Here is a 121,896-nt window from a genome sequence, read left to right as displayed (position 1 = left end):
CTACCCTCACCGTTCGGGAGAGCGTGCCCTCACGCTTCACTATGTCAAGTCCCTCACATGGACACGCCTCTCCGATGGCCTTCCTTCCATCCCACTTCTGACACCAGTGTAGCGAACGGAGACTGGTAGTGTAACTCGCCCAATGCGGGAATCGAACCCCGATCTCCCGCATAACCGACGGCCGCCCTAACCATTAGACCAAGAGAGTTAACTCCCTTGGAGGAGCTGTTAACGGGGCCTCATACAGGATCTTATAACATTACAAAAAGCTTGGAGAGATCTTCAGCCGTTTCGGGTCTTCCCTTCAGCTGGTTTCTGATAATGGACCACAACTGGTGTCACAAGAAATGACTACATTCCTACAAGCAAATATTTTTTATTCCAGTGTAGCGAACGGGAATCTTCTAGTGTAACTCGCCCCATGCGGGAGTTGAACCCCGACCTCCCACATAACCGACGGCCGCGCTAACCATTAGACCAAGAGAGTTAACTCCCTTGGCGGAGCTGCTAACGAGGGAACTCTTTATGCTCTTGTAGCGGAGAATTCCTTCCTTCCATGCGGGAGTCGAACCCCGATCTCCCGCATTACCACCGGCCGCGCTAACCACTGAACCAAGGAGATTAACGGGATAACTACTACCTGTCAATGTTCCTGGGTTGTGCAGGGGAGTAGGCCAGGCCAACGAGCTGTCAGTGATGGACTGGGTCTGATAGCAGGGTTAGCCATTAACGGTTAGCATGCCCGGTGAATGAACACGATAGGGACAGAAGGAAGCGGAACTGGGACAGCTAGCAGGGCTTACAGGCAACTTAGCGGTTCTAGCGCTAGCCCGGTTAGCATTCGTCAGGGTCCGGAAGAAGGTACATTTTTATCCCAGTAGAGGGAAGCGTTAGGTGGGGGGTGGGGGGAGGGGTGTCCTGTGACAGGAGTGGTGTGGGGGTGTAGAGATGAGCGGGTACAGACAGGGGGTGGGCAAGGCGGGTTGGCGTTAGCCGTTAGCGGGGGCCAGTGGCCCGCACCCTCTTGCTCCTCTTGCTGACGGTGGTGAAGCGGAAGGGCTGCAGGTCAGGCTGCTCTCCGGGGGGGTAACGGTTTTACTCGTTGACTTCGTTGTCCGGGGTGCCAGTCAGGGCGAGGCCTGACAATTTTAGTTAGTGTGGGGTTGGTTTAGTCAGTCTTTAGTCAAGTTACCGTTACAAGCGCTACATGCATCAAAACATGAACCCTTTTTTGTTATACACAGGTGAATAGGATATTGTAATATTATAGCATTGCACAACAGACGAAAATTAGTACACAAGGACATGTGTTGCAATTCAGGTGGTACTGTATTGTCACAATAAACAAAGAACTCTCAAAACATCGACTCAACAGTTCATCACAACCCCAAAAGTTCAGTTCAGCTCAATCACCGTCAATTGTATCTCACCCCGCTCCCACACAACGAACGCAAGACTTACAGTTTTAACAGTCTGTCAGTCCGATAGCTTAGTGGTGTCGGGTTACCCCCGCTGCTTAAGATGAGCCTCTACTGCTCTCTCCCCAGCTCCGGTGTAAGCGTATGACATTCCACGGCCTTATATCCAACTGTATCCTTACGGTGTATCCTTACGGGGCATTGTATCAAAAAGTATCATCCAGCTCTTCGCGGTCCGAGTAGGCTAAAACATACCGAGACGCAGACAGCGAACCCGAACTGCGGCACAAACACGAACGGACGGAATAATCCACTTCCTGGTTTGTTTGAATCATTCCGCCCTCAGCACTCGGTGAGAGACACCTTATCATTTCCCGTCGTCTGTCGAGAACGGGGATTGGCTGATTTACGACTGGATACCGGCAGCGTGTGACGTGTGACGGCGTGTGAAAAAAATGTGGAAGTGACAGTCGGCGGCGGAGACATGGCAGAATCGCCACACTCCCTCCCCTTTAGAAAAAGCCGGACCATGGGGTAGGCGTACTCCAATCCACTTTGGATATGGTATTTCACTCAAAACCTTTGAAGTCTTCCTCCTCACTCTCCTCAGCGAAGATGTCCAAAACCCGCTGACGGTCAGTCTTCACGTGGCTTAGAGCAGTGCTGGAGGGATGGTCTGGTAGCGGACAGTCCTCGGATGGAAAACCTTTGAAGTCTTCCTCCTCACTCTCCTCAGCGAAGATGTCCAAAACCCGCTGACGGTCAGTCTTCACGTGGCTTAGAGCAGTGCTGGAGGGATGGTCTCGTAGCGGACAGTCCTCGGATGGAAAACCTATGAAGGTCTCCTCATCACTGCCATCCTCAAAAAACTCAAGGACCCGACGACGCTCTTCCTCCTCCACTTCAGCAGCCGACGGGTAGCAGGGTTTAAGTCTGGCAACATTGACCGCTCGATGGTCCTCTCCTGTCTCTTCCAGTACAACCTCATACGGGAGAGGGCCCACTTTCTGGATGACACGGTAAGGTCCCTTCCAACGTGGTGCGATCTTGGCCGAGAAGGACCGTGCGGCTTTTGAATAGGGGTGAGAGCGCATCCACACCCTGTCTTTATCCACGTACGCCACCTCCCTCCGATGTTTGTCGTAGTGCTGTTTCTGCTTCTGTCGAGCCTGCTTCAGCTTGCCATCCACATAGTCATGCAATTCACGGAGCTGACTTTCCTTCTTGTAGGCTGGGGCATCAGGGGTGCAAGTCCTTGGCAGCAGCATGACCTCCATGGGTCCTCGGATCGGTCTGCACAGATTAGCTTCGGCAGGTGTCACACCAGTTGATTCATGGACAGCTGAATTCAGTGCAAACCGAAACTCCGGCAGGTGTTTGTCCCAGCCTTTGTGGTTGTCCCCGACATATGAGGCTATCATAGTCTTCAGGTTTCTGTTGATCCTCTCCGTCAGATTGGTCTGGGGGTGGTACGCTGTCGTCCTCTTCTGTGCCACATTCCACTGTTTGCAAGTGGCTTCAAACACCGAAGAGACGAACTGCGACCCTTGGTCGGAGAGGATGTACTCAGGGACTCCCCAGCGGGGAGTGGCCCGCCGCAGGGCAAAGAGCTCCACCCACCGGGAGTAATAGTCCACAAACACAAGGAGGTAGATGTTTCCCTTCGAACTCCTAGGGAATGGGCCCATCAGGTCGACTCCTAACATCTCCCAGGGCCGATGGACTATGGTCTGCTGGAGCTTCCCGGCAGGCTTCCGGCTCTCAGGCTTATACTGCTGGCACACTTGACAACGCTGGACATGCTGTTTGACATCCAAACTGAGGTTTGGCCAGTAAGCCAGAGCCTGTAGCCTCTTGTAGGTCTTAAACCTGCCCAGATGCCCAGCCAAGGGGTCCTCGTGGAAGGTCTGCAGCAGCTGTTGTCGCAGAGGGGGAGGAATGTACACCTGGTACAAGGTCTTGTGAGGTAGGTGGACCACTCTATAGACGTTGTCCTCCAAGATGGTGAATCTGGTGGTAGAGTTTACCTCAACCTCGCCTGTGTTTGTGATGTTCTCATACAGCCTCTGGATGACTGGGTCGGCTTGCTGGGCCTTCCAGATGGTTTAATCAGAAACATGTAGGTCCTTCCCAGTTTCCCAATGGGATGGCAGGATGGCACAGGTGGGTGTGGTCAGACAGGAGGGGTCTGCCGGGGCTCTGGATAGAGCGTCGGGGACTGTGTTATATTTCCCTTTCCTGTACTCCACTGTAAAGGTGAACTCCTGTAGTCGGAGAGCCCATCGGATGAGTCGGGTGCTGGGTTTTTGGGTTTTGAAGACCCACACCAGGGAGGAGTGGTCTGTTACCACAGTGAAAAACCTGCCTTCCAAGTAATGCCTCCACTTTTCCAGAGCCCAGACTACCGCCAGGCATTCCTGCTCTGTGGTTGAGTAGTTCCTCTCTGCATGATTCAAACTGCGGCTGGCGAAGGCCAGGACCTCTTCCGTTCCGAGTCCAGTGTGTTGTACCAACACTGCACCCAGCCCGTTTATTTTTATTATTTTTTTTTTTTTATTTTTTTTTCAAAAGAAAAAATGCATTTTATTTATCCAGGTAGGTAAACACAGAACACTCTTTTATAGTAACAGTCTGGTCAATACAGCAGGCAGCAGACATCACTAATTAACGTACATTAATTATGTCAAAAGGGGAGAGAAAAAACTTTTAGGCAAAACACAGGAACGGTATAGCCATCAAGAACTGTTATGGGTTACAAACAGTCATAGCAATGCAGAGAGAAGCTGAACAAAAAAAGATAACGACACAGACATTCAGAAATGAACACAAAAAGTGTTTACAAAAAAAAAATGTTGGTCTACATGTTGTTGTCGACCGACTCATTGAGACCGTTGTAGGCTTGTGTCTGGGTCCTGGAATTGGCCCCAGTCGCATCCTCCAGCCAGCCTTTGAACACCACCGGGTCTCTCTTCGACACCAGGAGCTGACCCAACATCTCACTGGCCGTGTGGTAGCCCTTGTTCTCCAGCTGTCTGCCATGGCCTGTCCCAATCCCTGGAACATCTCTCACAGACTTTGTTCCCATTGGCTCGGACACAAAGTTGCTGTGTTTCTGGGTTGTGGTGGTGGGTTTTGACTTTTCAGCCATATCTCAGGAAGATTGTCAGACTGCCTCTGTACCTGTGGGAACTTCAGAGCTCCGGAGGGGATAAACCAACTCAGACGGAAGTGGACATCCTGCTGGTTGGGCAGGGTGTGGGGGCCGTTCCGAGTCCAGTGTGTTGTACCAACACTGCACCCAGCCCGTTTTTTTTTTTTTTTTTTTTTTTTTTTCAAAAGAAAAAATGCATTTTATTTATCCAGGTAGGTAAACACAGAACACTCTTTTATAGTAACAGTCTGGTCAATACAGCAGGCAGCAGACATCACTAATTAACGTACATTAATTATGTCAAAAGGGGAGAGAAAAAACTTTTAGGCAAAACACAGGAACGGTATAGCCATCAAGAACTGTTATGGGTTACAAACAGTCATAGCAATGCAGAGAGAAGCTGAACAAAAAAAGATAACGACACAGACATTCAGAAATGAACACAAAAAGTGTTTACAAAAAAAAAATGTTGGTCTACATGTTGTTGTCGACCCACTCATTGAGACCGTTGTAGGCTTGTGTCTGGGTCCTGGAATTGGCCCCAGTCGCATCCTCCAGCCAGCCTTTGAACACCACCGGGTCTCTCTTCGACACCAGGAGCTGACCCAACATCTCACTGGCCGTGTGGTAGCCCTTGTTCTCCAGCTGTCTGCCATGGCCTGTCCCAATCCCTGGAACATCTCTCACAGACTTTGTTCCCATTGGCTCGGACACAAAGTTGCTGTGTTTCTGGGTTGTGGTGGTGGGTTTTGACTTTTCAGCCATATCTCAGGAAGATTGTCAGACTGCCTCTGTACCTGTGGGAACTTCAGAGCTCCGGAGGGGATAAACCAACTCAGACGGAAGTGGACATCCTGCTGGTTGGGCAGGGTGTGGGGGCCGTTCCGAGTCCAGTGTGTTGTACCAACACTGCACCCAGCCCGTTTATTTTTTTTTTATTTATTTATTTTTTTTTTTCAAAAGAAAAAATGCATTTTATTTATCCAGGTAGGTAAACACAGAACACTCTTTTATAGTAACAGTCTGGTCAATACAGCAGGCAGCAGACATCACTAATTAACGTACATTAATTATGTCAAAAGGGGAGAGAAAAAACTTTTAGGCAAAACACAGGAACGGTATAGCCATCAAGAACTGTTATGGGTTACAAACAGTCATAGCAATGCAGAGAGAAGCTGAACAAAAAAAGATAACGACACAGACATTCAGAAATGAACACAAAAAGTGTTTACAAAAAAAAAATGTTGGTCTACATGTTGTTGTCGACCCACTCATTGAGACCGTTGTAGGCTTGTGTCTGGGTCCTGGAATTGGCCCCAGTCGCATCCTCCAGCCAGCCTTTGAACACCACCGGGTCTCTCTTCGACACCAGGAGCTGACCCAACATCTCACTGGCCGTGTGGTAGCCCTTGTTCTCCAGCTGTCTGCCATGGCCTGTCCCAATCCCTGGAACATCTCTCACAGACTTTGTTCCCATTGGCTCGGACACAAAGTTGCTGTGTTTCTGGGTTGTGGTGGTGGGTTTTGACTTTTCAGCCATATCTCAGGAAGATTGTCAGACTGCCTCTGTACCTGTGGGAACTTCAGAGCTCCGGAGGGGATAAACCAACTCAGACGGAAGTGGACATCCTGCTGGTTGGGCAGGGTGTGGGGGCCGTTCCGAGTCCAGTGTGTTGTACCAACACTGCACCCAGCCCGTTTATTTTTTTATTTTATTTTTTATTTTTATTTTTTTTCAAAAGAAAAAATGCATTTTATTTATCCAGGTAGGTAAACACAGAACACTCTTTTATAGTAACAGTCTGGTCAATACAGCAGGCAGCAGACATCACTAATTAACGTACATTAATTATGTCAAAAGGGGAGAGAAAAAACTTTTAGGCAAAACACAGGAACGGTATAGCCATCAAGAACTGTTATGGGTTACAAACAGTCATAGCAATGCAGAGAGAAGCTGAACAAAAAAAGATAACGACACAGACATTCAGAAATGAACACAAAAAGTGTTTACAAAAAAAAAATGTTGGTCTACATGTTGTTGTCGACCCACTCATTGAGACCGTTGTAGGCTTGTGTCTGGGTCCTGGAATTGGCCCCAGTCGCATCCTCCAGCCAGCCTTTGAACACCACCGGGTCTCTCTTCGACACCAGGAGCTGACCCAACATCTCACTGGCCGTGTGGTAGCCCTTGTTCTCCAGCTGTCTGCCATGGCCTGTCCCAATCCCTGGAACATCTCTCACAGACTTTGTTCCCATTGGCTCGGACACAAAGTTGCTGTGTTTCTGGGTTGTGGTGGTGGGTTTTGACTTTTCAGCCATATCTCAGGAAGATTGTCAGACTGCCTCTGTACCTGTGGGAACTTCAGAGCTCCGGAGGGGATAAACCAACTCAGACGGAAGTGGACATCCTGCTGGTTGGGCAGGGTGTGGGGGCCGTTCCGAGTCCAGTGTGTTGTACCAACACTGCACCCAGCCCGTTTATTTTTTTATTTTATTTTTTATTTTTATTTTTTTTCAAAAGAAAAAATGCATTTTATTTATCCAGGTAGGTAAACACAGAACACTCTTTTATAGTAACAGTCTGGTCAATACAGCAGGCAGCAGACATCACTAATTAACGTACATTAATTATGTCAAAAGGGGAGAGAAAAAACTTTTAGGCAAAACACAGGAACGGTATAGCCATCAAGAACTGTTATGGGTTACAAACAGTCATAGCAATGCAGAGAGAAGCTGAACAAAAAAAGATAACGACACAGACATTCAGAAATGAACACAAAAAGTGTTTACAAAAAAAAAATGTTGGTCTACATGTTGTTGTCGACCCACTCATTGAGACCGTTGTAGGCTTGTGTCTGGGTCCTGGAATTGGCCCCAGTCGCATCCTCCAGCCAGCCTTTGAACACCACCGGGTCTCTCTTCGACACCAGGAGCTGACCCAACATCTCACTGGCCGTGTGGTAGCCCTTGTTCTCCAGCTGTCTGCCATGGCCTGTCCCAATCCCTGGAACATCTCTCACAGACTTTGTTCCCATTGGCTCGGACACAAAGTTGCTGTGTTTCTGGGTTGTGGTGGTGGGTTTTGACTTTTCAGCCATATCTCAGGAAGATTGTCAGACTGCCTCTGTACCTGTGGGAACTTCAGAGCTCCGGAGGGGATAAACCAACTCAGACGGAAGTGGACATCCTGCTGGTTGGGCAGGGTGTGGGGGCCGTTCCGAGTCCAGTGTGTTGTACCAACACTGCACCCAGCCCGTTTTTTTTTTTTTTTCAAAAGAAAAAATGCATTTTATTTATCCAGGTAGGTAAACACAGAACACTCTTTTATAGTAACAGTCTGGTCAATACAGCAGGCAGCAGACATCACTAATTAACGTACATTAATTATGTCAAAAGGGGAGAGAAAAAACTTTTAGGCAAAACACAGGAACGGTATAGCCATCAAGAACTGTTATGGGTTACAAACAGTCATAGCAATGCAGAGAGAAGCTGAACAAAAAAAGATAACGACACAGACATTCAGAAATGAACACAAAAAGTGTTTACAAAAAAAAAATGTTGGTCTACATGTTGTTGTCGACCCACTCATTGAGACCGTTGTAGGCTTGTGTCTGGGTCCTGGAATTGGCCCCAGTCGCATCCTCCAGCCAGCCTTTGAACACCACCGGGTCTCTCTTCGACACCAGGAGCTGACCCAACATCTCACTGGCCGTGTGGTAGCCCTTGTTCTCCAGCTGTCTGCCATGGCCTGTCCCAATCCCTGGAACATCTCTCACAGACTTTGTTCCCATTGGCTCGGACACAAAGTTGCTGTGTTTCTGGGTTGTGGTGGTGGGTTTTGACTTTTCAGCCATATCTCAGGAAGATTGTCAGACTGCCTCTGTACCTGTGGGAACTTCAGAGCTCCGGAGGGGATAAACCAACTCAGACGGAAGTGGACATCCTGCTGGTTGGGCAGGGTGTGGGGGCCGTTCCGAGTCCAGTGTGTTGTACCAACACTGCACCCAGCCCGTTTATTTATTTTAATTTTTTTTATTTTTTTATTTTTTCAAAAGAAAAAATGCATTTTATTTATCCAGGTAGGTAAACACAGAACACTCTTTTATAGTAACAGTCTGGTCAATACAGCAGGCAGCAGACATCACTAATTAACGTACATTAATTATGTCAAAAGGGGAGAGAAAAAACTTTTAGGCAAAACACAGGAACGGTATAGCCATCAAGAACTGTTATGGGTTACAAACAGTCATAGCAATGCAGAGAGAAGCTGAACAAAAAAAGATAACGACACAGACATTCAGAAATGAACACAAAAAGTGTTTACAAAAAAAAAATGTTGCTCTACATGTTGTTGTCGACCCACTCATTGAGACCGTTGTAGGCTTGTGTCTGGGTCCTGGAATTGGCCCCAGTCGCATCCTCCAGCCAGCCTTTGAACACCACCGGGTCTCTCTTCGACACCAGGAGCTGACCCAACATCTCACTGGCCGTGTGGTAGCCCTTGTTCTCCAGCTGTCTGCCATGGCCTGTCCCAATCCCTGGAACATCTCTCACAGACTTTGTTCCCATTGGCTCGGACACAAAGTTGCTGTGTTTCTGGGTTGTGGTGGTGGGTTTTGACTTTTCAGCCATATCTCAGGAAGATTGTCAGACTGCCTCTGTACCTGTGGGAACTTCAGAGCTCCGGAGGGGATAAACCAACTCAGACGGAAGTGGACATCCTGCTGGTTGGGCAGGGTGTGGGGGCCGTTCCGAGTCCAGTGTGTTGTACCAACACTGCACCCAGCCCGTTTATTTTTTTATTTTTTATTTTATTTTTTATTTTTTTCAAAAGAAAAAATGCATTTTATTTATCCAGGTAAGTAAACACAGAACACTCTTTTATAGTAACAGTCTGGTCAATACAGCAGGCAGCAGACATCACTAATTAACGTACATTAATTATGTCAAAAGGGGAGAGAAAAAACTTTTAGGCAAAACACAGGAACGGTATAGCCATCAAGAACTGTTATGGGTTACAAACAGTCATAGCAATGCAGAGAGAAGCTGAACAAAAAAAGATAACGACACAGACATTCAGAAATGAACACAAAAAGTGTTTACAAAAAAAAAATGTTGGTCTACATGTTGTTGTCGACCCACTCATTGAGACCGTTGTAGGCTTGTGTCTGGGTCCTGGAATTGGCCCCAGTCGCATCCTCCAGCCAGCCTTTGAACACCACCGGGTCTCTCTTCGACACCAGGAGCTGACCCAACATCTCACTGGCCGTGTGGTAGCCCTTGTTCTCCAGCTGTCTGCCATGGCCTGTCCCAATCCCTGGAACATCTCTCACAGACTTTGTTCCCATTGGCTCGGACACAAAGTTGCTGTGTTTCTGGGTTGTGGTGGTGGGTTTTGACTTTTCAGCCATATCTCAGGAAGATTGTCAGACTGCCTCTGTACCTGTGGGAACTTCAGAGCTCCGGAGGGGATAAACCAACTCAGACGGAAGTGGACATCCTGCTGGTTGGGCAGGGTGTGGGGGCCGTTCCGAGTCCAGTGTGTTGTACCAACACTGCACCCAGCCCGTTTATTTTTTTATTTTTTATTTTATTTTTTATTTTTTTCAAAAGAAAAAATGAATTTTATTTATCCAGGTAAGTAAACACAGAACACTCTTTTATAGTAACAGTCTGGTCAATACAGCAGGCAGCAGACATCACTAATTAACGTACATTAATTATGTCAAAAGGGGAGAGAAAAAACTTTTAGGCAAAACACAGGAACGGTATAGCCATCAAGAACTGTTATGGGTTACAAACAGTCATAGCAATGCAGAGAGAAGCTGAACAAAAAAAGATAACGACACAGACATTCAGAAATGAACACAAAAAGTGTTTACAAAAAAAAAATGTTGGTCTACATGTTGTTGTCGACCCACTCATTGAGACCGTTGTAGGCTTGTGTCTGGGTCCTGGAATTGGCCCCAGTCGCATCCTCCAGCCAGCCTTTGAACACCACCGGGTCTCTCTTCGACACCAGGAGCTGACCCAACATCTCACTGGCCGTGTGGTAGCCCTTGTTCTCCAGCTGTCTGCCATGGCCTGTCCCAATCCCTGGAACATCTCTCACAGACTTTGTTCCCATTGGCTCGGACACAAAGTTGCTGTGTTTCTGGGTTGTGGTGGTGGGTTTTGACTTTTCAGCCATATCTCAGGAAGATTGTCAGACTGCCTCTGTACCTGTGGGAACTTCAGAGCTCCGGAGGGGATAAACCAACTCAGACGGAAGTGGACATCCTGCTGGTTGGGCAGGGTGTGGGGGCCGTTCCGAGTCCAGTGTGTTGTACCAACACTGCACCCAGCCCGTTTATTTTTTTATTTTATTTTTTATTTTTATTTTTTTTCAAAAGAAAAAATGCATTTTATTTATCCAGGTAGGTAAACACAGAACACTCTTTTATAGTAACAGTCTGGTCAATACAGCAGGCAGCAGACATCACTAATTAACGTACATTAATTATGTCAAAAGGGGAGAGAAAAAACTTTTAGGCAAAACACAGGAACGGTATAGCCATCAAGAACTGTTATGGGTTACAAACAGTCATAGCAATGCAGAGAGAAGCTGAACAAAAAAAGATAACGACACAGACATTCAGAAATGAACACAAAAAGTGTTTACAAAAAAAAAATGTTGCTCTACATGTTTTTGTCGACCCACTCATTGAGACCGTTGTAGGCTTGTGTCTGGGTCCTGGAATTGGCCCCAGTCGCATCCTCCAGCCAGCCTTTGAACACCACCGGGTCTCTCTTCGACACCAGGAGCTGACCCAACATCTCACTGGCCGTGTGGTAGCCCTTGTTCTCCAGCTGTCTGCCATGGCCTGTCCCAATCCCTGGAACATCTCTCACAGACTTTGTTCCCATTGGCTCGGACACAAAGTTGCTGTGTTTCTGGGTTGTGGTGGTGGGTTTTGACTTTTCAGCCATATCTCAGGAAGATTGTCAGACTGCCTCTGTACCTGTGGGAACTTCAGAGCTCCGGAGGGGATAAACCAACTCAGACGGAAGTGGACATCCTGCTGGTTGGGCAGGGTGTGGGGGCCGTTCCGAGTCCAGTGTGTTGTACCAACACTGCACCCAGCCCGTTTATTTTTTTATTTTTTATTTTATTTTTTATTTTTTTCAAAAGAAAAAATGAATTTTATTTATCCAGGTAAGTAAACACAGAACACTCTTTTATAGTAACAGTCTGGTCAATACAGCAGGCAGCAGACATCACTAATTAACGTACATTAATTATGTCAAAAGGGGAGAGAAAAAACTTTTAGGCAAAACACAGGAACGGTATAGCCATCAAGAACTGTTATGGGTTACAAACAGTCATAGCAATGCAGAGAGAAGCTGAACAAAAAAAGATAACGACACAGACATTCAGAAATGAACACAAAAAGTGTTTACAAAAAAAAAATGTTGGTCTACATGTTGTTGTCGACCCACTCATTGAGACCGTTGTAGGCTTGTGTCTGGGTCCTGGAATTGGCCCCAGTCGCATCCTCCAGCCAGCCTTTGAACACCACCGGGTCTCTCTTCGACACCAGGAGCTGACCCAACATCTCACTGGCCGTGTGGTAGCCCTTGTTCTCCAGCTGTCTGCCATGGCCTGTCCCAATCCCTGGAACATCTCTCACAGACTTTGTTCCCATTGGCTCGGACACAAAGTTGCTGTGTTTCTGGGTTGTGGTGGTGGGTTTTGACTTTTCAGCCATATCTCAGGAAGATTGTCAGACTGCCTCTGTACCTGTGGGAACTTCAGAGCTCCGGAGGGGATAAACCAACTCAGACGGAAGTGGACATCCTGCTGGTTGGGCAGGGTGTGGGGGCCGTTCCGAGTCCAGTGTGTTGTACCAACACTGCACCCAGCCCGTTTATTTATTTATTTATTTTTTATTTTTTTATTTTTTCAAAAGAAAAAATGCATTTTATTTATCCAGGTAGGTAAACACAGAACACTCTTTTATAGTAACAGTCTGGTCAATACAGCAGGCAGCAGACATCACTAATTAACGTACATTAATTATGTCAAAAGGGGAGAGAAAAAACTTTTAGGCAAAACACAGGAACGGTATAGCCATCAAGAACTGTTATGGGTTACAAACAGTCATAGCAATGCAGAGAGAAGCTGAACAAAAAAAGATAACGACACAGACATTCAGAAATGAACACAAAAAGTGTTTACAAAAAAAAAATGTTGCTCTACATGTTGTTGTCGACCCACTCATTGAGACCGTTGTAGGCTTGTGTCTGGGTCCTGGAATTGGCCCCAGTCGCATCCTCCAGCCAGCCTTTGAACACCACCGGGTCTCTCTTCGACACCAGGAGCTGACCCAACATCTCACTGGCCGTGTGGTAGCCCTTGTTCTCCAGCTGTCTGCCATGGCCTGTCCCAATCCCTGGAACATCTCTCACAGACTTTGTTCCCATTGGCTCGGACACAAAGTTGCTGTGTTTCTGGGTTGTGGTGGTGGGTTCTGACTTTTCAGCCATATCTCAGGAAGATTGTCAGACTGCCTCTGTACCTGTGGGAACTTCAGAGCTCCGGAGGGGATAAACCAACTCAGACGGAAGTGGACATCCTGCTGGTTGGGCAGGGTGTGGGGGCCGTTCCGAGTCCAGTGTGTTGTACCAACACTGCACCCAGCCCGTTTTTTTTTTTTTTTTTTTTTTCAAAAGAAAAAATGCATTTTATTTATCCAGGTAGGTAAACACAGAACACTCTTTTATAGTAACAGTCTGGTCAATACAGCAGGCAGCAGACATCACTAATTAACGTACATTAATTATGTCAAAAGGGGAGAGAAAAAACTTTTAGGCAAAACACAGGAACGGTATAGCCATCAAGAACTGTTATGGGTTACAAACAGTCATAGCAATGCAGAGAGAAGCTGAACAAAAAAAGATAACGACACAGACATTCAGAAATGAACACAAAAAGTGTTTACAAAAAAAAAATGTTGGTCTACATGTTGTTGTCGACCCACTCATTGAGACCGTTGTAGACTTGTGTCTGGGTCCTGGAATTGGCCCCAGTCGCATCCTCCAGCCAGCCTTTGAACACCACCGGGTCTCTCTTCGACACCAGGAGCTGACCCAACATCTCACTGGCCGTGTGGTAGCCCTTGTTCTCCAGCTGTCTGCCATGGCCTGTCCCAATCCCTGGAACATCTCTCACAGACTTTGTTCCCATTGGCTCGGACACAAAGTTGCTGTGTTTCTGGGTTGTGGTGGTGGGTTTTGACTTTTCAGCCATATCTCAGGAAGATTGTCAGACTGCCTCTGTACCTGTGGGAACTTCAGAGCTCCGGAGGGGATAAACCAACTCAGACGGAAGTGGACATCCTGCTGGTTGGGCAGGGTGTGGGGGCCGTTCCGAGTCCAGTGTGTTGTACCAACACTGCACCCAGCCCGTTTATTTTTTTATTTTTTATTTTATTTTTTATTTTTTTCAAAAGAAAAAATGCATTTTATTTATCCAGGTAAGTAAACACAGAACACTCTTTTATAGTAACAGTCTGGTCAATACAGCAGGCAGCAGACATCACTAATTAACGTACATTAATTATGTCAAAAGGGGAGAGAAAAAACTTTTAGGCAAAACACAGGAACGGTATAGCCATCAAGAACTGTTATGGGTTACAAACAGTCATAGCAATGCAGAGAGAAGCTGAACAAAAAAAGATAACGACACAGACATTCAGAAATGAACACAAAAAGTGTTTACAAAAAAAAAATGTTGGTCTACATGTTGTTGTCGACCCACTCATTGAGACCGTTGTAGGCTTGTGTCTGGGTCCTGGAATTGGCCCCAGTCGCATCCTCCAGCCAGCCTTTGAACACCACCGGGTCTCTCTTCGACACCAGGAGCTGACCCAACATCTCACTGGCCGTGTGGTAGCCCTTGTTCTCCAGCTGTCTGCCATGGCCTGTCCCAATCCCTGGAACATCTCTCACAGACTTTGTTCCCATTGGCTCGGACACAAAGTTGCTGTGTTTCTGGGTTGTGGTGGTGGGTTTTGACTTTTCAGCCATATCTCAGGAAGATTGTCAGACTGCCTCTGTACCTGTGGGAACTTCAGAGCTCCGGAGGGGATAAACCAACTCAGACGGAAGTGGACATCCTGCTGGTTGGGCAGGGTGTGGGGGCCGTTCCGAGTCCAGTGTGTTGTACCAACACTGCACCCAGCCCGTTTATTTTTTTATTTTATTTTTTATTTTTATTTTTTTTCAAAAGAAAAAATGCATTTTATTTATCCAGGTAGGTAAACACAGAACACTCTTTTATAGTAACAGTCTGGTCAATACAGCAGGCAGCAGACATCACTAATTAACGTACATTAATTATGTCAAAAGGGGAGAGAAAAAACTTTTAGGCAAAACACAGGAACGGTATAGCCATCAAGAACTGTTATGGGTTACAAACAGTCATAGCAATGCAGAGAGAAGCTGAACAAAAAAAGATAACGACACAGACATTCAGAAATGAACACAAAAAGTGTTTACAAAAAAAAAATGTTGCTCTACATGTTGTTGTCGACCCACTCATTGAGACCGTTGTAGGCTTGTGTCTGGGTCCTGGAATTGGCCCCAGTCGCATCCTCCAGCCAGCCTTTGAACACCACCGGGTCTCTCTTCGACACCAGGAGCTGACCCAACATCTCACTGGCCGTGTGGTAGCCCTTGTTCTCCAGCTGTCTGCCATGGCCTGTCCCAATCCCTGGAACATCTCTCACAGACTTTGTTCCCATTGGCTCGGACACAAAGTTGCTGTGTTTCTGGGTTGTGGTGGTGGGTTTTGACTTTTCAGCCATATCTCAGGAAGATTGTCAGACTGCCTCTGTACCTGTGGGAACTTCAGAGCTCCGGAGGGGATAAACCAACTCAGACGGAAGTGGACATCCTGCTGGTTGGGCAGGGTGTGGGGGCCGTTCCGAGTCCAGTGTGTTGTACCAACACTGCACCCAGCCCGTTTTTTTTTTTTTTTTTTTTTTTCAAAAGAAAAAATGCATTTTATTTATCCAGGTAGGTAAACACAGAACACTCTTTTATAGTAACAGTCTGGTCAATACAGCAGGCAGCAGACATCACTAATTAACGTACATTAATTATGTCAAAAGGGGAGAGAAAAAACTTTTAGGCAAAACACAGGAACGGTATAGCCATCAAGAACTGTTATGGGTTACAAACAGTCATAGCAATGCAGAGAGAAGCTGAACAAAAAAAGATAACGACACAGACATTCAGAAATGAACACAAAAAGTGTTTACAAAAAAAAAATGTTGGTCTACATGTTGTTGTCGACCCACTCATTGAGACCGTTGTAGGCTTGTGTCTGGGTCCTGGAATTGGCCCCAGTCGCATCCTCCAGCCAGCCTTTGAACACCACCGGGTCTCTCTTCGACACCAGGAGCTGACCCAACATCTCACTGGCCGTGTGGTAGCCCTTGTTCTCCAGCTGTCTGCCATGGCCTGTCCCAATCCCTGGAACATCTCTCACAGACTTTGTTCCCATTGGCTCGGACACAAAGTTGCTGTGTTTCTGGGTTGTGGTGGTGGGTTTTGACTTTTCAGCCATATCTCAGGAAGATTGTCAGACTGCCTCTGTACCTGTGGGAACTTCAGAGCTCCGGAGGGGATAAACCAACTCAGACGGAAGTGGACATCCTGCTGGTTGGGCAGGGTGTGGGGGCCGTTCCGAGTCCAGTGTGTTGTACCAACACTGCACCCAGCCCGTTTATTTTTTTATTTTTTATTTTATTTTTTATTTTTTTCAAAAGAAAAAATGCATTTTATTTATCCAGGTAAGTAAACACAGAACACTCTTTTATAGTAACAGTCTGGTCAATACAGCAGGCAGCAGACATCACTAATTAACGTACATTAATTATGTCAAAAGGGGAGAGAAAAAACTTTTAGGCAAAACACAGGAACGGTATAGCCATCAAGAACTGTTATGGGTTACAAACAGTCATAGCAATGCAGAGAGAAGCTGAACAAAAAAAGATAACGACACAGACATTCAGAAATGAACACAAAAAGTGTTTACAAAAAAAAAATGTTGGTCTACATGTTGTTGTCGACCCACTCATTGAGACCGTTGTAGGCTTGTGTCTGGGTCCTGGAATTGGCCCCAGTCGCATCCTCCAGCCAGCCTTTGAACACCACCGGGTCTCTCTTCGACACCAGGAGCTGACCCAACATCTCACTGGCCGTGTGGTAGCCCTTGTTCTCCAGCTGTCTGCCATGGCCTGTCCCAATCCCTGGAACATCTCTCACAGACTTTGTTCCCATTGGCTCGGACACAAAGTTGCTGTGTTTCTGGGTTGTGGTGGTGGGTTTTGACTTTTCAGCCATATCTCAGGAAGATTGTCAGACTGCCTCTGTACCTGTGGGAACTTCAGAGCTCCGGAGGGGATAAACCAACTCAGACGGAAGTGGACATCCTGCTGGTTGGGCAGGGTGTGGGGGCCGTTCCGAGTCCAGTGTGTTGTACCAACACTGCACCCAGCCCGTTTTTTTTTTTTTTTTTTTTTTTTTTTTTTTTTTCAAAAGAAAAAATGCATTTTATTTATCCAGGTAGGTAAACACAGAACACTCTTTTATAGTAACAGTCTGGTCAATACAGCAGGCAGCAGACATCACTAATTAACGTACATTAATTATGTCAAAAGGGGAGAGAAAAAACTTTTAGGCAAAACACAGGAACGGTATAGCCATCAAGAACTGTTATGGGTTACAAACAGTCATAGCAATGCAGAGAGAAGCTGAACAAAAAAAGATAACGACACAGACATTCAGAAATGAACACAAAAAGTGTTTACAAAAAAAAAATGTTGGTCTACATGTTGTTGTCGACCCACTCATTGAGACCGTTGTAGGCTTGTGTCTGGGTCCTGGAATTGGCCCCAGTCGCATCCTCCAGCCAGCCTTTGAACACCACCGGGTCTCTCTTCGACACCAGGAGCTGACCCAACATCTCACTGGCCGTGTGGTAGCCCTTGTTCTCCAGCTGTCTGCCATGGCCTGTCCCAATCCCTGGAACATCTCTCACAGACTTTGTTCCCATTGGCTCGGACACAAAGTTGCTGTGTTTCTGGGTTGTGGTGGTGGGTTCTGACTTTTCAGCCATATCTCAGGAAGATTGTCAGACTGCCTCTGTACCTGTGGGAACTTCAGAGCTCCGGAGGGGATAAACCAACTCAGACGGAAGTGGACATCCTGCTGGTTGGGCAGGGTGTGGGGGCCGTTCCGAGTCCAGTGTGTTGTACCAACACTGCACCCAGCCCGTTTTTTTTTTTTTTTTTTTTTTCAAAAGAAAAAATGCATTTTATTTATCCAGGTAGGTAAACACAGAACACTCTTTTATAGTAACAGTCTGGTCAATACAGCAGGCAGCAGACATCACTAATTAACGTACATTAATTATGTCAAAAGGGGAGAGAAAAAACTTTTAGGCAAAACACAGGAACGGTATAGCCATCAAGAACTGTTATGGGTTACAAACAGTCATAGCAATGCAGAGAGAAGCTGAACAAAAAAAGATAACGACACAGACATTCAGAAATGAACACAAAAAGTGTTTACAAAAAAAAAATGTTGGTATACATGTTGTTGTCGACCCACTCATTGAGACCGTTGTAGACTTGTGTCTGGGTCCTGGAATTGGCCCCAGTCGCATCCTCCAGCCAGCCTTTGAACACCACCGGGTCTCTCTTCGACACCAGGAGCTGACCCAACATCTCACTGGCCGTGTGGTAGCCCTTGTTCTCCAGCTGTCTGCCATGGCCTGTCCCAATCCCTGGAACATCTCTCACAGACTTTGTTCCCATTGGCTCGGACACAAAGTTGCTGTGTTTCTGGGTTGTGGTGGTGGGTTTTGACTTTTCAGCCATATCTCAGGAAGATTGTCAGACTGCCTCTGTACCTGTGGGAACTTCAGAGCTCCGGAGGGGATAAACCAACTCAGACGGAAGTGGACATCCTGCTGGTTGGGCAGGGTGTGGGGGCCGTTCCGAGTCCAGTGTGTTGTACCAACACTGCACCCAGCCCGTTTATTTTTTTATTTTTTATTTTATTTTTTATTTTTTTCAAAAGAAAAAATGCATTTTATTTATCCAGGTAAGTAAACACAGAACACTCTTTTATAGTAACAGTCTGGTCAATACAGCAGGCAGCAGACATCACTAATTAACGTACATTAATTATGTCAAAAGGGGAGAGAAAAAACTTTTAGGCAAAACACAGGAACGGTATAGCCATCAAGAACTGTTATGGGTTACAAACAGTCATAGCAATGCAGAGAGAAGCTGAACAAAAAAAGATAACGACACAGACATTCAGAAATGAACACAAAAAGTGTTTACAAAAAAAAAATGTTGGTCTACATGTTGTTGTCGACCCACTCATTGAGACCGTTGTAGGCTTGTGTCTGGGTCCTGGAATTGGCCCCAGTCGCATCCTCCAGCCAGCCTTTGAACACCACCGGGTCTCTCTTCGACACCAGGAGCTGACCCAACATCTCACTGGCCGTGTGGTAGCCCTTGTTCTCCAGCTGTCTGCCATGGCCTGTCCCAATCCCTGGAACATCTCTCACAGACTTTGTTCCCATTGGCTCGGACACAAAGTTGCTGTGTTTCTGGGTTGTGGTGGTGGGTTTTGACTTTTCAGCCATATCTCAGGAAGATTGTCAGACTGCCTCTGTACCTGTGGGAACTTCAGAGCTCCGGAGGGGATAAACCAACTCAGACGGAAGTGGACATCCTGCTGGTTGGGCAGGGTGTGGGGGCCGTTCCGAGTCCAGTGTGTTGTACCAACACTGCACCCAGCCCGTTTTTTTTTTTTTTTTTTTTTTTTTTTTTTTTTTTCAAAAGAAAAAATGCATTTTATTTATCCAGGTAGGTAAACACAGAACACTCTTTTATAGTAACAGTCTGGTCAATACAGCAGGCAGCAGACATCACTAATTAACGTACATTAATTATGTCAAAAGGGGAGAGAAAAAACTTTTAGGCAAAACACAGGAACGGTATAGCCATCAAGAACTGTTATGGGTTACAAACAGTCATAGCAATGCAGAGAGAAGCTGAACAAAAAAAGATAACGACACAGACATTCAGAAATGAACACAAAAAGTGTTTACAAAAAAAAAATGTTGGTCTACATGTTGTTGTCGACCCACTCATTGAAACCGTTGTAGGCTTGTGTCTGGGTCCTGGAATTGGCCCCAGTCGCATCCTCCAGCCAGCCTTTGAACACCACCGGGTCTCTCTTCGACACCAGGAGCTGACCCAACATCTCACTGGCCGTGTGGTAGCCCTTGTTCTCCAGCTGTCTGCCATGGCCTGTCCCAATCCCTGGAACATCTCTCACAGACTTTGTTCCCATTGGCTCGGACACAAAGTTGCTGTGTTTCTGGGTTGTGGTGGTGGGTTTTGACTTTTCAGCCATATCTCAGGAAGATTGTCAGACTGCCTCTGTACCTGTGGGAACTTCAGAGCTCCGGAGGGGATAAACCAACTCAGACGGAAGTGGACATCCTGCTGGTTGGGCAGGGTGTGGGGGCCGTTCCGAGTCCAGTGTGTTGTACCAACACTGCACCCAGCCCGTTTATTTATTTTTATTTATTTTTTTATTTTTTTATTTTTTCAAAAGAAAAAATGCATTTTATTTATCCAGGTAGGTAAACACAGAACACTCTTTTATAGTAACAGTCTGGTCAATACAGCAGGCAGCAGACATCACTAATTAACGTACATTAATTATGTCAAAAGGGGAGAGAAAAAACTTTTAGGCAAAACACAGGAACGGTATAGCCATCAAGAACTGTTATGGGTTACAAACAGTCATAGCAATGCAGAGAGAAGCTGAACAAAAAGATAACGACACAGACATTCAGAAATGAACACAAAAAGTGTTTACAAAAAAAAAATGTTGGTCTACATGTTGTTGTCGACCCACTCATTGAGACCGTTGTAGGCTTGTGTCTGGGTCCTGGAATTGGCCCCAGTCGCATCCTCCAGCCAGCCTTTGAACACCACCGGGTCTCTCTTCGACACCAGGAGCTGACCCAACATCTCACTGGCCGTGTGGTAGCCCTTGTTCTCCAGCTGTCTGCCATGGCCTGTCCCAATCCCTGGAACATCTCTCACAGACTTTGTTCCCATTGGCTCGGACACAAAGTTGCTGTGTTTCTGGGTTGTGGTGGTGGGTTTTGACTTTTCAGCCATATCTCAGGAAGATTGTCAGACTGCTTCTGTACCTGTGGGAACTTCAGAGCTCCGGAGGGGATAAACCAACTCAGACGGAAGTGGACATCCTGCTGGTTGGGCAGGGTGTGGGGGCCGCGGCGAGGGCGCCCCCTCTTGGTGAAGCCCACGTACCAGCCGGAGTAGCGCGCAGACATCAGCGCCGTGTAGTGGTTCTCCAGGACCTTCTCCACGAAGACGCAGTCTGCACTGCGGTTACTGGCCTTCTTCCCCACCAGCTTGCCGCGGCGGTTCATGCACAGGTAGAAGTTGGTCTCCTTGCCTCGGATTCTCACCTGGCTACCAAAGGTATCGGCCTCCACTACGAGCATATTTGTCTCCGTCCTCCCCGCGGGCGCTGATCCGCCGGCCCAGCACCTGGACGTGCTTCCCGCTGGTGCGGCTGTAGAGCTGGTAGACCCGGTGGTGCCGGCGGCTCATGGCGTCCCGGACACGCGTCTGGTTCTCCACGTGCACGCTGAAGTTCACCCCGTCCACGCCAAACACCTGCTGCTGTAACGGATTGCACATCACCAGCAACATCTGGATACATAAGACAACCAGCGTGGGGAGAAGGGGCCACATCGCTTCCCCCCTCCACTACGGAACTTTGCCCGGAGTCAGTCCCCTCGCTCGGCCAGAGGCGGTCCGACAGTACGGAGAGTGTTCTCTGTCTGTGTTTATAATCCGTTGGACGGAGTGGAGGGTCAAAGAGTCAGCGGACACTCCCGTTGGCATCGGCGGCGTGGCCCGCTTCCCCCGGCGGGGATGGGTGTGTGGGCGCGGGCAGGCAGGGCGGGGTGTGAGGAGGAGAGGGCGGCCGGGCCACTGTGACCGGAGGGCTACCCTCTGGGCTGTCCCCGGCGGGCGGTGCTGAGGGGGGGGGGGGGGGGGGGGCGGGGTGGCGCTGGAGGAGGTCAGGGCATCAAACGGCTGCGCGCCGCCGCGGGGCTGAGAGGAACAGGTGAAAGCGCGTTCACAACTCACACCAGCAAAAACTCCAGTCGACTCCACTCCGTATGAACAGAGGCGCCCCGTCCATAGAGGCAACCAAGGCAATTGCTTGGGGCCACCAAACAAAAAGGGCCTTTTTGTCAAACTAAAACTGTCCTTGGATGAATGTATTTTCAATGGAAATCATGGCATTCAGCGTTCAGTCGCTCTGAGTCTGCTCGCGCTGCGCATACATTCTGTTGTGAATCCCGCTTCGGCTCCACTCGCTTCCACCTCAGCGCCGCTCGGGGAGACCAATCAGGCTGTCATCTGAGCCATAAAGGATATACGATATAGGATATTACATTACATAATTATAAAGGATATAGCTTTTTATATATTCCAAGACGACTTTTTCTGGAATAGCAATCTCGATGCAGGGCGACTCTCCTACCTCTTGGCGGCAGCTGGACCCTGTACACGACTTCGCTCAGTCTCTCGAGGACCCTGCAGGGCCCCATCCACTTGCTGTCTAGTTTGGGGCACCTGCCTTTCTTTCTCTGGGGGTTCTAAACCCAGACCAGCTCCCCGGCCGTGAAATGCTGCCCTTTGGTGTGCACGTCGTAGTTCCTCTTCTGTCTCGCCCCTGCACTCCGCAGTTGTTTTCTGGCGAACTCGTGGGCGCACTCCAGTCAATCCTGCAGCTTTCGGGCATATTCCAGCCCCGGGGGGTCCACCGGGGGGTCGGGCGGTCTGCCCAACATCATCTCAGCCGGGGTCCTAATCTCCCTGCCCAGCATGAGAAGTGCGGGGGAGCAGGAGGTGGAGTCTTTCGTCGCAGACCGGTACGCCATCAACACCAGGGGGACATGCGCGTCCCAGTCTCGCTGGTGTTTAGCCGTCACTATGGCCAGTTGCTGTCCCAGCGTGCGGTTAAATCTTTCAACTAGTCCGTCGCTTTGTGGGTGGAGGGGTGTGGTGCGGGTCTTGTGGGAGCCAAGCTTTTCGCACATGGCCGCAAACACGCGAGATTCAAAGTTCCTGCCTTGGTCGGTGTGAATGACCTCAGGGACCCCCAGTCTGCTGAACATCCCCTCCACCAGTGCATCCACTATTGTCTCTGCTTCTTGGTCCGGCAGGCAGTACGCCTCCGGCCACTTTGTGAAATAATCCATGGCAGTGAGGATGTAGCGGTTTCCTTTGTCTGAGCGAGGAAACGGCCCTAGCACGTCAATCCCCACTCTCTCCATGGGACAGCCTGTGGGAAACTGTTGGAGTTGGGCGTGAGATGTGCCCGTGGGGCCTTTACGTGCTGTGCAGCTGTCACAGCGGCGGCAGTAGTCCCCCACGTCCCGCCCATGTTGGGCCATCTCTCACTTCCCCAGTGAGAGATGGCCCATCTGCTGTGTCATCATGGCGGTAGGCTGCATTGACATGGTGTGGTCCACAGAGGGCGACATCACAGCTGCCGGGTGTTGCATAATGTAAGGCTGATGGGCCATCCAAGAATGATTCTGCACCTGGTAGGTGGAGACAGGAGACAGGAGACATATAAGGAGACATGGCCGTCTGAGCCATCATCCTGTTAGTCAGGGTGTACGGAGACGCGTAATACCCATTCTGCATAGCGGCTGAGGATGGATCATAGGCCAGAGTCATCCCACCCAGTCGCAGCTCCGCCTCCCTGGGCCATGTCCGTCCGTTGGGGACAAACGGACTGTGACTGTGCCTCTTCCTCTGACCATCAGCAAACTTACAGAGCAGGGGCTCAGGGGGCGCCAAAGTTCCTGGCACCATCTTGATAAACTTCCCATTGAAGTGGGAGATCACTGCGTTGCACTTCTCTGTGGACTCCATCCTGGCGAAGCCCACCCCTCTGCTGTTCCCACTGTAGTCCCTGAGGACGCGGGTGGAGATGACCTGGCCGAAGGGCCTCAGCAGGCTCTCCAGCTCCTGCTCGTCCACTGACAGGGGCAGGTTGGAGATGTAGAGGTTGGTAGGGTCCTGCTCCTGCTGCTTAGCCATCTGAGCTTGTATTCCACTCGTCTTCAGGGCATGGACTGCCTTCAGGGCTGCTGCTGGACTGTCAAAGTCCACAAACCCATAGCCTTTACATTTATTTGTTGTCTTATCAAGGATGGCCTTAGCCGATACGATCTTGCCATACGGCTGGCAGAGTTTGACTAGATCCAGGTCGGTGGTTGCCGGGGGCAATCTTTCTCCTCCACTTCCTCTTCTATTTCTTCTTTCACCATCATAGCTTTTTCCTCCTCTTCCTCTCTTCCAGCCACCATCATTTCTTCTTCTTCCTCTTTCACTAACACATTATGTTCCAGTGGTTGACTGCAGTCCTCCAACTTCACTGCCACCATCTCTGGACCCTGCTGTGAACCCAGGGACTCTGTGGACTTGGCTTCAGACATGGTAGCTGGGCTGTGAGATGGATATTTCTGCGTTTTCACCAATGTGGAGATACCGGCGCTGCTCAAAACGGCCCTGTCGGAAGTCTTCTGTCCTTATAATATAATATTATGGTCATAGAGACGTTACCTTGCTGTCTGTCCTTATATGGTCATAGAGACGTTACCTTACAAGCTGGCGACCTCGACGGACTCACTATTCCACTCGTCTTCAGGGCATGGACTGCCTTCAGGGCTGCTGCTGTACTGTCAAAGTCCACAAACCCATAGCCTTTACATTTATTTGTTGTCTTATCAAGGATGGCCTTAGCCGATACGATCTTGCCATACGGCTGGCAGAGTTTGACTAGATCCAGGTCGGTGGTTGCCGGGGGCAACCCGCGGATGTACAGGTTGGTTGCTTAAGACCAAAATAAAACCAGTAACATCTCACCAAATGAACACTCATTGCAAGCAACATATTTTTTTTCATATATCTGACTAATAAACTACCTGTAAAAATCATTGAAATCTTTTATAGAAAAAAACAAACTTTCAATCGCATGCATTTTCAATATCACATCACGCGGTAGGCCTACGTGTCCCATTGCATCAACTTGAGAATCCTTGGTAGAAAATACACGTCTTTCGTCTACCTATTTTTCTGTATCTTTCTTTTTTGGGAATAATTCGTTTAGTCCATTTACACCTTTTTCCATCCTCCGCCGTAGTAGTTTCTGTTGACTCCGTCTTCCACAGATGTTTGGTTGAAGCTGCAAAAGAGGGTCCCGGGTCTGGTCCATCAACAGCGGCTGAGACTGCCCTCAATGTGACATAATCTGTCATCGCCCACAGCATCCATTAGGGCTCACTGAGGTCATCTGCTCATTACTTGCTTTGTTGACTATATGGAGAGGAATTGTTGGACGAATCCACCTGCTGCTGCGTGCCGTTTTCAGCAGCAGCCTGCATGTGGGAATACTGGGGGATGTAGGCTCCTTGCATGGCTGTGTTAGCAGGAATGTACGCGCCGCTGTTCCCCAGTGAGAGATGGCCCATCTGCTGTGTCATCATGGCGGTAGGCTGCATTGACATGGTGTGGTCCACAGAGGGCGACATCACAGCTGCCGGGTGTTGCATAATGTAAGGCTGATGGGCCATCCAAGAATGATTCTGCACCTGGTAGGTGGAGACAGGAGACAGGAGACATATAAGGAGACATGGCCGTCTGAGCCATCATCCTGTTAGTCAGGGTGTACGGAGACGCGTAATACCCATTCTGCATAGCGGCTGAGGATGGATCATAGGCCAGAGTCATCCCACCCAGTCGCAGCTCCGCCTCCCTGGGCCATGTCCGTCCGTTGGGGACAAACGGACTGTGACTGTGCCTCTTCCTCTGACCATCAGCAAACTTACAGAGCAGGGGCTCAGGGGGCGCCAAAGTTCCTGGCACCATCTTGATAAACTTCCCATTGAAGTGGGAGATCACTGCGTTGCACTTCTCTGTGGACTCCATCCTGGCGAAGCCCACCCCTCTGCTGTTCCCACTGTAGTCCCTGAGGACGCGGGTGGAGATGACCTGGCCGAAGGGCCTCAGCAGGCTCTCCAGTTCCTGCTCGTCCACTGACAGGGGCAGGTTGGAGATGTAGAGGTTGGTAGGGTCCTGCTCCTGCTGCTTAGCCATCTGAGCTTGTATTCCACTCGTCTTCAGGGCATGGACTGCCTTCAGGGCTGCTGCTGGACTGTCAAAGTCCACAAACCCATAGCCTTTACATTTATTTGTTGTCTTATCAAGGATGGCCTTAGCCGATACGATCTTGCCATACGGCTGGCAGAGTTTGACTAGATCCAGGTCGGTGGTTGCCAGGGGCAACCCGCGGATGTACAGGTTGGTTTTGCTGAGCTGGTCCCAGCCTGTGGTGCTGCTGTTGCTGCTGCTGCTCACCGTGCTGGGGCTGAAATCTGTTTGTTTATTTATACTGTAAATATACCATTATGGTATTACCATAAAGCCCAATTCCAGCAGAATAAGAAAGATTGTATATCTACTTTAAGTAAAATAATGAAGTGCATCCAGTTAGCTCTTTAGCTGGCATGTGTGCAAGGGCCTTAGTTTCACATATGAAACTATAATCAGACATTTTCTAGTCACAATAATAACGACTTATTTGAACCAACTTTCTCTGTCAGAACACAGTCATTTATATTTGCTAACGTTTCAACTTGCTTACTTTCTTATGCAGAGCTTTCACCCTGCAAAAACTCTCTTGCGTCGCACGCGCACACTCGCGCAAAAACAAAACCATTCTCCAGCGCTGGCACAGCACGAAGCGAAGTGTGGAGGTAGGTCTGGCCCGCCCACCCCAAGGCAATCGTAGGGGAAATACTGAGAGCATTCAGAACGACTGGTTATGTGATAACAAACATGTCCGAAAGTTCGAAGTAAGTGCTTCGTAACACAGACGGGGTGAATTTTATGAATAAAAGTGTGAAAGTTCTGTCACAAAACGCCGTTACGTATCCTCGCACATTTTTAAGTGGGTATACGCAAATCCTTGGCCTTTCCTAGTGGGTATACGGCGTAGTCCTGCGTATCACGTAGACTACACCACTGGATACTCCCAAAGACGGAAGGAGGCAATGATGAAGAGATTCAGTCAGAATACAGTAATGGATTTGTGGAGATGAATGTGCACGCACACACGCACACCACACATACGCCACACACACACACACACACACACACACACACACACACACCGAGAGTCTCTCTCATGTTCTTGTAGAGGTTGATGGAATCTGTGTCCTTCATGAACTCTCTGACCACTTCCCCCTGGTCGTTCTCTACTACGAGGACCTCCTCTGGCTTGGCCATCCGACTCACCATCAGCGTACGCACCTGTTACGGGGGATTACAAATTGTCAACACACACACACACACGGCATGTGGCAACTCACACATACGCTGACTACATGCCAACGCACACACAAACCCTGATCACTTGACCGGCCACACGCACACAGCGTGCGCCGTTGGCTACGTGTGTGTGTGTGTGTTCACACATTTGTAACTGTACTAAAAGTAACTCCATGGATATGATGTCACCATGCGTTCCCCCACACTGCAATCTGTATGAAATGGGAGCCTTACTGTGTGTTCCGTAGGCTTCCATTTAGTACAGATTGCACTTGGTCATGGTGACATCATATCCATGGAGTTTTCAAAGTGAAATTCCAACTGCCTTTCATATTCCATTGCTTATTCAGTTACGTTTTTTTCTTTTTTCTTTTTATGTATTGAACACAGTTAAACATGTGAGCCGTCCCCACAACTTATTGAGACACAGAATTTGTTCCAGAAATGGTGGTGTATCTGAATAATTAATACTCATTCATCAAATAAAGAAGAATCCAAGCATCCATATCATCTGATGCATGTATAATCATGTATAATCTGTCTATGTCGTTGTCTGATGTTATGCTTTGTGGTTTTTGTATTCTGCCTAGGGACTACATTTTTATTGACGCGTTGATGTGTGAAATGTTGATTAATGTGCACTTTTCCTGTCAACAAAATTGCTAAATGAATTAATAGATAAATGCCTCTGGCAGTTTGGACAGGCGGAGTTGTATATTTTGAGCAAGTAATTTCACACACACTGACACTACGGTGCATGTATAGGCTACATGGGTCTTTCCTCACCTTGGAGAGCACGGGAAGGTAGAGCTGTCTGCGGGGCGGGACGTCAAAGTGCTGGCTGCCTGAGAGCAGCGGGGAGGTGGAGGTGGAGAAGGGGCTCGCTCTGTAGAGCTCGGCTGCCAGGTGGTTCCAGTACTCCAGGCAGATCTTGAAGATCTCCGTCTCCTCCACCTCCGACACCAGCAGCATGTAGTGCAGGGCCTGGGGGATGGAAAACATGGAAATTTGCAGTTAAACGCAAAGAAGTCAATGGACTCGGATGAGAGTTTGACCACGTTCAGATAACGAAGAAATGTAAAGTGTAAACACAGGTATTGGTTATGTATCACATAAGTAGGTATAAACAATCTTAAACAATTCCATCATGTCGCTAAAGGACAATCCAGGCTTATTTCGATAAATGTCGCGAGATTTCCAACTCTTTTCGATTTACTTATCAAAATAAGCCTGGATTCTCCTTTCGCAACGTTGATGGAATACCCCCCTGATGACAGAAGATCGGAGTCAGATTTTTAGGACCGCTGGGTAAACAAAGGTTAGCATACAGTCTCTGGGGGCATGGATTCCTCTCACCTCCATAAGAGTCTCTCGGAGGTTCAGTCTCTTCTCAATGAGCTGGCCGTGCTCTTTGAGGAAGGTGCAGAGAAACAGGCTGAGGTTCTGGATGAAGTTCTGCTCGTCGTCTTTCCCATTGGAGTAGGCCAGCCGGATGTTGGTGTTCAGGGGAAGCATCTAGGGGAGAGAGACACGGAGGATCTCAACACCCAAGACATTTGTGTTTAACTAGCCCACAAACAAGTGTGTGTTTGACTGTGTGTGGGTCTTTAACACTAGGACAGCCGTGCCTGTTTCACCTACTCTTAAGGCTGCCTCGGGGGTCATGACCGTAGTCTTTAGAATGGGAAGCTGTGCCTCTTGTAAATTAGCCTGCCTCCTACACAGCAAAACTGCTAAATATACTATACTAGTTTATCCTGATGTGATTTCGAAAATGTAAGGATACTGGGTGGTAGAACGCACATATCTAGGAAAAGTCATGAAAGGAGGGTCCTGAAATTTGATCGAGTGCAAAGGTATACATTTGTCTTTTTACTCACTTGGTCAAATGACCCCATCCATGGCTGTTCTAGTGTTAACTATTTGAGGGAAATCACTGTGTGTGTGTGTGTGTGTGTGTGCCCACCTGTTTGAGCTGACACATAGTGAGGGTGAAGAGAGTGACGAACTGCTCCTCGTACTGGCTGACGCTCACGCCGGCGATCTCCGTCAGGCCCTTCAGTGTCACGTTGCGGAACATTGGCACGTTCAGGAACTACAGGAGAGCAAAGTGAAACGGGTATTTATTTTATTTATTTAACTTTATTTAGCCATGTTAATGTTGGACAGGTAAACACTATGGTTATAGCTCAACCTTGCCGTTTGAGAGGCTACCTGCAATTCTTGCTGCAGTGGTTACCAATATTTGGTATTACATATCATATCATATATTATTATATTGATATATGAATTATTAAATGCAATAATGGAGCACTTTGAGCTGCAACGTTTGCAGGAAAAGCGCTATACAAATAAAAAGTTATTATTATTATTATTATTATTATTATTATTATTATAATTATTATTATTATTATCAGATAGAGACAGTTGGCAGGGGACCAGTTTGGAACTAGGCAGTGACCATTAACTGGTGTCTGTATGTGAGTGTGTGTATGAGGCCTATGGGGGTACCTTGTACACAAGTGTGCTGATGAGTTTGGTTTCAAATATATATCCCAGAGGAATCCAGTTGAGAAATCGCAGGAGGGTCTCCAGAGTGGAATGGACCAGCGGGGCATTCTGAGAGTTTTCCTGGTAACAAAACATAGTTAACGGCCGACCAAAGACAAGGGGAGATCAGTGTAAATGGTCTGTTGTTGCAAAACACTGGGAAGGGGCTTCACCTACCATAACAAACTGGCAGAGATGGAACATTTGGGAGAATTCGTTGCACATGCTAAAAGAAAGAGGAAACCATAAAGTTGACAAAAGGACCATGGGAACTCTTTATGATAGTGGGCTCATGGGAAAGCGTGATCGGCGAGGAAATCATCAAACACATCGTTGGACAGATTACAATGCAATGGGTTATTCACACTTCAGCCGGACTGTTCTAACCATTTGCCCTGTTCACATCTGAACGTTCTACCATAGACTTCTGCACACCACTAAATGTCAGTCTCTCTTCAAATCAGGTCAGATCATACACTGTTTTTTCTCTCTCAATGGGTTGCCTCGTAACCAATCAGGTTACTAGTGTACAGGTGCCCAGATATGTGAGGTGAAATCTATGTGAGGTCCATATATATTCGCCTTAAGGGTGTGTACGGGGCAGTAGTAGCAGCACACCTGTCTTTGAGGTGCTTGGCCTTGACCTGGGTCATCTGGCCGCTGGAGAAGTCGAAGACCTCCTCGCTGAGCAGTTTGAGGATGATCATGTTGTTCTGGCACAGGCTCTCGCTGGTGCGGCTGGCGCCCACGATGTCGCTGATGAAGGTGGGCCAGTGCTTCGGCCACTCCTGCTTCAGGATCTGAGCGTGGTGGAGGGGAGGAGGGGTCAGAACACACAGCCCGATGTCAAGCTTAGGGGATACACACATGTACAGGATGTACAGGCACACATACACACGTGTAAAGTCAGACCATAGACCAACCATAGATGATCTGTCCAGAGACCAAAACAACGTCAGCAAAAACATTTAGGGACACAGTCAGTGGCTGGCTTTCCACAGTGGGAAAATGCATTTTCGATGGCGCTTACTCAGTACCTATTCAGTGCTTAAACCTCAGACTTTTTAGCTTCTTCTACCCCCCTGGTGCTTATGAGGCCAAACAGGGTTTTGCTGGGAAACACAGCAAACCTTCTTGCGACAGCATGTATGGATGTGCCATCCTGGAGGAGCTGGACTACCTGTGCAACCTGAATGGGCTGCAGGTAGCGCCTCGTGCTACCAGTAGTGCCAAGGGCACTAAAATGCAAAACTAGAGAAAAATCAGTCAGGAAGGAGAAGGAGAGAGAAATGGTCTGTGGCCACCACCTGCAAAATAATGTCCTTTTTGGGGGTTGTCTTGCTGTTGCCTCTCCTGTCTACCTGTTGTCGCTTTCATTTGCACCAAAGCAGGTGAGATTGATTAACAATCGTTTACGCTTCCTAACTGGACAGATCGATATCCCAGAAGTTTAATTGACTGTGAAAATTGAATTCATTTCCTATATTCTTGAGATCTAATTGCCCCCTCCCACACCTAAAAATTCTTACCTGAACAAGGATCATGTTCAGCTTTCCGATGTACACTTTTTCTTTCTGAAACACAAATCAGACTATCATCTAACACAGGCATAAACCTTAAGTAATGCTGTAAAAATGACAATGTTACAGATGTCATTAACAGTATGTCTCTGCTTGCTTACAGTCATTGTGAATGTAGATGCAAACCTAATTTAACTACGGTAGGTCTCTAATGAGCCTGATGTATGCTGGCTGTATCCTTCGTACTTTAAGACATTAATTCAAAACATAGAGACATATGATTGTAACTTTCCTTGATCTCCCAAAATCATAACAGATACATTTGGCATTACTCACCTCAACATTTGTTGCATCTGACGAAGTCTTTATAATAAGACCAACCACATGCTTTTTAATCCCTGCAAGCAGAAAGAACAAGACGTGTGAAAGTCTCCCATAAAAGGGAGAATGGTTCTATACAACCATCCCTTCATAGAGGGCTGCCTGGACCATCCCTTCATAGAGGGCTGCCTGGAAAACAACTATTGTGTCCATCTACAAATAACACCACCTTCTGGTCCAAATTTGTTGGCCGCCCAAAAAATGATGATAATGTTATCATTGGTGTCTGCCATGTTTACATTTTGTATAGACTTTTAACTGACCGTTCGTAAATTAACTGAAATCAGAGTGCTCAGAAATCAGCAGTGAGGTACAACTCTAAGGTAAGAGGGGAAAATGACATGCACTGCATTGGGTTTGCCACTTGAACAAACGTCAGGCATCTACAGTAAAGTGGGAAGTCACAGGTCAATGAGAAAATACATTGTAGGGGGGAACATGAACATGACTAACTTGATTAGTTCTATTTTTGTTGTCACATAAAAGAAAAACATCCAATTCCAATTCCATTTCAGGAGTCTTATCAAAAGCCAGAGGTACAGCTCTTTCAAACCTTTTGTGTGATTCTTTTCCATCTGTCTTTTGTCTATGTCCAGATCACAGATCTATTTCCCTGATCTACATTGCAGTGAGAGCATTACTGGGTAAGGATAAATAGCAGCAAACAACAAATCAGTTTACCGAAAAAAGGAATGTCAGCCTAAGTAGTAAGGAGAAAACATGGAATTATACACTTTCGTTGAACATGTCGGTTTATCATATCGGCAGTAATTAATACAACAAAAAAACCTGGAAGGTATAGAGTTATAACAAACTTACTTTTTTAAGATTTTCAAAACAATTGGCTAATTGTCCGTTCTGTACTGCTGTCAGTTGACATACTCTACATAGGACTATAGACGCTAGTCACAGTGGATGGAGCTTTGGCTGCGTGAGGACAGACAGAGCTTCTATGATTAAGTGGCTCTTCTATGTCAACAATTGAGGAAACAAATAGATAATCTACCAAGATGCCCAGCCCTTACCAAGATCTAAAAGACCTCTAAACAAACAGAGCAGATAGATACTGCAAACCAAGTGTTTGCAAGTTTACCTTAGGATGCTACACTAGGCTTAACGTCTTTGCAATCCCAAAACAGCAGTTTAGGTCTTTTCCTCGTGTAAAGAAGTGCCAGGGTGCAGAATACAACCTTTCTGCAGTGGTGAATACAACCCAGCCAAGCAGAAAACCACCCGGCATGCTTAGCAGGGGACACCACTCAACTTGGCAACCGCACGATGGGCAGTAAAAGGAGTGTGTCTCTGGCACAATTAAGGCTTTTCACAGTGTCAACAGCAATATTCCAAAGGAGGTCTGAATGAATCTGCCCATAGTTTTTCCAACTATGAGCAAGTACACATCGCTCAATGTCATCATGGTCAACTCACACATCTAAAGTGATATTTTCACTCTTGTTTTCAGTCTTTTTAAAAAAAAATTATGACAGAAATAGTAGAGATTATGACAGGAAGGACGGGTGAGAGAGAGAGAAGGGATGATTGTTTTCAGTCTTGAGCAGGTAGAAGCCAGGTGGGTGAGCACAGCTTACCTTCGCACTGATTTCGGGGCAGAATCTTCCATCGCGTTTTGATAACCGTTTCCAGAATCTGCAGAGCATAGTACTGTAATGCATAACATACAGTCACACTCTCTCGCCTTAAGGCTACAGCATTAATTTACATTAAACTATTGTCAGAAGTTGACGAAATTACTTCAGTTGTGAACAACAGCAAATAAAGAGTCGAATATTATTATTATTATTATTAGTAGTAGTAGTAGTAATGTTTACTTTTTGCGCAAGATGATGCAGCGCGAGCTGATCGTATTTCGCGGTAGCGCTCCTTGGGTGCGTTCGTGCATTTGCTCTGAGAGCGCCGGAACGCACACTGGGTTCAACGTCATAAACGGACCAAGTAATTTGATTGGACAACAGGCATTCCATGAGTGCTGATCAGATTTCCAGAGCGTATTTACGAACGCACCCCTTGTTGTTCAGCGAGTGTCCTCGCGAGGGAGCAGGAACTGTGCAGCACACAAGCTCAATAGCAGCTCGCCGGCTGAGGTAAAACGTTTTGTGACTTTAGTTTAGATAATATTATAGTATATATATTATATTGTCTCATGTCAGTGGTGTCAATATTTACCAGAACACATAACAGCTTGTGAAGGAGCATTTAAAGCTCAGTAAGGCAACAATTTCAAAGGTTTATTGACAAGTGCCATTCTCCTCAGCTAGGTAAGTTCATGCAGCTATCCTAGCCAGCAACTTTTCAGTTTGTGGCTAACCACCAAGTTTAACTAACTAACTATTTCCTTTCGCTTCTAGATTATTTGCGGGACAATAAAGGCTTGACAGTATTCCAGTTATTATGGCGAAAGTGACAAGGAAATTCACGGTGACCCACAAGTATCACCGCAGACGCCGGCCGTATCCTGTCAGAACCATGACGACCCGCAGTCAGTGTCGTCAGGTTCGGGCCAGCGACTGTTTCTTTGAGCGGCTGGCCCCCGAGGTCTTTGACATGATCCTGGACAGACTCTCTGGTGGGTTCTGTTTGCTTTGGACATTTTTCAGGATGGGTGAATTATGATTATTTAGATGAGACATATCTATGAGGCTGAACTATTCTGATTGAAGCCGTTACCAGGGGCAGGGTACTAAATGGTCTTACATATGTATAGCTCCAATGACGTGCATCTGAATTAATGAGATGTTTCTCCCTGCCTCATTGTTTGTTGTGGTAAAGTGTTGCAGATCAGTGTGTTGAGCATGGTGTCCAAGGCCATCAGTCGCTACATCATGGACTATGTCTCCACTCAGACCTGGAGGAAGAGGACCATCGTACAGGGGTGTCATCACTCCACCGAGGTGTCCTCACTAGAACACTACACATCGCTGGGTGAGAGGCTCCTCAACAGCTTTATTTGATTAATTTACCTTTATTTTACTTAGTTGGTTGGCCAAGAACACACATGTTTATAATAAACAAATATTCAGAGCCACATTATTTCTGCTGTAATTCTTTATCAGGTAGATAGACCAAAGTATTATTTCTATCTCCTTTCATAGGGGGTCCGATGAGGAAAGCAAGTGGTCCTGGTTGGCAAATATAGTCACTATGTTACATTCTTGTTGTTTTTGCTCATTGTTTTAGGTTTATTGTTCAAGAGATGTACCCTCTTGCTGCCAACAAAGGATAGGCTAACGTTCATATATAGCAAGTTTTCACAGGTAAGACAGAGAGGTGAGGGAGGACAGATGAGGCAATGTTTAGCTGTGTGTGCTCTACAAACATTCTCACATTTCTAAACAAACCAAACAGTTGACAACATTGAATAGATTGTTATTTTCTAGTTAACCTTACTTAGACTAACACAGTTGTTACCTCCCACTCAGGTTCCTTGCTTCATGATGGAAGAGTGCATTCAATCAGTGCAATGCCAAGGCTTCTCCAGCTATGGAGCGTTTCTACAGGTGAGAGCCTAGTTACAAAGAACATCAGACAATTTAATATCAAAGGCTGAATCCTGTATTGAGATGGTTAATGTTTGACTGACAGACATTGATAGCCGGCTGGAATGAGCTGGAGTGTCACAGAGTTTTCAACTTCCTGTGCGACTTCACAAATCTACCGCAGAAAATCATGTCAGTGGTCACAGGAAAGCCAGGTGAGTGTCTGTCCCTATAAGAGAGAGAGAGAGAGAGAGAGAGAGAGAGAGAGAGAGAGAGAGAGAGAGAGAGAGAGACAAACAGAAAGGCTAATTGAAAGAGTGTGAGAGACGTGAGTGATCCGTATGTCTTTTTTCTCCCTCAGGTTCATGTCAGCTGTTGGAGCAACAGATCCGTCTGTTCTGCAGACAGGTTCTGTTGGACCCCTGGAAGAACCGCAAGCACACTCTGTTCTGGCTGACCCGCATCCTGAAACCCTGGCCCATTGTCAGCCAAGCCCGGCTGCTGTTCATCCTCTACGGACCACTGCTACCAGACGGTGAGAGGGACAACATGGGCCTTCTCGGTTTCTACCTTAAAAAAACTGGTTGCACTTTTGTACAGTATATAAATCACTTGTTAGTAATTACATGGTGAAATTCTAATGTTAATAATAACAAATGAAATGCTTGTTTTTTGGTTGGCCAGAGTTGCAAGGCAAAGTGTATGTGTAGTGTAAGGGAATGTTCTTTCCAGGTTCGCTAGGCTGGCAGGAGCAGCTGCGTGCTGGGGTGGCCCAGCGGGACCTGGCCAAGGCTCTCATCCTGCTAAACAGCGACCTGGAAGCCAAAGATTGGACCACCGACACCATAATGGCCATCCTGGAGGAGCTCATAGGTAACTGCAGTAGCCCAGAGGACTTGGCAACTTTTAATGATTATATTTTACACACCCAGGAATGGTAGACAAACCTTTTACACTATTTTGTCTGTATACTGTATATACTGTATGTCTGGTCAGTCCACACGTACAGTATGTACCATTACCATAGGATTATAGATTTCACTAAGCAAATGGTGCGATGATGACTGATGTATAGATGATTCACTTACCTTAAGCCTGGTACACATATAAGGATTTTCTGATTATCTGAGAAGGACCCCACACATGAAGATAAAAAAATCATAGATTGAACAGTCTTGATCGTATTGTGTGTGGTGTGCTCCAATATACAACCACATGCATAAAGATCTGTCCTCCGACAGTCTGGAGTCTCGCGTGAACAGGGTAGTAGTACCCTGACTGACCTGTAGAGGCAGCCATGTGCTACAGGGAAAATAAAGTGCAGAAGAACGAAAAGAAGAAGACGCGTCAGTCAGCTGGCTTCTTGAGTGGCTACATTCCATTCCACGTCACAATCGGACTTGGGAGTTGTCAGTTTTGACCACAGACAATAAGACTTTTGATCGTAAATATTGAACACGTTTAATATTTACGATCGTCGGCCCCGACCATTTTCCGAGCAGATTGTCGGGAGAAATTGACTCTTAACACACCTCACACCACAGAATAATCTTGTAGGATAATCTTTAGAGCCATCCGATAATCAGGGGTTTGCTGTCCTTGGTCGGAAGGGGGGAAATTGGGCCAAAATCGCCCAGATTATCTTTATGTGTGTACCGGGCATGCGATAAATGTACTTCGCTTGTAAGTCGCTTTGGATAAAGGCGTCTGCTAAATGTCAAAAATGTTAATGTAAAGTGTGAATGCTGTGTGTATGAATGACAGTTGTTTTGTTTTGTGCTGGTTCTGTTGGCCTCCAGTCCTCCCCCAGGCATGGCACATGGAGAATGTGGCTCGTCTGTTGTTCCTGTGTGGGAACAGCGTGTGCTGCAGCGTGCTGGCCAGCAAGGCCCTCAATGGACGCCTGTTTGAGATCTCACGACTCATTGTGTACCTCGTACTGGTCAGTCACTGCTGCTAAATAACTTTATTATCTGCTCTAGGGTTCCGGTATCTTTTAACCTAAGAGACACATTTCCCCCATTTTGTGCCCACTTATCGGAAGGTACTGCCTGAACCGGCCTGAGCTACTGACATTTCTGGTTCCCCCTCTCAGGTGTGTGAGAAGGACGGGGAGTCCATGAACTGGTCCGTCAAGATGGTGCAGCAGGTGTGTGAGGTGTTCTCCTCCTCTGCTGACAAGTGGTCCTTCATCGAGGCCGTGGAAAACATGTTCTCAGAGGTTACCATGGAGATGTACGAGATTATGGTGGCTGGTGAGTTGTTATAGGCACTAAGACTATCGTATCAGATCAGGGTCCAGATTCCTTCAAGCTTTGTAGCACTAAAATAATCTTAAAGTTAAGGGCATATTATTTGGGAACACATTAATAGAAAAACAGTGAAAATAAGTAGACATATGCGGATTTCTAACTGTCAATGATCTTGTCACAGATAACGATCAAGAAGACTTTGAGATCTTCCAGAGCCTCTGCAGCCTCCTCAACGCCAGTGCTCACTTCCACACTGTGATTCTCTACAACATTCTGTAGTATTACTTTCTTTCACAACAAACCGGATGTTCTGTCTTTGATTGTAATCTTTGAGAATATATACATTTTTTTGTTATGTCTTTTATATATTTATCTATATCTATCTATATATCTATATCTATATCTATATATTTACAGTATACGTCTGTGTAAACTACTCTTCTGGATAGAGGTGTTCAACTTGTATTGTATTATGGTTATGTATTGATTATACTGTTGTTTCTGTATGAAATATAAAAACACATTTGCATTATCATCAATTAGCCGATCACAAATGTTAACAATGAATATCTCCTGAAGACAGATGGATAGCCTGGGTAAATTAGGCTGTAAGGGCTTCTCTGGGAATGTGGCAGCAGCATAATAATAATAATAATCATCATCATAATAATCATAATAATCATAATCATGCAAATAATAATAATAATACTATATACATAACACAAGAAACTGACCCAAAAAGGGGGCTGCCTGTCGTGGAATAATATGAAAGACAGATGTGCTCGACACACAATGTGTAAAAGAGAAATAGTAAGCGACATTATTCAGCTTTTCATCAATCAATTCTGATAATTTTCACTAAAGTCGCTATGAAGCTGATCAACTGCCTCCGCTATGACTGCCAGTGTTTCCCCCCGGGAGCTACAGTGAAGCGGATGTGCCGTGTGCCAGGATCAGCACCATGGCCAGCGGCACCACACTCAGCCTGACGTCCCTCCAGTCACCCTGCTTCCAGTGGCGGAGATGTGAACTGAGAGAAAAAGGGCCAATTTTTTTATTTTGTAGTCTGTTGGATACCCTGCAGCTATCCTTTGTGAGAATATGCCTCGTTAATGACCTCTTGCTTCTCGCTTAACTAAATGCTCATAGAACACACCATGCTATTGGACTGGGCTAAAAGATGCATTAATTATACTGTGCTTTGTGTTTTACAAAGCACAATGACACAGGGTTCCCTAACACTCCTAAACAAATAATTAAAGTTTCTTTAATATTTGATAGGCATAAACTGTGTGTGTGTGTAACCATTGGTCCCCATAGTGTTTAGTGTTCTCTAAAGCTAAAGGTAAACGGTTGCTTCGTCATGGCTGCAAATGCATTGTATAGGGATGTGGTTTTAATTGTATTTGTCTTTTTTCACGCTAGTCTTTGCTTTAGAACCTATATTGAATTGTCATTTGTGAAATGTTTTGGTGATGACATTGATAATAATAATAAGAAGAAGCTACAGTGGTATATCATGCAGATGGTGCGTCTACATGCGTCCTCTACAGCAACACAATCGAGTCTTTTATACTATCAGCAATTAAAAGTCAAAATAGCCCAAAAAGGCAATAATAGAATACAGCCGAGCCCAAGAGCAGTTTGCATGTGTTGCTACATTTGTTTCCTGTTTCACTGTATTGATTTCCCTCTGGCATGCGTCAACAGGACCGGTCGTAGATTCTGACTCTCCGTCTGATTTGTACATTTTCAATCACAAGATTGCTCAACACACTTCTCAGTGAGAAAATTGATTTTCAAGCACATGATTAAGTTTGTCTCCATGTCACCCGGAGACATTTCAAATAAATACACTTTACATTCAGTTGTATTGCATACAAATGCTCACTATTTTCAGATGAGAAAGACACATTGGCTGGCTGTTGATATTTCCATAATAGAAAACATGTTTTCATTGTTATAAGGGTGTAATAGTCCAATACAGTCAAATAGGTGTTTAGCATTGTTAAATGTTACAGGTCTGTTGGGAGACTATAACAAACAATGAGTAAACCATTTCCTCTATCTCTCTCTATATATGCCTCGTATAATATGATATAACAAAACAAATATACAAGAGCTCAAAGGTTGCTGCCTAATGTATGAATTCTTCTGACAGGTCATTATTTCAAGATCCATACGTGTCTACAGTGTGGCTCCATGCACATTGCGATGAAGTTAAAGGGGAGTGGGTGTCGTTTGGTTTAATATACTGTAGTCAGGTAACATACAGTAGCTGCATTGAAGGACGCGTGAACTTGAATGAATTGTGACTTGAGCAACCATTACAGACGCAGTTTAACTTCCGAAAAAGTGCGCCTCTACTGTACCTACAGTATGGGGACCATGTAGATACTTGTACTTGCGCCTCTTGTGGATCGTTTCCCTTCTCATATTTACAATTACCTTATCTGTCTAAATGGCTAACACCTGGCACACCTACCTGTGGGACTGTGCCCACCGCCCTGGCATACTCTTCTATCGTGTAGGTACCCAATTAATGCCCACCTAGTCTCATATCCAGGCGCATGTTGTATATTTAAAGAGCATTAAAGCGCAACAACTGTGATATGGTCAAAGCTGTCTTGGGAGATGTAAACGTAATTGGACGCACAGTCTCGATTACTACACAATTTATTTCGAGCATGGCAGAAACCATCTAGGGGAACTATGAGGGTGAGTATGCAGGGAAGTGTTAGGAAGGATTTCTTGTTCTGATGTACACTTCCATAACTGGGGCAATCATGTAAAAAAGGGGCAATCATATGGACTAAAGAGACATTATCCTACTGCGGCAGCATAATGACTGCATGCCAATTTCAAATAATATTATTTATAGATGTATGCTTCAATTAACTCTATAAAGATACAGTTACTATACAGTATGTTGCAATCTCTGGGCACTTAACTGTCATTTATCCAGCGGAAAGACTTGTTTTCACTTTAGAGTGCGCATAATGACTATCCTCAGATCATTAGATGTTGTTGTTATGATGTTATCCAATAATGTTATGATACACAGACAGCATTTTAGGACCATGATGTTATGATGATCAGAGAATTGCACAGCTGCAACTTTAGGATGCAGTACACCTCCCCTCCGTCGGCTCAGACAATGGTCTGTACCAGCTCCGCTTGTCACAACTGAACTGGGCAATTTCAAGTTTTTGAAAATGCCAGCTGTAGATGCAGCTTCGCCTTTTATCTGAGCTTTCGTCTGGCTGGCGCCGCTGCTTTTTTCCAGTGAAGCTTCATCCTAGGATTGGCCGCTAATGGTCCCAGCTGTGTGAGTCCGGTTAGCTTGCAGAGACTGCGATTGTCATTGATCCATTGAAGGAGCCTACATACATTACAGGGATAAATCGTAAGTATGGGGCACTAATAGTCGGCGAATAGAATGCCTTTCATTGTTTCACTCCTTGCCTTGTCGACGACTGCATATCACGACCTGCTTCTGTAACACGCTCAAGGTGAATTAGAAACAGTGCCCTCCTCACATCCTCAACTTCTCCCAGATGTACATGATGATGCTGGAGTAAAAGGATGTGAATGAGTGCATTGGTTTACCCATAGGCTCAGGGGTGAAAGTGGTTTGAGTTTCTTACAGGAACTATAGGCTACTACCCCAACCTTCATCGTTTCATATTGTTCTCCTCCCGCCACCAGCTTCATGCATCCCTGAACACACACATCGTGGTGTTGGTGTTGAAATTAGAAACACTTGACAATAATAATAATATAATGTTTAAATTATTTATTTAAACATTATAACAGACTCATAACTCAGACTCTATAACGTAGACTCTCCTATGTGGGTTATCATTTGTGATTGCAACTCTCCTTTTTGAGCAAAACATTTACCACACACTGAACAATTAAATTGTTTCTCTCCTGTGTGAACTATCATGTGTCTCTTCAGGTCTCCTTTTTGAACAGATTTTTTTTAAACACAAACTGGGTAACTCAAGTGTTTCTTCCCAATAACTGAGGTTCATTAATTTCCATCCAGGATCTAGGTCCCTGGGAAAGTGGGAACACTTAAACACTTTTCCACATTTTCCACAGAGGGCTGAAGTAGTTATCCTTGTCTTCTGTGTATTGGCGAGTCATGCAACTTGTTGAGTGGGCTGCTCTTCTTCCTTTGCCTAGCCAAGTCTTCACATAAGGCAGTGGATCCCACTGTCTGCATGGAGGTCCCACAGAGCTGATGAAGAGGAGATTTGCTGCATTTCTTGTTGTCAGTTTGCTCCTATACTCAGTTATGATGTTGTTCATTGTGCTGAACCCCCGTTCACAGTCAGCATTGCTTGCAGACAGTGTGTCAACTGCCATGAGCAACTTCTTCATCCTCTTAGGAATGGTTCTTCCTCCACTTGCTTTGTATTCAGTGAACCCAAGGTCGGCCTCTTGTCCATTCAGATGTAGGACATCACACAAAGCCCTCGCCTCATTATCTCCAAATCGAGCATTGTCGTGGTCCCAGTTGTCAGGGTTGAGGACTGCCATTTGTTTGATAAGGTTATTGTACGCCTCTTTTCGGTTGGCTGCAACACTGGCCTGTGCTCTGTTTGCTGTGGTTGTGAAGAGTCTTTATTGTCTACCACTGCTTGGATGAACTGAGCAGAGTTAATGATGGGAGACCTGCCAACTCTTAACTCCTCTCCCTTGAATTCCATCACTTCCTCTGCTTGGCTGGCTTCAACTGCATGTTGTCCTGGGTAGCGATTGAGGCTTTCTATGCGTTTGATATAGATTGTCATGTTGTCATGGGCCTTTGGGAGCGTGGTCTGTCTGTCCTGAAGAATCTCTGACAAGTTCTTAAGTTCAGTCAGAACATCTGCCATCACTGCAAGACTTTTCAGGAAGTTGATGGAGCACAACTTAGAAAGCAGACCTTTGAATTTGGCCCTGTCTCTGTTGTCCCTTGTGTTATCCTCTGATGCTTCACGGAAATGTTGTGCCAAGGCTGGATAAGACTGCCAAACTGCAGAGACTGCCCTGCATGAAGAAGCTACCCAGCGAACACTGAACACTTTTCTGATCCTCCTGAGGGCAATGTCTAGGTTGTGAGCACATTCACTCAGCTCCCGCATGTTTTTTGGTGACTGGCTATATAATGAATATAGGCTGTCAAGGAATGCCTGGAAGTCCTTTGTTCCCCCCGTCACATCCAGGGCCTGGTCCACAGCAAGCTCCAGTCTGTGATTGAGGCAGTGCCATAGTAGGATGCCTGGGAAGTCATCCTGGAGCAACTTCCCAACACCTGACTTCACTCCCAGCATGACACTGGCCCCATCACTGCAAAATCCAATGAGGACTTCCCTCAGCAACTCAACAGTGAAGCCGTTCTTAAGCAAGCAACCCATAATCTGTTCCTTGATATGAGCAGCAGACATACTATCCAGCTCAACCAGGTCTAATGGAAAGGCAATGGGCTCCATGTCTCCATCAACACTAGCCTTCAGAAACACAATGAGTGTTGATTTGTGCCCGACACTGGTCGACTCATCAGCCAATACTATGATTTTACAGTTGGCCTCTATTATCTTTTTCAGAAGTTCCTTTTTCATCTGTGATGACACATGCTCAATTATATCAACACAGACTGTTTTGCTGTGCAAAACACGCCCTAAGCTAACATAATTTACTTGCTGCAGGTCAATCAGACTCTCAAAGTCTGTGAAAGGCTTGTTATTCTTGGCCACATAGTATGCTGTCATGAATACTTTGGCAGTAGACTCAAATGCAGACTCCTGACTACTGGCGTTTACGTTCAGAAGTATGTCTTTATTTGCTGTCTGAAGAATCTTGACAGCTTCAGTATGCACTGTGGAGTTCCTGTGCTCATGGATCTTTTTCCGCAGTGATGAAAGCTGTACTTCCCTTGAATTACCACTTGGGGCTATCTTTCCCTCAGCCCACTGAGTAGCTATGTTGACCCCACGGGATGCCATGACACCCAGATCTTTTACATCATGGCATGGGCTACAGCCTAGCCTTCCATTTTCAGCATGCAGCCATTCATTTTTCTCCTTGCACTGTTTATACTGTTCTTCTTTCCATACATTAGGGTAAGCAGTAGGAGGGCTAGCAGCATCGCCTGTTCTTTCTTCTGAGTAGGGAGAGGGACCTGCTGCTTCTTGTTGAGTCTCCTCTTCCTCCCTCTGGCCTTCAACTGTTTTAAATTAGAATAACATTTACAACTAAATTCATCAAAAGACAGTCAAACAGTCTCTGTCTTTGAATTGTCAGAACAGTGGGCAGATACATTAATGAACAGATTATTAGTAAAATAAAATATCTCAAAATGTATCCTACAATGTGTAGGATACATACAAAATGTTGTACTGTATGCACACAGACTGTGTTCTGAGTAAGCCACTGTCTAGTTTGCTAGTAAGCTAACTTCATGTCCATTCTCTGGTAAGTTAGCATCATCACCTGTGTTTGCATCTGAGGGTGGGTTTTCATTTTGCAGAGGTTCTGCCTCCCCCCTCTGGCCCTCAATTTGCTCTCTCCTTCTAACTTTAGCCACATTATCTGCTTCTTTATCTCTCTCCTTTCTCTTAAACATTTGACTTATTGTTCGTTGCATGTTTCTTCTCCTCAGGCCCGTCACTATGGTGACGCCCACTCACGTGTGATTATGGCCCATTAGTCTGGAACGCACGTCGAACGTTCGAACGATTAGATTTTGATGGGCCGTTGATGGCCCGGTAAGATTTGTACACGATTTGGCATGACAGTGCCCCCCCCCAACTGGCGACCAGATATAACAAAATAATATATATATATATATATATCATAATAATAATAATAATTATTATTATTAATCTTCTATATTTTATATTAAATGAAGACATTAAAATTGAGAAACAATAGTGTGTTTTTCATTTTGTTGGAAGGGATTCTAGTGACCAATCATTTGAAAAGAAGTTGAAATATTGCACATTACTGCTTGAATATTAGGGCTACTACTAGCCTTGCTAGCCCCCCTACGGCTACTGTTCCTGTTGGATTAGTGGTGGAGCTGTCATGCCAAAACCTGGCAGCTGCCAAATCCTGGCAGGGCCATCAACGGCCTAATCGTTCGAACGCTCTTGCTAATCGTTTGCTAATCGTTCGAACGTTCGACGTGCGTTCCAGACTAGGGCCAAAATCTGACCGCCTGTGACGTCATTCTACTGCGCTGTGTTTACTACCGCAGCAGATTAATGTGTGTATCTTAAACTGCGAAGACAATTGTAATCTTCTTGCACTTGAATAGCATTAAGGTTGATGCAGGCTTACTAGTCAGCTATATCATATATAACATTTTATATGAAAACACCCGCTAGCATGCTAATTTCACACGTAATTCGCTCTGAGAATGAGAGCTTTATTGAATTGGTATGATTGTATACACGGCATGACTTTTCATACACCTAAACCAGTAGTAAGGCACATGACATGGGCATGAACATCACCGTAGGACCGGAACACCTAATCTTACAAGACTGTTAAAATAACGCACAGCAGACAGGAAACAGAACTAAATTATTATTCGGCTCATAATTCATAAAAATAAAAAAATGGCGCAGTCCCCCAAAAAATAAAAAAGTGGCGCAGTCCCACTCTTACATTTAACTTCATTTCTACTGGATAGAGACAGTGGAGAGAGACAGTAACGAGGAGAGTAAGGAGGAGAGGGCATATCAGCTCTTTATTGGCTGGATTCGAATGCCAATATGGGCAGATGTGCACTGTAGGCCGTGGTGCGAGACCACTGGACCATCCAAGGCCACACAGAGGTGGTTTTAATCACATTATCACATGATTATTTAATCACATTAACAGGGCTGTATGGCTGCTCCAACCCATTAACATGGGCTGTATGGCTGCTCCAACCCATTAACATGGGCTGTATGGCTGCTCCAACCCATTAACATGGGCTGTATGGCTGCTCCAACCCATTAACATGGCAGCCGAAATGAAACTCACACGAGCCGCTGAGGTTGACGCAGCCAGTGAAATCGAGCCCTTAGTGTCAGTTTTTGACGCCCCTTCTCTCTGGGCAAGAAGAAGAAACAAACCTCAGTGTTTCAGTGGCGTTTTTCAGGTTGGCTATGAGGCTGTTCCACTGTTGCATCTTTGGTTGTGTTGCGACAGGTACTGGGGCCTCGCATGGCTCCGGGGAAGCCAGGACCTCTGTCAGGGCCTGGGCTGGTTCTGTCAGGACCTGGGGTGGGTCTGTCAGGACCTGGGTGGGTGGATCTGTCAGGACCTGGGATGGGTCTGTCAGGGCCTGGGTGGGTGGATCTGTCAGGACCTGGGGTGTGTCTGTCAGGACCTGGGTGAGTGGGTCTGTCAGGACCTGGGATGGGTCTGTCAGGGCCTGGGTGGGTGGATCTGTCAGGACCTGGGGTGTGTCTGTCAGGACCTGGGTGGGTGAGTCTGTCAGGACCTGGGTGAGTGGGTCTGTTAGGGCCTGGGCTGGGTGTGTCAGGGCCTGGGTGGGTGGGTTTGTCAGGACCTCCTGGTGACAGTGCATGCTCTTTATGGCTGCTCTCATCCGGTGGGCCAGGGTCTCCTCGGCAGCCTGCATCCTGTCCTCCAGAGTCACCTCAGAGCCCTCCGGCCTAACATGACACACACACACACCCACACTATTAATGGGGAGCCAGTTAAGTGCTCTCAGCAACTATTGGGGAACTAGGTTGAGATTGAGAACGACAAATCTCTCTATCATATAGAAACGAAATGCCACGGGTCCCCTGACGTGTTAGGAGGTCATTAGGATGTCTGGTGTGTGTGGTGCTGGAAGCCTCATCGCTCACCCCAGGCTGTGAGTGACCTCCCCAGCGCCGGCGGGCACAGCCCCCCGGCAGAGCTCCTTCAGCAGGTCTAGGTGGTGCAGGTTGCTGGTGCCCATCCCCGTGTTCAGGATCTCGGCGTGGACGTTGTACTCGTAAATGGACATCTTCAGGCCTGGCAGACGGGTGGTTCTCACCTACAGACATGCCACACAAGGGTTAGGCTAGGAGTTCAGTTGACTTTGAAATGAAGTAGAGATAACTCTGGGTTATCAAGTTGCTATAGTGCTAAGTGTAATGTAAAGCCTACCATGGGATCAACAAAGACGGTGTTTCCCAGACACAGAACGACCTTGGCTTGGTGATGCAGGCCTTTGATCTTCTGACTGAGGAGAGATGGTGAGCCCAGAGTGGGTAAGTTACACCCTTGGAATGTCATTGTATGATGTTCTTCTACAGCAGGGGTAGCCAACACGGTGCCCGCGGGCACCTGGTCGCCCACAAGGCCAACGCTGAAGAATATAACAATGTTTGCGCGACTGTGCAGGCGCAATGCGAGAGAGTTTTTGCAGGGTGAGATGTCTGCAGATGAAAGTAAGCAAGTTGAAAGGTTAGCAAATATAATTGCTGAGTGTTCTGACAGAGAACGTTGGTTCAAATTGGTCGTTATTATTGTGACTAGAAAGTGTCTGATTATAGTTCCATGGTGTGAATAGTGTCAAAGAACTAGCAAGCTAGCTAGCTGGTCTGCTCATCTCCGTCTCTTTTGTACATAGATTTGCGAATCGTGATACTCGAGTCCTGTGACTGTACTGACCTTGGGGTTCCAGTCCACCTCAGCGTCGACGGGCTTGGCCCGGCACACAACCATCTCCACGGCCTGGGGAGGCAGGCTGTGGAACTGAGCAGGCAGCTGCAGCAGCTGGTGGGCCTTCGTCTCCTGCTCGCGCCCCTCGTCCAGGAACGCCACCGTCACGCTGGAGAACAGACACCCGGCCGCCTCTGGCACCGAGGTCACCCGCACTCTGACAGAGACGAACGTCAGAGCGGGGAGACGGTTAAGTCTCTCAGAGGAGCCGCCTCTTTGTTGTCTAAGCACAGAAACACACTCAAACGGGACTTCTCTCTGAGTCACCCGATTGTTGACATTGAGAACATCGTTTCATAGCTGAAATTTGTTCATTTGTATTCATGTTGGGTTTGGTGGGGGGGGGGGGGGTTCTGACCTATGATAGGCTTCTTCTTCTTGTACTCCATAGAGGCCTCCCTCTAGCACCTCCTTGGCATACAGCTTCTCCTTGGCGTAGTGAGAGACCATCTCTGCAGCCAGGCTCTCATAACAGTCGTCTTTGTTGCTCACAATGCGGCCATAGAGGGAAGCGGTCTTGATGTGCAAGGGCAAAACCTTGGATGACAAATAGGTAAAAAAGGGAAATATTGCGAGTGTACATACACAGATAAGCATGTTACAGTTAGAGGTTCATCTCATTGTGGAAGATAGACAAGCACCCACTACCACCCAAATAATATACTCTGAATGACATTTGGACCATAGTCAAAAATGTGGTGAATCATAAACTATGATTCACCACTATAGTTCCTGAGTCTTGATGAAGTGGGCGGTCCTGTTTAGGGCTGATGCTGTGTCGATAAGGACAAACACTACTGTCCCTGCAACAGAAAGAAAGTAATTAAGCATTACAGAATTCAGTTCCACTTCACCTTTCTTCAGACGCATACCTACGAGCAAAATAGCCAAATCCAGGGTTCAGCTAATTACAGTTGCATCTTAGCAGATTATTAATGTCAAATCAAGTACATTTTAGGTCAATCCGTCCATATTCTAAACACTGACTTGCAGAAGCCGAAGCTCTTGAGGTAGCTGCAGAAGGGCCTGTCAGTCTTCTGCTCCTCCTGGGCCTGCAGGACCCCCTGGGCGAAGTGGAGCAGCTCGGGGGGCAGCGATGCCTCGGTGCGCTTCAGGTAGCGCATGACCCCGATGACGTGACGGGCGTTCCTCTCAGACAGCAGGAGGACTGACTTCAGGGGGTGGGATGCACCCTTCTTGTCCTGTTGAAGAAAAGCCTTTGGTGAGTCCAGACAGCAATCTTGAGGTTGAGAAAGCATACCCAATACAATCATGGTGCTGGGAAATGGGGCACATTTCTCAGACGTTTGCAAAGCAACAGGTATAATACGCAAATTAAAAGACCTGTGAACTGGGGGGGCGCTAGTGAGTAGTGGATGGAGTAGACGTGCTTTCGAGAGCTCCTCTCCGTTCTGCCCTTATCTATGATGGGCCGTATCAACACGATCAAGATGGTATCGCCCCCTAGATTTTTTCTATTTATTTCAGAATCTCCCAATCTTCCTCACTTCAGCATTTTTTAAGAAGTTGGACTCCATTATCTTTCCATTTGTTTGGGGATATAAAGCTCATCGCATATCGAAAGCACATCTGCAAAAGTCCAAAACTGAGGGAGGATTAGGCCTTCCTGTATTTCGTAACTATTTCTGGGCAGCCAACGCTAGGGCTTTGTCTTACTGGCAATGGGGTTTCCCAGGTGAGGCCCATCTGTATCCACTGACCATCTGAGCGAAGCCTGGTCCTTAATATCGAGGTGACTGACGACAAACAAGGTTTAGCTAGAATCCAATCTTGATCAATTAATGTCAGGTACAAATTGATCCAATTCAAAGTCATCCATAGACTCCACTATTCAAAGACATTACACCGAATTTATCCATCGGTTTCTCCACTGTGTGACAGATGCAAAAATGCAGATGGGTCTCTAGCGCATCTTTTCTGTCTCGGTCCTCATTTGCAAAAAATCTGGTGGTTTTCCAGGGTCTATGGAAGGGACATTCCCCCTGATCCTGAACTGGCACTCTTTGGATGTTCAGAGACTGCTTCCAACTATACGGCTGAGGAACGGTCGGAATGAATGACTGGTATTGTTGCTGCTAAGAAAATTATTCTATTGGATTGGAAATCACCTCCACCTCCCTGCTTCCAGAAATGGCTCTACGGATTAATCAGTATCATGCAGATGGAGAGAATACGCTTCTACAACTCTAAAGTTCCCAATAGATATTTGAACATATGGGGTCCAATTATTGACTCTCAAAGTGTATTCAAATGTTTGATTATATCCTGTAGTGATGCAAGCCTGTACACTTTTTTATTTTTACTTTTACATTTTACTCTTTACTTGTACCCTTGTAATACCTGACGATGTTGCATTTTGGGAATTGCTTTGAACCAAATCATACTAGACATGTATGCCTGGCAGTTTGTTGTTTGTTAGTTCGTTTGTTTGTTTGTCTTGTGTATAAAATAAAATTAAAAAATGACCTGTGAACTCAGTATGCTTGTGAAAGGAGTGGAGGGTAGCTGGTCTGTCCTACCTTGTCAGAGAGGTTCTGGAAGTTGTCAGACATGCAGAACAGACGGCTGCCAAACAGTTTAGGGGAGCTTGGGAAGCCGTAATGCACGACACACGTAGCATCCCTGATGCCCAGGGCCTTCAGACACTCATTGGTGGTGACTGGAATACAGGGGAAATACAGGGAGACATTTGTTGAATGTTATCAATAATATGAAATTGACAAGATTTAAATGTCAAATAATTAATTGATTTAATTTACCCAGAATGACATGAGTGCCAAGTCCAATGTCCTTCCTCCACTGCTCAATCACAAAGTCAAACTGGTATGTTAAACCCTCATGAGCTTTCAGGGAGAATGCAGATGTGCTGGTCACACCCTGAATGACAGATACAAGGAGGGAAGATCAAATAGATGTAGTTAAAAACATGTATTAATGTTTGGTGACAGTGTTATGTAGGAGAAATTGTCCAAAAGAGTTATTCTGTGATATTGTTATTATTTTATACTACAGTTGTATGAGTCGAGAAATGTGTTGACCAAATGTGACAATATGAAAAATCCAATAAAATACAGATTATATAAAAATAAAAAAAACATGTATTAATTAATGACCAATTATTATTTATGTATTTATTATACTTCTACAGTACTTTTTCTCCAAGATAGTGATTTATATTTTGCATGACAAGATACACGTTTACAAAGGTAAATGCTAAACTAAAATGGCACAAACTAATTGTTACAATATTCAGGAGACGTGTAGACATCGGCACAGTGAGCAGACATACGAAATGGCACAACAATCACTGGTCAAATGGCTAAAAAAAATGCCTTTTCAATGGTAGGCATAACAAAGCCATAACTAGGCAACTGGTGATACATCAATAACAACAATGGTCTTTTGGTTCTTCCACTACCCCTGCAAAAGACAGTCTCCCAATATAAGGTTGCAAAAATGAAAAAACCCTCTTCACACAGGAGAGTGTTGTACCTTAAAGACATGCTCGACATCCTCTGCAGAGTTAGCGATAATGAGGGTCTTCTGGACCACCTCAGGGTTGAAGTCTAACGAACCAAGCAGCACTGAGATCTTTGTGCATTCCAGACACAACAGGATCATCTGTGGGGAGAAAGATGAGGGAAACATAATCTCAAGTGATTGAAGACTGTAAGATTTAACCAGGAATAGCAGATTTTTGGGGGGATCTGTACACCAATTGATTATGCCAAATAAAGTCTGTTTATGACAACACTAGGACACATGGGGTTTGATAGTTGTACCCAACTGTCTTGTGGAGACCCTCTACCCCCATAACCCTTTGATACCAGGACCCAGTTTGCCTTGCATGAAATGAAACTGTGATTAGGACTTCCCAAGGGATAACATGTCTGTCTTTTTTGTACAGATATAGGCAGTTAATACCCACATGTGTTTTAATTCAGCCTTTGAGCCACAAAAACATTATTTTACACGAAGGCCTAAGCATAAATGTGTGATTTATAGTCCTTAACACCCGATGTTGCGCATAGGCAACATTAGCATTTCAAGTGGTTATACCTTTGACAAAACATTTAACACTAGAACAGCCGTGAGGTGTTAAACAGCACCAGTGAGTACAAAAAAAATTCTACCTTTGCACTCGATCACATTTCAGGACCCTCCTTTCATGACTTTTCCTAGATATGTGCGTTCTACCACCCAGCATTTTTACATTTTCAAAAGCGAGTTAGTATAAAGCGTTTTAGCAGTATTTCTGTGTGTGTCTGTGTATTTGTGGCTGCCATCTTTTTCTCCAAGCCTGCAATTCTCTTTTATATCAGCAGAGGTAGCAAGGGGGCACACACTGTGCTCAAATTCAGGCTTCAGTGCTGAATGAGACACAGTGCATAAGACTGATATTTGTGTTTATATATAGGCTACAATAACAATCAAAATAAGATATGTATATGTGCAGACAGTTATGAAAATGATAAACTGTACAGTATGTCTCCCAATCAATGTTCGTTCAGACAATACAACCAAAGGCGTAAAAATACTGATGTTCTCATAATGTAATTATAGATATAGCTAAATTAGACTGTAGACTGCTATGGAGGTATATTGAAACCAATATATAGATTATATATATAGATTATATATACAACCTGATTGGATTAAATAAGATTCTGTTGTGATTGTGTTGACATTGTTGTGATTGCAAAATAAATCTTGGTTATGTAATGTGTAAAGAACATGACACGAATGCCTATTATGATGATATGCAAAAGGGACAATCTGTGTCTATGAATCTTGAACAATCACCGGTTGAATATGCTAATATAGGAACAGTGCCTAAAACCCCACTTCAAAAGGTTGTTATTCAAAGGCAGCATCCAAAGCCTACTAACACATTGCACAGTAAAAGAGAACATGATCAAATGTCAACAATGAATAATCAGTCAACAATGGATAATCTTATCAATCAAGACACCATGTCCAATGTAGAGCAAAAACATGACATCGCTGATATCCTTCTTACTCAGCAGAAACTTGCTTGAGAGCCGTGTTTGAAACCCGCTTGGCTCCCCTTGGGAGGTGTGGGGGATGGAAATCCTTTGTTTGGCTGATTACCTTCCCCCAAGATTACCATCCCCCATGCTTCAACCATTACATCAAGTGAATGGAACTGACTTTAGAAACGAGTTATTCTGGTTTATTTACGAGGACCACAGGAAAGGCCAAGGATTTCCACTTACACATGTGTGAGGAAACGTAACAGCGTTTTGTTACAGAACTGTTCGCAAATGTTCCATTTGTTCATTTGCTTTATTGAGGTGACTCTGCGAAATGACAATAACTAAACAAGTCCTGACAACAAAAATATATGTATAATATTGTATATAATGTTTTTTCTGTATATCACTGTAGACCACAGTCTCACTCACATATACACAACACAACACTGTTGTGTATAATACAGTTTTCTCAGTCGCTTTGGTGCATTTCTCACATCACTATTAACATTTGCACAACAGTTGTCAGTGTCATCAAAATGAAAAGTCCTGACACCATTGTTTATGAACAAGATAGTCAAATGGCTTTGTCATGTTTTCATTATGACAGTTCACTCTGTAAGTGTTTTCCAATGCAAAAAAGTCAGATCTTGGTGACACTACCTGAAAATGCTCAAGACAGTACTATACACTATTTGCACGGCCATATGAAATCTACAGTGGGTTACACATTACTGTATTTAGTGAGGTAAATAAGTACAAGACGCTGAATAGTTATGTTTCACATTTTTACTGCATATGCTCTTTGCAATTCAAATGTGTTCACAGCATTGTGCAAAAGAAAAATACAAACTTATTTACAACAAACATAAGAAACACCCTTTGGGTATAGCTGTGCACAACTGTAAACAATATTGCAGTACTTATTGGACATACAACATACACAGTACTGTAAATTATTCATTCGCATCCAGACGTTCCTGTCTGTCTGGCCACATATTTTCATCAACATCACAGCGAATATCATCCCTGGCAATGCAGCGAGGAAAGTACCTCCTTGAGTGGCGAATCCACCCTCTGCAGGACTGTGCTGTGATGTCATCACATGCAGCATCCATGGCCGCTAGCAAGGCCATTTAGACCCCTCTCATTCTCAGGGATTATGTCCCTGTAAAGAGTGTCTTAAAAAGTCAGCAGATGTTGTGTGTTGTATGGACCAAGACAGGGTATATGGGTGAGGACGCCGTTTTCTGAGACGGCTGCACACATGGTAATATTCCCTCCTCGTTGGCCTGGGACATCAGTGGCTCTCTGTCCAATCCGATTTCTGCCACGCCTTCTACCTTTTGCCAGATTGAAACTCACCTCATCAAGATATATGAATGTGTGCAGCGGTTCCCTGGCGTCCAGCTCCAGTACATGCTTTATCCCAGAATAGAGAGAGAGAGAAACTATAACAACTTTTCCTGTGTAACATAATGCATTTTGGACAACATATTGTACAGTATGAACTGTCATGTAACCAGTTTACAGCACTGAACATTAGAGTATGCATAGAACACATAAATGTTTTACCTGTACATACTGGTGACGGATCTCCTTCACTCTGTCACTGTTCCGTTCAAATGGCACATTATACAGTTGTTTCATGCTCATTTCATTTCTCCTAAGCACTCTGTCAATTGTAGAGATTGAAACAGATTCAATATTGCCAAAGATATTGTCATCCTCTATAACAGCGCTCTGGAATCTGCAATCACCATTGCACAAATGGCTTCCTCTTGTTGCGGAGTAAAAATGGGCCCTCTTCCACCTCTGTGAGGTTGTCTTGCAATCCTATGTGGTGCAGAGTAAAATTAGAGTAATGTACAGTAAACATGAGATATACTGCTTTAACCCATATTACTGTAATGTACAATAACAGTGCTTCCCACTTGTAAAATGCTGCAGTACAGTACCATACTGTAAATATGGCAAATATTTACTGTAACACTACTTTACACTACAATACAGTAAATATGTGCTGCAGTTAATCTGTAAATCTAAATGTAAAATGTAAAAAGTGACTACAAGTTCTTGTCCCACTGTAAGCTTCATGTATGACACAATGACAGTAGTGCAGTGCAGATAGTTTAGTGCTGAATTACTGTCCAATATACACACCTGTTCTCCCGACAAATGTTATGAATTAAAGTGAAAACGCAGGGTGCGTTCGTAAATTCGCTATGAGAGCGCCGGAGCGCACACCGGGTTCAACGTCATAAAGGGACCAGGTAATTTGATTGGACAAGAGGCATTCCATGGGTGCTGACCAGATTTCCAGGGCGAATTTACGAACGCATGTTAGCGAATTCGACGACGAAAATCGTCAGAGGAGATATACGGGTTATTTTGATAAACTGGACACATTTTGGGAATATATATTGGTACTTTCTCACCTGAAAACATATTAAAACTTCATAAAATGACATGGTAACACTTGTAAAGGCAAAATTACAGCTTTTTTTTTTTTTTTTTTTAATGGAGGATTCAAATCGCCTTCTGCTTGCCGGTGCGAAATGCATTCTGGGAAAAAGGAGTGGGAGCCTGGCAGACGGCCTTGTGTGACATCGCCCTCCAGCGATCTTTGTGCGTCAGTACACTCTTCTCTATGTTAAACTATCATAGTGCTGAAAAACACCTCATCGCGATTGAATAAGGTCGCGATCCGCCGCGTTCGTAGTGTTAAATAATAAAAAATGTATACGGGCAACTCTATGAGCATTTTGCATCCATTGAATTTCACAAACGCACTCTTTTGTGTTTACAGACTTGCGATGTCCACCATTTTTCAGAGAAAACTTGATGTAATCATAACAATCGGCCACAAAAAGGTGGTAGAACATTTTATTAGGATCTCTTGCTCAAGAAAATAATTTACTTTTGTGAATTGATCGTGTACAGACATGTCATCAAGTGTTTAAAGTAGGGCTGTCAATGTTAACGTGTTAACACTCCCGATTAATCCGTAAACTTTAGAAAAATGTAACGCAAATTAATCATACTTCATATTACCAAATTCTACTAAGATGCGTAGCATCGATCCTGCTACCTCGCGCATGCTAAGCGAGCGCTCTACCATTCCTCTCACAAGGCCAAAGTGATCTCAAGAGCAAAAGGTATACTTTAACCTGTGTCCTTCTTAGTTTATGTAGGAGCTATAAAAGAAAAAAAAAAATACTGTATTCTGTGATAGCAATTCGAGAATGAAAATAACAGTGATGGGTTTGAAGAAAAAAACTGTCTGAAAGCAAGAAGCAGACTTCTTCTAGTCTTCGGAGACTACGTCTCCGCTTGCTGGAGTACTAAAAGTCGGAACAGCGCCACAAAACGAACTAGTGGTCGAAGACATAAGAGTTTCAGAGTAACTCTTCCCGACTCCGGAGGTCCCTGGTTCGAGACCGGGCGGGAACAACGTTTTTTCCTTTCACGTCTGAGGCGGAGCAGTTACTTACGATAGGGCTTGAGTCAACCGACTAGAATTCAGGCGAGAACAGACGGGTGCAGTCTGAGGTTTGGCAGTTAAGTGCAATTCTGACTGCATAGCTTGAGACTCTTTTACTCTGCACATTTAAGAGATTCTAATCTTATTTAGAAATCATAAAAACTAAGAAATGTTATAATAAAGTAAAACAAATAACAGATTCCTCTAACTAGTATGCCATGCAGTTGTTTTTGTTTTATGCTTTATCTCCCCCAAAAAATACAAGTAAATACTAGTATTTTAAACATGTGATTAATCACAGCCTATTATTGTGATTAACTTGATTAAAATGTTTAATCGATTGACAGCATTAGTTTAAAGACAAGGTTGCCTATACAGGGTATATACAGGAATCTTGAGGTTAATTTCAATACCTTTCTAAGACTTTTTAAAGACCGTGTCAATATCCAGACCTCACCGCCACTTGGAGCTGTAACCGTTTACATCAGTGACACCTTTAACTTAACAGTTTTAGTTGTAATAGACACTAGACCACTATCATACAACACCATTTCCGGTTCATCATTGTTTTTTAATAGAACTAATAAATTCCCAAACTTTTACTAAAAGTTTTTAGGACTCAAACTCTTTGGACAGAGTCTAATTCAGAAAAATATCTACAAGATTCAAGACCTCATAAAATCGTGATAAGACTTAATACTTATTAAGGGTCTTGATTTTCCCAAAATTGATTTATCATATTTTAATACTTTTCAAGACACCGCGGATACCCTGCTATATGCAACCTCAAAGGTTAAGCTGACCTGGTGCACGTTGCCGTAAAGTGCTGCCTCCTCGGTCACTGTGATGATGATGCAGGGGTTGATCATGTGGTCTGCCAGGAGCCCCACCATCTGGCTGCTCCAGCGTTTGCCCACGGCGATGATCTGCCTGGGGCAGGAAGCCCGCTCGCTTCTGTCGGTCACCTTCTGGAAGTGCTGCAGAATGGTGGCCATCTGAGAAGGAACAATGCAGTCAGAGAACACTCATGGGGAGATGGTGTTGGCAAGGCTAGTTTACTTGTACAGCACATTTCAACAGGGGCAATTCAAATAACTTTTCATATAGCATAAAAAAATACAGAACAAGGAGGAAAATAAATAGATACACATTTAACTATATAATAAGACAATGAATAAAAAGATATAGATAAGTGTTATTACTGCAACTGTAATCAAGCACTGCTTTTTGGTTATCTGGTATTGCCTTCAGACATTTTGAACCTGCTGGTTATTTTAGGCTTCAGTCATAAGCATAAAATGCCCTTCAAAAGGTACATAGAACATAATTGAATTAATGATTATGTTAATTGTAGTTATTGATCAATAGGAAAAATATATCATATATAATGATAACGTTTTTTGGGCATATCGCCCTGCCCTAGTTGACAGACAGTCCTCCACTGCATCAGGCGGTTGTTCCTCTTTAACTTAGTGAACTCCATTCTAAACATCATAAAATCATGTCTCTCTCTCTCTCTCTCTCTCTCTCTCTGACCTCGTCTGGGGCCTGTGAGTAGAGCAGATCCACCTCGTCCAGCACCAAGTGACACAGCCGCAGGAACATAAAGCAGTGGAAGGCCATCAGACGCACCAGGCTGAAGGGAGTGGTCACAACCATCTGGCCTGGAGACAGAAGGGTTAGGGAATGAGGGAATGACATATTCAAATATCCAACAATATACTATACAGTCAATTGTTGGAATTAGGTATTTTTGCTCTAGACCCAGGGTGCCCAATCTTTTTTGAACCAAGATCTACTTTTCAAGTAGCCACACACACACACACACACACACACACACACACACACACACACACACACACACTTCCCAGCCTGCATAGTAAACGCACAGGGGTTAATTGCCTTGCCACATGCAAGCGCCCTCCTGACCTTCCTATTGCAAGCCGGCCTCTCTAACCTCTAGGCTACCTCTCTAACCTCTAGGCTACCGGCCTCTCTAACCTCTAGGCTACCGTCACCCCCACCGCCGCCCCCCCCCAATGTTGTAATTCAACCCCCCCCCCCCCAAAACAATTTCTATGACTTCAACTAGAGCAAGTCTAATAGAGCCCCCGAGACAGTAGGCTTACAGTTCTTCTGGATCTTGATCGTCTTGGCTTCGTCCTTCCCTAGTCCCACCAGTGCAATCATGGGGTGAAGGGACTGGGCAGTCTGGCATTCCTCCAGCCGGTCAAACACAGTCTGGGCCTTCTCCCACCCCGGGCACAGGATCACTGCTATGGGCTGGGGGGGGGGACACCAGACGACAACAACAACAACACATGGGTATCTTCACTCACCACTTGATCGTTTTACTATGGATTTGTAGTAGTCCAGAAAACCACATCTAAAAATCAGCCTTCTGATAGCATGGAAAGTACTGGAGTTGGAACAATATTGTTCTATTGTACATATTTTAGCTAGTTTTAGGCTAGTCTGTTAATAACACAGACACTCCTACATTGACACTATGGAGACAGGCTTGAGCTTCCATCCTCCAGTCTGGTGTGTGTGTGTGTGTGTGCGTGTGTGTGTGCTGGGCTCACCCCGGTGTGTGAGGAGAGGGTGCTGTAGCCTGAGGACAGCTGCATGTGAGCCAGTAACGGGGGGAGGTAGGTGAGGGGCTCGTCTGCGCTGCGGGAGATGAGGACCGTGTCACAGCCCCAGGCGACTGCTGGCCAGCAATAGCTTTCAGCCACCGACGGCCTAGTGAACTTCTGTCTCACTAGGATCTGGAGAGAACACATATGACACATTCTAATGCTTTGGTCCTCATGTCGGGATCCGATGTAATGATCTGACTTTTCTTTCGAAAAATGTGAATACATTTCCGCGTTGTTGAAAATCAATGACACACACGTCGCTAGTCAACTAACACAGCTTGTTTTGTGAGCCTGCTAACAATGTAAAGTAGTGTTATAGTTAACTAGATAGCAGTGGAAATTACTCACCGGCAATCCATTGCCTTGCAGTATTTTGGCTTGACTAGCGAGTTTGTGTTGTGATTCTCAACAACGTTGAAATGTAGTGTTTCAAAAGAAAAGTCCGAACACTTTGATTGGTTGCCGACATGCGGACCAATGATCAGACTGTGTCACATATATTATACACATTCGTCACCACAACATCTGACTTAGACAACTGACAATCAATGAATGTGATTTCACATCTTCCAGATCACATGTAGAAACCCTCATTCAATATTTTTATTAATATCAAATTGTTACAGCCGTAGTGTGTTGCAGGGCTTAAAGTGGGAAAAAATCCTGTGCCTGAAACTTTTTCTTGGGGAGGGGGGTCACAGTTTGAGATATTGGGAGAGCGGGTACAGAAGACAGCTTCTTGTCTCAATGTTTAAATGCATTAATACTATTTTATAGTCAATACAAAATATATGTCTCAATGTTAAAATGCATTAATACTGTTTTATACTCAATACAAAATAAAATAATATATTTAGATGTCTTTAAAAGAACAAACTGATTAAATCACTTAAGGCCAAACTGATTGCATCACTTATCAAGCCACTATCACTATAACAATAGATCAATAGATCTACATCAAGTAGAATACTGATGACTAGTGACCAGTCAAGACCATTGGACTCCAGGATATCTTTGAGCTCCTGCATGAGGGCTGACGAGTTGGCGATGTTTACTTTCCTGCTGACTAGGTGTTGTGTTGTTACTTTGGCCAGATCCTAAAAAAATCGAACAAGGACATTGAGGATTTTGTCCATGTTAAGATTAGTAGCTTTGTCGATATTAATTGAAAACGTTGCTTTTTTAAGCTTTTCACACAGCCGTTTTTTCAATTCCGGGACAAAGGCCATGTGTGTTTAAATAGCTGGCGTGCTGATTGGAAACGGACAGCTTTGTCAGTGCATTTTTGTCTTCTGATAGCTTCTTGCACAAATCGACGAGTGGCTGAGCCATTGTGAAAGACAGATCATGTTCAGCTATAAACGCGCACACTCGGATCTTTTGCTCGCAAACACGGTCGGCCATTGAAGATGAAGTGGTAGGCTACCTGTAGCCGTCGCTCCCGGCAAGGTTGTTGTATGAGCAAGGTTTAAGAAACTTGGCTTCCATTTTAATAGACTCTTACTAAAGTTAGCGAGATAGCGGGCTGCTAAAAGCGAACGTCTCTACAAGCTAAAGGCCAATACACACAGCGTGCAATTTTTGTTGCACCACAACATTCGATTTTGAAGTTTGAATGGAAGTCTATGAGAAAATCTCATCCCAACGCATACGGCCCCGATTTTAATCGCACCGCGAAAATTCGATTCCATTCGTGGATGAATGGGACAAAGCACACGGCGTGCAAGTTTTGTCGCACTGTCAAATTTTGCAAATTTTGTAAAAGTTTGTGGTGCGACGGATTATTGCATCACAATGGGACAATTGGGAAAACTTCAACTGGTCTATCTAAATTAATTGAGTCACTCATAACGGGGAGAGAGACCACTGGAGCTAGCATCAAAACACTAGTCTATTAGGGTACTGTACTGTTATAAACTGTTTAATAACAGCTTCCAATACAAACGGAACCAAATTAATTGTAACAGTTGTTTGTTTCTACCTGGCCCTGGCTAACAAACAAAGAGGTGGCTAGCTGGCTAGCTAACATTTCGGAGCTAGCATCAAAACACTAGTCTATTACGTTACTGTACTCTTATAAACTGTTTAATAACAGTTTCCAATACAAACGGAAACAAATTAATTGTAACAGTAGTTTGAAAAACATTAGTGTAACATACATAATACATACATGCAATTTCAAAGTACAAATATAGTGTTGTCAGGGCTTGACATTAAGCTTTTTCAGTGAATTTATCTATAACTTTGCATACCTGCATTCTTATGAATATGTTGTTTTTGTTTTTGATGAAATACGTGCTTTAGGGAGGGTATTAAGTTATTTAACATGATGGCATGTATTACATGTGAATAAAATATTACTAAAAAAGTATTATCATTGTTGTTATTTGTATTTTGTACTGTGCAGCCAAAAAGGCTATCGTAAATCTTTTAGCAAGTAACGTTATTTATACTTATAATATATACTATACTACAGGTGCTGGTCATATAATTAGAATATCATCAAAAAGTTGATTTATTTCAGTAATTCCATTCAAAAAGTGAAACTTGTATAATGTATACTGTATATATTATATTAGTTTACTCAAAGATCTACGATAGCACGGGGTTGCCAGATTTCTAATCTAGCACGACTGAATGACCAGCCAAATTGTACACACGTTGTATAGACACTGTCCACTGAAAACCGGACATCTGGCAACCCAAAATTAATATTTACTCTACTGTACGTGTATGTAATTTACCGGTAACCTGAATGGATGAAATGGATGACGAAAAGCTCATAACTTGTCAACCAGTCAACCTGACATCTTCAATTGTGGATGGAGCAATCATCTATTTTAACGGTTTGACAGTCAAGGGCAATATATGAACATCACCATCAGCCAGCCACTACACCTAGCCCACAGCTGCCACTATACACATTACTAGATCTACGAATTACTGCATGCATGATTTATTTCCGTGTCATGCCACATAGCTACACGGCACATCTCACATACAAGACGCCTATATTACATAATAATAACAATCGAGCATGTAGGCACAATATTGTAGCGCGAACGCAGGAACATTCGCTGCCGTGTAGTGGTGAGCACCCGGTCTTGCTGACCGCCCCTTGTAGTGGAGTTGTGTGGTGTCCTATGGCCTCGTGTCGGCCCGTATGGTTATGCTGTGGCTCGATATGAGCGTGCTTCTATGTGTGGCTTTATGAGCGTGCTGTGGCTCCAATAGAGCGTGCCTTTTTTGTACACTGTTTGTAATGGTAATTAGGGAAACCAGCTCTAACTTATTGAACTATGCCGTCCTCCGAATCTATGTCCGGCTGATCATCGCCCATAATAATAAAGTGGCTTTTATAATACACCTTTCTGGCTGTGTGTTTTGTGCGCTCCCTCTCCTGACATTTTACCAATACCCCTAAATCAGGGGACCCACATATTTTATCACAATATGTCCAGTTGTATCTTGTAGAAATTGTGGAAGCAAGGCAAGCAATATTGGTAGAGCCTATTGTAATCAGCCTGCCTGGTCCGACTACGTAACAATAAAGTAACAATTGAGAATGGAATGTTGTGGTGCAACAAAATTGCATCGCACGCCGTGTGCATTGGGATGAGATTCTTTATGATTTTCTCATAGACTTCAATGGTGTGAGTTGAAAATGGAATTTTGCGGTGCAACAAAATCGCATCGCACGCCGTGTGCATTGCAATCGAATGTTGTGGTGCAACAAAAATTGCACGCCGTGTGCATTGGCCTTAACATTACACTCATTCAAACTTCTTAAGGCCCGCCCCACTACTCTGCCTCCGATTGGCTAGAAGTCGTTGGTTGGCTTGAGCAATGTGATACCATTGGTAGGCGGAACTGTCTCTTTGCTGAAGATGACTCTTTAAATTACGATTAGGGATGGACGGTTGAAACCGGATTATTTATTTTTTTTATTTTTTTTAGAAGAATAAAATAGAATAAGAATAAAACTGGAACATGTCACATATTTGTCGTGTGTGAAAATAAAAATGATACAGTCTGAATCTGCCGCACAATGAGTGAGAGGTTTGGTCAGTTGTGAAGAATAACTGAGGATTAATATCTAATTGGGATTATATTTAAGGGTAACGAATCACTCTATGGGAAAGATAGTTGCCTTCAGTTATTGGTAGATAGGAAAGGTTTTTTACAATTACTCGCTTACATTTAATAAGATCATTTTCGCTGCTCTCTGTAAAGCGCATTGGGTCACTTTTGTGAGAAATGCGCTATAGAAATAAAATGTGATTTGATTTGATATCAATCAATCAAACTTTATTTATGTTCTATAGCACACATCATGCATTGAATGTAACTCCAAGTGCAGTATTTACTAAACCACAATATAATAAAACAAGAGCTATACGGATCAAGAGTGTACTTTGTGCACAGCGCCACTGTGTGTCACAAGTTCACCTTCAGAGCGGGTGTTCAGCGCAGCAGGCAACATTGTAAGTCCGTTCCGAGCGCAGCTGAATCCTGAAAAGGTGAACATGCTCGTGTTTCTTGCGAAGAACCTCGATTAACGGACTATTTAATAGCCTTTAATAGCTTTTATGCTCATTTTTTGTTACTGCCAGTTTTTGTTATTTAGTTATTAGACATAGGTTGTGAATTAGAATTAGAATGAATGTGATCAGTGATATCTTTGCACAATTGTTTTACCTGCTTGCACTCAATTTGCACTCGTTTGTATTTATATTTATAGATGTTTTTGTTTACGTTTTCTATTCTATTGTATATTCTATGTTGCTCAAAGAATAAAACTGGAACATGTCACATGTTTGTCGTGTGTGAAAATAACAATGATACAGTCTGAATCTGCCGCGAAATGAGTGAGAGGTTTGGTCAGTTGTGAAGAATAACTGAGGATTAATATCTAATTGGGATTATATTTAAGGGTAACGAATCACTCTATGAGAAAGATAGTTGCCTTCAGTTATTGGTAGATAGGAAAGGTTTTTTACAATTACTCGCTTACATTTAATAAGATAATTTTCGCTGCTCTCTGTAAAGCGCATTGGGTCACTTTTGTGAGAAATGCGCTATAGAAATAAAATGTGATTTGATTTGATATCAATCAATCAATCAAACTTTATTTATGTTCTATAGCACAAATCATGCATTGAATGTAACTCCAAGTGCAGTATTTACTAAACCACAATATAATAAAACAAGAGCTATACGGATCAAGAGTGTTTGTGCACAGCGCCACTGTGTGTGAAGGCGCTACTGAAAGTGATGACAGAACGCATGTCTCAGAAGATACGCGGTCACTTAGTGACGCAAAGGTAGTTCTGTATTTATCTCTATCTGTATTAGTACATTTATTTTGAAAGCTCTATTTTGACAGCTCTACCATGGGCACTTTTATTTTGATGGGGCATTCTTTGTTGATTGACTTACGACAGTTCAGGACGAGTCAGTCTCGCGGCATGTGGTTTTTATGAAAAGCTTTAAGTATGTTCACTGCATAATTCTAAGTCTAATATTTCAGTGATTATTGAGCAGTATTCAAATATTTAAATACATTGAGCAGCAGCTGAAACTTTGTCTAAGAACCAAGATATTGAGAAAGCAGTTCATTCAATGAAGACGCTGTTCCAAGAGATGATCTTCCGTGCAGGCGTGCACCCTGGATCAGCGGAGCTGGTGTGTTAAGTGTTCATGTGTTTTCATGTATGGTGTAGCTTACAAAAGTCTGCCTTTCCACTTATATTTGTGAAACTAAGTAGCCTAAATGTGTTGCGACTGTGCTTACGGTGTTTTAATGGTGTTCGACACGAGTGTATTGTAGCAGTAGGGCTCAATTATTTGAAATTGGCGTTTTTTTGTTTGTTTTTTTTTTACCTTTTCGGTTAACCGGAAAACCGCGGTTTTAGACTTTGACGGTTTTTCGGTTTCAATAATTGGAAACCGTCCATCCCTAATTACGATGTAAAGAAATAGCATGTGATTTTATTTTATTTTATTGCTCAAAATTCCCCCGTGCCGCCGGAGAACTTTAAGCCCTGCAATATAGCAACATTCTTCAGGATTTCATGCACATTCTACAGCCAGAGACAGATTACATTACATTCTTGTAGCACCTGAAAATGAGAACCCCATATTGCTGCGAGAGACAGACAGACACCACAGTCACACAGAGTTCCCCAACCCTCCATAATGTTATTCATCTTTTTTCCTCCTCCCTCCACCCTTCCTCCATCCTTACGTTTGGTTCTTGCTCTGGAGCTCCTGTAGCTCCGCTCTGGGCTCCAGCTCCTGTTCAGCCTGATTTCTTTTCAGCTTCTCTAAACAATACTGCAACTGGTAGATTTGGGCTTCTATTAAGGGGGGGGGGACAATTAGAATGCAGGAAGCTCAGTATAAGTAGTAGCACCTGGAGATATAAAAGCAATTTTCATACAATAGCACAAATAAAATCAACCTGATGGATTGCTTAAATAGCAGAGAAATGCATACCTCTCTATGTGATAGTGGTGCTACTGTTAGCCAATTCTCTCTCCAGCTCATCCCTCATGTCTCTCTCCTGGGACAGCTGCCTCTGCAGCTTCCTCAGTCTGAACTGAGGAGTGTTCATCAGATCCTGCAAGGGAGAGCTGAAGAGCATAAAAGTATTTGCAAAAATGTCTGCAGTGTACAGTACATGGGTGATTTAATTCAGCAACACTAAATTCAAATGTAATTTGGCAATACCCATGCCTCGGAACAGGCAATGTACCTAGAGTCTGAGTTGCCGTTGTACCCATTTCAACACCCCCAAAATGACATGATCACAGTAAATGGAAAAGTATACCTGACTGAGGAGGAGGCCACAGTGTGGAGCTGCATGAACTGGACCCTCTGTTTGCGGTTGAAGACAGGCGACTCATCATCCGTGAAAGAGGAGGCACTAGACCCCCATCTACTAGCAAAGGCTGAAACATTTGAGAGAGAGAGAGATACTTGCTGTTATTTCAGAACTCTGTGCAGACCACTGCAGGGGCAGTGTTGTTGAATATGAATATGAAACACAGAAAAATGTTGTGACTTACTTTTCCTTTTCTTCAGATACTTCTCCAGATCACTGCTCACAGAGGCCGTTCTCGTCGTCCACAACAAAGCGAAGCATGGTGACAAGCTCAAGCTAAGGGATAAGGAATGAGCCACTTATGTATTTACAAATATAACTTATAAATGACATGCTACAGTATGGAACTGTCATTTAAAAACTGCTTTAAATGCTGTGGTTACTTAGGTCTACAATAATGAGGCCCTGTCCCCTACCTCAATGTTATGCCCCAGTGTGTGAAGGGTATAATGATCATTATACACAGCATGGTGGAGCAGCAGTAGAACCACCTGAGAAAACACAACAGGTATGATTGAGCACACAGGGTGACCCCACTAGTAGTAGCGATGCTCTAGTTCTGTCCAGTTCTGTCCGTGAGTGTGGATTACAATTCTGAAACTTGGTCTGTGTTTGGTCTGTGGTGGTTGATATTTCTCAGATGCATTAATATGCTTGCCTTGCTGTGGGATCATGTGATGTTATAAGGGATTGGGACAGTCAGATTGTGCCTGGAAAATCAATAACTGTCATTTATGCAGTGATAAAGCAGATACCTTTGATAGCTCCATCTCTAGGTTTACACCATTACTGAGATGTTCCCAGGAGACCATAGCTCCGTGGTCTGAACTGTACCTGCAGTCTCCTGAAAAATAGATAGAAGGAGAGACATGTGGAGAGTTATGAGGAAGACTGACGGAGAGAGGGAGCTGGCCATCTGGGGAAATTAAGTAAAAGACTACGGCCCAAATTACACTGGAAGCGTCAACCTCGCCTTACCTCAGCGGCGTGTGAGTTTCATTTAGGCGCCCATGCTAATGGGCTAGAGCTCTCACGTGCACCTCATGCTGGCTTCTCCGACTCGCTTGCTATAGAGTCAGAGTCTGGCCTATTTTTCACGTGTGAGGCCGACGTGAAAATTATCTTAACCAGCAACATAGACTACAGTTTCAATGTCTACATCTAAATATGTCTAACTTTTTTTTAAATCAATACTTCCGCTATCTGTTTCAAAGCAGAAACCCCAGGTAGACTATAATCATATTATGTTAATAAGTTAAAAGAACATCATGCACCATGAAGGGCAGTATTTTTCCAGTGATTTCTCCCTCTCTCTCTTTGTTCGGTAGTTTGGTTATTCTCTTGCCACGGCAACATTGTGACGGTATACATTTCCATCTTGCTTATGTTGAGATCGAAGTCGCATGAAATGACATGTCGTTGGCACGATCGCAAAATATTAAAACCAATAACATTCCTGTGGAAATGGACATGCTCTGAATAATTTGTCCACTACTCTTTCTACCGTTCTCTCTCTTGCTCACACACACACATACACACTTTCTCTTTGCTTCTCTCTGTGTTTCCCTGTCTGTGTGTGCATGACTGCGTTTTGCTTATAACCATTGCACTTTTTGAATCGCTCATTAAGGATGGATGACAGTAGAGACTGAACCCAGAACTATTCATAGTGAAATAGTTTGGACTATTGTAACGGTCTCCTTTCTGGTCTTCCGAAGAAAGCGATTGGCCAGCTGCAATGAGTCACAGCAAGAGTTTTAACCAAAACAAGCAGACAAGCTCATATAACTCCTATTTTAGAGACTCTACACTGGCTTCCTGTTAAGTTCAGGATAGATTTCAAGATCCTTCTGCTTGTTTATAAAGCTCTCACTGGCACAGCACCAGAATATCTGAAAGAGCTTTTGCTAGCATATCAGCCCAATAGAGCTCTCAGGTCTTCTGATGGTGGTTCTCTGTGTACCACATGTACAAAAGAAGAGATTTGGTCAATCTGAATGTACAAAGATAGGCCTGGCTGTAGCAGCTACGCATTAGAGGCGTAACAAAAAACATGGGCAGTAGGGAAGACAGAAAGTTCTGCAAAATTCTGCCACGCACACACAGCTAACGCAGCCAGTGTAATTTGGGCATAACAAGGTGCAAGGCATTTGTATTTTGAGTGGACAATCTAACCAGACAGATTAACCTAAACTGATTCTCTTATCCTTGAAAAGTAGTTAGATAAGTAGTCAATTGCACTTGGAAAAGACTGCAAAATGAAGCTTAACTGATTAAGTTAAGGCAACGTATTTAGAAGTGTGCCCCACCTTGAAGGAAGTCAGAGAGCAAGCTCAACCGCGCCTGAATGGGCTGGTCCAGGCAGGACTGAGGGGTCTCCACTCCCTTCCTGTTAGGGAGAAAGCTATCAATAAAGACAAGCACAACACACAAGATCATCTGCACAAAAAGACCCAGATACATGGCTGACTGCTGTGCAGATACATCAGAGAGAATGGAAGCCACACACATCCCCCCAAAAACACACATACTGTGTAGAAATGTCTACCCTACACATAGGGTGCAGAAACTTGGGCACCCCTGGTTTTAATGTCTGTTACAATTAATCTCCAAGTGATTGAAAGCAAACCTGAAAGTTAAACATGACACCTTTCCGCACATTTTAAAGAAAGGTTTCTTTTTATTTCAATGTTTTGTTTTTCTCATTTCTCATTTTTTAAAAAGGAAAAGGGCCCTGTGCAAAGGTTTGGGAACCCTTTTGGATTATTCTTTGTTACCTTTTGAGAAGATGATTACTAAGGCCCAGACCAAGGTGATTCAGTCGTTAGGGCTTCAATGAGTCAGGTGAATATAATTCCAGGGTTGAACTATATATTCTGAAGTAACTCCATGCCTTCTAAAGCCTGACTGTGGTGGCTGTTGTGTCTGGAGTTAAAAACCATGGGTTCCTCTTAACAGTTGTCCAAGGATATCAGAATGAAGAGACAGTTCACTTCCACCATCAAGGAGAAGGCTACAAAAAACTCTCGCAACGTTTCAAACTACCCATTTCCACTGTCAGAAACATCATGAGAAAATGGAAAATAAATGGAACAATTGAAGTCACGGCAAGATTTGGAAGACCAAGAAAAATGTCAAATAGAATGGCCCGAGATCTGGTGAGAAATGCTCAGAAGAGCCCACAGATCACTGCAAAAGATCTGCAAAAAACAGTAGCAGACACCGGTCTAGTTGTTCACAGGACAACAGTACAGCGTACCTTAAACAACAAAGACCTACATGGCAGAGTTGACAGAAAGAAGCCTTTCCTACGACCTCAACACAAAATGAAGCGTCTGAAGTATGCAAAAGAAAACCTTGAGAAACCTGAAGCCTATTGGAACAATGTGCTTTGAACTGACAAAACCAAAATTGAACTTTTTGGCCACAACCAAAGAAGGTATGTTTGGAGAAAAGGGTGAAGCATTTGTAGAGAAGAACAGAAAGACTCTTAGCTGGCTACAGGAAGCATTTGCAAGCTGTTATAGTTGCCAGAGGAGGAGTTACAAAGTACTAGCTGACAGGGTTCCCAAACTTTTGCACACAGCCTTTTTCCTTGTTTTATTATTTTGAAATTGTAAAAAGACAAATCTAAATTAATCTTGCTTCAAAATGTGATGAAATGTGTCATGTTTACCATTTAGAGCTTAGGTTTGCTTCTTTTTACTTAGGTATTAATTGTAAAAGGCATTTTGACTAGGGGTGGCCACATTTTTGCACCCCACTGTAGGAATTTAATGTAAAATATAACCAAGCACATTCGCTTTACTCACAAGTTATGCATTAATCTCAGCAACAACAAGCCATCTTGTAACTGATTGATTTGTAGCAATGGTTGGTCCAATGTCAAGCTGTTGATCTGGAGATGAGAAAAAGGTTTGAGTCTGCATGAACAATTATCAATATCAACTACTAGAGCTTGCTAGCTATGGCCTGTGCCATGTCATATCAAATAGTAAGCTACAGAATTGAGCCTAACTTCTTACTTACCCACTCCAACAGGACCAACACTTTGTCTTCGTCTAGTTCCATGTTCACGACTATCGTCCATTACCAGGCTAAATGGGGAAACATGTCAACACAACAGCAAAAAAGAACAACATGTCAGTCCTGATACACACTTTCCAAGTGCAGATAACTAGCTCCGTATTATCTCGCAACAACATTTTAAATACTAGCTAGCTACTTTAGTAGGCTAATAGAATAACAATAACACAAAGTATGTAGCTAGCTACCAATGACCTAGTTAGACGAATAATGATTTGTAAATGAAAATTCTAATGTAGCTAGTTAGGAATCACATACATTGGCTTTACATAGAGCGTTACGACTTTTTACGATACATTTGCCTCAAAATTGGAGCCAGCTTGCTACTTACTTGCGACGTCATCCGTGTTACCACTAATACTATAATATATATTACATACAGACACCACCTCCACTTACATACATACACCTCCTCCGCAGACATGCAGACACCTCCTCCACTTGCATACATACACACACTCACACACTACAAAATCGAATACTCTGTGTCCAACTGGAGTCCACAAGCTCACCGCTGACGTTGATAGGGAGGTTCAGGGCTGCTGCCGTGACGATGGACGCACAAACAGTGGCGGCAGCTCCCATGTCAGCCCTCATGGCGTCCATCCCCGAGGGCGGCTTCAGAGAGATCCCACAGCTGCCACCAGAGAGCAGAGAGAAAGGGAGAGAGAGGGTGGACAAGGTATGAGTGAGTGCCTGAAAGGTGATGTCTGTTGTGGTGGAGGTGGTGGTAGGGTGAAGATGATGGCGGTGGTGAAGAAGGAGGTGTGTGTGTTTTACCTGTCGAAGGTGACACCCTTGCCCACCAGCAGCAGTGGAGTGTGTGCTGTTGGGGCAGCTGTTGTAATGCACCTCCAGGAAGACAGGAGGCTCCTCTGAGCCTTTAGGACACACTTAGGAACGCCCCCGTTTTCTGCTCCTCGATCCACTCCAGAGGCCTGGGAGAGGGGCGTTACAAGTTTGCTCACACACACAAAGGTTGGTCAACACACACACACGCACACACACAAACAGAGACGCGTACACACACACACTCACACCTTTTATGGACGGTGACCCAGCCATGACACCACCCTCCAACCCCAACACCCTCCAGCCAGCCATGACACCACCACCCTCCAACCAGCCACAACACCACTACCACCCTCCACCCAGCCACAACACCACCAACCTCCACCCTAAAACACTAAACCCTCCACCCAGCCATGACACCACCACCCTCCACCCAGCCATGACACCACCCTCCACCCTAACACACTCAACCCTTCACCCAATGACCTAGCCATAACACAACCACCCTCCAACCCAAACACCCTCCACCCAGCCATGACACCACCACCCTCCACCCAGCCACAACAACACCACCACCCTCCACCCTAACACACTCCACCCAGCCATAACACCACCCTCCAACCCCACCACCCTCGACCCAGCCATGACACCATCACCCTCCAACCCCAACACCCTCCACCCAGCAATGACACTACCACCCTCCACCCAGCCACGACTCCACCAATCCTAAATAAAATGATTTATTGCCTTCGCTAAAAGTATATTTATTTACAAGTGTTTACAAATATTAGACACCACCACCCTCCCCCCAGCCACGAAACCACAACCCTCCACCTAACCACAACGCCACCACCCTCAATCCATCCATCCACCCAGCCATAACACCACCACCCTCCACCCAGCCACAACACCTCCACCCAGCCACAACAACACCACCACCCTCCCCCCAGCCACAAAACCACAACCCTCCACCTAACCACAACGCCACCACCCTCAATCCATCCATCCATCCAGCCACAACACCAACCTCCACCCATTCACAACCACAACACCACCACCCTCCAACCTCGACCCAGCCATGACACCACCACCCTCCAACCCCAACACCCAGCACCCTCCACCAAGCCATGACACCACCACCCTCCACCCAACCATGACAACACCACACTCCACCCAGCAATGACACTACCACCCTCCACCCAGCCACGACACCACCAATCCTAAATAAAAGGCTTATTGCCTTCGCGAAAAGTATATTTACAAGTGTTTACAAATATTAGACACCACCACCCTCCCCCCAGCCACGAAACCACAACCCTCCACCCAACCACAATGCCACCACCTTCCATCCACCCAGCCACAACACTATCACCCTCCACCCAGCCACGAAACCACCACCCTCCACCCAGCCACAACACTACCACCCTCCACCCAGCCACAACATCACCATCCTCCACCCATTCACAACCACAACACCACCACCCTCAACACCACCACCCTCCAACCCCACCACCCTCGACCCAGCCATGACACCACCACCCTCCAACCCCAACACCCAGCACCCTCCACCAAGCCATGACACCACCACCCTCCACCCAACCATGACAACACCACACTCCACCCAGCAATGACACTACCACCCTCCACCCAGCCACGACACCACCAATCCTAAATAAAAGGCTTTATTGCCTTCGCGAAAAGTATATTTACAAGTGTTTACAAATATTAGACACCACCACCCTCCCCCCAGCCACGAAACCACAACCCTCCACCCAACCACAATGCCACCACCTTCCATCCACCCAGCCACAACACCACCACCCTCCACCCAGCCACGAAACCACCACCCTCCACCCAGCCACAAAACCACCACCCTCCACCCAGCCACAACACCACCACCCTCCAGCCACAACATCACCACCCTCCCCTCAGCCACAACACCACCACCCTCCCCTCAGCCACGAAACCACCATCCTCCCCTCAGCCACGAAACCACCATCCTCCCCTCAGCCACGAAACCACCATCCTCCCCTCAGCCACGAAACCACCATCCTCCCCTCAGCCACGAAACCACCACCCTCCCCTCAGCCACGAAACCACCATCCTCCCCTCAGCCACGAAACCACCATCCTCCCCTCAGCCACGAAACCACCATCCTCCCCTCAGCCACGAAACCACCATCCTCCCCTCAGCCACGAAACCACCACCACCCTCCATCCATCCACCCAACCAACCTCCACCCAGCCACGACATCACCACCCTCCACCCTGCCACAACATCACCACCCTCCACCCAGCCACAACATCACCAACCTCCACCCAGCCATGACACCACCCTCTTACAAGTGTTTACAAATATTACTGACAACAGTCATATAACATTAACAATGACCCAAAAACAACTGGGGATTAACAAAGGGTAGGAGAAGGACCATGCGAACGGTGTCACAACAAAACACAGCCCTATTCTTCCCTACACCTCTGACCTACCTATATCACATACTAACTAACCTACCCGGAACCTAAACTACCTGCTACAGAACTACGGGGCGTGACACCCGCTCGCGTCTTACCTAATGTTTTTAGACAGCGGTTATCTACGTGATGTAATGTATACCCCAGGGTATCTTACCTAGCCCTTCTCCCGTGGGGAAGAAAAGAGAAAACAGGGATCCATCAACACACTAAACCCACAGCTATGAACAAAAGAAACAATTTCTGGTAACAGATTATAAACAAACTAGTCAAACAAAACACCACCCCTTCCCTCTCTCGCTACACATGACAAAACACACATTAAGTAGGAGATGATCTTCTGGGTTTGGATGACAACTGATTGAACACAGGTGAGGGCTGACGAGATAACGATGATGGACAGGACCCAATAACCAACAGGGGAGGAACCACATGCACACCACTTCACCTAGGGGGAGACAGACAGAATGAAAACAAAAACAGACACAGGACATAATACAATACATACAAGTCTGTAACACTTGCATACATACAGACACCACCTCCACTTACATACATACACCTCCTCCACTTACATACATACAGACACCACCTCCACTTACATACATACACCTCCTCCGCAGACATGCAGACATGCACACAGACATACAGACAGACATACAGTCATACAGACACCTCCTCCACTTGCATACATACACACACTCACACACTACAAAATCGAATACTCTGTCCAACTGGAGTCCACAAGCTCACCGCTGACGTTGATAGGGAGGTTCAGGGCTGCTGTCGTGACGATGGACGCACAAACAGTGGCGGCAGCTCCCATGTCAGCCCTCATGGCGTCCATCCCCGAGGGCGGCTTCAGAGAGATCCTACAGCTGCCACCAGAGAGCAGAGAGAAAGGGAGAGAGAGGGTGGACAAGGTATGAGTGAGTGCCTGAAAGGTGATGTCTGTTGTGGTGGAGGTGGTGGTAGGGTGAAGATGATGGCGGTGGTGAAGAAGGAGGTGTGTGTGTTTTACCTGTCGAAGGTGACACCCTTGCCCACCAGCAGCAGTGGAGTGTGTGCTGTTGGGGCAGCTGTTGTAATGCACCTCCAGGAAGACAGGGGGCTCCTCTGAGCCTTTAGGACACACTTAGGAACGCCCCTGTTTTCTGCTCCTCGATCCACTCCAGAGGCCTGGGAGAGGGGCGTTACAAGTTTGCTCACACACACAAAGGTTGGTCAACACACACACACACGCACACAAACAGAGACGCGTACACACACACACTCACACCTTTTATGGACGGTGACCCAGCCATGACACCACCCTCCAACCCCAACACCCTCCAGCCATCCATGACACCACCACCCTCCAACCAGCCACAACACCACCACCACCCTCCACCCAGCCACAACACCACCAACCTCCACCCTAAAACACTAAACCCTCCACCCAGCCATGACACCACCACCCTCCACCCAGCCATGACACCACCCTCCACCCTAACACACTCAACCCTTCACCCAACGACCTAGCCATAACACAACCACCCTCCAACCCAAACACCCTCCACCGAGCCATGACACCACCACCCTCCACCCAGCCATGACACCACCACCCTCCACCGAGCCACAACAACACCACCACCCTCCACCCTAACACACTCCACCCAGCCATAACACCACCCTCCAACCCCACCACCCTCGACCCAGCCATGACACCATCACCCTCCAACCCCAACACCCTCCACCCAGCAATGACACTACCACCCTCCACCCAGCCACGACTCCACCAATCCTAAATAAAATGATTTATTGCCTTCGCTAAAAGTATATTTATTTACAAGTGTTTACAAATATTAGACACCATCACCCTCCCCCCAGCCACGAAACCACAACCCTCCACCTAACCACAACGCCACCACCCTCAATCCATCCATCCACCCAGCCATAACACCACCACCCTCCACCCAGCCACAACACCTCCACCCAGCCACAACAACACCACCACCCTCCCCACAGCCACAAAACCACAACCCTCCACCTAACCACAACGCCACCACCCTCAATCCATCCATCCAGCCACAACACCACCAACCTCCACCCAGCCACAACACTACCACCCTCCACCCAGCCACAACATCACCATCCTCCACCCATTCACAACCACAACACCACCACCCTCAACACCACCACCCTCCAACCCCACCACCCTCGACCCAGCCATGACACCACCACCCTCGAACCCCCAGCACCCTCCACCAAGCCATGACACCACCACCCTCCACCCAACCATGACAACACCACACTCCACCCAGCAATGACACTACCACCCTCCACCCAGCCACGACACCACCAATCCTAAATAAAAGGCTTTATTGCCTTCGCGAAAAGTATATTTACAAGTGTTTACAAATATTAGACACCACCACCCTCCACCCAACCATGAAACCACCACCCTCCACCCAACCACAATGCCACCACCTTCCATCCACCCAGCCACAACACCACCACCCTCCACCCAGCCACGAAACCACCACCCTCCACCCAACCACAATGCCACCACCTTCCACCCAGCCACGAAACCACAGCCTTCCAGCCACAACACCACCACCCTCCCCTCAGCCACGAAACCACCATCCTCCCCTCAGCCACGAAACCACCATCCTCCCCTCAGCCACGAAACCACCATCCTCCCCTCAGCCACGAAACCACCACCACCCTCCATCCATCCACGAAACCACAACCCTCCACCCAACCACAATGCCACCACCTTCCATCCAACCACGACATCACCACCCTCCACCCACCACAACATCACCACCCTCCACCCAACCACGACATCACCCTTTGGTCGTCTTTTACACGTTCATCATGAATGAACAATAACTAACCGGCTAACCCTTTAAACTGAAACAAAACCCCGGAATTGCTAAACGTCAAACAATAGTCCAAACTTAAATAACAAGATAGTAATACGTCATTGTCGCACGCTCTCCAAACACACAGCCAACTCTGCCACAGGTGTCTGTGGTTTCCTCTCACTCATTCAATCATCTGTCACGCCCCCGTGCACTTCCTCAAACTAAACAACATTTATACAAATTAATCAATGGGCAGAAAGAGTGATACTATAGGCATACATGACTTGCACTGGGCAAAATAATTACACCACCATGCATCACTATTGTAGTGTTTGGCAAACTGTTGCGTCGCTGAGTGAGCATTGGTAGATCCTACTAGTACAGACTTTACACTCAAACAGGCTTTCTCTCTCTCGCTGATCTCCTTATCTCAGGTTCTGGATTCACTACACTTGTCTTTATGAATGAGTTAACATTATTTATTTAGAATGATTGAGATCAAAACAATGTACATTGAATGAACAATACTGTTTAAATGCGTTTACGTAGCACTCATCTGATACTGTGACGGCTATGAGTAGCCTGGTTGTCTGTGTGTTTGTGTGTATGTCTCTTTAACAGCCATAGGAGATAAGTCCAGTCCAGAGGATCCCCCCCCCCCTTGATAATTGCCAATCAACTCCAGCAGTGGTCAATCAACTCCAGCCAATCAACTCCAGCCGATCAACTCCAAACCAGCCAATCATCAGAGGCCACATCATTTAAAAGACATTGACATGAAAGCAGCAGGAGCTGTGTGCCCACCATTCTTTTGTTGTACTACTTTGTTAGTTTGATACTTGTTAGTTTGATACTTGTTAGTTTGATACTTGTTAGTTTGATACTTGTTAGTTTATACCTTGTGTTAGAAACCTGTTAGTAATTATTGTTTAAAGAACCATCACGGATGAGTTTATTGTTTATTTTTGTTTGAAGCATTTGTTGTAACTCCAGTTCTGTTTTTCTCAATACCAATAAGACTTTAATTTATCCTTGCTATAATAAAACTCCTTGTTACATAACACCAGTAATACTTTGTTACTTCTTCTTCTCCCTAGCGAACGTAGAACGTAACAGATACACTGCAATACTAATGTATGAACACGTGAGGGCGCTATCATCACGGCCATATAGCAGAAACACTAGGCACGGCGCCATCTGGTGGTCAACTGTCGTCAGCACAACACAAAGCGAATTGGCGAATCCAGAACTTCATGAGAATATTTCCTATTCAGTGGTTGAAACTATCACACATCTGGCACTCCGAATTGTTTCAGCAGCAGTATAAAAAACTGTTATATTTTCCAATGTTTTTATTTATATGAAAGGCCTCCTATTATTGATGAATGTATCCAGCTGTGTAGCAGCACAGTAACATTCCACTCCATGGAATGGAAAAGCAGTGGGATCACCAGCGCCCTCATGTGGACAACATCATAACCTGCAGCCTGCCACCTGGGTGCACTGATACTGTAGCTACAAGGAGGAAACTAGACTCTCAAACAGTCTGGATAGAATAATGGGGTGACATACGTTTTATTGCATAAAAATAGCAGGAATACAATGACCATTTTAGAACAGGAAGAATGGTTGAACTGACTCAGGCTGTAGAGCAAATATAATAATATCAGTTTTCACATGAATGTTTGGCAGAGACTTTTGGCTATGTTTTGTTGATAGCAAAACATGTCTAATATTGATAATCTGACTCCAATGTAATTATCCTATGTGCTTAGTTTTTTCTCCTCATACAGGGTTAGGGTTACACTGGTCAGATCGCTGTCATACAAAATCTCTGCTAGTCTGAGCAGAACAAGGATAGCGGGAGGATAGAAATTAATAATATTAGTGTTTCTGTGTGTCAAAGCGGGAAAAGCAAGGCTAGATGTATGCAAATAAATGATGTATCAATTTCTTCCCCGTGTATGATACTGAAGGTAAATTTATCAATGTTCAAACCTTTAAAAATGAAAGTGTTGAAAAAAAGTTCTGTGGAAAACGTCTGGCCACAGCACATAGTGAGAGGGCTGCCACACGGTACACGTTTATCATGAATGAAAAATAACAAACCGGCTAACCCTTTAAACTGAAACAAAAACCCGGAATTGCTAAACGTCAAACAACAGTCCAAACTTTAATAGCAAGATAAAAATACAATACAATTGACAGATTGGTTTGGTTCTCTCCTTCTCTGTGGTAACATTCTTTCGACTGACCATTGCCAAATACCACACACTATCAATGCGCTTACATCTACTGAATTAAAATGTAAGACCTTACCAACACCGGCTTGTTTTCTGCAGAAGATCAAATCTGGATGATGTTTAGCCATTGTAGGCGAACGCAGGGCATGCGATAGTTGTGGCGAACTTTCAACTTTGACCCATACAACTCTATGAACATAAAAATCTTCTTTTCTTATATTCTCTTCTTCAGATCGCAAATTATAAATTATCTATCCTACATAGAAATGATCGTGCTATAAAAAAATAATTGTGAATTAACTAAGAAAATATTAATTATCGTCGCTCAGAAAGGTCAGAACTAAACAAATGAACATTTCCAAAAAAATTGTATTAACAGCTTCTGATGCCTCAATCTGCCTGAGCCTGTGTGCTTGGAGCATGGATTAAGGGCTCCGTTATGTCAAAGACATCAATGAGTTCCTAGGAGACAGAAAACAACAAAGCATGAGATGACATCAAATAAAACAACCTTTTTACAATCAGCTGGTTGTCAAATGTGTGAACATAAATTATATTAACTTGTTGAAAAAGAGCATTAAAAAAGTCCTTTAAGTTATGAACAAAAATATGATGTTTGGTGTGTGAGATAGATGAGCTTAGTGAGTAAGATACAAAGGGTCTGATGGGTACAGAGCTAGAGTGATGGGTGTAGAGCTAGAGTGATGAGTATAGAGCTAGAGTGATGGGTATAGAGCTAGAGTGATGAGTATAGAGCTAGAGTGGTGGGTATAGAGCTAGAGTAATGGGTATAGAGTGGTGGGTATAGAACTAGAGTGATGGGTATAGAGCTAGAGTGATGAGTATAGAGCTAGAGTGATGGGTATAGAGCTAGAGTGATGAGTATAGAGCTAGAGTGATGGGTATAGAGTGGTGGGTATAGAACTAGAGTGATGGGTATAGAGCTAGAGTGATGAGTATAGAGCTAGAGTGATGGGTATAGAGCTAGAGTGATGAGTATAGAGCTAGAGTGATGGGTATAGAGTGGTGGGTATAGAACTAGAGTGATGGGTATAGAGCTAGAGTGGTTCGTAAATTCGCTTTGGAAATCTGATCAGCACTCATGGAATGCCTCTTGTCCAGTCAAATGACTTGGTCCCTTTATGACGTCGAACCCAGTGTGCGCTCCGGCGCTCTCTCGAGCGAATCTACGAACGCAGCCTGTTTTATTTGTAAATAGCCTGAGGTGCAAATGATCAACGAAATAATCATTACTGTGTGTCTGTCAAAACAATATCTGAGAATAACTCTATAAGCCATATTTTATCTTTAAAGGACATTTGAAGAATCGTTTCATGTTAGGCTATGTTTGGTTTTGTCTTATAACAACTTTTTGCACACGCGCGTATATGTACACCTATGTGTCGTGCCCCACTTCACCCCATAATCATTACGTCGGTCTGAACAAATTTTATATCAACTCTGTGTACCTTCTTATGTCGTGCATGCCATTTGTCTAGTCAAGTCTTTTGTGAATATGTACAATATCATTTTTTTCCTCTTAGTCACGCAAAAATATATGGCAATAACTCTGATTTTGAATGTGGTTATATTATCATGGTATGATAATGGTAATAACATGTATGCAGGAATTTCATTTACAGTTTTTGATGAGGATGACCACACAGCAGTACTGCTGAAACTCAGCTTTAAGCTTCGACATTTAACTGGAATTCAATAACGCTATCAGGATTTGCTATGGAAAAAAAATGGAAAAAAATGATTAAAAACAGTATTGACTGGAGGGCTAGATTTTCCATCATGTGAAGAGAGGGAACATCAGTTTTCCCCCCTGGATTGCGGATAGTTTGTTCAATAATTTGCTTAATCAGCAAAAAATATATATATATAAATAAATAAATACAGTTTAAGAGGACATTATTATGCTTGATAATTCAGTTGTACTCCTTGGTCGGTTGTGAGAATGTCATGGTAACCAGAATGGAATGCTATATCAGCAATAAAGGACCATCTTGTATGTTCTGCTTAAGAATAAATAAAACTTGTTCACAGACCAAAATTGTTTTTTTTTTCCTCCCCCAGTTCTGTTGATGATATGGGATTTACAGTTTTGAAAGAGATCAGGGTGATTTGACTTAAAGGGGGGGATTCACAGATTTTTCACCTCATATGTATCATCTCCACAACTATAGCAGTTTTCACGTGAAGACTGTGATTTATACGTTCTATGTTTATTTCATATGGAACCTTAATGGTGATCTTTTTTGACTACAAAATGACATTGCACTTCAAGAACACTTGGGTAGCTGGCACATTCAAGACCATCGTTTACAGTTCAACTGAAAAAAGCAACAACCAGAACAAAACTCTGACAGTTCAAACCTTATTAGGGGTAATCATTAATAAATAACACCCCTAAATATATTATCTCTACCTACACCTCTGAACATAGCTTCTACCTCCAAATGACATTGCATACAAACGGTGTGAGCTGACTACAAACCTTTATGAACCTCACACAAATGACTTACGTTAAGTGGTTGCAAAATGCTGATATATGCAGTGTGTAATGTCCTAAATGGTGCGTTTGTAAATACGCTCTGGAAATTTGCTCTGAGTGCTCTGGTTTCAACTGAAATCATTTATTTACCGAACGGTGTGCTCCGGCGCTCTCAGAGCGTATTTACGAACACACCCACAGTCAGGAAGACATCACAGGTGGTGGTGCAGCATTTTACAGAATGGGTGTACACCATTTAAGTTCTACAACCACAAAACATCATCTCCAGTAAAAACAAATAAATATATTCTTTATGGTGGATTAGTCTCACAATGACCAACTGTCATAACTGATCTGTCATCTAACCAGTATCTGTAGAAAAACTGTGAAAGAAAACATTTACAATAGTAGATAAGTACATGCCTCAGGTGAGACAGCATTCACCAGAGTCCCCCCCCCCCCCGCCTCTTCAAATATAACCATTGCTCTGTTCCAATACTTCTGAAATACATCCTTCCTTCCAATCCTCCAACACTTGAAGAAATCACTGATCTATATAATTGGATGAAAAACAGAGTTTTTATAGATCCTGTCAAGTCAGATGAGTTTGTTTGTCAAACAAATTAGTCTGTGAGAGATATTTACTCCAAGTAAAAGAGAAAGGTAGGTAGGAAGGAAGGAAGGATGCACTTTAAAATGTATTTGACCAGGGCCCATCTCTGTAGAGTTGGGGTTGAAACAGGGGTTTATTGTGGGAGTTTGGTTGGATGTGGAGGGGCAGGGCAGGGCGGGGCGGGGTGGGGCGGGCAACTCCGGCAGGGGAGGCTACACGTTTGACCGACACTTGGGGAAGATGGGCCCACCTTCAAGCCTTCTCTTTCTTACTGTGGTAAGGAAGTGAGAGACAGAGACAGAGAGAGCGAGAGAGAAAGATAGGGAGGGAGGGAGGCAGAGTAAGCACACAGAAATTAGAGGAGCAATGAAAACATTTCAATATATTTGTCTTAGACATCTTAGTGTCTTGTCTTAACCATTTTGTAGAACCAACAAGTAAGCAGAAGTGCTTGAAGAGAAACATATAGTCGAGCAAAGCAGTTGTGTCCTGTACCGTTTGCCTGATAGAGTTTTGAAGAAAATAGCCAGTCAAAGTCACCTTCAAACCTTCTCCCATGTCACTGAAATTGTAAAAGCCAGAAGCAAGCCCCTGACAATGAAGGCCTACTTAAGATCTTAAGAGCTACTAAAGAAGGTCACTGCTGGAGAGAGAGAGGAAGGAGGGGGGGTGGAGAAAAGGAGAGGAAGACGCAGGTAGTAATGGGTAGGCAAGAGACTGCTGAAGCAAGAGACTGCTGTAGAGGAAAGACTATTCATAAAATGGCTGTCTTTACTTGGACTTGCTCTTGAACTTTTTACCAAACGCCCTCTCCAACTCTGGCACGGACAGAGTGAGGGTAAAGGAACCATCTGAGTCAGATCGAACAATCCGAGCTGTAACAAAACAGTGGTATACAGATAAATGCATGCCCACCCATGTACACACACACACACACGCGCAAGCATGTACACACGATGACCGACATTAAATACAACTGTATACAATGAGTGTGCTTTTCACATTCTAAAAGAAACACTAATCATAATAATTTACAAGAGCAGCTCATGCATATCTTCTCAAGAAGAGTCGTAAAATCATACAGACACACAGTGTAATAATAGTATTGATGTATGGAGCAACATTGGTACAAGAACACAGGCATGTCCTGTGATGCTCCTTTTATAAACAGCTTTAAATTAGTCACTGGTAGTGCCTCAGCTCAGCTGTTCCGGATCACAGGAACACCAGTTCAGCTTTGATGATGTCATCTTCCAGAGAGACGAGATCGAAACAGCCAGGAACTTATGTTCCCTGGAATTGGCTCTGCCCCCTTGCCTTATTGAGTTACAGTAAAATTATGATGCTCTGATGGTGCACTAAGTTAGATTACAATCGACTCAAACAGACGGAGAGGCTCAGTTCCATGAGTGCAATGCTTTTTTCATTTCTTGGAAAGTTTATATTTAAAAACAAAATCTATAATATAATATTCAAAGGTCTGAGGTGTGAGTGAGTGAGGGTTTTTGAGGATCGTACAAATGTGAGAATGGAAAAGGATGGATGGAGGAAAAGGATGTCATAAAATTGTGAGATGTCTACTAAGAAAGACAGAGTGAGTGATTGTGGGACTTGTGTGAAAAGATAAGCATCTTTGGGTCTTAGAAAAGCTCAATATGAATTCAGTGTATTATTATTATTATTATTATTATTATTATTATTAGTATTATTATTATTATTATTATTACTATTATTATTAGGATGGTTGCATTAGTGAATGAGTGGTACTGTAGCATGACTGGAACAAAGATCTCACCCAGGTCATTGTTGTTCATCATGGCGTTGGAGCCCCGCAGGCGCGGGCCCTGCTGGGTGAAGTGGTAGCCAAACTTGAGCAACGACCTGTTCTTCTCCAACATACTGGCAATCTCCATCTCCACCTTGTTCCCCAACGGCTGGCTCTGTTTGGAGACGGGGGGGAACGACGAATCACACGCGTTACGATGCAGCATAATGACGACGTATGAAGATTCTCAGGAACATCTGACTTGGATAGTCCCCTAGAGATAGTTAGTTAAACAATCTATCAGCTATCAAGACAAACTATTCAGGTAGATATATTTGGATAGTGCCCTAGAGATAGTTGGTAGATTGTTTAACTAACTATGAAGACAAACTGTTCCTCTAATTCATTTAACCCTTACCCTAAACCTGAAGCACCCTTTGAAAACACGATCAAGCTAAATCTAACTACCCAAATACCTGAACTCTCTGAACAAAGTGGGGCCAAATATGTATGACACATAAACAAATATGAAGCATGGAGTAGTGATATTCATCCTACTATGTTAGGACATATTTCACTTGTTAGATGTACAGTAAGGCCTAATGACCATATTAAGTCTCTAATATAACATTTAGCTTCTTTTATTTTTAATACAATAATCTATCCTTCTGAAAATAACTCCACACTAGTGCAAACGCTTTTCAAACTTGTTGAAAGTACCGTAATCCGTCCAGAGAGAGATATTTATTATCACCATCACATACTGTAAACTGAATATTTCTCTATAAGCTGTGTCTGCTAGCCAGTATAGGGCATCTGATAAGGTGGCAGACACATTCATAGATTGAGTGATAATAAATACATAAATAAAAAGAGACAGACAGACAGACAGACAGATTGTCTTTCAAGGCTTCTGCTTAGGCACTCTAAAGTTCCCGACAGGCAGACAGACAGACAGACAGACAGACCAACTAGTCCCTACCTGGTTGTCGATCTTGAGTTCTTGCAGAGTTGTGTTGGACTGCAGGGCCCCTATCAGAGATAGGATGCCTGTCCCTGTGATGAAGTTAGACTCCACGTTCAGACTCTTCAGAGTGGTGTTGACCTTCAGCATATCAGCCAGGGCCTACCACAAACAGACCCACGGGGGACACTGAATGAAAATATACCGGACACATTATTGCCACGGCAAACAATGGTTTCCAGGAATTTGCTTTGGTGTCAGGTATGTTAAAAAAATATGCGCCACCGAAAAGCTAGCAATTCGATGCCGCGGGTGGTGGTGGTGTTTGGACTTCTGTAAAGTCTCCAATGAAATATATGAATCACCAGCCGTGTACAGTTAAGTCACTCACAAAGGCTATGGGGTCGTTACTCCTGGTTCCTACAATACTCAGACGCTCTACGGCCGTGTTCTCTTTCAAGACGTCTGCGTAGGCCTTCAGGACAGGCACTGGAATATTCTAGAAAACAAAAGTGACAAGAAAATACTTTTGTCAAAGAAAAGACGTCGTTCGTAGAGAACTATTATTGGCACTGCTGTTTTCAGCTGTAAGGCCTCCATCAGGGTGGAGCAGGGCTGTGCCTGCTATACAGACCTACACGTCTAACATTGGGTAGTTAAACGGGTGATGGACCGATCTCGCCTTGGAATTTCCATTACACTGATGGCATTGACCCCGACCCCTGGCTTATCAACCATATCCTGTTGATAGTATTACTGTACTGTGTTATATCATAAATCATGCATATGTACATCAATGGTCAGAATTACCCTGATGTTATTGAGGTTGACCTCCAGAAGGTCAGGGTCGTTCCTCTTCATCCTCTGCAGCGTTTCCTCAACATCAGTAGCGTTGGGCTGTTCGTCAGGGACGGGCTTATACTGGGCGCACTGGATAACACCTGCAACGGGCATGGCATACTATGAGTGAAAATCACACTCTTGTTTGGTTCATATATACTAAATCTATTCATTCTATACTATGTAGAAAACTCATTAGAAAAATCTATCAAAAACGTCATTTCATTTTCAAAGGGATGGCTCATTGTTTTTTCAATTCTTTGCAAGTGCTGTAGAACAATCCAGACTGTTTTTGAGTGCATGTACGTGTGCTATTTTGGAATCTCAGCATGTAGCCAACAGCCACGCTCGCCTTAGATCTAACTGAATCACTTTTATGGGGCAAGTAAGCTGCCTTCTCTAAAAAGCAAAACATCTCCTTTAAGAAACTCCATAACAACATAGAGACAGCATGTCAAGTAAAGGTAACAGAATAACAAATAGTTCAGATCAAAGACTGAGATTAAATATGAATTTGCAAGAATTATTAGGCGATAACCAAACTTGAGAACAGTTCTCAATTGGAGCTATTTGTTCTGAAGCATGCATTACAGCTTTGGCCCATTTAACTCTATGTTCAACTTACACCATTTGTCTTGCCACTTGCAAGTTTACAATAAAGGTTTACTGTAAGTATAACATAGGATAAACAGACGAATCACATTAGGGCAGTTCCCAGGAGCTATCCCACTTACTGTTTAAACCTTGTTTGTTGACAATGTTGCTGCTGGCCAGGGCTTCGTAGTACTGCTGGTTACTCATCAGAGTGTGCATGCCCAAAATGGCTGGTGGTGAAGGAGAGGAGATGGAGTGATAGGAAGAAAGGAGAGAAACAATAAAGTATGAGAGAGCGAGATAGTGGGGGGAGGGGAGAGAGAGAGAGGGGGGGGAGAGAGAGAGAGAGAGAGAGAGAGAGAGAGAGGGGGGGGCGGGGGGAAGAGAGAGAGAGAGGGGGAGAGAGAGAGAGAGAGTGGGTCAAATGACGTGACCAGAGGGGAATAGATCCAAGGGAAGGTAGTGGGTGGATGCCAACCCTTCCTTCAGTTGGGATTATGTTTACTTGACCGAGTCACCAGAGCAGAGACACAGTAAGTGGGCCTTCAGAGCAGGTTCAAACTCAAAAACATCCCACGCAAAAAAAACATCAGCCCAGACATCCAGTACATTTCACACAAAGCAATTCACATCACAGCACGACACACACCAAAAACAACCGTCGCAATGCAGATCACGACGAAGGGCATTGTTCAAGTAGCAATTGTCATTGTTACAAATGTCACTCGATACAGACATTGTTTCCCAGAGCGTGTACGCCCTATGAAGACGGTATAAAGAGTCTAGAGGACAGGCTCATTGTGATGCATGGAATGGAATCAGTGTTTAATACCGTCGGTCATTCCATTCCATGCCTTACAATGAAACGGTCCTCCGATTGCTACCTCCACCAGCCTTTCTCCTGCTGGAGAAATACCTTGACTGTGTGTATAGACTATGCATATTTCTGGGGTTGTTTTATCTTCCGCGCACTCGTCCAGCCAGTGGGTTCAGATTTATTTGGTACAGCACCAGCTCTGAGGCACGCACAAACGAACAGAGTCAAAACAGGGAGCCAAGAAGAAAGCAGAAAAACAGCAGAAAGAAAGCACTTCCCAAAAAAAACAGCCAGCACATCTTTTCATCTGTCAAGGTGACAGAGTGTATGAGAACAGGTTGTTTTTACAGACACAAACAACAGAGAACAGGCTGTCCATTTTTAGTAGTCCATGGAGCCAGTGACTCATCTGGCGCTATTATTATTTGCAAACCAATGAAGTATCTGAGAGGGCTGAATCACTCCAAGCAAGCAAACTGCCAGGCACCATTTACTGTGACTCAGGAGTGGGCAAACTAAACTAAACACGACGATTTACATTTTAACCATTTAGCAGACGCTTTTATCCAAAGTGACTTACAATTAGAGATTACAGGGGCAGTCTCCCTGGAGTAACTTAGGGTTAAGTGCCTTACTCAAGAATGGTACACCAAAGATGGCGGCCGGCTCACTCGCCATGGAATGTTGATTTTATTCTGTTTTTCTATGGGGTCAGCGTGGGAGGTGCAAGCTTACCTGCCCAACCCGCATCAAACTCACATCAAATCACTTTATTTGGACAGTCCCCCGCAGATAGTTTACTCTGGGCCGGTTTCACAGACAAGGCTTAAGCCTAATACTGGACTAAATCACACTTGCAATGGAAAATCTCCATTGAAGATGCTTTATAGTCTAGGATTAGGCCTAAGCCTTGTCTGTGAAACCAGCCCTAGATGTTGTAACTTAACTATCAACAAACTCTTCAACTGTCCACTAAACATGACCCTAACGCTTACACTAACCTAAGTTCTAACCCTAACCCTGACCCTGACCTTTAAACTGAACCCGCAACCTAACCCTAACCTTAGTAAATTGTTGCATAGCAACAGACTTGCAGTTCATTATCTAGAAGATGCAGATGAACTAGAGGGCAGTATCCAAATAAAATGGCGACAGACAACAACATGAAGAAAATGCTATGGCAGGATATGCATGGGCAGGCATCCAGATACCCCGTCTATTGTCCTAGAGAGCGCAACCGTCATGTCCAGCAGGAGGAGACACTAATGGAGGGTATGATGAAGACGAGGAGAGGGTGAAGATGGAGGAAGAGGATGTCAGGATGAGGGACACAGGGAGAGGAGGGGTGGAACGCTAGAGGAGACAGCAGAGTGAAATGAGAGCAGAGGATTACTGATGGAGAGACTGTGGTGGTGTTTTTTTTAGGATGAATATAGCATTTCTTCATGCAAAGAGGAAATGGTAGATGCTAAGTGGGATCCTTAGGTCAATCCTCACCTTTACCCTAACCCATAACCCTGACCTAACCAGTTTAAAATCTCCACTTCAATGGAGTGAGGTCAGAGTCAGGCCGTCCCAAGTATCCCACTTAGCATTAACCGTGAGGAAATGGTGACAGGAAGTAGGACAGAAATCGACACAAAGCCACTGTAGGTCTTGTTACCAAAAAGGTTATGCGGTCATTAAGGATCCTCAGTGTCTACAGAGAAGATTAATTGACACAGAACATTGTGTTTAGATTAAATAACAGATTAGACACTGGTAGAACTCAAATGTGCATACCATACAGTGAAAGTCCAATCACAGAGAGAGAGGTAAGGTATTCACCAACAGTATGTCTACTTCCTTAGCTCAATGCAGAGAAATATATACAAAACAGTATGTTCAATTCACAATACAAATTCAATGTCTTTCACAAATGTACAGAATGTAGGAGTGTCTGTAAATGATTGTGTGTGTGTGTGTGTGTGTGTGTGTGTGTGTGTGTGTGTGTGTGTGTGTGTGTGTGTGTCAGTGTTCCTGCGTGAGAGAGAATGAGAGAGGAGAAAGTTGAGGGAGGGAGGGAGGGAGGGAGAGAAAAAATAAGTACATATTGTACTCAGTGTACTGTATGGGTGTGTCTTTCTCCTATCTTTCTCCCTACCTGCGATGTCACAGAGTTCAGCATCACTAGCATTGGCCAGGGCTTCCTCCAGCTCCGGCTCCAGAGTCACGTTCTCCATGATGGGGTCTACCACCTTCTTAGGCACGAAGGCCTTCCCTGGAAGAATGAAGAATGTTTTTATTTGCCATACAATCCATTGTTGGAATTTGGTCTTTTTTGCTCTAGGCACACAGTCAGCCATAGTCGGCACCCCTGGAGCAATTAGGGGTTAAGTGCCTTGCTCAAGGGCACATAGAGCTCCCTCCTGGGGGCGGGGAACGAACCAGCGACCTTCTGATCGCTAGCCGGGCCTCTCTAGCCTCTAGGCCGAAACCGGCCCATGGTGTTCTAGTCACTACTTCTTTCCCATTTGGTTTTCAACAACTGACCATGGAAACGACGTAGTTAATACACATTGCGTCATGCAATCCTGACTCACGGGGGCTCTAAAAATCTGTTCTCACAGGACCGAGGGGGGCTACTGTTACTCCCAGCAATCCCTGGCATCTGGCCCCCCTGCATCATGCTCTACACCGGCTAACGACTCAGGATTAGCGGCTATGAATGGACACTTGGAGGGGGACATCTGTGTGTGTGCGTGTGTGTGCACGTGTGTGTATGTATGTTTGTGTGAGTGTATGTGTGTGTGTGTGTTGGCGTGTATGTGTGTGTGTGTGTGTGTGTGTATGTGTGTGTGTGGGCGTATGTGTGTGTGTGTGTGTGTGTGTGTGTGTGTGTGTGTGTGTGTGAGTGTGAGTGTGTGTGTGTGGGCGTGTGTGTGTGTGTGTGTGTGTGTGAGTGTGTGTGTGAGTGTGAGTGTGAGTGTGTGTGTGTGGGCGTATGTGTGTGTGTGTGTAAACCTACAATGCGGTGTCAGAGGTCTGGTCCTGGATCAGAAACTGTGAGCTCTCTGGGTGTGACAGCAGCTGAAGCCATGGAGACAGTTGGTCATTCCGTGTTCAGGTCAGCTCACCTGACCCAGCCTCTGGCAGCCTGGTTGTCCCTGCGCCAGCCAGCTCAGTGGCGGCTGTCAGACCAGAGCGACTGGTGCTCTATCCTCAATCCTCTACCCTTTCCTCAAAATGTCCGTATTTAACCACAAACCTAGATTTTTCCACATAATTTAGCAGCTTCCACTTCCACAATTTCCAATAAGTGGATGTGGTCACATTTTGGGCCAGACATATTGGACCACATCCACTTCCATTATATTCTAAACATTTAAATTGCTAATCTAGGTCAAATAAATAGGAACACGTCTTAAAAAGTGTCACAGTGTATCGCCTGGAGTGAAGGTACGGTATGAAACGCTCCCTTCAAAAGGTCTGTTGAGGGGAGAAACTCCCACCTAGCCTTATGCTTACATCATTGCTTTTGAATCTGTGTGGGGGGAAGTGTGGGACAAGACACAAGAGCACACCTCAGGGGACAGGGTAGAGCAAGGGACCGCAGTAGAAGAGACAGACTGCTCCCCAGCAGGCTCCCCCTCACCTGGTCTGGACCTGGGAACGGAACGGGCCAGTTGGCCATAGGCCCTGACGGATAGGCAGGCTCAGTCAGGTTGGTAGTGGCATATGTCCTGACACAAGGACAAATGCAGGCCTCTGTGCCAGAGATTGGTCAGGTGGTTAGGCCCTTCCGTCTTCAGACCACACCCCTCTCGGCACAGGAGGTTCCGCCACCACCTTCCTTTTTCTTATGCATGCTAATTTCACGGACAAGCTTGTTTGATGAAGGTCGCCGGGGACGGAAACGTGACGTTTTTTTATATTAAGGCAGCACCTCTCTTAGGTGCTGGACTATTTAAGGCAGCACCTCTCTTCTTGTCGTTTTGAGCACAAAACCCTCTTCCATTACACTTTAACTGAAGAAAAATGTGAGAGAAAAAAACAACAATGCACGGAGCGTGGATGCTAGCTTTCTGTGATGTACATTTAACATCCTTCTCTGGGGAGTGTCTGGATGGGCCTCCTACCTCTCTTCTCCCCGGTGAAGGGCACAAGGTCCTCCTGGTCCGGATGCTCATTGGCCTGCTTCTCCAGGTGGGCCAGCAGGTTGTCTCTCTCGAAGCTCCCTGTGGGAGCCTTCTTGGTCTGGTCCTTCTGCCTCATGCCGGCAGGTAACAAGGCATTCTAAGAGGACAAAAGTTAATAAAGTCACCCAAATTGAGTGCCAAGAGTGGCTTTATTCACCCAAGATTATGCATAAATGATGATGCTTAATTGTGTAGCCAGTATTGTTGCTTGGCAAACACCACATAAAACAATTGGCATTCTAGGTGGTGAGTGTTCCGGAATTCTTTGGCAGTTGGTGGTTTAACTTCTATATTACTATGCAGCAATCAGACTACTTCAGGCGTGCAAAAAGCCTTTTCCTGATGAACATTGCCTTTTGGTTTTACAGCAGGCCCCCTAGGAACTACTTATCCTCGTAGACAGTGTTGATGTCTCAAAAGCACAGACATAAATACTAATTAGCATATCTCCCAGGAAGGTCAAACCTAATGAAACAGTTAAAAGAGAGCCTGAAATAGAGATCCACTTAGCCAGATATGGTGGGTACCGCATAGCCAGATATGGTGGTATCTTTATGCGGTAAATATCAATTGCAGGGCTTTTACTATCACTATCCAAGTATGGAACAAAGACAGTTCCCAGACCTGTTAAGCATTATACTGTAGCTATTCTTAGTGCAGAAACAGGTCCATATAGACTGATACCTTATCTTGGCTCTCAGCACCTACAAATGCAGGGGTGCTAACATGCAATACAGTAGTCATAGCTAGACATTAGTTTGACTCCTAAACATGGCTAAATAACAATGCTTATGTTATGACTTCTGAAAGGCAAGAAATACTTGAAAACGTGGGTTCTTTCACATACACACTGATACTACCCACGCACTAATGCACACACGACAGCAACTCACAAGTGCGTGCACGCACGCACGCACGCACGCACGCACGCACGCACGCACGCACGCACGCACGCACGCACGCACGCACGCACGCACGCACGCACACACACACACACACACACACACACACACACACACACACACACAGCCTTGCTAGCTCTCTTGGCATAGCAAGCTTCCAGCATTTATGAGCTGTTGGCCATTAATCCTGACCCTATTACTGGCTCTGTCAACACCTCTACAGATGATGAACAATCATGGATACAAACACAGCCCCAAGTAGCTACATAAAGCCATAAATATCTGCTGAGCTCGTATCCCGCTTTCAGCCAACCTCACAAAATGGAATAGGCTACACCTATGTCAGGATCTTTTTAAAATTGACATATTCAGCCCGTTCTTTGATTTTACCAAGCTGACAAATCATGTTTACAGCAATGACGTGGGGAAGGGTTGCAGGGAGGTGGGATTCATTCTGGCTGGGATCTAGCCTACTCATAGAAATTGGCTGTTTCTCTCTCAGAGGCTGTGGATCTCTTTTCAGAAATATCCACACTTGGATATTCAATCGCGACACAGTGATTTAGTGCATCCTGGCCTGGCCCCAACCTCAACCACAACCTTTTTCCAGCAACTCCACCTGAAGGTCATAAAAAGATAAAAACCATAACTTACGTCAGGGTCTAACTCTTGCAGTTCGTCCTCCAGCCTCTGCAGCTCTTCCTCAGAGAGCTTCCTCAGTAGCTCGTCCTCATCCACATCCCGGTAATCCTTCTTTAAGGACATGGCAGCGGCACAACCCGATCACAGCGACCTCCGACCTCCCCCCGACAAAACAGACAGAACGACAACGCAGTGCCCAGACAGACAGACCCTGGGAGGAAGTCTGTAGGCATCAACAACAAAAGCAAGGAGAAAGTTAATTGCCACACATTGGAAGCCTCCCCATACACTTTCTCGGAGAGTCTGGGTCCTAACTTACCTAGACATAGTCTACTTAGAGCTATCAACAGCCCGGATGCACGGGGCAAAACAGCCAATACTGGAGATGTGGAACTCAATTTCGTTGAGCCTCAAAAGCTCCACTTGATGTAGCGAATAGCCTGGATCCCGGGTGGGGGGGGTGGGAGGTCGTCATTTTAATTTTGTTGTGGTTTATTTCCGGTTCTTGTTTTATTGTACTGTGCCGTGTTGTATGTGTCGTTATTGTCTATAATGTACCTGTCTTGTTGTCGAGTTGTTTAAAAATAAAAAAAGTTGATCACAAAAAAAAAAGCAAGGAGACACAGTTGATCAACACAGCTCCGGACCCCCCCCCCCCCCCCCCCCCCCCCCCTGTAATAATCTAGGTTAGAACAGCATGACCTGACCCAAACCCAGGAGGACACATTAGAACTGAGTATCACTGTTCACTAATCACCTGCAAACTAAACGACTTCACCTGGCGAGAGTAGCATTGGGAGATGAGCATTTGTTTAACACATTAAAAGTGGACCCTTGAGCCAGATTCACACTAATAGGTGTTGCTTGGGGGGTATTTGGGGAATATTTGTACCTGGCGTTAACACAGGCCTTGGAGTAGGCCCAACCCTTGCACGGTGACCTAACACCAAAAGTCGGCCAAATCACTGCCTTGAGGTGATAGATGTCCATCCACCCCCCCACCCCCCCCGCCCGACCAGACCCCCACCGACCCGCTTGCATCACGGTGGAGAGAGAGGAGTTGAAGGTCTGTGGGTCAAACTGCAAAGCCTTCCCTGCCTTCTAAACCCCAATGGGGGGACAGCTGATAGAAACAGCTCCCCTGTCACTCCCAGGGCACTAAGAGAGGGAGGCGTTATTTATAGGCTATAGGCTTTATCAGGCTATACCAATGCAACACGGTGGATGTAATGTGGACCCTGCCTTCAGTCATCATAGCTCCGTGGGTTTACCCGTCCCCTACAACTACTGTAGGCCTACTACTATTAGTATTATTAGCACTTTGAAAGGAACATGATGTATGAAAAGTTTTTCAAAAACATAAAGTGGACTTTATTAGTACTCTCATGCAACAAATCGTAAGGCATAGGCCTATCAGTATTCTATAGTTTGACCCTATACATACGTGTGTTGCTGATTGATTTCAAACACGAATCTGTTTAAGAGTCATGCATTTTTAACTAACGTTTCAACGCGTTAATCAATCAACTAAAGGCAAAACTAAAGGCAGGCGTTATGTGAGGACTGGGGTATGGTGTGTGTGTGTGTGGGGGGGGGGGGGGGGGGGGGGGCTGTCTGCACTGAAGTTGAAGTTAAGCAGACAGTTCAATAGAACAGTTGTTCTCCTAAGAGGTAGATGTAGGCTATTCTATTGGAGCAACAACGTTATTAGTATTGAACTGCAAAGTTACTGTGACATTAGGCCAGGGGTCTAAAACAATGGGCACTTTGCTGTGGAGTGGCAGCAGCCAAGTACTTGACAGACCAAATGCATAAACATATACCAGTAATTGTGCTTTTAATCATTAAAAGCATGAATTGCTATTGGCAAAACAATCAATGTTTTAGAAGTTTCAGTAGTTTGGGTGACACATTGAAAGCATCGGTGAGGGTCAGGGTCTTAGTATGTTACATGACCAAATCTTTCAAATGTTATCATGTATGTATGTGTGTGTTAAGACCGCACAGACTCACGTCGTCAAGATGAAGTCCGCTATTGCAAGAGGAGATCTCAATATCCACGTACCTCTTCCACTGCTTACCCCAAATCTATTTATAGCAAACGGGTCCCGCGTTGTGACAGACGAATACTTTGACCAGATATGGTTCCTTCTCGGACCGGTCGAGTCACACTATGGGGTCGCTTCATCCAAGGGAAAATAACGCTCGCAACTAACAAACAAAAACATTCATGGCACGCGCGGATATCCTATAATGTTGACAACTCGGGCTGAAATTAAATACTCAACTTTCCTTTCAACTTCTCTTTCCGTGGTTGGCGTACTGTGTGTAACACTCCCTCAAAGGCTAAGTCAACTTTCGGTACACCCCCTCGCTGGCCTGCCACTCCAGTGATGTCATTGCTTCGGTCCGAGGCAAGCGCGCATAGAACAATAAATAACAATAATACCTTCATTTGTATAGAACTTTTCTAAACAAATGCTAACTGTGCTGTATATTTCTCTCTTCCAAATAACACTCGGATCCGTCGCCCAATAAATTCTCCCAACGCTAATACTAAATAAGTAATACTCTTTTAGGCTACTCTATTATCTTACGAAAATAAATATAATTATGGAAGACATTTCGAAAGCAGGGAACATTAATAAAATGAACAAGCAAAGCATGGAATGTATTTGTTATCCTACTCATAACAATCATTTAGAATGAGAAAATATGATAATGCCTTCCAAGCACAAAACTTTGTATAACTCCACATTCACTCAATTTCGGCATTTTATTTTTTAAGTAGTGGGAGATCATGCAAAAAGAAAAACAAGTGCACAGCAAAAGCTCAGGCATTTAAAGATCTAAAGGATCAGAAAAAAGGAAACAAATAAAGTAACACACTAAAACAATAACACAGCCACAAATTAAATTAACAAAGAGATAAATGGCTTAATGTGCGAAGAACAAAAGCTGGTGCTAAATAACTGAAAATAGGGATTGAAAACAGAACAATACACCCAGCTCTGCAATAAGATTATTATTATTTTTAAAACACACACACACACAGACCAGAGAGTCCTAGGCAGCGGTACTGAGCTCCTGGGGGAACTCAGCCATGATGTGGTGCAGCCAGACGTCCGTGTCTGTTGCCGTGTCCACCACAAAGATGGACACCTTCCTGTCCCAGGGCAGGGCTGCGTCCTGGACCGACTCCATCTGAGCCACCAGGCCCTTCTTCTCCACGTGGCTCCTGAACACGATGGAGGCCGCCTCCGACCACTGCCTCTGCTCGACACCTGGGGAGGAAGAGGCCAATCAGATGAGCCTGATCTGATCATCTGACACTGTTACATTTCCTGAAATTAGATTGAGGTGTCCAGACCACTGCCTCAACACTGGTGTTGTTGCATCCCACGAGTCTAAAAGTGCTTCCTGTCTCCTCATCCACACACTGATCTGACAGACCTGGCTGATAGACCTGGCTGACCTGGCTGATCCACACACTGATCTGATAGACCAGGCTGATAGACCTGGCTGACCTGGCTGATCCACACACTGATCTGACAGACCTGGCTGATAGACCTGGCTGACCTGGCTGATCCACACACTGATCTGATAGACCTGGCTGACCTGGCTGATCCACACACTGATCTGATAGACCTGGCTGATAGACCTGGCTGACCTGGCTGATCCACACACTGATCTGACAGACCTGGCTGATAGACCTGGCTGACCTGGCTGATCCACACACTGATCTGACAGACCTGGCTGATCCACACACTGATCTGATAGACCTGGCTGATGAAAGCACATTGCTGTGGGGGATGGGGGGGGGGGTCTAGTAAGCTCAGTGCAGATAAAAGAGGGGAAAACAGGGGAATGCCAAAGACCGGTCTTATTTATCAACCGGCAATCAATTCATCAATTTACTCTCAGCAGGGACTTCCCACACCTTCTGAAACATCAAATTCAAGCACTTTTCAAGGACTTTCAAGACTCAATTACCTCAAATTCAAGGACCCCCAACACGGCATAGTTTGAGACAGATCTAGATGAGAATTTATATAATAGGAACTATACGCTCACAGACAACAATTAAAAAGAGAGGCTTGAATGTGTGAACACTAGATGGTCTGTTGCCTTCTCTACCACAGCACAGCAAAACAATATATTGTGAAATATGTGTTAAGTTAAGCAATGTGACTTATCTGCCATAATTACGTAAAACAGTCAATGTGATCAATCATACGCTCAGCTCATTTCTTTGATGATGATGATGATGATGATGATGATGATGATGATGATGTGATGAATCAGGGCCATCATATCTCAGCGTCCACTCACCAGCCAACTGTGCAGTGATGCCTTGGAAGGGTAGCTGTCTAAACTCCTCAATCAGAGGCTGCAGCTGGGTGCACCTGACTAGCTCATGTTTTCCGTAATCCAGCTCGTACACATACACCAGGCCGTTAGGCAGCAGCCCCTTCACCACCACCCGGTGCCAGCTGGGAAAGGAGGGGGAAGGGAGAGCGTCAGAAAATCTCCCAAAATAAACGTCATTGTTTTGTTGCCCATAACTTATCAGAAGGTATAACATAAACCAGGGGGGTATTCCATCAACGTTGCTAAAGGATAATCCAGGCTTATTTTTTCATGAGATGCATCAAAATAAGCCTCCTTCCTTTAGCGACGTTGATGGAATACCCCCCTGGACCTGTTTGTCAGAGACTAAACATATAGTGCAAGGCAACAGTTTCTAAAACCAGCTGATATTTTTGAAGGGTCAAAAATCGAAGACGTCAAATGCAGTGGTGTGCCGTCAGGGCCAGCAAGGCCTTCTCTGCTGGCTTAAACATCATCAGAATATACATTTTATTTTAATATATTTTTTCCACAAATATGTATTAATGATTCCCCATAGTTTATTCTCTTCATTTCATAGCTTTCCTCTTGGTTGCGCTGCTTCCAGTCTCCGATTGAGATTTGGAGGGCTGGCCTTTATGTTAGAGCTTTTATCCAATCAAAATGTGTTGCTAGGGGGCTCCAAAATCTGCCTGCCTGCACAATAAACGGTGCCGCGAATTCGACCTGTAACTTAACGTTGGAACGAGAAAACCTGTGGCGTACCTAGTAAACCTACGTAGATGCGAGCAAAAGCAACAACGGCGCCTGCTGTAAGGCTCAATGATGTCAGCACCCAGCACGTCTTTTGATTGGATACGCACTATTGATACGCACTATTGATACGCACTATTGATATTCACTATTGAGATGCGTAACTATGCCGGTAGATGTGAAACTTTTGAAAGTGCGCAGGGAAACGGAGTTGACTGATCGATAATACTGATCGATTGTGTCCTGTTTTTGGGTAAACAATAACTTTCATTTAGGGGACACGATGAAAGCACCGAGTCCACAAACAGAGGAAACTACGTTGAGCTTCTTTCTTTTCTGGCTGAAAACAACCCAGATTTACATTACCACCTGTCCACAAACAAAGTGTTTACTGGGACGTCAGGCAAAATACAAAACGACCTGATTTTTGCTATTGCTTAAGTGATGGGAGAAGAGATCAAAATGGAGATTAAAAAGGCACCCTTTGTCGCTATTATGGTGGACGAGACGACAGACGTGGGTAATGTAGCGATCTTAAAGATGTTAGTTTAACACTCTTCATTGTAAATGTGGATTTATTGATTAAAAATGCTTCGGAAATATTAATATAACTCTGTTGTACTTGTCTGACTATGTTAAGGTGATGCAACGCCCGGTTATACTGTGTTTCTGTCTAGTTTCTAGAGCCATGGCGTCATAACGATGGTATTAAGAGGTAGAATAATTCAGGTAGGAATGTGTCGGACATCACTGAAGGCCTAGGTGTGAAATGCACCGCCCGCCACTGGTCAAATGCCTCTGGGAGTTGAACCGCATGCCCAACTGCAGATGTGGTCATGGCCTCCAGGTCAGGCTGTGTGGAGGACCGAAGCAGGCGAGAGTGGCACTGTGCCATGCTGTAAACTTGCCAGCACCACTATGTTAACGTTTCAAGGCGAATTAAACTATACATTTAGTAATGACGGAGTAACGCTCTTTGATCGCCAACGGCATCGTCGTTAAAAAGGAATGCGAAAGAGCTATGATGTTTCCTGAGTTTATTCAGCGTTTTAGCGTATTAAGGAAAATCCCCAAAACACAATTGATGTAATCTATAAACAAACCATACGACTTTCTTTGTTGTTGTTGTTGTTGTTTTTCTTATTCCATGCATTAGCCTACAATGAGTCTGGCCTCTGATTTCTACCTCCATCAGCCTCCCCTGATGTACTCACTCTTTCTCCATTTTGGCGGCGTAGATCTCTCCTTTCCTCACATCCTCTACTCTGGTCCCCTCCTCTGTCTTGTTGTAGTAGAGGATCATCTCTCCCAACAGAACCTCCAGCTTATGCAGATCCTGCCAGGCCAGAAACACAAAGTGGCCCGGGTGACAGGCCACAGACACATAGATATCCAGGTTCTGGTCCGTCGGAGGAAGCTCCAGGAGAGGGGGCAGCCGCAGCGACTGTCCCCTGGCCGAAGTGACCCCCCTGGGGGCGACTTCGTCCACCGTCAACCCCTCTGATCCCTGGGCTGGGGTTGGGTGCGGCACAGGGCTGGTCAGGGACAGCTCCACCATCACCATCTTGGTGAGGTCACAGTCACCGCCACCAGAGCTCAGAGGGTTAGGGTTCCTCTGGCTGGGCCACTTCCACAGATCAGAGTGCGCCATCTGGTGGTTGATGCTGGTCTTCACCTCTAATGGAGTGCCATTAGAGGTGAACATGTAGATGTGAACCAGCTTGGCTTCATCCAGCTTGGAGATCTGAAGTGCAGAAAGAAGGGAGAAGAAGGGTTGAAAAAACAAAAATCCAAAATTAGCCCGTCATAAAAAGTATAGATATAGGATATAGCTCCACTATAAGGATTGAAATTAGTTACACCACTGTAACTTTCTTCCTAGCAGAGCAAGAACTTCATCTTAAACGAACTGTGCATCTGAGTACATACACTTTTCAACAATATCTGTGTTTGTCCAAAAATAGATAGATATAGAAAGATAATACATGTGTTTGGCTATCATTCTCCACACTTGTTACACTATTAAGTGTGTGTGTAAATATATATATATATGTATGTGTAATATGTCAGGGTTCCCACACCTTCTGAAACATCAAATACAAGCACCTTTCAAGGACTTTCAAGACTCAATTCCCTCAAATTCGAGACAGATCTAGATGAGTAATAGGAATTATGCGCTCACAGACAACAATTAAAAAGAGATTGAATGTGTGAACACTAGATGGTCTCTTGCCTTCTCTACCACAGCATAGCAAAACAATATGTGAAATATGTGTAAAGTTAAGCAATACAGAGACTAAGCTAAGTAAAACATTTTTGAATATATATATTTTTTTTTTTTTAGAGAGAGATGTCTATTCTCAAAAACTTTTAAGACCGTGATTTTTTTCCTCAAATTCACAAACATTCAAGGATTTCAAGGACCCGTGGGAACCCTGTATGTAAAGATACAACTGTGTGAATTACCTTTATGCTACAGTCCGTGGAGTTGTGGACAGCAGCTCTCAGCCAGAGGAGAGCTTTAGGAGGCCAGGCTCTCCCCACTGACATACCCTCCAGACAGCACTTGATCGCCTATAATAATAATAATAATAATAATAATATTAACACTGGTCTGGGAACCACTGCATTAGACTTATAGCTTTTCTAGACACTCAAACACGCTTAGACACACATTATAGACACAAGAGCACACTTCTACGATGCCCAACGGAGAAGGTAACCACATTTCTTGGGGAAAAAATAATTAGCATTTCAAAATAAGAGTTGAAGTCTGTGGGTGTCGCTTCGGCGTCTGGTGTGTGGCTGTCTCACCTGGTGTGGGATGACCATGAGCTCATGTAAGAAAGGTGTGGGGATCTCCCTTAGCTCGATGACCTCCACAGAGGCAGGGGTTCCCAGGTCAACGAACCGAATATCCAGAACTCTGCCACCACAGTGGAGGTAGGTGATCTGACACAGGAGAATGGGACACAACATCGTTTTTGAGCATGCGTGGCATTCGGTGGAGACACTACATACCTCCATGAACATATCTGGGCAAGAGAACAGTGTTGTATTATCATAGAAATCATTGAAAAATGTCCAATCTTGCTGAATAATTCAATTAATTTTAATTCTGAAAAAGGGACTCTTACAGTACCTCCACTCTGGACCATTTCCCATTGTGGCGGGCGAGGCAGCACATTCCACAAAACGGCTTCGACACCAACGACTCTGACGTGACCTGTCCCACAGCAACGGTCCAACTTCAATATAAGCTACTTACAATAAAACACAAATGGTATGCTAGTGTACCAGTCTTCATCTACCTGGGATATGAAGAAGGCTTCAATCTTCTTCAAAATGTCATTCAGCTTCACCTGCCCTCGTGAGGGCAGCTGGCAGAAGATGGTCTGATCAGTGCATATGTTGGTCACACACACTTTCATGTACATGCTGTTGACCTACAAGAGAAAACACAAAAGCTCCACATTACACGATTCACCACAATCAGTAATTTGTGAAACCATTTTTGAATGTGTAAATGTATTACCATCGATTCTTAAAGATGTATTCTAGTCCCTATTTTTTGCTTAAAAATGTTAATGTAACATCACAATGCTCAGCAGGTACCCTTGGTTATTCCATTGGCGTTTATGAAAGTAAACCGATGAATGAAAATGCTGTAGGCTTGTAAAAAATATTTGCATTAGCTTGAGATCTTGAAAACCAGAATTTCAAATCTCTCGACTGAGATTCTAGGAGCGAAGGAAGTCCAACCTAGGGTTGGAAATTATTGTTATTTATTCAAATACATTTTTGGAAATTATTGAAATTATTCGGAAAGTTGTCTGCGCCCCCCCCCCGGCACTTATGTTTTTACTTATTAACTGAAGCTCCTTGGTTTACGACCAAACCTGCTGTAGAAAGCAAGTCCCCGGATGATGACATGCTACCAACCTGCAGAGGGCTTGCCATGGACTGATCCTGGAGGGAGAGGAGACAGGCAGCGTTGACATTGACATCAACATCGTGCAACGTGTTGTACAGCACCACCAGTGCCCCGTCCTTCCCCAGAGTCTCCAGCAGGAGGATCTTACCAACCGCCAGGGACTCCAGAGCCGCCAGCACAGCAGGCTCTGTCATAAAGCTCTCCAGGCCTGCAGAGAGAACACCACAGACAGACATCACTCAGGAGAACAGAGCAATAGAAGAGGATGATTGCTTCATCGATACGCTCCGAAGGTCCACGCGTCAGAAACTGAGGTTTGTAAGTTACCTGCTAGGCTGCAGTTGGCAGCTTGGAATGGCAACTGGAAGAAGTCCTTGTGCAGGTGGAGGAGCCTGCTTTTGCTAACGACTTCTGAGAATCCATGGTCCACATAGTACACCTGCAGGGGCAAGATTACGCCTGGTCAGAAATAGTGGCTTGGATTTGCAGTGGACCTTTATTTAAATGTTTTGCAACGTTTATCTCAAGTACATACGTATACATACATACATGATAAGCAATGCTTACGAAATCATACAACACTGATGACAATTAAAATATTTTCATTTGATTTCCTGGAGGCTTGCTATGGGTCAAATCCTCACTCAAGACTCGGGTGCTTGAAAAGCACCCAGGAGAATGAGTAAACTGTCTATACCTGTTTAAACTGTCAACGCAGCTAAACAAACCAGTGGTCTATGGACAACCACGCTGTCTCAACACTAAAGGGACGGATCTTTTCTTACAATGCGTTTAATATGATATTATTATTATTACTACATGCCATTTAGCTGACGCTTTTATCCAAAGCAACTTATATTGCAGCGAGTGCATACATTTCATTTTCCTGTTTATATTGTCCCAGCGGGAATCAAACCCCAAACCTATGTGTTGTTAGCACCATTCTCTACCAACCGAGCCACAGAGGACCCCACAACAGACGTCCAAATCAAGCCCGAAAAAAAAACTAAACTGTGTGTATAATATGACTGATGATGATATTATCATTATAATAATATGACTGTGGTTCTTATGTTCACCCAACTGATGTTGGCATAAATAGGGTATGAAAGACTTTACCTTGACCTGACCGTCACTCGTGACCTCACCGACTTGGGCTCGGATGACCTCCTCTCCACCTTCGAACCTCACGGCAACCAGTTCCCCCACGGCAGGGTTGAGTAAGGGCTTCTGTGCGCCGAGTCGGCTGTAGAGTATCTGCATGGTGTCTTCCATCGCCTCCTGGGCGTCAGAATATTCCTTGCCTATGTACCTGAGGATCATGGTACATACACAAGGTTGGCGCAGTTTTGAAGGAACTCTTCTCTTTGGGGTCACATTTACAAAACCCCCGAATGACGTTTTGCCGCGCAGGAAGAATAACTTCACGGAAACATGCAAAAACCATCTAGATCGACGGCAACAGATATATTATAGAAAGGCAAATGTACAAAAAAAAGTGAACCATCTCTTCAGAATGTTTGGCTACCACTGTGAGAAGCTCAATGACTCTGACCTTCAGAGTCATAAATACTTTATACACATCACCAGTCTCAGTTCACCTGAATGTATTTGCCTGATCCATATTTAATTTTTCGCTCCTCCTCACAATATGAACTTTGGCATCTACCTGATGATGACATCTTTGGTGCTGGCTTCCACCACCAGCACAGAGGAGTACTGCTCCTTGGGCTTAACCAGCGGGGGCACCAGGGGGCTGGCCGACGGGGGGTTGGTGGCACGGGGGACCTGCTGGGCTCTGCTCTTGTCCTCCGTGGGGAGGGCGTAGAGAATGGCCTTCTTCTTGTTGTCAAGAAAGGGGTACTCCACGGTGCACGCGTCCAGCAGCAGCGACAGGTTGTCTAGTTCGGGGAAAGGAGTCTTGAAGGTTTCCTGGAAGAGCTTGGGGAGGGCGTGGGCCCACAGGCCATGGATGTACTTGGACAGGAGCTCTTTGAGTTTGAGGCAAATGTCCGGTGGGACTGTTGCAGCCGTCTGGGAGGGGGGGGTAGGAGGGGTTTGTGACGTTGTGCCGACAGTGGCTGATTTCGCTGGAGGGGTGATGCTGGGGGCTTTGGACAGAAGGGGGGAAACCAGTCGGTCGTCTCGTTTAGTGCTGCTGACCCCTTCAATCTGGAACACAATTTAATTTAATTTTTTATTTAACCAGGCAGGCATTGTAGGCATTTACATTGGCGGCCTGGCAAAAGACAAAAGCCTCTTAGGGGGGGGGGGGGCTGAAAAGAAATCAGGTTACATGTTAAAACAAAAGAGCACACACAACAGACAGTGGCACACATCCAAGCATTTCCAGCACAGTTAAAAAATACAGACATCTCCAACACCTCATCCACTTACATACAGTCACAGCATCAGTTATAAGTTAGGGGAAGCGGTGTCATTCTACTCATAACTCACACCAACTGCACATTTCTCATACAACTCAAATCATGATCTGAAAACTTCACATGAATTTGGCAACTTCTTCACAGGTGGAGTGTGTCTTAACACAGACTGTTCTATTCAAAACTAGTTTTGATTTAACTGCTGGGTCCTTTATATGATCTACTGTACTGTACTGTACTTACTTTAAGCATAGAGGTAAGGAGAGGAAACGTGGGCCAAAGTGTCACCTTAGTTAGTGATTGTCTACAGCAGAGACACAAGATCTCATTAACACAACCTAACTGTGATTTATGATTTACTGTAATGACATTTCTATATCTGGGTGAACAATGGAGTTCTAACTGGTATCTGGGTATTTACCAGCCTCAAATACTCATACTTGGCATCACAGCTCGAACCGCACCTCCGACCTCTACTTCAGCAGCGTGTGTGCATGGCGGAACTGCTGCGGCTCTCATGCTTGCGGCTTCCGTACTGGCAGTGCAGCTTTAACAGCAGAGCTGCTACTACCAGCCCTATCTTTGTCGATTGAGGTTTGCCTTTGCATGCATTGCATGCAGAAAATAATGGTGAGAATCAAAATCTCTAGATGGCGTGTCGCGGCAGCCAGCGTGAGACGTGCACCTTGCGCGCTGTATGGCTGCTCTAACCCGTTAACATGGGCGCTGAAATGAAAAGCACACGCACTGCTGAGGTAGAGGTCGGCAGAGAAATGTTTCAATACTACAAAGCGATACTAGTGTCCACCAAATGCACTTTGGCCTGCAAGAAAGTGTGTTTGAAACATAACTTTCACTCCTCTAAGCAACACTGAACCTGGGAGGCCCAAAACCACCTACATTTTAGGCATTTAGCAGACGCCTTATTCCAAAAGCGACTTACAATCAATACATTTGACTAAGCAAGTGAATCATCAATCCACCAGTTGATGGAAGAGTAATCTAGCTCAGGCCAGGGGCCTTTGGCAGTCTCAGTTCACCTGGCGCAGAACTGTGACACAACTGTGCAAACACAAGAGCTGGAACAGATTAACCTGTCATAGGGAAAGGAGCAGGATGCTGCCAAGGACCGAATGCAACGGAGAGAGCTCATTGAAGCCTTATGTCCCAAAGGGGATGAAGAGGAGTAAGGAAGTAATCAATATTGTAATTGTTGCAGTCATACTCACTGAGCAAATGTGCGTCCAGTTCTCCATGTCTATGATGGCCTGGCCGTGTAGTTCCTGGCAGAACATTTCCCGGTACACAGTGGGCAGTTTGGACTGCCAGAGACCACAAGAATACTTGGTCAGGACCTCTATGAGGCGACTCTGAACCAATTCTTGGTCGTAGTCGTAGATGTTCTTTGGCCTTGGGGAGGGAGCTGGAAAACAGCAGCAAAAACGCTTTACTAGTCTAGTAATAGTTTACTCCACGTTGTGTGGGAAGAGACTAGATTAGTGATTACCTCACCCATAACTGTGGGTAGTCTACATTAGTGATTGACTTAAAGTGGGGAGAAAGAAATGATTAATCTAAAAAGTGTTGGGACAGGCCTATATAAAGGGGTGCGTGGACAATGGGGTCGCACTCACCAGCAGGTTTATCCTGATGGTCACCTGATGGCCCGGAAGGTAGCGGCAACCTCTTGTCTGGACTAAAGACAGAGAGATTGTGTCACCATCAATATGAAGTGTGCCACCATCAACATGAGCAACTTGCTTTGTATCATCAAATAGACTAAATGTTTTGTGAACTACAGTAGGTATCTAATTTGAAACCTATTTCTGACACAGAAGATTACAAAAACAAATGTGTGTGTGTGAGTGTGTGCGTTTGCATCCATACACACTGACTAAAATTCACATTTATATGTTTGCAATACGGCGATAATATTGTGTATGTATGATGAAATTGTCCCCAATAACATGTTCATTAACCCTTAAATTACCACCCAGTTTTTCTGTGTATGACAATTAAGCAGTGAATTAGGACTTTCCAAAGAGACCTCGAATAAATTATTTCTGGAAAGAAAAAATGTCAACACTCCTATCAATAGTTATGCAATGTTGCCTATCTGCATGCCTCTATAGCTATTTTAATGCAAAAAACCCAGTAGAAATTAGAATTTTTACGTAGGAGACTCTTTTGGTGGAGCAGAATATCTGTTTACAGACTTGTGACTTCATTTTTCAGCAAAAACTTCAGACAGTGCATCTACAAGCGGTCATCAGAAGGTGCTAAAAGTGTTTATTGGGGTTAATTGGAGCTCCAAATGGCAACTGCACCAAGGCGATCGAGCACTGCTATTGACTATCCTCCACAAGCACATCCCATGCATACCTAAGATTAAGCTCACAGTCACTTATTGTAAATAATGTTATTTGTCAATTATGTTCTGTACTATTGTCATTTTTCTTCTTATCTTGAATTATGCCTATTGCCTTATTGTCTTGTGCTGCAATCACAAGTCATGAACCGAAGCCTAAGAATGTTACCCTCTTACACTTGTGTAATGTGCCAGGTTTATGTCACAATAAACTTGAAACTGTTTGAAATAAAGCTTGTTTGAAATAAAGCAGCCTGGTCACTCATGATGTCACAGTAGGTACTTAATGCTCACATCAGTCCGGAGTACCATGTCTGAACGGAATAGGGTGGGCAGGTTACTTAAGCAACGATGACTGAGAGAAAGTGGGGAATATTAACCTTTTTCTCCTCTCTCCGCTGCTCTCCTCTCGGCTCTCACACACACAGACACATCTTTGCTGCTTCCAATTTGAGTGACAAAAGCCTCACATCCTAATAAAATGTGAATACTGAATCCAGAATCTGGGAGCCTGTGTGTGTGTGTGTGTGTGTGTGTGTCTGTGTGTGTCCTTGAGTCCCCTCACCTCTCACACTGCACAGGTGGTTTCTTCATCTGAATGATGGGTCCTCTGTGCTGGGCATCAGGGTTGAACCCAAGACCTCCGTAGCCTCTATTCATGTGCGGCCGTCTCCCCATAGATGTCTGGGTCATGAGCCTGCCAGACAGCCCACAGTGCGTTGGTTGACGCAACGACGATGTCCGGGGCTTTTCTGGAAGACAAGTGGGAAGGAGGAGAGACAACAGCCTTCAGGGTTTGAGAAGCTTCATACTACCCCCCCCCCCCTCCCCCCGTCAGGTTTTGTTCACACACCAAAATATTGTACAGAGAGCAAGCGAGCGAGAGGGAGAGAGGGCTTTTTAAGGAGTTGTATTCTTAGCTTCCTGTAGAAAGCCGATGTTCTCAGAGGAATACTGGCTGAACTAGGCCAGCCCGTCTCGTTTTCTAGTTCACTGTCTGACCTGCAAGAGCCCAGTTACTAAGTTCTGTTCCAACCATCCATGTCCATAGTTCAGCAGTAGCAAAATGTCTGCCAGAAACATATTGTTAACTATTGTCCTCAAATGAGGCATTTCTCCATCTCTCATTGGACGGCGGTGACAAGAATAGGGGAGGCTGTGGCGCAGGAGGTAGAGCTGCCGTCTAATGATCACAAGGTTGGCAGATCGGCGGTTTGAGCCCCAGCTGGCCACATGTCGAAGTGTCCTTGAGCAAGACATTGAACCCCAAATTGCTCCCAATGAGCGGGCCGGCGCCTTACATGGTAGCTTGCCGCCATTGGTGTGTGAATGAGAGGCCATTGTAAAGCGCTTTGGAATAAGACGCTATATATGTCAGTCCATTTTTATTTATTTTTTTACCTACCGTTAAACAGGAATGAGGAGGGTTTAACCCTGATCGGGCAGTTCACAATCTGTGACCGGCCGGGCCTCTTGGAGGTCCTCTGTCGGGCTACCAGTTGAGCAATGTGTGAAGTCTCTTCCAGGACGCCCGCAAAACACATGAGCTAGAACAAGTTACGGTAGTATGAAGATTACAAAAGGCATGAAGAAAAAAAAACACACCGTAAAACTATTATTGCATGTCAGTATTGCATGCGATGATTTTACAGAGGCCAAAGATTTAATCAAGTTACCAATAATAATACAATTCTGCGTTAAGTGACTGAGTAGCAAATTTATGAGCAGCGGCTATGGAACTTCTGAACTATCTGTGAATAGGATTATATCTTTATACGTGTAGTAGCCTATATGTTGTACACAACATCCAAAGGTCAATATAAATGTAATGTACAGATGAAGTGGTCGTGGCTAGCTACTGTACCCACCCTTCCATTGCGAATCTCCACCCGCACCACCGTGGGGATGCTCCTGAGATAGGCCTCCGTGGAGGGGTAGCCCAGCCGCTTGAGGGGGATGAACTCTCCCGTCAGAGACCTGTAGTCCGTCTGCAGGCGTGCGATGGACACCCCATCTTTATCCGACTGGAGGACAGCCCGGATCAACTTCATCACATCAGTATCAGCCATCCTGCTGAACAACAACAACAACAACAACAACAAAACATCATGTTGGAATCATAACACATTGTTCTTTACCTTCACCATTGACTATTCCGTTACAAAACGTGATCTCAAGTAAAGGCCTCAACGTTGGCGACTCCAGTCTCCAGATCGCCATAGGACGCCAGTGCTGTCCAACCTTGCCATACCTGTACTAGTCTGGGAACCAAGATTTCTATTTTGTCCTAGACTCAAAGCCTGTAGCTAGCTACGGTTATTAGCCCACAGTTGATAACTTGCTCAAAACATCAATGTTGTTCCACATGCTTGATAGCTAGCTAACTTCACAGCTGAGGATAACTCAATGATAGAGCCTAGCTAGCTTGCTCTTTTAGCCTAATATTTCGATCCAGGATTATACTTTTTTCGGTTGATATAACGCAAACTACTTTGGTTAAATGTATATCGAGTGATGAACAGTAATTTATCATAAAAGTACAACGTGAATCACCTGACACCAAGCCGTCTTGCTAATTGGCAATCAATGGTGGAAGCCACTGTTTGGAAAAAATGCTTCTCAATCACGACGAGGCATCGTCCATTTCAGAGTCTAGTACTAAAAATGGATAAATAGTCGTCTACTTTAGGTGATTACCTGACTCCAAGACTGCTGGCACTGTTTGGAAAAGGAGTTTTCTTTTAATCAAAATGACTCTGAGGCCTCGTCGACTGAAGTTCGTTGGACATGTGGTCGACACGACGTCACCTCAATCGCGACGTTGATGCGCGAGACACCACACCTCTCAATGTCAGGGTATCCGCGGTGTCTTGAAAAGTATTACAAGTTGATAAATACATTTTGGGAAAATCAAGACCCTTAATAAGTATTAAAAAGTCTTATCAGGATTTTATGAGGTCTTGAATTTTGTAGGTAATTTTCTGAATTATAGTTTGAGTCCTAAAAACTTTTAGTAAAAGTTCGTGAATTTCTAGGTCTTTAAAAAGTCTTAGGAAGGTATTGAAATTAACCTCAAGATTCCTGTATATACCCTGACTAACAGAAAGTATCAAAACAACAATAAACATTTTCCTCAAGACAGCCTAAAATGTATTTGTGATTTTACTCCAGCCTACGTTATCATCAACATGCTATTCGTTATCGGGGATACAAAAACGTGTCCAGAAAGTTTAATGGGATTTCGGGGTCACAACAAGGCACAGACTGTATGCGTCTAACCGCACTTAGTAGTAGGGTCCAAAACCAAAATTCCGTGACCACTCTCTCGCTAACATGTTTTGATGATTTATTTGACTTCTAGGGACCTTTTATGAAAAATTTAGCCTCCAGGTCCCTCCCAAAAATCCCGTTTTTTTTTGCCAGAGGCCGGTGAATAGGGTAAAGAAATTAAGGCAGGTGAATAGGGTAAAGAAATTAACTAATAGCTATCACTATGAAACTTCCCCAGTTAATCACTTACATTAATGAATATCGAACCATTATTAACATCTAACTATTTACGGATGCTTTTCTTTTTCTATTGCTGACCAAATGGTTCTATTCACAGACGTGCACCTTCACAAACATAAAATACAGGTCAAAACAGATGTGCTTGTCTCATATTAAACTTATTGAAAGAATGATCCATTTCTAAACATATCCCGCTTGGACTTCCGTGTTGCTCAGTCGGCTACTTTCAAACAAAACATCTCTGCTTTCTTTAAATAAACAGGTGATTTCTGCCACTGACAACAAGTAGCGGTATTTGTATTTATTTTACAAACGACATTCTCACCTCAGATGGATCCATCTCACCACACACAGAGTGGTCGACACCTTGATGTCCGCTCACCGTCAGTTCACTGTCATTAAGGAGCGGCTACTTTCGCTTTTATTTTCCTTATAACAGATTAATCAGAGCAACGCGTCCTGGTACTCCCGTCATGTCTTCCTGGGTGGTAGACGAGTTCGCAGTTTGACTGGCGGTCAATGCAAATGTGTGATCTTTGCTACTTTAATACGATAAAATAAGAAAACAGTATTGCTTTTTAGCTATTAGGAGCCCAAATCCGATGGCAAGTCAGGCAAACAATTATATAGTGTCGTTGCCGATTAATGACCTTCATTTGTTATTTTTATTTTCTTACTATCCTCCTCTTGCTGTATTTTTAATAATGTATGTAAAGCACTTTGAATTGGCCCTGTTGTATGAAATGCGCTATACAAATACACTTGCCTTGCCTTGCCTATTTCTATCTAGCTTCTCCTTTTTAGCCACACTTTTGAAAAAGTAAATGATCTTTGTATTGCTTGTAATCTTTTGAAATGCCGATTGGTGCAATTACATTTCATTTTACACATGCCTATTATATTTGTATAAACTGGACTGTAAAGAAATATTTTGTTCACATATTTTAATTTCAATTCATCTCTGGTACCCACTCTACCCGGCAACACCTCTAGAATATGGATCAGATGGGTTTGAGCCTAAAGCTCTATCCCAGCCAGCACGCCCACGTGGGACCCATATGGGTTCAATGCGGGCTACTTGGGTACCAAGTGGGCATGGGCTGGAACTGGGCAAATTATGAGGGTCCCACATGGTCTGCATATGGGCTAACTGGGCATGGGATGGAAGTGGGCAAGCCCATGTGGTTCCCACGTGGTCTACATGTGGGCTAACTGTCATGGGTTGGAAGTGGGCCAGCCCATGTGGTTCCCACGTGGGCTACATGTGGGCTCACTGGCATGGGTTGGAAGGGGGGGGGGGTTAAGTTAAGACTTTGACAGGGGGCCATTTTCGAAGTTTTGAAAGTGAGTAGAGTTTTACACTCCTTTACTCCTTTGGGTAGGGCATTCCACATGTTTGTTGAATAGCATGAGAACGAGTTCATTCCCTTAATTGTTGAGTCAAATCTGGGTTGAACATGATCAACCCAGATAATAATAATTAATAATAATTTATTTTTCTGCCATGCAATCAACTTCACAGTCAATTGTTAGAATTCTTGTTCTTGCTCTAGGCAAGGGGTCAGCCATATTCGGCCTGGCCTGCTCTATTGTAATATTGAGCAACATTTTAAATTCTAAATGTGTGTCAATGTATGGCCAACGGATGGCGGATATGATTTTTTGCCCCTCAGGGCGCCGGAAGTAAATGGACAACTTTATTTAGGCAAAAGAAAACAATTATGATTGCTTTTTTTTCACATAACCTTTGACACAATCTAAATATGTCTCAATAGAAGGGAGACAAAATTCAGCCCACCAATTGTATAAGTTAAATTGTAATAACATACTCCCATACAACTAAAATCTCTCTCCATTTTCAACATACATCAGTCAACTGTTTACCTTTGTTAAAATACCACTAAATTCATCCAAGTCTAATTTATTTATCATGTGTGTGGGCTTACAAAACGGTGTGTGTGTGTGTGTGTGGGGGGGGGGGGGGTGCAACCATAGGGTGCAACGACTACAGCATACAGATGCAAAATAGCTTCTCTAGAATACATGTGAAGCCAATGTCATTGTTATTCAAACTCAGTGAGTTTGAATTTCGGTGACCTGTATGAGAGAGAGAGAGAGAGAGAGAGAGAGAGAGAGAGAGAGAGAGAGAGAGAGAGAGAGAGAGAGAGAGAGAGAGTGGGGGGAGGGAACTGGCTGGTCATGACGACAGTCGAGAGTTTGTGGATTATATGAGATCAATATCATCTATAGAAATGTATTACAATGTACCAGGTGAGCCCAATGTTGTTCTAGGGGTTAGTACTCATTTAAGTAAATGTACTTTAGTTAGTTAGTAGTGTGTGTGTGTGTGTGTGTGTGTGTGTGTGTGTGTGTGTGTGTGTGTGTGTGTGTGAGTGTGTGTGTGTGTGTGTGTGTGTGTGTGTGTGTGTGTGTCTCAAGGGAACAAACACAGTCTGGCTCCACCTGCAGGCCAGAACGCGCCATGCTCCCAACAGTTCCGTAGTGTTCTAAACATTCTAACAGTGAAATGGTTGCTGTGTCTTGTTGTAGAGAGAGGAGAGACCTCAATCGGCTCTGTCTCCGTCTGCCTGCCCCGGGACCCCACGCCTTCCTCCTGGTCCTACCAGTGGAGCCCTCTAAGGGGGAGGAGAGAGGGGCGCTGGAGAGAATGGAGGACATGTTTGGGGAGGGTTGTTGGGGACACACTGTCATTCTATTCACCCATGCTGGCGGTCTGAAAGAGCAGAGCATAGAGGAGTTTGTCCAAGCAGGGAGTCAGGACCTCCAGCAGCTGGTAGAGAAATGTGGGAACAGGTACCACGTCCTCAACATTAAGGACAGGGCCCATGGCAGGGCCCATGGCAGGGCCCATGGCAGCTAACTAAACATTGGCGTGCAGGGAAAAGCACTTTCCCTAATTCCACAAGTCACCATGTTCTCATAGTCCTGATAAAGAACCATCTCTCGTATGGAACAACACGTACACAAACAAACATTGGCTGATGTTGCTCCAAATATCGACCTAACCCGCCTTTGCACCATTGTAAATTCCCCGCAGTGAAAAGGCTGCGTCCCCGAACACAAGGCAGAGGCGGCAGAGATGGCAAAATGTTGCTCTGCAATATGCATTTAAAATGTTGATGGAAAGCAACTAAACACAAATATGACATTTATAAGGGCGGGATAGGCGACGCTATTAGTGTGCGTACCTGGTTAAACTCCTCTTCTACATCGGCGTAGATGTCGATGTGATCCACACCGTCAGCCATTTTCCAGTCAGCCTCCTCCTCCTCCGACCAGCAGACAAGATGCAAACAGGAAGGCGCAGCGCGTCACTTCCTCTAGTGACAAAGGCCTAAAAGTGTGGCCTCGTTCAGGCGAAGGAGGATGTATGGGACCTTGTTTTATGAAGGTGTAGCAGTCTCTAGGCACAGAGGGAGGTCGACACAGAGGAACAGTTGCAGAATATGCTTTTATTTAGTTCAGCACAGCTCAGCACCGTCACTGACGTGCTGAGCGAGTCTTTTCCCCCCCGCTGCTTCTCCCTTCCGGGACCCGCACCCGCTGTTCTCCCTTTCGGGACCCGCTCCCGCTGTCTCTCCCTTTCGGGACCCGCTCCGCGACCCGCCCCCTCTCGGGACTCGTTCGCTCCCGGCAGAGCCCACGCTCTCGCCCCGCTGCTCCTCCCTTTCGGGACCCGCTCCGTCCGCCCGCTCCTGGCAGAGCCCTCGCTCTCGCCCCGCTGCTCCTCCCTTTCGGGACCCGCTCCGTCCGCCCGGCTCCCCGCACCTCACCCCCTTTCGGGATCTCGTGCGTCCTCGCCGCGGCTCTCTCTCTCTCTCTCTGTCTCACAGTGTCTCCCCGCGGCAGGTACTTCCTGCCGTACTCATCTCCCGAGGGAACAAACACACACAGGTTAAATAGACCAGTGGGACAACGAGTCTGATCACTGACACCTGTCCGTAATCAGCCCATTATTCCCCTCCAACGGCAGTCTGGCTCCCTCTGCAGGCCAGAACGCGCCATGTTCCCCACAGAAGGGTTTTCACATTCACTGAAACAATCCAAACTTCTGTTTTGACTCTAAAGCTTCTTGTTCCCCCCCAGCTCCACCAACTACTCTCCACTCGATCATCCTTCTCCTTCTCCTCCCCCCAGCTCCTCCAGCCCTGCTCGGCTACTGGACCAGCCCCCTCCCCCTGCCCTGTCTGGACCCATTCTGGACCTCTCACCTACCACATTTGTCCAATCCAGTACCCTCTCCCTCTCCAGCCCCACTGACTCCATTCACACCTTCCCTCCATTCCCCTCCTCCTCCAGCCCCACCATTTCCTCACTTCACAACTCTTCAGCACCCCCATCCTTCTGCCCCCCCCTGCCACAGCCAACGACCTCCCAACCGTCCCCCGCTCCAGTGTCTTCATCAGTGTGGCTCAGGTGAAGAGAGAGCTGAGGAAACTCTGTACCAGGAAGGTTGCAGGCATATGCAGGACTCATGCTGAGCATGTTCTACCAGTCAGCTGTACGCGGTGGTACGCTGGGGGAACAGCATCAAGTAGTGGTGGGGGAAACGAAGCTTTCGACGCATTGACACATTCAACACAATTGTGTCGGAAAAAGTGTCGATCAATCGATGCATTCGATACAGCAGCTCCATAATGACATCTGCTGGTCAGGTCGTGGTATGGAGGCTGTACTGATTCACAAGTCAGGAATTTGGGGCAAAATACAATAAGCCCACCGTCATCTGTGATATCTTCAATAAAGGCGCTGTGAAAACTGTGTCGATGTGTATGTGGCCATATATGCGGTCTTAAATGTTGGTGTGTAGACCAGGGGCGGATTTAGGATTGTAGGAGATCCGGGGCTTAGCCCAGACGGGTAATGAAATGCGTGCATGGCGCGCTGGAAAATCTGGCACTTTTTTTGCTGCGACACCACAAACCTGAACTTACCACCACCTTATAGCGGACAAAAGTCACTGGAGAACACTTATACCAGGGCTCAACATTAAGGCTTTTTATATAAATGATACATCATTATCAAATCAATAGTAGTCAAATTAGTTATTTGCACTAACATACACTCACCAGCCACTTGCACCGGTACACCTTGCTATTACCGGGTTGGACCCCCTCGTTTGCCTTCATTCTTCGTGGCATAGATTCAACAAGGTGCTGGAAACATTCCTCTGAGATTTTGGTCCATATTGACATTCTAGCATCACACAATTGCTGCAGATTTGTGCCAAGAAAATATTCCCCACACCATTACACCACCACCACCATTACACCACCACACCATTACACCACCACCACCATGTCCGCCCAGAGAACTGACGTCACTGGATATGTTTGTCTTTTTCTGACCATTCTCTGTAAATACTAGAGATGGTTGTGTGAGAACATCCCAGTAGATCACGTTAGCGTGATGTTTTCAACTATGGGGCACATGGTCATGTTTAGACCATTGGAAGGGCAGCCAATAGACACTCAAAGACACTTTACAAAAGATCAAGTAGTAAAATAAAAAGAAACCACAAAATAGATAAAAGAAGGTATTTATCTATCAATATTTCACAAAAGAAAGACAAGACAACATTTTAATAAAACTTTAATTAACATTAAAATTAACTGACCAATAGAGACACTGGACGGGATCTATCCGTTGTATAATGACCCACTGACCTCCCCAGGCCACAGCGGATATGAACATGGAACATCAACAACTCAACTCGGATCTCTCTTCTCTCTTTCTCTTCCTCCCTCTGTCACATGGCCTCCTCTCCTTCTCTTCCTCCCTCTTCTCTCTTTCTCTTCCTCCCTCTGTCACATGGCCTTCTCTCCCTCCTGTTCGTTGTCTTCATTCAGAGGGTAGGGAGTCAGGTCAAAGGTCAGCATGCGGCTGGACATGCAGTGGTTAAACTGAGCGAGAAAGAGAGGGAGAATAGAGATAAAACATTTACATTTAAATGTCTTTATTAGGATAAACCCCTTGAGATGTGTCATCTTGTTTTAGACAGCGTCCCAACATAATATCACAATCATAACAACAGAGTGTCAAAATAATAAAGAGTATAATTATGACAAAATACAGACAGACATGTGACAAACAACAACAACATACATGACTTATTGAAGGGATAGGTAGATTAACAGATGAAGTTATCATCATACACTTTATGATCTCTTCACTTTGGAAACAAACAGCTGTCTAAACTCCCAGCACCACAAGAGCCACTAACATAAGGAAGTGTAAAGAGAAGGCTTATAGAGAGAGTGACCCACTGGATGGGCGTAGTGGACCGGTACCTCAGAGTAAACCCCCAGCAGAGCGTCGGACCTGGAGTAGAACTCCTTCTTCAGGGAGATGACGATGATCTGGAGGTTCTCCCTGGACAGATCCCTGAAGAAGGACATCACCTGCAGAGACGGGGGAAGCCCCAGGGACGTTATGAACACTGTACTACCATCCTCATCATCACTACACTACCCTCCTCATCATCACTACACTACCCTCCTCATCATCACTACACTACCCTCCTCATCATCACTACACTACCATCCTCCTCATCATCATGAATCAATCACCACTGTTCCACGCATGACATTATAGATTATGAGAATAAAACACTGAATGCCAGATGACCCAATGATTATTTTTTTTAACAGCATGGACATGATCGAACAACCTCATACAAGCATTAAAAAAAATTGCCTAAAGAAATTAAAAACTGCCGATACGCATTCAGTAGTCAGTATTCAGCCAAGTGTTTCCTTAATTTATGTTTTGGGCTTCGGCCAAGAACTTTCATTTCGGTGCATCCCTAACCCTAACCCTAACCCCTAACCTCTAACACTAAGCCTTAACCCTAACCTCTAACCCCTAACCCCTAACCCCTAACCCTAAACCCTAACCCTTAACCCTAAACCCTAACCCTAACCCCTAACACGAAGCCTTAACCCTAACCCCTAACACTAAGCCTTAACCCTAACCCCTAACACTAAGCCTTAACCCTAACCCTAACACTAAGCCTTAACCCTAACCCTAACACTAAGCCTTAACCCTAAACCCTAACCCCTAACACTAAGCCTTAACCCTAACCCTAACACTAAGCCTTAACCCTAACCCCTAACCCTAACCCCTAACACTAAGCCTTAACCCTAACCCCTAACACTAACCCCTAACACTAAGCCTTAACCCTAACCCCTAACCCTAACCCTAACACTAAGCCTTAACCCTAGCCCCTAACCCTAACCCCTAACCCCTAACATTAAGCTTTAACCCTAACCCCTAACACTAAGCCTTAACCCTAACCCTAACCCCTAACACTAACCCCTAACACTAAGCTTTAACCCTAACCACTAACCACTAACACTAAGCCTTAACCCCTAACCCATAACACTAAGCCTTAACCCTAACCCTAACCCCTAACACTAACCCCTAACCCCTAACACTAAGCCTTAACCCCTAACCCCTAACCCCTAACACTAAGCCTTAACCCTAACCCCTAACACTAAGCCTTAACCCTAACCCTAACCCCTAACACTAAGCCTTAACCCTAACCCCTAACACTAAGCCTTAACCCTAGTTATAATCAACATGTCTTGCCTTGCCGATGTTGGTGTTGTCCAGAGAAGCATCAATCTCGTCCAGAACAAAGAAAGGAGCAGGACGGAAGCTGAGAGGAAAGTCATTAGAGAAGTCATTAGCAACAACAACAACAAACTTGAAGGCAGACAGACAAAATATGTGTCGACTGACGATGTAAACAGACACCTCTCGGAAAACAGAAATACGTCAAATTCGTCTTCAAAGTATTTCTGACCTAAAACTCAGATTTTCGTTTTTTCAGCTAACATTCAACTTGAAGATGTGAAGTACCCACTCGTTATTTTTCCGAACAGTTTTACGTTCATTAAATAAGTGTAATCTAGCAACAAAATAGGCTTGTTTGTCATGAAATAACATACGCTTTCACTTGGGTGTGATTGGCTGTTGAGCTCAAGGGGGAGGGACAAAGGAAGCCGTGTTTTAATGTTTACAATGAGAATGTGTTCTGAGTTTGTTCATAGATGAACACTGCTTAGCTCATCAATTATTCAGTAATGACTGACGGCACAAAGAAAGTCCCCAATAAATGAAACTTTACTAGGACAACATACGGATTTCACGGGATCAACATACCACAAGTAAGTAGCCTACAGTCCTTTGTTTGTTTGTTGGGCTAGCCGCGTTAGCTAGCGAACATTAGCTAGTACGTTATGTGTCGTCGTATTGCCTTTTAAAGACTTTCTAAAACAATCGCATAGTAGCACATTATGCTGTTCTTATAAGTTGTGTTGTTGCTACTGTGTACAGTTAGTTAACTGTTTTCTTTTGTTACTTGGGTTGGGCTAGCCGTGTTAGCTAGCTAGCATTAGCTAGTAAGTTGTGTGGTATTGCGTAAGACTTTCTAAAACAATCGCATAGCATTATGCTGTTCTTATAAGTTGTGTTGTTGATACCGTGTACAGCTAGCTAACTGTGTTTATGTTTGTCTGTTTCAGAAGACAGAAGTATCTTTTTGATCAGAGAATTCTGTTCAGATGAGGCAAAAGACACCACATGCCCACCAGACGCCACAGCACCTCAGAAAACTGTATTACTTATCATTACTTACTTTACTCATTTACTTATTATTGTGATTATGTACCTTGCTGCAATGCTAATGTTGAAAACATTAGGACACAGGAATTGCACACTACCTGACTACTTGAGAAATACCTGAACACTTTCATTTTCATCTTGTTGAACTTTGCACAGCATGTTACACTATTGATTGCACTTTAATTCTGCTGTAGTGCGACTACCATCACTTATCACTTTATTACTTACCATTACTTACTTTACTTATTTACTTGTGATTATTGTGATGGTATTGTTGTGATTATGTACCTTGCTGCAAAGCTAATGTTGAAGAACCACAGCCAAAGATTTGTATTATTGTGTACTGTAAAATAAATTCTGATTCTGATTCAAGACTTTTCATTAAAAGAATAATAGTTACAACAACCATAAAGCCTCCATAATGATAAGCTGGCTAATTAGCTTAGGTAATACCTTGCTAGGTAATAATGTTAGCTATAGCTGTCTGACCCAGTGAGTAACACTGACAGATATTGACAGCTGAGTGGTTGGGGGTGGGGTTAACCAGACATTGTTACCGCCCATTACCTGGCTGTGAAGGTGAGAAAAAACATTATCTTTGAATGGCATTTTCTGTGCTTAGTGATTTCAGGTGTAGCAACTTTCAAATACTCATGTCGTCTTCAATTTGTTTCCGATTTCAATGTATGATGCATCATTTGAAAGCTTACAGTCTGTAGTTTAAGCACATGTAAAAAACAGAAAAATGATTTCGCCTACAGGTAGCCCTTTTCATTGTCAGTTGTCAACTTGTCACATATATATGTTACGGTACATGTGGGAAAACGGTTTATGGTGGCATTTCCCGGGACATGCTAGCATGTACCATGTCGACGGTTTATGCTAGCATGTGCCGGAAAATGCCGGCATAAACCGTTTTCCCACATGTACTGTAACATATATACAACAATGACAATTTTGTCTTGGGTTTGATTTGATTAGATTTATTTAAGTTAAAAAGAGACACAAACATCAAATCACAGCGTAACCCTAACCCTAACCCATAACTAATGACGATAAAACACAGAGTCAGAGACTTATTTCCGCTGTGGTCCTTTTCCACATGACACACCTGACAGACAAGCCATCAACATACACAACACATACATATGGGTGTTGTGTCTGCCTCCCATGTTACCTGTGAATGTCTGCCTTCCTGATGTTACCTGTTATTTTATTCCTTTCTTTTGTTATTATGATGTCTGTATGTATAGAATGTTGACAATTGTCTGTATGTATAGAATGTTGACAATTGTCTGTATGTATAGAATGTTGACAATTGTCTGTATGTATAGAATGTTGACAATTGTCCAAATGTGATTGTTGTGTCAGACCCCAGGAAGACTAGCTAATGTCGTGGCGTTAGCTAACGGGGATCCTAATAAACAAACTAACAAACAAACAAACCTGTGGATGGCGAAGACCAGAGCCAGGGCAGCGATGGCCTTCTCCCCTCCAGACAGGTTGTCCATGGCCATGAACCTCTTCCCCGGAGCCACGCAGTGGTAGTTGATGCCGTCCAGGTAAGGCTCCTCCTGGTTCTCAGCACTCAGGATGGCCTGAGGGTAGTAGAGAGAACCAGGACCAAGAATGGTAAACAGACTGACTTATATAGACTGACTTATACAGACTGATTTATATAGCGCCTTATTCCAAAGCTCTTTACAACGGCCTCTCATTCACCCATTCACACACACATTCACACACCAATGGCGGCAAGCTGCCATGCAAGGCGCCGGCCCCGCTCACTGGGAGCAATTTAGGGTTCAGTGTCTTGCCCAAGGACACTTCGACATGTGGCCAGCCGGGGCTCGAACCACCGATCTGCCAACCTTGCGATCATTAGACGGCGGCTCTACCTCCTGAGACACAGCCTCTACCTCCTGAGACACAGCCTCTACCTCCTGAGACACAGCCTCTACCTCCTGAGACACAGACACCTCTACCTCCTGAGACACAGCCTCTACCTCCTGAGACACAGCCTCTACCTCCTGAGACACAGCCTCTACCTCCTGAGACACAGCCTCTACCTCCTGAGACACAGCCTCTACCTCCTGCGACACAGCCTCTACCTCCTGAGACACAGACACCTCTACCTCCTGAGACACAGCCTCTACCTCCTGAGACACAGCCTCTACCTCCTGAGACACAACCTCTACCTCCTGAGACACAGCCTCTACCTCCTGAGACACAGCCTCTACCTCCTGAGGCACAGCCTCTACCTCCTGAGACACAGCCTCTACCTCCTGAGACACAGCCTCTACCTCCTGAGACACAGCCTCTACCTCCTGAGACACAGCCTCTACCTCCTGAGACATAGCCTCTACCTCCTGAGACACAGCCTCTACCTCCTGAGACACAGCCTCTACCTCCTGAGACACAGCCTCTACCTCCTGAGACACAGCCTCTACCTCCTGAGACACAGCCTCTACCTCCTGAGACACAGCCGCCCCGGCTGTGTGAGGTGTGAGTGGTGTACCTGGTCTCACCTGGGCGCTGGTGTTCTACACAGCTGTTTGTAGTGTGAGAGGTGTACCTGGTCTCATTTCGTTGTTGGGTACCTGTACTGTAGCAATGACAATAAAGTCCATTCATTCATTCATTCATTCACCTGGGCGCTGGTGTTCCTGCACAGCTGCTTGTAGATCTGGTCGATGGCCGTGGACACGTGCTCGAAGCACTGGCTGAAGAGGCGGAAGCGCTGGGCCTTGACCTCCTCAAACTCCTGGTGGCGCTGCTGGGTGGCCTTGGTGCTGGCATCGAACGCTGCAGCACAGGACAGAGGGGAGACATGGTCAAAACTGTGAAGTTTTACGGACATGGCACGGGATTTAGACCACAGACGACCGTCTCCGTAATTATTAGAAATTACCAGAGGTCCCTAGGTAATACTAATCCTGTCCTCCAAATAGGGCTTAACACTACAAAAAACACACCGGTTTGACGTGTGCAGAAGGAAGTGTTCGAGTACATACAGTGGGGAAAATAAGTATTTCACCCCCTGCTGATTTTGTGAGTTTACCCCCTTACAAAGTTAATGAACAGTCTATCATTTTAATGTTAGGTTCATTTCAACAGTGAGACAGAATATCAAAAGAATTCCCAGAAAATCACGTAATATGAATTTTGAAGGGAAAAAAAAGTGTTTTATTGAGTAAAATGAGTATTTCACCCCCTAGCAAAACATGACTCAGTACTTGGTGGAGAAACCCTTGTCGGCAAGCACAGCAGTCAGACGTTAGTTGGTAAATGATAGACTGTTAATTTCTTTGTAAGGGGTTAAACTCACAAAATCAGCAGGGGGTGAAATACTTATTTTCTCCACTGTATGCATACTCGTGGAGAGAAATGCTCATTTAATTTGTGAACAGGCGTCTCTCTGCTTCATCCAGAGTAGCCGTACCGTCCGTCACCAGCTGGAAGCGGTCCCTGACCTCCCTCATCCTGTCCAGGGCTTTGAGGTTGGGCACCGTGGAGCGCTGCAGAGCCAGGTCCACACAGGACGCCTCCGCTGCCAGACTCTTCAGCTGGCCCTCCACCTCCTCCCCTGCTAGACCCTGAACACATAACACTGTTATAACACACACAACACTGTTATAACACACTACAACACTGTTATAACACTGTTATAACACACTACAACACTGTTATAACACACTACAACACTGTTATAACACACTACAACACTGTTATAACACTGTTATAACACACACAACACTGTTATAACACACTACAACACTGTTATAACACACACAACACTGTTATAACACACTACTACACTGTTATAACACCGTTATAACACACTACAACACTGTTATAACACTGTTATAACACACTACAACACTGTTATAACACCCACAACACTGTTATAACACACTACTACACTGTTATAACACTGTTATAACACACTACAACACTGTTATAACACACTACAACACTGTTATAACACACTACACAAAACTGTTATAACACACTACACAACACTGTTATAACACACTACACAACAATGTTATAACACACTACAACACTGTTATAACACACTACACAACACTGTTATAACACACAGGACGCCTCCGCTGCCAGCCTCTCCAACTGGCCCTCCACCTCCTCCCCTGCTAGACCCTGAACACATAACACTGTTATAACACACTACTACACTGTTATAACACACACACCACTGTTATAACACACTACTACACTGTTATAACACACTACAACACTGTTATAACACTGTTATAACACACACAACACTGTTATAACACACTACAACACTGTTATAACACACTACACAACACTGTTATAACACACTACAACACTGTTATAACACACTACACAACACTGTTATAACACACTACAACACTGTTATAAGACACACCACACTGTTATGACACACAACACTGTTATAACACTGTTATAACACACTACAACACTGTTATAACACTGTTATAACACACTACAACACTGTTATAACACACTACACAACACTTATAACACACTACAACACTGTTATAACACACTACAACACTGTTATAATTATAACACACACAACACTGTTAGAACACTGTTATAACACACTACACAACACTGTTATAACACACTACAACACTGTTATAACACACTACACAA

General features: G+C 44.8%; 4 protein-coding genes and 4 pseudogenes across 8 annotated transcripts in view; 1 reads left to right on the top strand and 7 right to left on the bottom strand.

Moving 5' to 3' along the window:
- Window positions 1–996: 996 nt before the first annotated feature.
- LOC308163717 (fibroblast growth factor 18-like) lies at window positions 997–21,434 on the bottom strand (annotated as a pseudogene). The gene is made up of 2 exons: window positions 20,908–21,434; window positions 997–1,098 (listed from the first exon to the last, which is right to left on the bottom strand). The product of its transcript is annotated as a fibroblast growth factor 18-like (transcript).
- Window positions 21,435–23,155: 1,721 nt separating this feature from the next.
- LOC308164332 (RNA-binding motif, single-stranded-interacting protein 1-like) lies at window positions 23,156–23,996 on the bottom strand (annotated as a pseudogene). Its single transcript has one exon. The product of its transcript is annotated as an RNA-binding motif, single-stranded-interacting protein 1-like (transcript).
- Window positions 23,997–25,069: 1,073 nt separating this feature from the next.
- LOC308164331 lies at window positions 25,070–31,335 on the bottom strand (annotated as a pseudogene). The gene is made up of 9 exons: window positions 31,330–31,335; window positions 31,178–31,222; window positions 30,293–30,499; window positions 29,610–29,729; window positions 29,065–29,193; window positions 28,455–28,613; window positions 27,885–28,082; window positions 26,942–27,080; window positions 25,070–26,143 (listed from the first exon to the last, which is right to left on the bottom strand). The product of its transcript is annotated as an uncharacterized misc_RNA (transcript).
- Window positions 31,336–34,033: 2,698 nt separating this feature from the next.
- Window positions 34,034–37,574, top strand: LOC308164330 (F-box only protein 47-like; the record flags this gene model as incomplete). Its single annotated transcript, XM_080538448.1, has 10 exons — window positions 34,034–34,133; window positions 34,337–34,489; window positions 34,745–34,821; window positions 34,987–35,064; window positions 35,150–35,258; window positions 35,405–35,578; window positions 35,776–35,916; window positions 36,843–36,985; window positions 37,139–37,298; window positions 37,477–37,574. The coding sequence occupies 10 exons, from the start codon at window positions 34,034–34,036 to the stop codon at window positions 37,572–37,574; spliced, it is 1,233 nt and encodes a 410-aa protein (XP_080394574.1).
- A 7,465-nt stretch (window positions 37,575–45,039) lies between these two features.
- On the bottom strand, window positions 45,040–73,680 carry LOC308164328 (putative ATP-dependent RNA helicase TDRD12; the record flags this gene model as incomplete). The annotated part of the gene is made up of 24 exons (XM_080538446.1): window positions 45,040–45,102; window positions 45,757–45,955; window positions 46,154–46,326; window positions 46,440–46,515; window positions 46,924–47,154; window positions 47,356–47,534; window positions 47,719–47,800; window positions 47,985–48,199; window positions 49,538–49,677; window positions 49,778–49,895; window positions 50,511–50,639; window positions 56,300–56,491; window positions 57,033–57,160; window positions 57,626–57,779; window positions 58,082–58,267; window positions 64,976–65,078; window positions 65,441–65,515; window positions 65,859–65,868; window positions 69,623–69,747; window positions 69,891–70,048; window positions 72,817–72,824; window positions 73,130–73,254; window positions 73,398–73,555; window positions 73,654–73,680. The coding sequence occupies 24 exons, from the start codon at window positions 73,678–73,680 to the stop codon at window positions 45,040–45,042; spliced, it is 3,054 nt and encodes a 1,017-aa protein (XP_080394572.1).
- A 7,113-nt stretch (window positions 73,681–80,793) lies between these two features.
- On the bottom strand, window positions 80,794–91,406 carry LOC308164639 (tropomodulin-1-like; the record flags this gene model as incomplete). Its single annotated transcript, XM_080538719.1, has 9 exons — window positions 80,794–80,852; window positions 82,377–82,521; window positions 83,329–83,472; window positions 83,702–83,809; window positions 84,121–84,251; window positions 84,885–84,974; window positions 87,705–87,821; window positions 89,680–89,836; window positions 91,296–91,406. The coding sequence occupies 9 exons, from the start codon at window positions 91,404–91,406 to the stop codon at window positions 80,794–80,796; spliced, it is 1,062 nt and encodes a 353-aa protein (XP_080394845.1).
- Window positions 91,407–94,349: 2,943 nt separating this feature from the next.
- LOC308164327 (tudor domain-containing protein 7B-like) lies at window positions 94,350–107,141 on the bottom strand (the record flags this gene model as incomplete). Its single annotated transcript, XM_080538445.1, has 14 exons — window positions 94,350–94,567; window positions 95,616–95,776; window positions 97,601–98,130; window positions 98,853–98,960; window positions 99,201–99,338; window positions 99,529–99,612; window positions 99,698–99,832; window positions 100,329–100,528; window positions 100,648–100,759; window positions 101,440–101,632; window positions 101,990–102,492; window positions 103,934–104,114; window positions 105,638–105,824; window positions 106,937–107,141. The coding sequence occupies 14 exons, from the start codon at window positions 107,139–107,141 to the stop codon at window positions 94,350–94,352; spliced, it is 2,955 nt and encodes a 984-aa protein (XP_080394571.1).
- A 7,269-nt stretch (window positions 107,142–114,410) lies between these two features.
- LOC308164326 (structural maintenance of chromosomes protein 1B-like) overlaps window positions 114,411–121,896 on the bottom strand; it is a 37,744-nt pseudogene continuing 30,258 nt past the window's right edge. The window contains exons 23-28 of the transcript in view: window positions 120,674–120,827; window positions 119,882–120,036; window positions 118,678–118,829; window positions 116,194–116,263; window positions 114,894–115,004; window positions 114,411–114,506 (exon numbers count right to left, since the gene is read on the bottom strand). The product of the transcript in view is annotated as a structural maintenance of chromosomes protein 1B-like (transcript). The remainder of the gene's footprint in view (window positions 114,507–114,893; window positions 115,005–116,193; window positions 116,264–118,677; window positions 118,830–119,881; window positions 120,037–120,673; window positions 120,828–121,896) is intronic.

This window comes from Nansenia antarctica (genome assembly GCF_963989245.1).
Source record: "Nansenia antarctica genome assembly, chromosome: 8".
Classification (NCBI taxonomy): Eukaryota; Metazoa; Chordata; class Actinopteri; order Argentiniformes; family Microstomatidae; genus Nansenia; species Nansenia antarctica.
The sequence above is the reverse complement of the archived record's forward strand: the minus strand, read 5'-3'. Positions and strand labels throughout refer to the sequence as shown.